Below are 110,967 nucleotides of genomic sequence, written 5' to 3'. Positions count from 1 at the left end.
TGATCAACACCTCAAGTTAAGAATGAAAATCAAGGAAATGAATGTAAGAGTTCTAATCTCCTTAAGCAATATTCAGAAAGAGTTCCAAAGCAAAAGGACTCTGAGAAGTTACATAGAACCTCAATTGGTGCCATCTGATGAAGAGTGCTAAGCAAAAGTGTGGCTTGACTGAACAAGAGAGGAGGATCTGAGCTGCCAGACTCAGGTGACAGGGAGACTTCTGGCCAAAGACATGATTGGAAACTTGGGGAAATAAGGATATAGAAAATGATGATAAGAAATCCTGACTAGACAGTTTCAATGCCCACTTTTCCTAGGCCTCATGGAGGCCAGCTCTTAAACATGACCTTCAAAACTTTTAAGCTGATTTCTCATTACCCAGCCATAGCCCTGAGTACCTTTCAAATTCTTCAAGTCTCCTTTTTCCTCCCCCGCACCCACATAACTATTGGCTTTGCCTCCTACTTTCTTGAGAAGAGAAATACCATCCTATCAGATTCTCAACTTGATTGTTCCCACCTCAGTCTTCGTACATCTTTTTTCTATGATTTTGTGAAACCCTGAGAAATCATCAGGAGATCTAGGAGAGACTCATTTTTCCCCCAAAATAAAAGTGGTGAGCATTGTTACTTTCTTTACATTTCCACATCACCTCAGAATCTTATCATCATTCCCAACCCTGGCATAATTTGCCCCAAATAAGAAAAATGAATCAAAATCAACCGAGAATGACAAAAATAATGAGATGAGTGGACAAGGATGTTGAAATAGTTATAACTATATTCTATATGTTAGATTGACCACATTAAAGAGAGGCAAAGAAGATACAAAAAGATATTGAATCTCAGGGCTGGTGTTGTAACTTAGTGGCTGAGCGCTTGACTTGAATGGGTGAGGCACTGGGTTCGATCCCAGCACCACATAAAACAAACAAATAAATAAAACAAAGATATGTGTTCACCTACAACTAAAAAGAAATTTTTTAAAAAAAGATATTGAATCTCTCAAGATGTGATCTACAAAGTATGACATTAATAATAATATGCTGGATGAGACTAATAACATATTAGACATTGCAGAAAAAAGATAAGTAAATTTGAATTTAAAAACAACAAATCTGCCCAAACAAAACACAGATTGGAAAAAAAAACCAAAAACCCAAGAACAGTGCATTAATGAGCTGTAAGGCACCTTCAAATAGCCTGATTTATATGTAATTAGACTTTACTCAGAGTAAAAAATAAAAACAATATTTGAGTGAATAATGGCTAACACTTTTCATTAAAAGAACAATATATATCTATAAGATTAATAAGTTCTACAAACACTGAACACTATAAGCGTAAAGAAATAAGACTAAGACACATCCTTTAAAATCATCAATAAAAAAAAATCTTGGAAATAAAATGAAAAAGAAAACACTAAAAATAAAGAGACCAAGAAAGGCCTTACAGAATTCTATAAAATCAATGCAGACAAGAACAGTGGGAAAACATCCTTAAACAACTGAAAGAAAAATGTCAATGTAAAATTTTATACCCAGTAAAAGTAATTATCAAAAATAAAGATAAAAATATTTTGGAAACATAAACTAAAGAAATCCATCACCAGAATACATACAAAACAAGAAATATTACCCTTTAGCAAGAAGGAAAGTTGTATCATAGAAATCTGGATTTTCTAAAAGAATTGAAAAAATGGATAAAAACTTGTAACTCTGGGCCCATTTTAGTCAGTTTTTTTTTTTTTTTTTTTTTTTTTTTTTTTTGCTGTTGTGACCAAAAGACCTGGCAAGAACAATTTTAAAAAGAAAAAGTTTATTTTGGGACTCAGAGTTTCAGAGGTCTCAGTTCATAGTGGTCTGACTCCATTCCTCAGGGCCTAAGGAGAGACAGAACATCATGGTGGAAGTATGTGGTAGAAGAAAGAAGCTGGGGACATGGCAACAGAAATCAGGGTGAGAACAAATGGGGGGGCAGGTGCTGCACTCTCCAGGGACATAATCTACACCCCCAAACACACCCCCAATGACCCACCTCCTCCAGCCACACCCTAACTGCCTACAATTACCACCTGATAGTTAATTCCTGACTGGGGATTGATGCACTGATTAAGTTAAGGCTCTCATAACCCAGTGATTTTACCTCCAGACTTTCTTACATTATTTCACACATGAGCTTTTGGGGGATGCCTCATATCTAAACTATAACAGGAGTTAAATGTATTGTTTTATTTTTTATTATTTAAATATCCTGAAAAAATTCTAACTACTTATAGAAAAATAGTAACAAGCTATATCCCCAGCTCCATAGATAATCTATTTTGATTTAGGAAGAGAGCTTGTAAAATCTAGAGGAAAAAATGGTTAGCACATTCCTTTGAACCATCATATCAATCAGGATTTGGGCAAGGGTTTGTCATCAGCCAATTAATTAAAAAACAACTTCTGGTGAATATCTGGATTGTAGGAATTCTGTGATGTTGATTGACAGCAGACCCTTATATGCTTTAAAACACAAAAGGTGGCAATGCCTATGACATCTCTACATGGAATGGAACAACATAATGCAGGCAGGACTAAAGCTATCTTGAAAAATTAATCTTAGCAGGGCATGGCAGCACACGCCTGCATTTGGAGGTAAATGGATGGCATTGGAGAAGATAATGCTAAGTGAAGTTAGCCAATCCCCCCAAAAATAAATGCCGAATGTTTTCTCTCATATAAGGAGGCTGACTCATAGTGGGGTAGGGAGGGGGAGCATGGGAGGAATAGATGAACTCTAGCGGGGTGGGAGGGGAAGGAAAGGGGCAGGGGATTAGCAAGGGCAGTGGAATGTGATGGACATCATTTTCCAAAGTACATGTATAAAGACTCAAATTGGATGTCAACATACTTTATATATATATATATATATATATATATATATATATATATATATATATTCAGAGATATGAAAAATTGTGATATATATGTGTAATAAGAATTGTAATGCAAAAAAACAAAGTACATGTATAAAGGCATGAATTGGTTTGAATATACTCTATATACAAAGACATGAAAAATTGTGCTCTATATGTGTAATAAGAATCATAATGCATTCTGCTGTCGTGTATTTAAAAAAATAAAATCAATAAAACTAAAAAAAAAAGAAAAATAGTAACAAAGTATGGTAGGGTTTAATACCATATGAAAAAGTAAAATGAATGATAATGACCTCTGAAGAAGTGAAATTATTCTGTTGTAATGTTCTTATTCTATATATTAAATGTTTTGGTACCACCTGAGTTAATCTATGACAAATTAAAGATGAATACTATAAACCCTAAAGTAATCACTAAGATACCTTAAACATACAGTTATAATTAAGAAGCCCAAATTGGAAATCATATGTGTTATGGTTTGTATATAAGGTCCAAAAGATCCCCGCAAAGATCCTTGTTAATGCAGAAATATCAGAAGTAAAATGATTGGATTGTGAGACCTGTAACCTACTAAGTCTATCCTTTAAATGGACCTTGTGCTAAGCAGAGGGGCATGGCTGGAGGATGTGGGTCACTGGGGTTGTGCCCTAGAAGGGGATTAACTTCCCTCTGGCCCCCTCCCCCCGTTTCCTGACCCCACCATGTGCTGAGCAGCTTTACTACACTGGGCCCTTCTCCCATGTTATGCTGCTTCACCTTCAGTCCAGTGGAATGGAGTCTGCCATAAGTGGATTAAGACCTCTGAAACCATCAGCCCCAGATAAAATTTTGATCCTTTAAGTTGTTTTTGTCAGGTATTTTGGTTACAGCAACAACAAAGCTGACGGAAACAAAATGAAATCACAAAAATACACTAGTAGTGGAAAAGAAAGCAGAAAATAAAAATAATAAAGAATAGATGAGACAAAGAGAATGTAAATAACAAGATGGTGTATTTGAGTATGATCATTTTGAATATGATTATTCAATAATAGGGATATGTCTGAGAAATATATCATTAGGTGATTTTCTTGTTGTGTGAACATTATAACATACTGAAATTAAGATATCTACCATGTCACTAGGCTGTAAAGTCTTATAGGATGACTGTTGTGGTCACTGTCACTAACTGAAATATTGTTATGCATCATGTGATCAAATTTAAGGCTTCAAACACTACCAGGAATACTAGATGTGGTGGCAAAAGACAATTGGAAAAAGATTCATTTTATACCAGCTAGTTCTAAGGAAACACATAGGCTGAAGAAGGAAGAATATAAAAATATATCTTATGTAAATGGCAAAGACAAGGGAGCCGTGGTGGCTATACTAACATCAGACAAATAAACTGTGAAACTGTGAGCCCCAAATAAACTTTTCAGTCACAAGAGACAAGGATATCATGTATAAAAATGTCAGTTCAACAGAAAATTAGAAAATTTTAAATATATATGAAGCCAATATCAGAGAACCTAAATATCTGAAGCAAACATTGACAGATCTGAAAGGAAAAACAGCAACACAATCATGATAGTGACTTCTGTATCTCCCCTTGAATAACAGATGAACAAGGCAGAAGATCAATAAGGAAACAGAAGATGTGAACAACATTACAGACCAGTTGGACCTAGGAGACAATACATTCCAGTCAACACAATCAGATTAGAATATGCATTCTTCTTAAGTATACATGGAACATTCTCAAGAACATATCACATGTAAGGTCACAAAACAAGTCTTAAAAATTTCAAAACTTTGAAATCATCCAAAAGTATCTTTTGTGATTGCAATGAAATAGAACTAGACACCAACAGCAGCAGGAACACACACACACACACACACACACACACACACCACAACCAACCAATGAAGTAAAAAAGTAAATGACATGGAAAATAGAAACTATCTTGAGGTGAATGAAAATGAAAATGCAACATACCCCAAAGCACAAGATGCACAAAAGCAGTGCTAAGAGGGAAGTTTGTAGCTATAGTATATATATTTTAAAAGAAAAAGGTCTCATATAAAATCTAAATTTGTACTTCAGGAAATTAGGAAAAGAAGAACTATACTCAAGATTAGCAGAAAGAAGAAAATGCTAATGACTAAAGATAAATAAAATATGAAGAGAAAAACATCAGAAAAAATCAGCAGAAATAAGAGTTATTTTTTTTAAAGTAACACCAAAATTGACAAAAACTTAAAGGAATTGGCTAACTTAAATCAGAAATTAAAAGGAGTATATTATAACCTATACCACAAAAATTAAAAGGAAATATCTGAAGCAGACATTGACAGATCTGAAAGGAAAAACAGCAACAGTCATGATAGTGATTTCTGTATCTCCCCTTGAATAACAGATGAACAAGACAGAAGATCAATAAGAAAACAGAAGATCTCAAAAACATTATAGACCAGTTGGACCTGTGAGAAGATACTGAACAACTGTATGCCAACCAATTTGATGACCTAGAAGAAGTGGACAGATTCCTAAAATCAACAAACCTGCTAAGACTGAATCATAAAGAAATACAAAATGTGAACAGACTGATAACTGCAAAGGAAATTTAATTGGCATCAAGAACTTCCTAACAAAGATCAGCCCAGAACCAGAAAACTTACATAGGAGAATTCTAACAAACATTTAAAGAATTAAACCCAATGTCTGCAAATTCATCACCCCAAAATGAAGATAAGACAATGCTTTAAAACTCATTTTAAAGATATAGCAGATATAGCTCAGTGGTAAGGCACTTGACTGCATGTGCAGACCCTGGGTTGGACCCCTGCCATTGAAAAAAATATTGTCTAACATTCATTCTATGAGGTCAACTTACTCTTATACTGAAGACAGATAATATATGCAAAGAACACTACAAATCACTATCCCTAATGACCAAGTGGGATTTATTCCTGGAATACAAGAATGGTTCAACCTACAAAAAACAATCAGTGTAACACACCACATTCATAGAATGAAAGGACAAAAATCACATGATCATTTCTATTGGTGCAGAAAAAGCCCTTGACACATTTTCATCATAAAATCTTTACTCAACTAACTGGGGGTAGAATTCACACATAAACATAAGGGTCATACATGAAAAACTCACAGATAGTATCATATAAAATAGTGAAAGAACCAGGCTAGGATGTTTATTTCTACCACTGCCACTCAACATTTTACTAGAAGTTCCAGCCAAACCACATAGGCAAGAAAAAGACCTTAGAAGACATATATGTTTGAAAGGAAGAAGTTAAATTATCTCTATTTGTAGAATATATGATTCCATATAGAGGAAATCCCCCCCCAAAAATCCACCAAAAAACCCAACTAGATTTAATAAAAGAATTCAGTAAAACTACAAGTAAAATATCAGCACATGAAAAACAGTTGTGTTCTTAACACTAGCAGTGATGGGTATGGAAATTTGCTTCACTTACTATGTAAGTGTGTATCAAGATAAGCATATTAGACATCATGTTAAACATCATGTTAAAATGCCTTTAAATATGCACAATAAAAAATTTTAGCCCTACATGACAGCAAATGGTAGCTATTTAAGATAGAACCAAAATGAAGAACTCAGAAGAAAGCAGCTGTGGTTAACAAAAATATTGCTAATAAGCACTAAATCCATCTGAATCTAGAGCTATCAATAAGAAACTGTGAAATTTGTGGTTTCAGGACAGAAAAAACGTAGTAGTGTAAAATAATGTCTAGGACTGAAATTACTGTGGCAAGGGATCCTGGGAGATATTGCATAACTGCAAACCAAGAAAATGTTTTCTATGATGACATCCATCTATATTGGTATTTCATTTCTAGGTACGAAATACTATGATCTTGTTTCATATATTTATTCAATTAATGAGAGGTTGGACAATTTGTCACACATTAAATTTGCATGGTTGTTGTTTTTCACACGTTCTTTCATGGGCTCTTGCTATATTCAGAAATTATTTGTTCACCTACCACACATTACAAATACCTTTAGCTTGGTTTGTGTATATATGTGTGTGAGCCTATGTGAAAACTTTCTGTTTTTTATGTAGTCTAATTCATAGCTCTTTCCTCTCATGGATTTTCATTTTTCTTTCTTGGTGAAAAATGCCAAGATATTAAAAATATTAATTTTTACTTGGTTTTTTAAAAGGTCTAGTAATTTATAACTAAAACTATGAGGCATCAGTTCCTCAAAAAGTTGACACATAATTGCTACATAATTCATAGATCCCTCTTCTGGGAACATACCTGCTGTACTTTGGGTGTGTGATCTTGAAAGGCCCATATATTAAAGGCTTGCTTGATTCCCAGGCTGGTTCAATTGAGAATAAAAATAATTGAAAACAGGAACTCAAACAGATATTTGCACATCCATGTTCAGAGCAGCACTATTCACAACAGCTAAAATATTAAAGCAACCCAAGTGTTGATCAATGAATGGATAGATAAAAAGTAAAATATGGTACACAGTAGATCTCAACCTTAAAATAGAGAAATTCTGACACACCCTACAGTATGGATAAACCCGAAAGACATTATGCTTGCTAAAATAAGTCACCTTGAAAGGATAAATATAATGTGACAGAACTGGCCAAGGGTCTAAGTTCATTTAGACATGGATTTATGTTTAAATGACAGTTAAAAGTCAAAATGAAATTGTGATAATTCTTGATGAGACTATTTCATAATTAAAGTGGTATAATAAACTGACTCAAAAATGCAAGAATATATCCAGAGAAATAAAGCCATGGGTTATGGAATGTGTGAGGTTTGTTAGATAATGTTGCTAATTTCTTCATCTTTATGAGGTGTAATCAATAGATAAAGCTCTTGACGTTGATATAATGAAAATTATAGGAAGAAATATTCAGACAGGGGCCTAAAGATCTGAGTAGTGTTAACTGGGTAGAATGATAATATAGAAAAGACTGTTGTAGGCATAGAGAATGCTCTGAGTCAGAAAACAAACAATAATTTGAGAAACAGAAAAATATGTGGCTAGAATATAGGTCATTAGAAAGAGTGACATGAAACAACACTAGATACACAGACAGAGAACAGATCATTGTCTAGTAAAACCATTTTAAATATTTTGAACTTTATCCTAAATGAATGATGGAAGCATCTAGAATTTTAAGTAGGCAAACTTTAATAAAAGCATTCATTATACCAAAAGAATGATGGAAATTTGAAGTCTTTCAAGTGGTAATAATGGGAAAATATCATGATTTTCTTCTTTTCTAGAAAGCCAATCTAGCTGTAGTTGGAATAATGAATTAGAAGGGGTCAAGAGATATCCAGGTAAAAATAACAAAAATTTCATATTGGACATATTCACTTACACACTAACAGATATGAATGCAAAAAAAACAATAAAAATTAACAAAAAGAGTTTCATTACAAGATTACAAGAAAACTTAAAATAAGACTATTAATAAGATTAATAATTTAAAAATTCATATTTATCAGCTAAAGAAAAATGTAGTCTTATTAAATTTTCAAAATATATTTAGTAATAGTTAATATTCAGTCCTGACATAAATATTTCTAAACTGAAAGTGTGTGTGTATGTTATGTATACTATATGCCAATGATATATTATAAAATTATATAACTTCTATAATATTTGGTGATACCATGTGTGTCTGCCATAACTTTTTTCACAGGCACATTTGTGGTCCTGATAAAGGCTGCCCCTACAGTCTATTTCCAAAGCAAAAAGAATGTAGAGTCCAAAAGTAGCCAATATGTTGTCAATGTGTAAAATGAGTGAGAAATAGTACTTTACTACATGCCATTGAGATTTTAGGCTTGTCTGTTACTGCAGCATAACAAACCGAAGCTGACTAATATTGAAATTCTTATCTGGAAAGAGAATTCTGATTTAACAACAACAAGAAGTCATTGACCTATAAGAGGTCATCTCTGGGGAGGATAGTGAGGAAACTGGAGTGATAACCTCCTCTGATATGTAATAGTAAAGCACTAGTAAAAATGTCACCTGTGATAATTGGAAGGCAAATAATGTACTTAAGGGCTTTGTGCTTTCAAGTGAAGAATTGGTAAAATAGAATATTAAGAATGTGCTTTGATAGCTAGGATGAGTTTTGCCATGAAACAAAGGCACTCAGGAAGTAATTGACTGGAAGCAGTCGAGGGAATCTAGAAATTGCAGGACTTATAGTATGTAAAGTTGCAACAATTTCTCTTCTGCAACCACCAAAAGTTGAAATTCAGAAAAACTGCAAACAGCAAAGTCTTGTTAAAACCCAGTATCATGTGAAGTGCCAAATCAAGCAGTGGCTGTAACCAATTAATGAGGCTCTACATTAAGGCATCACACAACAAATCCTTTCAGCTGGTCAAAATAACTCAGAGAAAAGAAACCAAGGAGAGAAATTTGATTATCTCAAGACACTATTAAGTTTAAATTGGAGGTCCAGAAAAGTGTAATAGCTATAAACAGGAATATGGCATTTCAAATAAATTAAAAATTGACAAAAGTTTTGAGAGATTCATATTGTGTGTATGTGTTTATAGTCATATATAGTCATGAGTTGCATAATATTATTGCACAATAATATTTTGGTCAATGATGCACCACATATAAGATGGTTGTCCCATATGATGATATTGTCTAGTGATGTTTGAGCCATCTTGGTTTGTGTATGCACATTCTATGATATTTGTGCAACAAAATCACCTAATGATGCATTTCTCAGACCATATTCTCATCACTAATGCACTAATGACTCTGTGTGTGTATGTGTGTGTGTGTATGCATATATGTGTGTGCACGCATGTGTGTTTATGCTCAGGATTTTTTTCAGCCATTGAAAATAAAGGTCTTATGGACATTTATGTATTATCTTTGTATGAATTAATGTTTTCATTTCTCTTGACTAAATAAATACTTAGAATGGGTGGAGTAGATGGGTTCAGTTAAGAAACTGGTGAACTGCCTTCCAAAGTGATTGTCTAATTTTATCTTCCTGACAGCAGCATAGATGTTCCAGTTGTTTCACGGGCTTGCCAATACTTGGTATGGTTTACTTTTTCTTTACGCCATTCCAGTAATTCTGAGGTGGTATCTCATTATGGTTTTAAAATGCCCTTCTATAGTGACTTATGGTACTGAGAATCTTTGCATGATCTTATCCACATACCATGTTGGTGAGGTGTCTGTTCAAGTTGTATCTTTTTTAAAAAAAATTGTGATTGTTTATTTTCTTATTAAGGTTTACATATTTATAAAAGTTCTGTTTTCACATATGATTTGCAAATAATGTTATATTTCAGTCCATGGCTTGTCTTCTCATTCTTTTAATAATTTCCTGTGCACAACCAATATTTTTGATTTGACAATGTCCAATTTTGTTTCTCTATGTATTATGCTTTTGGTGTCATACATAAAAAAACTTGGCCTAATCTTTGTGTCACCTAGGTTGCTGTTGCCTCCTTTTCTTTATCCTTTTCCTTTTTCTTCTTTCTCCTTCTTTGGAAAAAGAGACTATATAACTATATATATTACAGATTTGGCATGACCTATCAACGAGAAAAGGAAGACTCTATTGCACATATTATAATGAAATAGCTGACATCCATATGGATGGAAATTAAATCGGATCCTTATTCACACCATATAAAAATCAATTTCAATTTAAAATTTTGAAATAATCAAAACTATTATGTTTATAAGACAATGTAGGATAGTATCTTTATGTGGTAGCAGAGGATATCTGAAACAAAATAAAAATAGTCAAAATCACAGAAAAAAAGATTGATGAAACTAATGACAATAAAACTGAGAAATTATCTTACCAAAGAAACAAAATACCACATATAGAGTAAAAATATAAAGTCTCAAACAGGAAGAATCTCTTTAAAGTACATATTGCCATCAGAGCATTTGTATCTGGAATGAATTTATAAACCCTAAAAATTATTTTTTAAAGAAAAGAAAGCAGAAATATCAGTAAAAAGAATTGATTAGGTACAACTTCAAGGAGGAAATTAAAATTACCACCAAATGTACAGTTTCTCAGTTTCATTAGTATTAATGAAATGAAAATTCACACCAAAGTGTGATATCATTTTATACTCACCAGATTGAGGGGAGGATTAAATCTGACAATCTAATATTATTGAAAATGTGGAACAATCAGACTCACACACTACTGTTGTGTCACAATTATCAACATCCCATTAAGTTAAAGGCACACATAATCTTTGACCCTGCAAGTCACTTCCAGATGTATGCCTTCAGGATTTCTTGCATGCATGTACCAGGAGACTTGGACAAAAATATTCACAGCAGTACTAATCAAAATAGCAATAATAAAAACAATCAAATGGGGAAGGAACAGTATCTTGGTGTGTAGTCATTCAAAGCAATATTATGAAAGCAATATTATCATAAATGATTGATTTTCTCATAACCTGGGAGATTAATATCTGCTAGCACACATTTTAAACATGTTCAATAAATCCAGAACAGCTTGCCTCAGTGAACACACTATTGCAATTCATCAGGGTCAGCCTCTCACTTCTGAAAGTCAGTCAATCAGGGACTAATGAGTTAGTAATACACATGAGTGCCAAGCAATCAGCAGCAGTCTCACGATCTGTGAATGACAGCAACCTGTAAATACCTCTAAAAGTCCACCAGTCCCTGGTTTATTGGACAAGATTAAGAAAGAGGGAATAGAATGAAAAATAATCAAAGTACAGAGTGATTTTTCATGATTACAAAAATCAGAATTCAAGCAAGAAGCAAACTCATTGGTTCTACATTTATTAAGCATCTACCAAGTACGAATCCCTATGCTAAGCACTGAGAAGTTGGTGATGAGTCAGCCTCTTCTCAAAACCAGGAAGCCTCAAAGACCTTTGTGACACCTCAGAAAAAGACCTGGATTAGTGAGGAGATCTCGTGGATCATAACAAAGACAGCCACACCTACCTTTGTCCTCCATGTTCTGCCCCTTTTGTTACCATCATTTGAGAGACTACTGTTGAGATAAAAACAAGAAAGACTGGTAATCTCCCCTCGCCCTATTTCCTTGAGAGCATCTCTTGATTGCTATCAGTCCAGCACCTTAGTGCCCCACTCATACCAACCTTCCAAGTCCAAAGATGTAAAGTACTGGTTCCCACAGCTATGTCAATTCTTAATCTACTTCAGGCATGCCTCTTTACCCTTCCTAAGCAGGACTTCAGGTTCTAAACATGGGCCCTGGGAGCTGTCAACTTATGGAAAAATCCTATCAGTCTACAATCCTGAATAGGTGAACCTCAGGAATAGACTGCTGTGTGAATATTGGCCGAGTTGTGTTGCCCTTCTGAGTTTCTCTTTCCCAAATGTCAACTGAGAATAAAAACTAATACTCATCTCCTATCTCAAAATCATTGTGATGCTTTGCAATGTACAAGGTGCTATGCAAATATTAGTGGATACTATTATCATTAGTCTCATGGATCAAAAATTCTTCATATCTAAATATAACTCCTGTAAGAAGATTGTTCTTTTTCATTCATTTTACAAATGTCACCTCCCTTCTTGCCCACAGTTTTGGGTAAGAAGTAGACCCTGAAGTTAGACTACCAGTATTCAAATCTCTGTTCCATCACTTAACTGCCTATGTAAACTTGGGAAAGTTACTTTATATATAACAAGGGATTCCTTGTTATATATAAAGTGCTATACTTTAGATCCTGAATGTCCCACAAAGGCATGTATAAAAGACTTAGCCCCCATGGTGGTGCTATCAGAAGATGGTGGAACTTTTAAGAGGTGGTAGGTCCTAGGTGATTTTGGGCATGCCTTTGAAGGGAATGCTGGACCCCAGTCCTCATCTTATTCTCTTTTGCTTCCTGGATGTGAGATGAGCAGTTTTGCTCTACCATACATTCTAGCCATGATGTGCTAACTCACTACAGACCCAAGCAATAGGACCAATTGATAATAGATTGAAAATTCTAAAACTTTGAGTAAAAATAAACTTTTTCTATTTATAACTTGATTTTCTCAGGTATTTCACCATAGCGATGTGAAAGCTGACTACCACATACAGTATTCCTATTTATAAGATGGAAATACTTAATAGAATGATACCTAACCCAATAGAATGCCCAATATGGTGTTTGGCAGCATGAAGTCCAGTAAAGGTTGGTTAACCCCACATCCATCTTCATAGAGATAATCCATTGTGATATTTAATCTTGGAATGAGCATAGTCTTGGTATGAGAAGTGTTCTACCTTCTGAAAAAAAATAAATAGGAATCACAGTCACATTAAACTCAGATATATCCATTTAAGTATAGGGTTGAAAGATATCTTTAGTCAAAAAGTTCCAAAGAGGAACATTTATTAATTTTGTAACACTAAATAAAACAGAGTGGCTGAGTTGAGTCATTGATGGTAATCTTACTTGGGTCTTAGGAGAGCAGAAGCTGAGGTAAGGTAGTGGCGGGGGGGTGGGGGGTGGTGGCCCACCCACTCCTATGACACAGCCTTGAGGAAAGGAAAGGGACCAGTGGATGAAAAAATGGTCTTGTTAATGAAAGTCACAAAGGTGAAGAAGACTGGGGCGTGCTCACCTAAAAATGATTGAGCTCTGACCTCAAAATAAAGAATCTGCAACAGGCCTTTTGTTATTGTCCTCCCAACATTGTTTTTATAAAGCTACAGATACATCTTAGAATTTATCCCTCTCTCTGATTCTTCCTGGGATAGAATAAATAAGCAATGGTCTGGGAGAAGCTGCTAACCACCATCTTAAAAGAAAGTCTTCCAGGATAGTGAGGAACCTTCATCCTAGGGCAGGGGTGGGAGATGGGGTCTGGGTTATTTAAAGGTCTTAAGAATAGACCTGAGGTTTCTCTGAGGATCAAGAAATTCATCCTGTGCATAGTAGCATGAGCTCCTGCCTAAGAATTTCCAGGTTGCCCTTCTGGGCAGTTTTCCTTACAGATTTCAGACTTGCCTAGCCCCAGAATCACATAAGCTAAGTCCCTACAATAAATTGCTTACTGGGTGCATATACCTTTGGGGTTCTGCTCCTCTGATGGAATTCTGACTGATCCTCATGGGATTGGGATCAGGGAGTTGATGATTTTCTTTCTGTAAATCTCAAATGAGTTTGCTTTCTTTATAATGTTCAGTATTAAACAGATCTTAACTATGTCAATGGGCCATGAGAAATTAAAATAGGCTATAAATGTTTAGAGTGGACCCAAAGAAGGTGTGTTCTATAACATAACTTCCAGAGAAGAGTGACTACTTATACAGGCAGGTTCCTGATCACTTCTCTGACCAGGGCAGAGAAGAGAGAAAGGGCCATTTTGTCCTGCTGGAGGGTCACTTGTTCTGTTGCAATTACAGATGCAGTGGCTTCCTGTGGCAATGCCACAATTTCCACTCCATGAGTCAGGGGATCACAAGACCAGCTAGGGGGAAGTTAGAGCCTTAGGCTGCCCGTCTCTTTTGCCAATCACAAAACCCATGGCTCTCCAAAAATTCGACCTACTAGGATTTACTTAGAGATTTTTTTGCACCTGGCATCTTGCTGGAGATCAAGAAATGAATAAAACTCAGACCCAGTCCTTGGGCACCTCAGAGGATAATGGGAGAGCTGGAGACAGAAGCAAATGCTGGTGGAGCAGAGTAAAAATGTGCTAAAATATGAGTTTGAGCAAAGTCTGCAGGAGCTCAGTGGAGAAGCAACTTTTTTTTTCCTGGGAGGGTTGCCCTGGAGAAGCAATGTTTATGCAAGTCTGGGAGAAGTTCAGGAGACAGAGAAAGAAGATTGTATGAGTACTCCAGCCTGAAGGAAGGAAATGTGTAAAGACTGCATGGAAACAAGAAGATGCAAACTGCTCAGGAGAAAGCACAGTCGAAACATGGTCTGTTTTAGAGGTCAACATGGCCACCCTAGAGTACATAATTATTTAATCAAACACCGATTTAGGTGTTGCTATGAAGGTACTTTTTAGATGCTATTAATTACACAGAATCTCAGAATATCTAGGTGGGCCTGACCCCATAAATGAAAGGTGGTAAGATTAGAACTGAGGTCTCTCTGGGGAGGGAGATATTCATCCTGTGCACAGCAGCACTGACTCCTGCCTGAGAAGTTCCAGTTTGTCCTTCTGGATGATTTGGCTCACAGATTTCAAACTTGACTAGCCAGCTCCCACAATCATATACGACAGTTCCTCAGGATACATGTATCTTTACATTTATCCTGTGTACACACATCCATTTCCAAAGGAACCCGGACTGATACACATGGGAAGGTTGGAGCAGCAAGTGGATAAGAACATGCAGGGCGAGAGTGTGAAGAGCCAGCAATGGACTGGGTGCTTCATCCTAAGGGCAAATGATTCTCCCAGAGAGTCTCCGCCTACATCAAGGGCATGGAGAATGGGGAGGAAGGGGTGCCGCATGGAAAAAGAAAAGAGCCAACCAATCAGAACTTCCAATCCTTTTATTAGTTCACTTTATTTTTAACCAGAGCTTCTCCATTTTCATATACTTCATTGTAGGATTTCATTTCTATTAGCTTGGTATTGTGGTAACAAAGACCTGAGATAATCAATTTATTAAAAAAAAGTGTTTGTTTTGACTGAGTTTGAAAGTTTTCATTCCATGATCTGTTGGCCTGTTTTTTTTTAAGATTGTGGTGAGAAAGCACATCATGGCAGAACCAGTCATCTAAAGCCCAGGGAGTGAAAAAGAGCAAGGAGGGGGCCAGGGTCCTATTCTCCCCTTCAAGAGCATACCTCCAATGATTTAAATGACTGCATCTAGACCCCAAATTTTAAAGGTTACACCATCTCTCTATATTGCTGACATGGGGAGTAAGCCTCTAGTATGTGGACATTCAAGGAACACTTGAGATCCAAACTGCAGCATTAGTTCACTTTATGTTCAACCAGAACATCTCCATTTTTATCTTATTCCTTATAGGATGTCATTGAAGAGGGATTTTTTTTCTTCAGGAGTTAGAGATCAATGATAGGAGAAGCACTTCCAGAATGACATGGAAGGAGGAGTTCTACAGACATAATCCAAATGATACAACTACAATTGGTGAAAATTAAAAACAAACAAATCAAAAAATGTTAAATATTTGGAAATCATACTAATGACATACTTCAAGTGAAGAAACACTCAACCCAAAGAATCTACCATCCTCAGAGAGAACAGTGAGAATCTGCAAGTATGTAAACCATGACCCATTCCCTGTCTCCATTGCAATCAGCTCAGTTAGACGAGACACTATAGAGATGTGCAAACAAAGAGAATATCCTTTTCCTCCACCTCCCAGTGTAGAAGCAGATCACCAGCACTTCTTATTCCCTCCCTGACTTCATGCTACAGAAGCTTTAGGAAAGCTGGATCAGGAGACCCAAAGCTTTCTTTATCTATTCAAGTTCTATTCTTATGACACAAGATCTATCCAAAATATATCAGGCCAAGAATACTGGACTCTGAATGAGCTCACCCATGTTACTCATAGGGCAGAGATTCCTTGATAGAAAAGGAGGTTTCTGGAAAGGCAGAAATAGGGAACACTTCCTCTCCCAGTACTAAACCCTGCAGAAAGGAAGATGTCTGATAAAACAAGACACCCAGCTGTGCAAAGCAGTGGCACAGAGAATCTTCCTAGGGGAAAAGACAGGTCATAAAAATGAGTCTATAGGTGACCTTACGGAAGAAAGAGAGAATTACCAATATGACCATATGATCCAACAATTACACTTGTGGGTTTATGCCCCAAATCAGGGTCTCAAAGAGATATTTATATACTCATTTTCTTAATGTCATCACTCACACCAGCCAAGAGACAGAAAAAACCCAAGTGTTTATCAATAGATGGATGACCTTAAAATGGGTGGAAATTCTGCCACATGCTACAAGGGCGAACTTAGAGGGCATTATGCTAGGTGAAATAGGCCAAGAACAAAAGAACAAACATTGTATGGTTCATTTGTAGGAGATGCCTGGAGGAGTCAAATAAGAGACAGAATATAATATTCAGGGAGATAGTTTTAATGGTACATAATTTCAGTTTGGAAAAATAAGATCGTTCTGGAGATGAATAATGATGTTGGTAACACAACACTACAAATGTACTTAATGCCACTGAGCTATACATATAAACCTGCTGAAATGGTAAATTTCATATAATGTATATTTTACACATTTTAAAAAGTGATAAAATAGAATTACTAGAAACATGAAAGAAATAAGAAATAAAGGTAAATATAAAGTTACAGGTATTTTATCACAATAAAAAAAGGAATCTATTTTCATTGGTTCTTTTTAGTTGTGCATAACATTAGTATTCATTTTGACATAATTTTATAAAAGTATGGGATGTAATTTGCTCTATTTCAGACCCCAGAACTTCCTCTTTCCTTCCTGTCCTTCCTCTCCTGTTCCCTTCCTCCTACTGTGCTGGTCTTTCTGCTATTTATTTATAGTTTTTAAAAATTAGTGTCTTATAGATGTATATGATGGTGAGATTCATGTGGCTTACTCATATATGTATATAGGAAAGTTAGATCAAATTTATTCCACAGTTCTTCCCTTATCCTGTCCCTCCTTACCTTTCAATGCCCTTTCTCTACTCCACTGATCTTTCTCCTATTTTGATGAAATATACATCCTCTTGCTTTTTTTTTAAAAGAAACCTTATGTCTAGCAAACCCAGATTTTAAACATGATGATAACAGTTCCAGATAACAAACAAAATCGAGATAATTCATTGCTAGTAGACTCGTCTTAAAAGAAATACTAAAGGAACTTCTTTAGACTGAAAACAAGTAATACGAGACAATAATTTTGAACCTTCTCTAATAAACAAAAATAGTTGTAGAGGTAATTATGCATATAATTACAAAAGGCATTATACTTCAATATTTTTCTTCCTTCTCTTAAATAATCAAAAAACAATTGTATAAAACAATATGTATATAATTGTATCACTGAATCTATCACATACAGAAATATAACACACTTTAAGGGCACAAAGGAGCTAAGAGAGAGCAAAGTTCTATTGGATTAAGGAAATGTCATAAAATGGAGAAAGAAATGAAAAGAACAAGAAATAACAAGTGAAAGATCAAGATAACAAATTTTATAAATATATATATGTTTTTTTCTCTCAGTTTCTTTAAAAGGCAAAATTAAATTAAGCAATAATTATGTTACTCTATTTTTGTGTTTATATATGTATACTGTAACAGTAATAGTATAGAATAAAGAGAACAGGGATAGACCTATGTCAGGGTAACATTTTTATACCTCACTGGAATTAAGTTTAGTATAAATCCAAGGTAGATTGTGATATTATAGGTCCTAGGGCATCCACTAAGAAAATAATTAAAATTCTACCCAAAAAGCATTAAAAAAATTAAATCATACTTTAAAAATTCACTTAATGAAAAAAAAGTAAAGAAGCAACAGAGGAACATGTAACTTACAGAAAACAAATATCAAAAATGGCAGAAATAAATCCAACCACATCAGTGATGACATTGAAGATTAATGAATTAGGTGGCTATGGTGGTACACACATGCAATAGCAGCTAGTTGGGAGGGTGAAGCAAGAAGATCACAAATTTGAGACCATCTTGGGCATTGGACAAAACCCTGTCTCAGAATAAAAATAAAAAGGGCTGGCTGAGGATGTAGCTCAAAGCACAAGTTCCTGTTTTACTTCTAGTATAAAAAAAATAGTGATTGAAACTTCAAAGTGAAGAAATTATCAGACTGGATAAAATAAGATCAAATTTGTAGAAATAAGCTTTCCATAAAATACACAATTTACATTAAAAATACAAATAGATTGAAAGTAAAAAGATGGAAGTAGCAACCATATGGCAGCTAAAATAATGATGCTATCAAACAAAATAGACTCTGGAAGAGAAATATGTTATTAAAGATAAACATGGATATTTTATGATACGTTCAATCCATTAGGAAGATATAACAATTATAAGCATGTATACATCTAGCCACAGAATCCCCAAATATATGAAGCAAGATCTGAAATCATTAAAGAGAGAAATCAGTAATTAACAGCAAAATTTGGAAATTACACCACTTTCAATAATGAATAGAACACCTAGGGAATAGACCAACAAATACATAAAAACTGGAAAATGGTACAAAACAACTAAACCTCACAACACAGCATACAAATTATTCTAAGAGCACGTGAAATAGTCTCCAAGACAGACCATATTCTAGGCCTTAAACTTTACCTTACTTAATTTAAGTGGATGAGACCATACAAAGTATGTTCTCCAGGTTTGGAACGTAACTCAGTGGTAGAGTACTTGCCTGGCATGTGCCAGGTCATGGATTCAACCCTCAGAACTGTGAGGGAGGGAGGGAGGGAGGGAGAGTATGATCTCCAATCAAAATGGAATGAATTAGGAATTAATAATAATTAGAAAATTGGATAATTCACAACTATATGAAAATAAAAAAAATATACTCCCAAATAATCAATGAGTTAAAGATGAAATCACAAGAGAAATTAGAAGCTACTCTGAGCTTAATTAAAATGATACAACATACAAAAACTTAGAAGATATAGCTAAATTAGCACTTACCATTTTTATTTTATGTATTATTAGTGCATTATATTTATAAATAATATTGGAATTCACTTTGACATAATCATACATGCATGAAATATAATTTGTTCCACTTCAGTCACCAGTACTTGCCCTTTCCCTCCAGACCTCCCTCCCCCTGTTATCCTTCCTCTGGCCTTCTACGTATGTATATATATTTTTTTAAATTAGTGCTTTATGTATATACATTAGGTGGTATTTACTAAGGTACATTCATATATGTACATAGCATAATTTGTTCAATTTCATTCTGCAATTTCTCCCTTTCCCCCTTTCCTCCTCCCTCCTCTTCCTGTGTGTCTTTGATCTCTCTACAATTTTCATGGGATTCCTCTAACCTCCTGGTTACTCCTTGGTCTAGCTTCTGCTTATGAGAGAAAGCATTTAACCTTTGACTTTCTGAGTTTGGCTTATTTTGCTTAGCATGATGTTCTCCAGTCCCATCCATTTGCCAGCAAATGCCATCATTCTATTCTCCTTTATGGCTGAGTACAACTCCATTGTATATATACCACATTTTCTTGATCCGTTCATCTGCTGACAGGCACCTGGACTAGTTCTATATCTTGGCTATTGTGAATGGCACTAAAAACAGCACTAATTTTATAAATAAATTTATATCTGCAAATGACTCCACTAAAAAAAAGAAGAGCTCAAATAAATTATTTATCCTAGAGAGAACTAAGCCTAAACAACAGAAAGAAGGACATAAGGGTCAAAGTGGAAATGAACAGAGGACAAAATTGATAAAATCTATGAAACCCAAAGTTGATCTTTGAAATATGTTATCACATTTAACATTACTGGGTTTGTGATTACTGAATCATGCCCAGACAGACCCAGGGCTGAAGACTAGGCTGGAGGATAAGGGGACTGATGGAGGGAGTGGGGTGGGGATACATTTCAGGTAGGGCTATAGACCTGGAAAACTTCCTTTCAGTGTACAAAGCCTTCTACCACACCTCTTGTGGGGCTCTGTGCAGCACAATTTAGGACCCATTACCCCCACAAGGCAGCGCTTCCCCCTAACTCCTGGAACATTCTTGATGTAGAATTTACTTTCTCTAGACTGTCCCTCCAGTCATTGGTCCACTCCACTCCCTGAACTACCTTCAATAAAGACTATCTCCTTTCCCACCACAAGCCCCTGCCTCCCCAAAGCGAGTCGACCTCCTCCAGACAGCCCCTAGAGTAACAGATTAGGGCTTTCCTGTCCTGGCTGCCCCTATCCTCCCGCTATTCACTGACAGTGGTGGTCGGCTTCCCTGCATGCCTGTGGGTGCCAGGTACAGCGAAACGCTCATTCCACAATACGAAGAAGTCACGGCTGACAGAAATCTCTATGACATAAATTCTACCCTCAGTATCAGCTCAGGGAGCCTTCCTAACTCATCAGGTGGGTTCCTCTTTCCCCTGGGGACTTGCAGAGCGCCTCTGATCTAAGTCACCACTGCATGAGTAACAGCCTCTGTCGGGACGCCCCCGACTCACACTGGGAACTTGATAAGGGGAGGGACTATGGCTCGTTCTCTAGGGATCCTGGGAGCCCAACTCCATTGATTTAAGGGACCGTGGCACGAAGGGAAGCAGAGGCAGGGAAGGAAGGGTGAAGCGTGGAAACGATAAGAAACTGAATGAATGAGCTGGTGGCACCTAATAGTCTCCCTTCCGTAGCTGTTAGAACATGCGTCTACCTTGCGGAGGCGAGTAGTAGGAATGGATGACCCCTCTCCAGTTAGAAACTAGCAATCAGACACCACCAGCACCACAGGACCGCACAGTGGGGTAATAAGTGGGGGAACGCGGGGGCTATTGTTAGAGGCGGGGCTGGGACCAGGGGGCGGGACCCGGCGACTGCTGCTCTCTGCGAACGGAAGCCACAGACGTGGCACCGCCAGGTACAGACGGGCACCGACAGCCGTGCGGAAGTTACCCGGGTCCCCTGAGCCCACTGCCAGCGGTGCTCACAGTCTGCAACCATGCCCTCCTACACGGTCACCGTGGCCACTGGTAGCCAATGGTTCGCCGGTACCGACGACTACATATACCTCAGCCTCGTGGGCTCCACGGGCTGCAGCGAGAAGCACCTGCTGGACAAGGCTTTCTACAACGACTTCGAGCGGGGCGCGGTGAGGACGCGCGCGGCAGGGCAGGGGAGCGCCGGGCTGCCTCTGTGCCCCAGAGACCTGGACGCAGGAGGAGGGGCGGGCCTGAGGGCCAGTCCGGGCAAACAGGGCAGGGCAGGGAGGGCTGGCCTGGATTGGGATGTAGTAGACTGGAGGTGGGACTAGGAGCTTCCAAGGACCGTCAGGGCAGTTGGGATATGACTGGGGGCGCGTTCAGGATTCAGCAGTGGCGGCACCCAGGTCTAGGCTTGGGGGCACCTGAGTCCCTCTCAGTGTGAGCTGGACTGTGGTGAGGGAATGTCCTGAATTTCCTGGCCATAGGGATCTGGTAGGGGACCTTGAGTTACCTGTGTGCCCTCTGCAGGGTGCCATTGCTTCTTCCCTGGGAAAAGGAACAATGTTTCCTCTTCATTTACGAAATGGAGCTCTGAGCCCCTTCTTTGGGCAAGTGTTGTAGGTCGTACTTCTTTTGCCCTTGCTTCTTTTTTTTTTTTTTTTTTTTTTTTTTTTTTTTTTTTTTTTAATTTTTTATTGTGGGTTGTTCAAAACATTACAAATTTCTTGACATATCATATTCCACACTTTGATTCTAGTGGGTTATGAACTCCCACCTTCACCCCATACACAGATTGCAGATTCACATCAGTTACACATCCATTGATTTACAAATTGCCATACTAGTGTCTGTTGTGCTCCGCTGCCTTTCCCATCATCCACCCTCCCCCCTCCCCACCTCTCCCCTCCCCTCCCCTCCTCTCTCTCTACCCCCTCCACTGTATAACCCTGAGGGTCTCCTTCCATTACCGTGCAATTTACCTTCTCTCTCCCTTTCCCTCCCACCTCTCATCCCTGTTAAATGTTAATCTTCTTCTCCTGTTCTTCGTCCCTACTCTGTTCTTAGTTACTTTCCTTATATCAAAGAAGACATTTGGCATTTGTTTTTTAGGGATTGGCTAGCTTCACTTAGCATAATCTGCTCTAATGCCATCCATTTCCCTGTAAATTCTATGATTTTGTCATTTTTTAATGCAGAGTAATACTCCATTGTGTATAAATGCCACATTTTTTTTATCCATTCGTCTATTGAAGGGCATCTAGGTTGGTTCCACAGTCTTGCTATTGTGAACTGTGCTGCTATGAACATCGATGTAGCAGTGTCCCTGTAGCATGCTCTTTTTAGGTCTTTAGGGAATAGACCAAGAAGGGGAATAGCTGGGTCAAATGGTGGCTCCATTCCCAGCTTTCCAAGAACTCTCCATACTGCTTTCCAAATTGGCTGCACCAATCTGCAGTCCCACCAGCAATGTACAAGTGTACCCTTTTCCCCACATCCTCGCCAGCACTTGTTGTTGTTTGACTTCCTAATTTGCCCTTGCTTCTTAGAGGTGCTAGCAAAGGGGATGAGAGAGGTCCTTTTCTTTAAGTCCTTTGGCTTGCTGTGAAGCACTGACACCATCTCAGACAGACATGAGCTGTGGGAAGAAGGTGCAAATCAGGGAGTTCAGAGGCCCTAGTCCAACCTTGGCTTGACCACTAGTTTGATCCTCTGACCTCCCTGTGGACCTCACTTAGGCCAACTGTAAAATAGGTTGGCTTCTGTCTGGTCTATGAGTCATGATCCCACCTGGTGGCTGAGAGTGGCTTTCACAAGTGTCTTTTACATCAAGACAGCTTCAGAGTTTACAGGTAAGGATAAAGCAAACCCAGGTGAGGGGAGACCTTTGAGAGACATAGGGGTACTTGCCACTTCTGGCAAAAGTATACCAGAGAACCCTTTAGATACGTAGAAGAGGAAAAGGGCTTCCCTTCATTTCTTCCTCTTTGGTAGAGGTTCCCTGGAACCTGGGAATTTGAGGAGCAAAAGCAGCCCACATTTATTGAACCTCTAGTCTATGATGCCAGACACTGTGAGAAGCCATGCACAGGTGACCTCATTTAGCAGCAAACTCCTGATGCTGACTGGGTTGTGGATTTCATTCCATGGCTTTCTCTGGTGAGCATGGGTAAGTCACAGTTTTCAGTGCTTCATCTAGCGCCTGGTGCATAGGAAGTGCTCCGCAAATAACTGATAATAGTTCCAGACATACTGCAAATGCATAGGAAAACCACATTTCCTTCCACTATCCCACAACCAAAAAGACTGAGACTTTATCAAGTTGCTTTCTCACCATATAGTTTATTAGGTCAACCCACATGAAACTTGTCAGAACTATTTACAACAGACACAACTTGTAATTTTCATGTTTCAATTGAATGCTTTTTGGATAAATGTCACACTGTTCTGGCTTGCAGAACATAAGTAAGAAAATAAGTCTACTCTTTTTCTGGACTCCAAAACCTAAGTGGGCTGAATTCCTATCCTGCAGCCTCAGAAACATGCTGTAACCTGACTTGGCACTTAGCTAAGTTTAGCACACTTTTAACCTGGCTTGAGCTCCCTTCACAGAAATTTAGATGTTGAGAGTGAGAAATTCTGTTGCTTGGTTCCCAGTCAAGGAACTGGCCCTGAGGATCATGATGCAGTGGAGTTAATGTGTCATCCATTTGGGTTGTTGGCATCTTTTGCCATCTCTGAAGCACCTTCATTTGTCTCCATTATATCATGGATCCGCCCACCCCAGTACTTGGGGCAGGAAAACAGAGAACAGATTACTTCCCCTTTATAAGTGAAATACAGTGGACCCCATTCTCTACATGCTGCAAGATTCTAGAAGCACAAGGCCTTCAGAGCATAGGCTCTGCAGCATAGTTTATACAACCCATGTGTGTTTCCTCCCAGGAGAGGACACAGTGTCGGAGCCATCATGTAGTCCTTGGACAAAAGGTGAGAGTGCAGTTCTGTTCATTATTTCCCTCTGTTTTGACTTTCTATCCTGAGAAGTCATTCAAATGGCATTGTGATTGAGCACCTCAGTGAAAATTCCAGAGGCAAATTTCAGGAGATATTTGCATGCCACATTTCCATTGGATTGAGAGCAGCTGTCAAGAGGGGCAGCTGCACTATCAGGAACCAGCTGGGTGAGAAAGGTCCTTTGAAAAAAATCAGATTTTGAGAAAGTTCCTGTTGATGCAAAATTACTTCATACTTTATCTTGCACAGCCCAGAACTGCTTCCTCATTCTCTAGGCAGTATATCTTTAAAGACAGCTGTCCCTTTTGTGTAAAGGTAGAAAAGAAATCTTAGCAGAAATACTTACTAAAAAGATAAGGCTATTCCATTTTACTTGGAAAAATGTTGCAGTGGTTACCATTAATAATAATAATAATAATAATAATAATAATAATAATAATAATAATAATATTTCAACACAACCAATTCAATAATTTCCAATTTGACAATTTCCAGATTGTAGCAGGTCAACAATCCCCTCCCCTAAGGCACATTCAGTCCAGTAATAGGATTGATTATTTTTTCAATAAACTGAGTTACAAATTTCTGATTATTGTCATCAGATGGTGATTCATCTCAAGACCAGGAATGGAGTCTTTCTCAGGTAGAATTCTCCTATAAGCATCATATCTTCATTTATTCCCCGATGTCTGCTGGACAAAGCTGGGGTGACACCAAATGACCTTGTTCCTAGGGGCTAGCCAGCCTCTTGGCAAAAGTGAAAAATTGATTGTGTCTTTAACTCTGTAAACTTAAAGTAATTTAACTCAAATGGGATGACCTTAACATTCTGAAGATTACTAGAGAAATTTAGTTGGCCCATTTCACTCTACTGTAGTACTTTCAATGACATCAGAGGGTAGGGAGTGTAGCTCTGTGGGAGAGTGCTGGCCTAGCATGCTAAAGGCACTGGGTTTAGTTCCCAGCAAACACACACACACACACACACAGACACACACACTTAGCTAACGGCTATAGGATGAGGTTCAATGTATGATTTTTTAATATATTCAGGAAATTTAAATTATTAATGATATATTCTTAAATAAATTCAGTGAATACTCTTATATTCATTAAGAATAAATTCTAGAGTACCTCCTTCTCAAGAAGTCTATATTAGTGAGAAAAATATTTCTTTCATGTAATTCTCTTTCTTCATGTCCCAATACTTCCTGCCTGCCCCCATTTCTTCCCTACATTCTGCCTCTTCTTCTTGGGCTACTTGTTCCCTCAAAGGCCCCATTTCCTCCCTCCATCCTACAACTCTCCCTTCTTTTCTGCTCCAATATCTCCTTTCCTCCTTGTATTCAGCTTCCCCTAGAAGGCCCCTCTCTGCTCCTTCAATTCCCAGCTCTGTGCCCCACATTTTCTCTCCTTCAGCTCTAAGTCTTCTCACCCATTGTCCCTTCCACCCCCTCTCAGTCCTTTGGTCTCCTGATCTCTTTCTCCTGGTCTCCCTTTCTCTTTGTCCTAGTCTCTCTTTTGTCTTCTCCCAGTATCCTTTCCTCTCTGTTCCACAGAGTCTCCCCCCACCAGCCTCTCATCAGTCCCCCTCCAAGATGTGCAGCCCTGGTGAGCCACGTCCTTTCTCCAGCAGAGAGATCCTTTTCCCCATCCCACCTAGAAACAGCTGAGATCTGAAGTAGAGACAAATGAATTAATGAATGAGCTTTCTTAAAATGCTAAAAGATAGCTCAAATGGAAACTGATTAACTAACACTTCACTGAAATACAGTCGTGCACCACATAATGATGTTTTGGTCAACAACGGCTGCATATTTTATAGTGGTCCCATAGATTATACAATGGAGCTGAAAATTTGCGATTGCCTGGCATTTTTCTATGTTTAGATGTTTAGATGCACGAATACTTACCATTGTGTTACAGGACCTCCGTTATTGAATACAATTATGTGCCGTATAGGTTTCTAATCTAGGAGCAATAGGCTATGACATATAGCCTAGGCATGTAGTAAGCTATACTATATAGGTTTATGTACATACACACTATAAGTGCTGCACAATGACAAAATTGCCTCATAATGATTTCTCAGAACATATCCCTGTCATTAAGCAAAGTATGATTGTATTCAAAAGCCTTAAAATCATATACCAAATACAGAGTTGAAAACAACTACTAATATCAGCCAATTGGACTTCCTGACCTGAGGCTAGTGAATTATATAGGTTTCTCGTGTCTCTTTAGCATCTCAACCACTGTACCATCTACCTCCCTCTGCAGAAACTCTGTGTCTCAGTCTTCCTCCCTCTGCATGCAAATTCCCCACCTTAGGGATATTTCTCTCCCAGTTTCCTGTATCTGAAATGCCCTTCCCACTCCTCCTCTCCACTTAACTCACCTCTGAATCTGACCAGCTCCAAATAGCTGCTAAACACTTTCTTAGGAAAGTCTCTGTGTCCTCCCACCTTTGGTCTTCCTTTATACTGTGGAATGGATGAACCAGGGCTCAATGGTGAGTCTTTGATTTCCAAGTCAGGCCTTCTTTAAAGACATGTCTGTGAGGACCAGTGGGAAGAACTCATTCTAGGCTACCACTCATTGTAGGTGTGCATGCTAATCATGGAGCCACAGGGGCTCACTAGCAGTGTAGTGGCCTCACCTCTCTGACATCTGTGTCCGTCTATAAAATAAAATGATACTCACTTAGCTATTCACATGTACAGCATTCATTGAGTACCCATTGTGTGCTACTTGGTGCTTATAGTGTCCACCATGCAGAATTCTGTGTGTTACAGCACATGGACAACAAATAGAGCATTATCATAGCATTTCTGGCCCTCAGAGAGGAGGGAGGAAGTTCAGCACATCTGGTGGTTCTACATAACTTCCTAAGGCCTTATTTTGCTATGTGACCTTGGTATTTTTCTAGAGGGACGATTTTCTCTGTTGTCTGTGACACTTCTAGTAACTGCCCCCTGGGATACTAGAGCTACAGCCATCTGGCTTTGACCCCTAAGATTTCCAGAGTTGGTCTTGGCTGAATCTCTGAGACCCTGTTCATCTCCTGGTATGTCCAAGACCAGGCCAAAAAAGCCTCTGGGCTGGCCAGAGACAAGTCACAGTGTGGGCCTGACCTGCTTTTCCTATGGATGACCCAGTCAGATGGCAGATTGAATCCTTGTAAGACCTTTCAATGATATCATCCCAGGTGCAACTACTTCAGGGTTCTCTGCTAGATAACTGCAGGCATGGATGGGGCAGGATTCCAGAAGAGTCCCATTGTACAGTGACTGTACCAAAGTGTGTTGAAGGGTCATCCTGCCATTCCCACCCTCAGAGAAGCTGCTCAGTTTCTTCTGTGGGTTACCACTCCCAGCAAAAAGAAATTGTCTCTCTATTTTATTCCAAGGTCCTGGACATTTTCTTCCCATGATTGTGTCCCCCTTAGGTCCTCTTGATACCTGTTACTTTAGAACGGTTGTCCTCTACACATTGGGGTATCCACCACCCCCTCCTGCCCCTGAGAGCCACAGGAAAGCCACTTCCCCTGCAGCAGTTGCCCTGGGACAGGGTCCAGACCTCTTGGCAGCTGCTGTTTAGTCCTGACCACACTCTGACTTCCCTCTGCTCTGCTTGCAGAGCAAAATGCCTCTGGTTCTCCTGTGTCCTCACAGCCACTTCTCGACCCTCACAGGATTCTCTCCAGGTTTTGAGGCAGGAGTTTAAGCACATGGGGGGTTCCTCCAATACGTACTCCTGGCTGCTCTGCTGGGCCCATGTGGACCTAGATAGACCACAGTTCAGGGCCTGTTCTATGTTGTTATTACTCACAGGTATTGTTATAACCTCCTGGAGTCAGGGAGCGAAGCCAGGTGGTTCTGATGCACACAGCCAGAGGCCTGTGCCCTTGTAGAAAGGTAATGCAGGCATCTTATCATTTAGAATTCTCAATGGTCCTGCTAACAAGGTATAATCTCCACATGAAAATGAAGAGGCAGTCTCAGAAAGTGTAGCAGTTTTCCCAGGCCACGTGGCCAGTCACTTTGGAACTGGAATGTGAACTCAGAGCTCCAGACACCAGAGCTCACTTGGTTCTCTAGACATGTGCTCCTCATTGCCCTTCCTATTAGTAGGACCAGGACTCCATCTTGGCCCATAGGAGGGTTGAGGCCTCTGCAGATCCTTGGGGTGTGTGGGTTCTGGAATGGGTGGATAGATGATCTGCAGGCAGCCAGTTCTGGGCCATCCCATCCCATGTTCTTCTAGATGCCCCCAAGGCCCTGGAAATTGGACCTCTCATTCCATTAGAGGCTACCCTTACCTGCTGATGCATGTGAAGAAGTTTCCTGCTCTCCCACCACTAGAAACCCCCTTCAAGAGATGCATCCTTTCTCGTCTTATTCCAGTTCATTCATCCTCACCCCTCTTTTGGGTTTTTGTCCCTAACTTGACATTATCATGGTGCCTTCTGACTTCTCCCAGCAGGTCACCACCCTGCAGTAGGACAGAGCCCCTGCCTGAGATTCTGCAGGCTCTTAGGTCAATGCTGTATCTATATAGCCTTGCCAGAACCCCCTGGTTTCACATAGAACAAACTGTGGGGTGAAGTGGTCTTTCTTAGAGTTGACCAGGCAAGACCTGTACCCTCTCCTCAGAAAGGCATTCTGGTGGGACAGAGGATCACATACAAGTGGAATACCTTAGGCTTGTGATCCCCAAACAGGAGCCTGCATAGGACTTGTCATCCCAGCACATGGGCCTGGCTCACTAAACTGTTCCTAACTGAGGACCCTGGCCTAGACCACAGGGCCTGAGGAGGAAGCTTCTGCTTTCTGACCACAGCGTCTGGCCTTGTCCCACATGCAAAACTGTTCATTGTGTTCAGAGCCAAGAGGTTTGCTTCAAACACCCAACTTCCCTTCCTCTTAGAAAGTTCTTTAGAGGCTATCCTGGCAGCTTGGAGAGAGGGGAATGGAGATAGGAATGAATAAAATCACATGTAAGGTGAACATTCCTAGTCCTTTTGATTGCTTCACTATCACTCCAAGAACTCTAGTTTCTACTGCCAAGGGAAAAATTCAAAGAAATCTGGCTTAGAAATTATCTCTGAGAGCATTGAGTCTGGGCCTTCTCAAATCTGCTGGTCACTGGAACATAGACGCAATGTTTGAATTTGCATCTTTCTTCCTCATCTACTGATTGTTGCAGACACAAGCTTTGCAGAAGCTGTGGTCACTGCTGCTGCGCCCATCCATGCCCAGGATAAAGGAGTTAGGCATGCTGAGGTCACCCAGCATCTAGGTCCTAGGGACCTGGGTGGCAGTGTTACTCACAGCCTAGAGAGTGACACATTCTAGTGGCAAGGAGGTCCCCATCTAGCACCAGTGCCACAGATGCTTGGAGAATGCTGTCTGATTGTTCTTGGCATCACTATATGGCTATTCAAGAGGATTCAAAATGAATCTTTATGATCTCATTTGTCTCTGAGCTTTTCCATTTTATCCATTTATTGACCTTATTGAAAACTAATAAAGATGAAGTGACTGTGGCAGGAAAGCCTGGAATGGAATTCCAGCTCCATTAATGGCTGAATTTGGTCATATTGGGCCTCAGAATCCTCCTCTGAGAAAAAACGTCATGATATCTCCCTGCCTCCCAAAAGTATTATGTCTGTGTCACAGGCATTGTTATCAAGCCTTTTGAGCATTGCAGAGTGACCCTGAGTGAGGGCCAGCTTTTCTTCTCTGGCCCACAGGAGCAGCTAAAGAGGACCCTTATGGAGTTTGGCCTGGTAGGTGCCAGCCTTTGCCTTGGCATATACCCTTACTCCAATATGAGCCATGTGTAGACCAAAGAGGTTCCTGGGCCACTGGAGTTCATTTGTATGAAGGCAGAGCACGGGACTTGACTATCTCTGCCACTCCAGGTACAGCACAGAGATTTGTCTAAGGAAGCATTTGGTATATGTCTTGACTAAATGAATTAAAGGGTTCATTTAAGGAGATCATTAAGAATCTTGGCTAAAGATATATAATCAACTAAGGAGTCTCTCAACAGAAGAATGAATAAAGAAAATGTGGCATTTCATATATATGGATATGATGAATATATATATATATATATATATATATATATATATATATATATAATAAATAGAGAATGAAATTTTGTCTTTTGTAGCAATATTAATGAGTCTAAAGGACATCATGGTAAGTGAAATAGGCCAAGTGCAAAAAAGCAAACTCTGTATTCTGTTTCTCTCCATGTCACACTCATATGGGGGAGCTAAAAATGTTGATAAATAGAAGTAAACAGAAAAATAGCGGTCACTACGATGTTGGGAATAGTAATGGGGATAGAAAGAAGTTGGATACTGGATATCAAAATGCAGATAGGTGTTCTAGTTTTCTACAACACAGCAGTGTGATCATAGTTAAAATAATAATAATAATAATAATAATAATAATAATAATAATAATTTATTTCATATTTTAAAATGCTAGAAGAGGGAATTTTTAATGTTTCTAAGAAACAGAAATAAATATTTGAGGTAATGAAAATGCTCATTACCCTAGTTTGATCATTAAATTTGTATACATGTATCAAAATATCTTTCATACTCCATAATTATGTACAATTATTATGTCAATTTCAACTTTTTAAAAATAAAAATCTTGGCTAAATAAACTAAGAGGGAGCAAAACTTACCTCTTCCAATTTTTGTCTGGGTCTGAGAGTTAAAGTGACCTGAGAAAAATTGAAAGGAGAAAAGTATACAAATTTATTTAATTCAAGTTTTCCATGACACTGTAGCCCTCAAAAAGAAATGAAGACCCTACAAAAGCAAAGTCAATAATTTATATATTGAATTATACAAAGAATAGTAAGTTGTTGAATATAATAAGGGGTTTGGTCAAGGGTAGTTAAGTTAAAAAAGTAACTAGAAAGTTAGTGATGCCAGAGAAGGCAGCTTTAAACTTTGTGATAGTAGAAATGTAATCAAGTCAAGTGTGCCCAATGCAAAGCTTTAATTGGGACTTCAACTGAATGAAAAAAGCACTGATTGAGAGACCAGGCTGCTTCCCAGACAAAAATGGGGTGCCAGCTTTTATTTGCTGGGATGAGGTGGATCTAGTAATTTTTTACTGGAGAAGGGTACAGTTATAAAAGATGTTTCTTCTTGCCTAGGACTCAGATCACTGAACAGTTATGGTCAACTTGTCCCAGCAACTGCTGAGTTCCTCTTGCAGCTGGTGCCATCATCATGTGGACACAAACGGATCTTGTGGCTGGATCTGGGCCTTATGATAGGGCTGAAGGACTCTAGGTGTTTGGGTAGCTATTGCTGCTAAGAGAACACACAGACCAGTTCTAACGGGTAATCATCATTGCATGCAGGGCTGAACAGAATCTGATCCAAAAGTTAAGGTGGTAAAAGGCACAAATAAAATATGAAGACAGAAATGCCAAACCTTTCCATCCCATTTCACTCACCTATCAGACATCTGCAGGACCAAGGAAAGGGTCTTTGTTTTCAGTAAAAGCAGGCTTCAGGTTGCTGAAAAGTAACCTAGGCAACCATTATCATCAACCACACATTAGAGGTGCTACCTACAGCAAAGCTAGTGGGAAACTACTAATATATTGCCTAGCTGTGTGACCTTCAGAATGAGTGATTTCTAAGTTCACTATGAACTAGTGAAGCTGGAGAGTTTATTTAGGTTTCGTCTTGGTAACAATTTCATCTTGTGCAAACATGCTGTTTCTGTGGTTTTATCAGGGTCTTGTAAGAGGTCTGTTGAAAACAGCACAAAGGTAGAGAAGCCTGCAAAGGGTAGTAGTTTATTGCATGGTTCCAGCCTTTTGTCACAGTCCCTGTCTCAATAAGGGTTAGGTTAATAAGGTCTATTTGTACAGATTTTATTCTGTTTCAATATCCTATTCTTGATTAAGAGAATTCTACTTTCCTTTTAATATAGGAGGAATGTCTATCACCCGAAACTTTCTTTTTTAAATTTTTTTTAGCATTATTGTTAGTTATTTTTAGTTATGCATGACAGTAGAATCTATTTGATATATTTTTCCAAACATGGGATATATCTTATTCTAATTAGGATCCCAGTCTTGTGGATGTACATGATGTTGAGATTCACTGTGGTGTATTCATGCATGGACATAGGAAAGTTATGTCAGATTCATTCCACTGTCTTTCCTATTCCTATCTCTCCTCCCTTTCCTTTATTACCTTTTGTCTAATCCACTGAATTTCTAGTCACTGCCCTTGCCCCCTGTTGTGGGTTAGCATCCACATCTCAGAGAGAACATTTGACCTTTGCTTTTGGGATTGGCTTATTTCACTTAGCATGATAGTCTCCAGATAAATCCATTCACCAGCAAATGTCTCAAAGTCATTCTTCTTTAGTGGATGAATAATATTGCATTATATATGTATATACCACAATTTCTTTATCCATTCATCCCTTGATGGGCATCGAGGTTGATTTCAGAGCTTAAATATTGTGAATTGTGCTGCTAAAAACATTGATGTTGCTGTATCACTGTAGTGTGCTGGTTTTAATTCCTTTGGACATATACCAAGGAGTGGGAAAACTGGGTTAAATGGTGGTTCCATTGCTAGATTTGAGGAATCTCAAAACTCTGATTTCCAGAGTGGTTGCACTAATTTGAAGTCCCAGAAACAGTATGAGCCTATCCTCTTCCCCACATCCTTGCCAACATTTATTGTTATTTATGTTCCTGATAATTGCCATTCTGGTTAGAGTGAAGTAGAATCTCAGTATAATTTAAACTTGCATTTCTCTAATTGCTAGAAATGTTAACCATTTTTTCCATATATTTGTTGAACATTCTTTCTTTTTTTTTAATAAGTGTCTGTTTAGTTCCTTCATCCATTCATTGATTGGGTTATTTGTTTGTTAGTTCGTTTTGTGTTAAGCTTTTTGAACTCTTTGTGTATCCTGGAAATTAACATCTTATTTGAGGTGTGAATAGCAAAATTTTTTTCACCACTTTCTAGGCTCTCTCTTCACACTCTTGATTGTTTCCTTTGCTGTGAAGAAGCTTTTAAGTTTGATTTTATTCCTTTTATTGATTTTTAAATTTTAATTATTTTTTATTTATATATGAATGAATTACAATTCTTATTACACATATAGAGCACAATTTTTCATATCTCTGGTTGTATACAAAGTATATTCACACCAATTCATGTCCTCATACATGTACTTTGGGTAATAATGTCTATCACATTCTATCATCATTTCTAACCCCGTGCCCCCTCTCTTCCCTTCCCACCCCTCTGCCCTATCTAGAGTTCATCTATTCCTCCCATGCTCCTCCTCCCTACCTCACTATGAATCAGCCTCCATATATCAGAGACAACATTGGCATTTGGTTTTTTGGGATGGGCTAACTTTATTATCTAACTCCATCCATTTACCTGCAAATGCCATGATTTTATTCTATTTTACTGCTGAGTAATATTCCATTGTGAATATATGCCACATTTTTTTTTTATTCATTCATCCACTGAAGGGCATCTAGGTTGGCTCCACAGTTTAGCTACTGTGAATTGTGCTGCTATAAACATTGATGTGGCTGTGTCCCTGTAGTATGCTGTTTTTTAAGTCCTTTGAGTATAGATTGAGGAGAAGGATAGCTGGGTCAAATGGTGGTTCCATTCCCAATTTTCCAAGAAATCTCCATACTGCTTTCCATATTGGCTGCACCAATTTTCAGTCCCACCAGCAATATATGAGTGTACCTTTTCCCCACATTCTCGCCAACACTTACTGTTGTTAGTTCTCATAATAGCTGCCATTCAGACTGGAATGAGATGAAATCTTAGAGTAGTTTTGATTTGCATGTCTCTAATTGCTAGCGATGATTAACATTTTTTCATATATTTGTTGACTGATTGTATATCATCTTCTGAGAGGTGTCTGTTCAGGTCCTTGGCTGATTTATTGATTGATTAAATTTTTTGGTGCTTCCTTTTATTTATTTTTTTATTTCATTTATTTTGCTTTACAAAGAACTAACACCATCCTCCTCAAATTATTCCATGAAATAGCAAAAGAGGAAACAATTTCAAACTAATTCTTTGAAGCTAGAATTACCCTGATACCAAAACCAGGAAGACACATTAAGGAAAGAAAACTTCATATCAATATCCTTGATGAACATACATGTAAAAATTCTTAATAAATTTCTGGCAAATTGCATAAAAAACATATTAAAAAGATAGGCACCATGATCAAGTGGGGTTAATTCCAGGGATGCAGGCTGGTTTAACATACAGAAATCAATAAATGTAATTCATCACATCAATAGACTTAAAGAAGAGAATCACATGATTATCTCAAGAGATGTATAAAAAACATTTGGAAAAATTTAGTATACATTCATGCTCAAATAGTAGGGATAGTAGGAACATACCTCAATATTATAAAAAGCTATATATGCTAAACCCAAGGCCAACATCATTTTAAATGGGGAAAAATTGAAAACATTCCCTCTAAACACTGCAACAAGACAAGGATGCACTCTTTTACCACTTCTATTCAACACAGTCCTCGAAACTCTAGCTAGAGCCATTAAACAAAAGAAAAAAATTAAAGGGTTACAAATAGAAAAAGAACTCAAACTATCCCTATTTGCCTATGACATGATTCTATATTAAGAAGACCCCAAAAATTCTACTGAAAAGTATCTAGAACTCATAAATGAATTCAGCAAAGTAGCAGGATATAAAATTAACATCCATAAATTAGTTGCGTGATTCATCAGTCATGAATCTGCTGAAAGAGAAATTAGGAAAACTATCCCATTTACAATAGCCTCAAAAAGAAAAAAAAAACACCTTGAGAACTTGAGAATCAATCTAACAAGAGGTGAAAGACCTCTACAATGGAAACTACAGAACACTAAAGAAAAAAATTGAAGACCTTAGAAATGGAAAGATCTCCCATTTCTTGGATGGGCAGAATTAGTATTGTTAAAATGGCCATAATAGCAAAAGCACTGAACAGATTTAGTGCAATACCTAAATTCCAATGACATTCTTCATAGACATAGAAAAAGCAGTCATGAAATTCATTTGGAAAAATAAGAGGAACAGAGTGACTAAAGCAATTTAAAAAGTGAAAAGTGAAGCAGGTAGCATCATAATACCAGACCTTAAATTATACTACAGAGCTATAGTAACAAAAGCAGCATGATATGGAATAAAAAAAAAAAACCCATTAAAGATTAATGGAATAGAATAGAAGGCACAGAGACAAACCCACATAAATACAGTTATCTCATACTAGACAAAGGTGCCAAAAACATAAATTGGAGAAACAATAGCCTCAACAAATGGTTCTGGGAAACTGGAAATCCATATGTAATAGAATGAAATTTAACCCCTATCTCTCACTGCATAAAATTCAACTCAAAGTGGATCAAAGACCCTGCATCTAGCAGAAGAAAAGTTAGACCTAATCCTCCAACATGTGAACTTAGGAACAAACTTCCTCTACAAGACTTCTAAAGTGCAAAAAGTAAAATCACCTCAGACTTTTATCTTTTGCTTTTAGGAAACAAAGGGGGTCAGAGTCATCTTCCTATATGTGCCATTTTTTAAGCACCTTTAACCCAAAATATTTAATATGCCAAAACAAAATGTTTGCGGTGACATATACTTAACTTCTTCAGATCTCAGGCTCAAATGGGCTAATTCTTTCTTTTGCTTAGGTTGATTCTTATGATGTGACTGTGGATGAAGAATTGGGGGATATCCAACTTATCAGAATTGAGAAGCGCAAGTACTGGATTCATGATGACTGGTACTTAAAGTACATCACACTGAAGACACCCCACGGGGATTACATTGAGTTCCCCTGCTACCGCTGGATCACTGGTGATGGTGAGATCATTCTGAGAGATGGACGAGGTGAGCAGCACTGGCTCCTGCCACCCCTGGGCTTTCTGAGAATTGAAAGGTCTTCTTCTCAAAAAACTGTATTCTTGGAGAGATCATCTGCTGTACTGGGTGGAGCTCCTGCTCTGTGCCCTGATATACCTGCAGCAGATATTATCTTCTTCAGGTACTAATAAGCTTCAGGGTGAATTGAGTGGCCCCAGGACACCTGGCCAACTGTGACTTCCCTCTGCATTATAGCCCTCTGGGGGATGGGTAACTAGGGCCCCTAGTAACAAGTATCTTTGGGACTTACCTCTGGGCAGGTCTCCAAGTGTCAAGGTTGGTGAGATCACAGTAGAACTTGGGGTTCAGTACTCTAAGCAGGCCTAGGGAGGGAAGGGCTGAGCACCCAGAATACCAACTGTGAGAGGCTATGGGCAAGCCTGGGGTTCAACGTCATCAGATCTTATACCCACAGTCTTACTTTTTACTCAGAGAGAACCTAAAATCTGCACTCATCTGCAGCAAGACCTCTAGGTGTACATACCCCAATCTAGGGCTAAGATCATATTTTTTTTTAGGGATATACAGGTGGCCTGGTACAAAGGATCAAAAAGAGAAGCAGATGTCAGAGGTCATCTAAGGTCACTCTCTCCCTAGATGACTGTCCCGTGAAAACCAGCCTCTTAGCGTGTATGAGTTAAATCCATGTATAGGCAAGCTTCTACCTTACTTCCTGTCATAGTTCTTTGGTTTGTTAAATCATCACAATCTAAAAGTTGAAATGATAAATCTGCAAATGCCAGATAGGCACTGTAAGAAAGGGAAGAGGACAGTTGCTTCTACCTGTGACCACATGTAACAATTCTCATTGACATTCCCTATCAGTGGTTCATTTTTTCTTTATGCAAGTTTGGTTTGGAAGGTGAGACAGGGAAGATTATTACCCACCTTGTTGATATGTAAATGGAGGCAAAAAAAGAAATGTTCTCTACTTGATGCATTTTTATTATCAGACCATATCCTGTTGCTTCTCATGTGGAATTTGATGTACCAAGAAAATGTCTTGGAGGTTTGGGAATGGGAGGATTTTTGTCCTCTATGTCCCAAAATTATTATTATTATTATTATTATTATTATTATTTTTTTTGTGGCCTGAATGTGGAAAGTTGTAGACAGGGTGCTTCTTTTTGATTGTGAAGTCTTTCTTCCCTCAGATCCTGTACCTATTCCCAAGAAGAAACAGAGGTAACTGTCAGATTAAGGAGGGTTTAAGAAAGGGACTTTAGAAAAGTGTGGGACAGTGTGCAGAGGGGCCACATCTGTGTGTGTGTGTGTGTATGGCCATCAGCATAACAATCCTAAGAAGGTGGGGGAGGGAAAGAATCACAGAATAATGCAGAAGAGGAGTATCCAGGAGACAGCTCCCATGGAGAAGCTGTGGCCCACAGCAGAAAGGCAGACACCCTGGGAGATACCACAGAGGAAAGCAGGGAGGACACAGCCATTCCCTATTCCCTCCAAGTCCTCCACTCTGCTCACGGTCTCAGTGGCTGAGCCCAATGGGAAGCCCATTGATACAATCTATTTCCTTCATCTTCAAGGACAGGACAGGGTGGAGGGTGGGTCTCAAGTGGCAAAGAAAAGCTGTCTCTGGAGTTCTACTTTATTTCTAGGTAACAAGCCATATTAGCAGCTTTAAACAGCCAGTAAATTTTGCTCATAATCTTGTGGGTCTGGCATTTGGGAAAAGCTTCATGAGACAATTCTCCTGTGGCCTCTGTGGCATCAGCTGACAGTGCGGGAGCTGGAAGATTCACTTCTCAGAAGGTTCTTTTCTTATATTGTCTAGCACTTCAGGGCTCCATGGCCTCTGTCTCAGCATGGCAAATTTATTCTTTGAGTCTTCTCATAGTAGCTGTACTTCTTACATGCTAGCTTCCAAGGGCAAGTATTACAAGGGACAGGAAGTAAAAGCTGTCAATCTCTTCTGTCCCAGACCTTGAAGTGGCATGGTGTTCTGGGTAGTCACAAAGCCCACCTAGACTCAAAGGGAAGAGTTGTCAACACCCAATGGAAGGAATGTCAAAGAATTGGTGGGTTTTATTAATATACCATGTGGCACAACAGCCAAACCTTTGAACAACCTGGGAAGAATGGGGCACAGCCCACAAGTACTTCTGTCACTTGCCACATGATAGCCTCTTAAATCTAACATTTCACCTCTGCAACAAAAAAAGTCAGAGTACTGTCTCGGTTATCTCAAGCACCCAGACATCAGTGTGAAGAGGCAGCTTCCTTCAGACACTCATATCAGTGCTTGGGTACTTCCCCTGAACCCTGCTACAGTCATCCAGGGTGCATCATACTGCCATACCCCCAGAAGTCCCAGCAGTCATGGAGTTTCCAAGACTCTCAGGGCCTGGAGAAACAGCCATTCTCTTTGTGACACTTACCACGTTGCAGCTGCAAATGTTCTGATTTATTCATATCATGAAGTTGAAGAAGTGCAACTCTTCAGAGCTGAGGCAACCAAGAGATAGGCTGGTTCTTTGAAGTAGGTTAGCAAAGAGGAACCCCAGCAGTGCTTCCTGCAGCCCGTGAGAGCAGTCATTGTTACAATTCATGCCATCTCCCCTTCAGTGGTCTTGAGCTTCCCATGCTGGCTGCCTCTACCTTCCCGGGGAGAATTCTGGGGTGTCCCCATAATCTTCCTCTCTGAACCCTGGTTTCAGGCTTCAGAATGGAGTGTCCTCAGCCTGAAATGAGATGAAATGAGCCAGAGAGTTCTTGGAGTGATCTCAGAACTGTTGGATACAAGTTTGCAATATGGTAAGGATAGAGACTGAGAGTAGGCATTTTGGATTTTTTTTTGGAGGGGGGGGTACTGGGGATTGAACCCAGTGGCATGTAATCACTGAGCCACATCCCCAGTCCTTTTTATTTTGCATTTTGAGGCAGGGTGTTGCTAAATTTCTCAGGGCCTTGCTAAGTTGCTGAGGCTGGTTTTGAACTTGTCCTCTTGAACTGCTGGGATTACAGGCAGGTGCCACTGCACCCAGTTATGTTTTGGAAACTTTTATAGCAACTTGACAGAGTAGTTTTATGACTGTCACATCTAATAATAGAAAACAGGACTTGAATTTTGAATGTCTTTGGTTTATTTTTTTTTTAATTTTACTGCTACACAAAAATAAAAAGTTGTACATATTGATGGGATATCATGTAATGTTTGATATATATGTATCATGAATATGTCCTTTAAATATTATGTCATCAGGTAAACATTGTTTAAACATGTAAACGTTGTGTAATGGTTAAGTCAGGTTGAACATATTTACCTCCTCAAATATTTATCACTTTTTGTGTGTGTGTGTGTGTGGTGAAGACTTCCAAATCCCTTCATTTAATTTTTTGAAATATACAATATAGTCAACATACTGTGCAATAGCACTCCAGAGCTTCTTTCTTCTATTTAACTGTACCTTGACGCCCATTGTTCAATCTTTCCCTATTCTTCCTTCACCTTTGGTTTGTTTTTTAATTTTATTTTTCTAGTAATTAGTTTTTTTAATATATATATATTTAATTGTAGGTGAACACAATACCTTTATTTATTTTTATATGGTGCTGAGGATGGAACCCAGTGCCTCACACATGGTAGGCAAGCACTCTACCACCAAGCCACAACCCCAGCCCCTAGTTTTTAGTGAATATTACAAAAATATCAGTGTTTGGTCGAATGGAAATTGATAAAACTGGATCCTTCACCACAGAGTGTGTTGTATTTTAGTGTGCTAATTATATTATACATGATCATATCCTTTTCAAGAAATCTGGGCTCCTCATTCTTAGGGTTCTAATGACTCTGTTCACCATCTTTACCTTAGATAATGGTATCAAACACAATCATGATATGATCTAATGTGCTCTAAAGGACCTGGGAAGTGAATTGCCTTTAGCCAACTGCCAAACTCCTGAAATGAGATGACAGCAGGACCGGCCAAGAGATGAGCCACCTTTGATGCCTAGGCTTAGAGGCAGGAAGGAAAACCTCAGACCCACTTTGGTTATTAGCATGGTGAAAAAAAAACATAATTCCCATTTATTGGGCATTTATCAGGTGCCAACACTGTAGAGTGCTTTACTGTATTCTCTCACTAAATCCCCACCAGCATCCTGAGAAGTGAGCATTTTTATGTCCATTTTACATGTGAGGAAACCAAGACAACTTGCTCTGGGTCACACAGCTTTAAGTATAAAGAACTAAGTCCAAGTCTGGGAGAGTTTCCTTTAATGCCCACAGCCTAAGACCCAACAGTGTTTTAGGAGAAAGCTTCCTTCTCAGTCTCCTGTGTTTAGGCAACACAGGGAATGAGACAGGGTCCTCATCTGTATGTTGGGTTTTAAGTTGTACATTTCTTAATGAAGCAAATAAATGGATTTAAGAACTGTGGGTCCTGCTGTTCTCTAGGGCAATAATAAATCTCTATATAAGCTGCCATTTTGGTTCAGCATAAGAATTTCAGGGATATTCTGTGTTTTTAAAATATCCACCAAAGACCAGAAAATGTCTTCCCTGATGTGAGCAAGCAGCTCTGTACCAGGAGCCCCAGGATTCCTGCAGAGGCAATGAGGGGCCCAGTGGAAGGTGAGAGTCCCCTGGTAGAAATACATAGCAAGCCAGAAATGGGACACACTGCACCTGCCACAGAGAGGCAGAGAATCATTGACCCAGCCCTATAGAGACCAATGAGAACCAAGTCTGACTCATGCATTAGGTTGATTCTATGATCATCCAAAGTTTTGCTGAGTGTTTGGGCAGGAGGATGAAGAAATGGAATTGCCTTTTGTAAAGGGAATGACTTAGAGCACGAGATTTGAGTCTTGCGTTGCAAATTCATTAATGAAGTGCGTGATCTTGGGTAGAAAGCTATTCAACCTCCCAAAGGCTCCATTTCTTAACCATAAAATGAGGGTGTGTTATGAGGCATAAATTAGATGGCACAAGTAAAACACGCAGTGTGGGATGGAGTCTGAAGAAAACATGAACAATGGACATTGTTACCCTTTTTTCTACGACTTCTTTTATACTTATTCTTCTTTCACAGCAAAATTGGCCCGAGATGACCAAATTCACATTCTCAAGCAGCACAGACGTAAAGAATTGGAAACTCGGCAAAAACAGTACCGGTGAGTTATGACGTTAGATCAAGTTGGCCATGCACCATGGTTTCTTCCCTCTCAGGTGCACAGTGTTAGATAAACCCTGATCATAGCTTATGACCTCATCTGCAGGTAAGTCACGAAGGCACCAGCTCTCAGTGGTGGTGAATCACCAAACTTCACATTACCTACCATTTTAGGCAGAAATGGTGAAGAGGAAGAGACTTGTGGAAAAATTGTGAGACCAACCATGTTGTCTGTAGCAGGAAGATGGTAGCAAAAACTCCAGTTTATCTGAAGTTCTCCCACCTGCTGTGATAGGGGTTGCCCTCAGCTTTTGTGTCTTCTAATAATACTTCATACATGTAAGTGATACATGATCTATAATGAAACTGACAAACCTTATTTCCCTGACCAAGAAAAAGAGAGGGCTCAAATTAATAAGATTCAAAATGAGAAGGAAAAAGTCAATAACAATCACAGAGATTAGATTTAATAATAATAAAAAAAGAATACTGCCAGGCATGGTGGTACATGCCTGTAATTTCAGCTACTTGGAAAACTGAGTCAGAAGGTTGACAAGTTCAAGGCCAGCCTCAGAAAATTAGCAAGACCCTGTTTTAAAATAAAAATAAAAAATGATGAAGGCCTGGGGGTGTAGCTCGGTGGTACACCCCTGAATTTAATCCCTAGTACTGCAAGAATAAAGGAGGGGGGAACAGCATGAATATCTGTATGCCAACAAATTAGTCAACTTAGTTGAAATCCTAGATAAATATCAAACTATCAAACTGACTTAGAAAGAACTAGATAATTTGAATAAATAACTCATAAGGAAAGAGATTAATAATTTTATAAATTTCTACAAATAACAACCCAGATTCAGAAGGCTCCACTGGTTGAATTCTGTCGCATATTTAAGAAATTAATACCAATCTTGCATAAACTCATCATGGTTTTTACAATAAGTAAAAACCATTCATAGGTATCATATCAAATCGGACAAAGAAAGCATAAGAAATGATCAATAATATATTAAAATCTCATATGAATATCGGTGTAGATATTTTCAACAAAATACTGCCAAACCAAATTTATCCGTATATAAAAGGAACTATTCAATATGAATAGATAGTCCTTTGCCCAGGTAAAAAGTTTGGTTTAACACCCCAAAATCAATTGTTCTAATAATATATTGTATCAATAAAGAAAAACAAAACAAAAGAACAACAACAACAAAAACCACTCTACAACCCCATTTTATAGATAGACAAAAAGAATTTAAAATTTTTTTTAAAAAAAGTTTTCATGATAAAAATACTAAGTAGTAATTAAAAAAAATTCCCTTAACATGACAAATGACATCTACATAAAACTCATAGTTAACATCAGTGTCTTGGGTAACACTGAATGTTTTCACCTAAGATTCAGGAAGAAGATAATGATGTGCCATTTGCCACTTCTGTTCAATCTTGCACTAGGTGGTGGGTCTATCCAGGTTAGTAACTGAAGAAAAATAAGAAATAAAGATACCTATACTGGAGTACAATAAGTACAATAAGTAAAAACCATTCATAGATGACACAATTGTTCATATAGAAAACCCTAAGAGAATCACCAAAAGAGAAAGAAAGAAAAAGCGGTTAGAAGAAATTAACACTGCAAAGTTAAAAGCTGAAAGATAAATGTAGAAAAATCAATTATTTTTTTCTATATTCTAGCAACCAACAATCTGGAAATAAAAATAAATAAAAGATTTCCATGTCAAAATGAGTAAACTATTTATGAATAAATTTAACAAAAGTAGTCCAAGACTTATACAATGAAACTCTAAAACAATGTTGAAAATACTTGAAAAAGACCTTAATAAGGTGAAATATATCTCGTGTTCATCAAAGGACTTAATTTTAGTTAAAATGTCACTATTACCCCAAATGATATACATATACAGTGCAATTTCTATCAAATGCCAGCTAGAATTCAGATGGAAATGCAAAAGACTCCAGATACCCTAAGCAATTAAAAGCTAAAAGAAAACAAAGTTGTAGGACTTACACTTCCCAATACCAAAATTACTATACAGCCATGGTACTCAAGAAAATGTGATATTGGCCTGGTGTGGTGGCACATGCTTGTAATCCCAGCTACTTGGAAGCTGAGGCAGGAGGCACAAGTTCCAGGTCAACCTGGACAACTTAGCAATAGTCTGTCTCAAAATTTAAAAATAGAAATAAAGAACTTCAGATGTAGTTCAATAGTAGAATGCCCCTGAGTTCAATCCCCAGTCCTGGAAAAAAGAAAGAAGAAAAGAAACAGAAGAACAGAAGAAGAAAAAGGAAAAGAAGAATGTGTTGCAGACATAGGATAGATATATTGATCAATGGAATAGAACTGAAAGTTCAATGAACTAGAATTGAAAGTTCAGAAATAATCCCTTATACATCTTACGGTAAATTGATTTTTTTTTTTTTTTTTTTTTACAAAAGCAGCAAGAAAATTCAATGGAATAGTCTTTTCAACAAATGGTGCTGGGAAAACTGGACAGCCAATATGCAAAAAAAAAAAAAAAAAGAAAAAGAAAAAGAAAGAAAGATGTTGAACCCTTACCTAACACCACATACACATTTACATAAATCAACTCAAAATGCATCAATACTAACTGTAAGAGCTAAAACTATAAAACTCTGTGAAGAAACCATTTGTGAATTTAAATTTGCCAAAGGGTTCTTAGAAATAACATCCAAAGCATAAGCAATAAAAGAAAATTGATAATGTCACATTTATAAATATTTATTTTTCAAAGGACACTTAAGAAAGTAGACAGTGCAGAATGAGAAAGAATATTTATAAATCATATATTTGATAATAGACTTAAACTTGATATAAGACATGTGGCCCAGTTAAAAAGTAGGCAAGGATCTGCATACCTATTTCTCCAAGGAAAATATACAAATGGACTATGAACACATGAAAAGATGCTTGACAAGTTAGTAATCTGGGAAATCAGCACCACATTGAGAAAATACTTCAGACCCACTAGGATGGGGAAAAATCAAAAATTCCGATAACAATGGTTGATGAGGATGCGAAAAATCAGAACCCTCACATGTTGCTTGTGGGAATGTAATATGGTACAGCTGCTTCAGAAAACAATCTGATAGTTCCTCAAACTGTTTTAACAGAGAGTTTCCATATGACCCAGCAATTCCACTGCTAGGCATATACCCAGTGAATCTCACCGTCATATATGTCCATAAGAACGAGGTTCTAATTAGAATAAGATATGTTCCATGCTTGCATAATTACATCAAAATGGATTCTACTGTTGTGTTTAACTAAAAAGAACCAATAAAAAATGAACATCATAAAAATAGGGGTAAAAAATAAATGAAAGCTTATGTCCACATAAAAACTTGTATGTGCATGCTTATTACAGTATTATCCATAATAGCCAAAAGGTATACACAAACCAAATGCCCATTAACTGACATATCTATATCATTTGATCATAAAAAAGAATAAAGTACCAACAGATGATACAACATGGTTTACATTACAGCATAATATAAACCTTGAAAACATTTTGTTAAGTGAAAGAAACCAGCTACAAAAATGTCATCTGTTATATTATTCCTTTTATATGAAATATCCAGAACAAGGAAATCTTTAAAGACAGAAAGCAGACCAGTGATTGTCAGTTAGCTTTCCATCACTGCAACCAAATACCTGAGATAATCAACCTAAGAAAGGTTTGCTTTGGCTCACTGTTTGGAAGTTTCAGCCTACAGTCAGGAGACCCCACTGTTTCTGGTCCTATGGCAAAGCAGCACATCATGGAACAGAGGGGATGGTGGAGCAAAGGTTCTCACCTCAGAGCAGTTGGGAAGAAAAAAGGGTCCTGGGTCCCAATATGCCCTTCAAAGGCACACATCCAATGACCAGACTTTCTTCCACTAGATCCCACTCCTTAAAGTTTCCACTAATTCCAAATAACGCCACAGCTGGGGACCAAGCCTTAACCCATAGATCTTTGGGGAACGCTTACCTAAAATATAGCAGTAACTGGGGAGGAGCAGGAGTGGTGATAAAAGATATAGCTGCTAAAAGATACAGGGTTTTTTTTATGGGTAATGGAAATGTTCTAAAATTGACTATTGTGATGGTTTCACACATCTGTAAATATACTAAAAAGCCTTGAATTGTACACTTGAAATAGGTGAATTTTATGGTATTGGAATAATATTTCAATAATGCTGGAAAAATTAAAAATCAACTCAAAATAGCTCATCAAACTAAATGGAAAAGCTAAAACTATAAAACTCTTAGAAAACATAGGAGTAAGTCTTTTTACTCTTGGGTTCAGCAAAACCTCTTAGATAGGACACCAAGAGCACAGATAGAAAAAAAAAATAGCCCAGTTGGAGCTATTTGAGGGATGAATTTTACAGTAGAAAATTGTATTTCACCAAAAGCACAGATAGAAAAAAATAGCCCAGTTTATCAAAATTTAAAACTTCTATATTTTAAATAAACATCAAGAAAGTGAAAAAGACAACTCACAGAATGGAAAAATATCTGCAAATCATTTATTTAACAAGGGACTTGGATTCAGAATATATCAAGAACTCTAACAACTCAATTTTTAAAAATAGAAATAATTCAATCTGAAAATCAGCAAAGACTCTAAGTAGTCATTTCTCCAGCCAAAATTTGTTAATGGTAAATAAAAACATGAAAAATGTTCAACATTGTTAGTCATCAGGAAAATGAAAATCAAATGCACAAGATAGCAAGTCACATCCTCTATGATGGGTAAAATAATAATTACGAAAATAACAAGTGTGGATGGAGATGTGGGGAAATGGGAGCTCTGATACACCACTGGTAGAATGGAAAGCAATGTAGCCACTTGGGGGAAACAGTTGGGAAGTTCCTCAGTATCTTAAGCTGAGCTCTGCTCCAGTGATTTTATTCCTAGATGTCTACCCAAGAATAATGAATCAGGGATTGGGGTGTAGCTCAGTGGTAGAACACTTAACCTAGCATGCATGGGTCTGTGTTCCATCCACAGGACAAAATATCTGCAAATCATGTATTTAACAAGGGACTTGAATTAAGTGAGGGCAACTTGAATTCCATTAACTGACCAAAGATATTATATACATAAAGTAGGACATAATCTAGCATTAAAAATGAATGAATCTCAAAAATCAATATACTGAATGAAAGGGTTATTCCAAGAAACACATATTGTGATTGTACTTTTGGTTTTGGTGGTGATTCTGGGGTTGAACCCTGAAGTATTTTACTACTGAGTTTGCTGAGTTACATCCCAGCCATTTTTATTTCTTATTTTGAAATAGGGTCTTGCTTAATCACATAAGGTGGACTGGAACTTGTGATCTTTCTGCCTTAGCCTTCCAGTTGGTGGAATTACAGGCATATATCACCATACCATGTTCAGTGTTGGTTTGATTTTATATTTATGAAATGCCCAGAATAAGCAATCCTATACAACAGAGTAGTTGTTACTGATTGCCTAAAGCTGATTTGAGGATGGGGAATGAGGAGTTACTATTAATGGTGACAAGACTTCTTTATGGAGTAAGAATATTCCAAAATTAGATTATAATGATGGTTGCACAGTCTGTAAATACACTAAAAACCCCACCTAACTGTATAAATTTGAGGGATGAATTTTGCAGTATAAAAATTGTATCTCAGTAAAACTATTTAAGCAATAAAAGCACATGATCAATATTGTTCCTCTGGAAGCAGGTCACTGTGGGCTGTCTCCAGTCTCTGTGTTGGGTGGGCTGTTATGGAGGTTTGAGTCAGCTGGGCTTCTGTGCTCCAACCTTCCCTAGGCTACACCTTTCTGTTTTTTGTACCAAGGCTTCTCCCATTTTGCTTCCTGCTTTGGTTCCTGGAAATATTTCAATGTATGACTCCTTCCAAGAGAATGAAGTGGAAGGAATCATTCTGAACATTCTAGTGAGAGCATGGTCGCCTGGACTCTTACAGCCTTGAGTGTTATACCTTTTTACAAATTCCTCAATACTTCCTTCAAGGAATGTATAGTATATCAGAGGTTTGTTTTCAATTCAATAAAGCAAAAGAAGAGGAATAATATAGAAACAGAAAAATACCTATAATTCACTGTCAGGTGTTTTCACCTTTTCTTATTCATTTATTTTTTGGGGGTGAGGGGAGTTGGGATTGTGCTGTACAGATGACATTACATCCTTCTCTTTATTTTAGCAGTACAGCAGAATCATTTCCCCACATTTTTAAAATCCTTCTAGTGTTCATGTTAGTATATTCCATTGCATGAATGCAGCACAATTAACTTAATCACCAGCCTGGCTGGTGTTCCCGTTTCAACATATACTTTTAATCTCTGAATACCATCCCCCGCATCTTTCTTTCAACTTTTCCAATTTGTAAAAGCATCTCATCTCCTAGCTCTTCCTCCTTTATCCTTTGCTTGAGCAGCCACTCCACTGAGAATGTGATTGCCCCAACCTCAAAACCTTTAGCTGAATCCCCTTTATGTCAGGAACATTTCCACAATACAGAATAAAGAAATGAGAAACAGAGCCATACATCCATGGATGCTTGATATGGTAATAAGGACACTGTTGATAAATGTTCCTGGGTGCTGCATGTCCATCTGGAAGAAGGAGAAAGGCCAATGTGGAGGAAAGAGAGAGGAGGAAATGCAGAGGAAGAACTTGGTTTGTACCTCTTGTCATTCAGAAAATTCATCTTGGGGATTGGTTAGACTTAAAAGGTTAAAGGCAAAACTATAAAACTTTTAGACTGTTAGATTCTTCTTCATTGTCTCCAGGTTAAATTTATTTTTTTTCAAATAAGACTCAAAAACATATTAAACTGTAAAGGAAAGAATTGACAAGTTCACCTATCTCAAAATGAAGAACTTCTAGTTATTGACAGACGCCACGCCAGGCATAGTGGTGCAAAACTGTAGTCTCAGATATTTTCAAGGTTGAAGTGGGAAAATTCCTTGGGCCCAGGAGTTCAAAACTAGTCCATGAGATTAATTTAATTTGTAATCAGCCTTAGTACCTGAGTCGTAGTTAGTGGGAACCTGAATAGATTTGCTCTCTACTCATCCACCAACATTCTTTGGAAGCTGTTTAACATCATCACAATCTAGGATTTGTGGAGAGGACTAGAGGATTTTTTTTTTTTTTGGTGAGATATTTTGCTCCTTTCTTATGCCTAATTGCCATTCTTTTCTTTCTCCTTCCACTCTTCAACCTTTCTCAGACTCCTTCCTCTGCTTCCCTTCAGGAAATACTGAACTTTGTGTGATCTGCACAATCCTGGAGTTCCTCTTTCACATAAATTCTCAGGCTTCCATATAAGAGTTTGGAAGAATGATGAAGAATAGTCCCCAATAAATCAGAAAGCCACATATCCAGCTGGCCTGCTTCCCTGGCTCAATAATGCACGGAGAGAGAGCAGCTGAGCCAATTTGTATCCCTGCGGCCCGCGACTGTGAATGTGATGCCCAAGCACACTCCCAGCAGCAGTTTGTGTATTCTGCTATACACATCATTTGACCTAATCTATCTGTTGCCTCTCATTTTCACTCACCTCTATGTTTGAAGAGCATCCAGCAGACACAGATAGATGTCGTTCCTTAATTTTGACTTCTGTATAGCCAACCATTGTATGATTTTTGCCTGGCAGTGCTAGGAAGTGAACCCAGGCTCTCTCTCAGGCTAGGCAGGGGCTTTCCTACCAAGATGCATTCCCAGCCTCGTACCATTGTATGCATAATCCTCTATGCTCATTGGCTCTTCAGTTGGTGAGAATGTGGGCTGTCTTTATCTTTCCTGCTATTTCTTTCATATATTTCTGTGTTCTCCTGGGAGAGTTACTCTAGGGAATTTTACTAGAAGTAAACATGCAGGGTTGCAAACCTCACATGTTTTAAGTGTTCTAGATATTGACGACTGGTTTTTCCAAGAGGTTCTGCCAAATTATACCTTTGGAAGATGTCCCTGATGGTTGCTGTTTACCTACATCATCAGCACACTTCCCATCTTGAGACATTTTAATTCTTGTTCATCTTACGCAGATGTGAAATACTATCTCATTGTTTTCCTCTTTGTAAATTGCCACATATTTCTTGCTTCATGTGGATGTACCGTAAACTCAACCAACCATTCCCCTAATGATGGACATTCAGCGGGTTTCCCTTTTGTGTGTATGTTGGTTTTGGACATTGCAAACAGTGCTGCAAAGAGGCAACCTGGACAAACATTTTTATGTACTGGTGCTTCACTAGCAGGTCCATTTCCAAAACTTCCATTGATGGGTCAAGTCAGCACTTTTTATTGTAAGAAATACTGACAAAAATTCTTTTTACGAAATATTATAATGTTTTCAGTCCTATTGATTGTGTAAAAAAAGAAAACTTTTTCTGATAACTTTGCCAATAACTTATGACGTCTATCCTTTCAATATTTGACAATTGAAAAATCCCTGAGACCTTAGTGTTGTTTTTAATCTGCATTCCCCTGTCCATTGCCTGTTATTTAAATTGCCTGTTTGTATGTTTTATTTCTCTGTGAGTTCTTGTCTTAATATCTATAGGAGCTCTTACTTATATGTAAGTGTAGTTTCTCTTTGCTATATGTATAGCATTTTTTATTTGTTTGTTTGCTTTTGTCACAAAATATTTCAGTTTTTTAAAATTTTCTTTTTTAATTGATTTTTTAAATAATAAATGACAGCAGAATGCATTATAATTCTTATTACACATATACAGCATAATTTTTCAGATCTCTGGTTTATATAAAGTATGTTGACACCAATTTGTATCTTCATATATGTACTTTGGATAATGATGTCTATCACATTCCACCATCCTTGATAATCCCCTTCCCCCCTTCCCCTCCCACCCCTCTGCCCTATCTAGTTAAACTAATATGTATTGTTTATCCTTTATAACCTTGGAGCTTCCTACTTTGCTTAATAAAATCTTCCACATGCCAATATTACCCAAATACTTCTATGTATTTGCCTGATACTCTTATAGTTTTGTTTTTAGTTTAGACTCTTAATTCATCTACCCTGTATCTTTGTACATGATGTAAAGTAGGAGCCAAACTTTCCCAGCATCGTTTATTACATAATACATTCTTTGATGCTCACTGGGAATGGCACCCAAAGCACACAGCTGGCACAGGATGGCAGTTGGGTGCATGGGCCTGGAGCAGAGTGCGGGGCTCAGCTCCCACAATTGGGTACTGTGGGCCTCAATTCCCTCATCTTTAAGATGGAGGAAATAATACAGTTACCTATATTAGTTCATTTTATGTTTTTATGATAAGCTATCTGAGGCCAGTTAACTTATAAAGAGGTTAATTTGGCTCATAATTTTGGTAGCTGGTGTGCCTAAACCACATAGCACCAGCATCCTGGTGAGGAACCTTTGTATGGCAACATGGCAGAGAATCAGAAAGGAAAAACAACATGAGCAGAAGGGACCAAAGTGTGAATGGCCTCACTTTACAACAAAACCAGCTCTCTTTAGAACTAATCTGATCCCATGAGACCTGACCCACTCCCTGGAAACAGCATTAATCCAGTTATGAGAGCAGAGTCCCCACTGACCTAAGGACTTTCCCCTGGGCCCCACTTCTTAAAGCACACTGGGGTAAGCTTCCAACATGTGAACCTTTGGGGAATGAGACACGTCACAGCACGACCTTGTAAGTTTTTTGTTTTCTTGTAATTTTAACTACACATAATAATGGGATTCATTGTGATATATCCATACATGCACAGAGTATAATTTGGTCTATTTCATTCCCCCATGCCCTCCTTTCCTCCCTTTTCTTCCCTCCTCTGACCCCCTTCCTCTCGTCTACGGTCTCTCTTCTATTTTCATGAGGTTCCTCTTCTTTATTTTTCTCTCTCTTGCTTTTATATATGAGAGAAAATTTAAGACCCTTCACTTTTGGAGTCTGACTAATTTCACTTAGCACAACTTTCTCAAGTTGTATCCATGTTCTCAAAAATGACATAGCTTCGTTTATCTTTTTCGCTGAATAAAACCATATATATATATATATATATATATATATATATATATATATATATATATATATATCACATTTTCTTTATCCTTATATTCATCGGTGGACACCTACATGGTTTCATAATTTAACTATTATGAATTGTGCTACTATAAACACCTCAGAAGTTTTTTAAATAACTAAATAGGTTGAATGATATTTACCTTGTGCTGACACTTTACTGAATTCTTTTGTTGGTTCTAATCTCGTTTACTTTTAGTGAGTCTTTGTAGTTACTTAGTTATTTGGCCACATTATTAGAACAATGATTTTGTCTTTTATTTTTCATTATTTACACCACTGTTATTCTTCATATTGAACAGATGGAATCTCCAGAAACGTAATAGTACACCATTTTTATTTATTTAAGATTACATTTGTTGTTTTTTTTCCAGATTTTATTGTTATGAAATGAATACGTATATCAGATAACGTGTAATTTTTCACCATACCTCTTCTAATGTTGGAAAACTATAGTGTTTTAGATAGGGAAAGATACACTGTGTGTTCTATGTGTACCAATTTTTTTCCCTAGATGATGCATGAATATATATCAGGAAGAATACATAATGTATTTCCTGTGAATTTAAAAAGGAAAATTTAAATGATGTTTTAAATATTCATGGCATTGTATATTCATGTATAGTCATGGATTCCAAATAGCTCTAAGTATTGTGGTAATATTAGGTTTAGTATTGCATAATGAGTGTGTTTGGGTATTGCTAGGAGATCCTATATATTTATCAAAAATTATGTATGATTAAAAGAATGTTCACTTCTTAATGAGTAGGACAACAGGTGTGAATATATGTGTTCTGAAACAGGAATGGGTGTCAAGACAACCAAATGATTACAGATTTTTGAACATGGGGTTCAATGGATATATCTCATATTGAATATAAAATTATTTATAGGCCAATGTACAAATGATGAGAAAAGTATCTTTAATATAATATTCAGGAGTTTTGTGCTTCATATGAATTTAATTTTTATGTAGTTGTACTTGTTCAGTTAATTTCCTCAGAAGGGCACATGGTAGTATATCTGAGTCTGTGCCTCACCTGTCCCTACCAATCACTTGACTTGTTAGAAGATGATTTAAAAGCAATGTTGGTAAACTTTTGGCTCTTAATGTTAATTAGAGCTCATAAGCTACCCAGTGACAAGGAGGAAGTCATTAGTAATTTAAATTGGCATGACTAATGATAATTATCTAATAGGTAGTTACTACCAGTGGGGCTCCCAAATGACATGGCCTTCCTAACTTCAGTGTGATACATGAGAAATATAGTAACAAGTATAATTTTTTCCTGGAACTGAGAATATTTAAATCATTTTTTCAGTTTAAGGATGTTTTCTTCTATTTCTTTGATTTTTTAAAAAAACTTCTCCATGTATTCCTCTCTCATTCTGGACTTCTTATTGTTTGCATTTAAAATTTTCTGTGTTTGGGCTTCATTTCTCTCATAGTTTCACTCTTGATTTCAATTTCTTTGTAATTCTGCTCTGCATTTGTTACATTTCCTTCTATTTGTGCATGTAACACTTCCTGCCCTAAGAGGTGCTCAATAATTCTAGAATGAATTGATTTTGTCTTCTAGGAGACCGTATTTTTCCATATTAAATTCTTAACTTAGAAACCATATTTGTGTCTGGGAAAGTCTTCTTTTTTACATTGAATTGTATTATTTGCATCTCCTTAAGTTATTCTCTCTCTCTCTCTCTCTCTCTCTCTCTCTCTCTCTCTCTCTCTCTCTCTCTCTCCACACACACACACACACACACACACACACAAATGTCTTTCCTGCTTCTTCCTTACTTTTGCCTAGTTGTTCCTCTTGATCTTCCTTAGTGGAGTATAATTTTTTTTCTTTGCCTATTTTTGTCTGAGTGTGAGGCCTTTGGTTCCTGTGGGTCAGCCTGTCAGGATGTCTCAGGCCATAGCAGAAGGAGCATAGGAGTTTGGTTCCAGGGGGCCAGTAGCAAACTTGCTGGCAAACTGTCCCATCTCTATATGCTGGGCCCCATCATCTCTTAACCTTTCAGAGTGGGGTATTTCTGCCCATTGGTGCTGCATCCCAAGGAGAATGAGGAAGGACAGACAGAGAGAAAATTTTGTTTGTTGAGTAAATGTTCCCAACTTCTCTTCTAAGTAAACTCTCAACTTAAAATGTAAATGCTGTCTGCTGCATGGTTATTTTGGGGATCACTGAAAAATATAGGTCCAATAAGTTCTTAATGTTGATTAGAGCTCAAAAGCTACCCAGTGACAAGGAGGAAGTCATTAGTAATTTAAATTGGCATGACTAATGATAATTATCTAATAGGTAGTTACTACCAGTGGGGCTCCCAAATGACTGGCTCAATTTTAGACCTATATTGGAGATACCTTGAGTCATTTTCCAAAATGAAAGAAAATTATTTGCCTACTTGTCCACATTTTTCTCTTATTAGCATCAGCATACAAATAATAAAAAAATTAAGGAAGTAGAATGTTATTAAATCTAAGAAACTAGAACGATGCAATATAAGTTAGAAATGCAAGGTGCCATGTAACAGAAAGCACTTTCCACAACTCCTTTGTTGTTGGAGGGACTCTGTCTGGTTCCTGGTTACTTCTTATGATCCTAGAGAGACTCTCTGGGCTCAGAATACCATGAAAAACATGAGGAGTTTCATAACAGTAAAACAGAAGATCTTACTAAAAGTATTTTAGACTTTTTGGGGGATGGGGTATTCTGAGGATTGAACTCAGGGGCACTTAACAACTGAGCACCATCCCTAAGCCCTATTTTGTATTTGATTTAGAGACAGGGTCTCACTGAGTTGCTTAGCACCTCACTTTTGCTGAAGCTGGCTTTGAACTCAGGATCCTCCTGCCTCAGCCTAGACTTTTTAATGCTCTCAAGTTTTCCCCTCAGGAGATTAAAAAGGAGAGTCAGGAGTTCAAGTGAAAAATCTGAAATCTCAGAATGTAAATTTTGACTGGATATGGTGGCACATGCCTGTTGCAAATTCAAAGCCAGCCTCAGCAATGTAGTGAAGCCCTAAACAACTTAGGGAGACCCTGTCCCAAATAAAAAATAAAAAAGCCTAGAGTTGTAGCTTAGTAGTTAAGTGCCCCTTAGTTCAATCCCTGGTATCAAAAAAAAAAAAAGAGTAAATTTTGTTTTTTAAATAAATACTAGTTTATTATTCTTACTCCCCCCAAATGAACACCATTTTTTTTTATCTTGTTTTCACAGTTCAGGTTGGTGAATAAATAAACAAAAGAAAAGTAGAGTAGGAAAATAAAACACAAGTGTCCAATGCTACAAGATATTTTCAAGGGCACCAGGATCTTAAAATTCTTACTGGATTTAGTGCATGGTTCACTTTGGGAGGGAACAATTTTAATTATACTAATCTCTAAACCTGCTGTTGGCTCATAGATTGGAAAGAGCAGCCCCTCCACAGTCTGTGCCTGGGGTCCTCACCACTTCTCTCACTGCCTTGCAGTCCTGTTGTGAAGGCATCAGAACTGTCCCATTTTCCTTGGCCACCACATGAAGAACATGCACACAGTACAAGGGTGCACACTGACCAAGCTATGAGGACACTGAACATCCAAGTTGGTTGTGGCTTGGTAGCCTTAACCACTTCTGCCTCCTGTGACCAGCAAGGCAGGCGTCTGCTATGGGAAATATTGTTGTTTGAAGTTGCCTGTAAACCATGAGTTCTCCTGAGGCTTCCTTATTGTTCTTGATGTACTAGTGCACATCTACTCCATTCACTATTCCTTGGCTGTAAGCCAGTCTCAGATCTCCCCCTGTTATGGTCAGAGCCACAGGACTTTGGAAAGGAGTCCCAGTATCTTGCTGGATGCAGTTTCAGTCTATGCAGAGTCGGTAGAGTGGGCATGTCAGGCACCACCTTTCACATAGCAGACAACACAGGCAGCCTCCAGCCGATGGGACCAAACCAAAGGTTCGCGTTTAACCCAGTTTTCTCCCTTCTCGTGCTAGATGGATGGAGTGGAACCCTGGCTTCCCCTTGAGTATCGACGCCAGATGCCATAAGGATCTGCCCCGGGATATCCAATTTGATAGTGAGAAAGGAGTGGACTTTGTCCTGAACTACTCCAAAGCGTGAGTTTCTGAGAACTTAAGGATGCTGGGTGGCCCCTCAGAAGCCAGGGCTGGGCATGGGACTCTTACTCCTTTCCTCATGGGGGCTTTGGGTTGGATGAGCAGCACCCAAAGCATTTGATTATATCCTGGCCATAGAGTGAATTCTCAGTGTACTACCACAGATAACCTCTAACCCAGGTCAGCGTGTGTACTAACACAGTCGTAACCCGAGGACTCTAGGCACCAGGCATTGCTGTGTTTTCACCTTGGGTGGGCATTATTGTTTGGAACATGCAGTTGCCAGCCACATCTTATCTTCTCGAAGCCCAAATCAAGGTGGACAGTGTCTAGGCACTGGGTGGAGGATGGAAGAAAGGAAGGGAAGCAAGGAGGGAGGTGGCGTGAAGGCCAGGCAGTGCCTTTCTTATGTCTACTCAGTGATTCTTAAGGTCATTGTTATCTTTGTATCCAGGGAGCCTGGCACAGCAGCTGCCACAGAATAGGTGCTCAGACAACTCTGTCAAATGAATTGAATGTGACCCATCTGGCCACTAGGGGCCAGTATTGCTACCTCCCAGGACTTCCCTTCACTGTGGAGAAAGGACACACACACAAGATACAAGTACCTTCTCCTCATGCATCTCCTTCATGGCTCACGGCAGCCAAGACCAGAGGTTCTCAATCCCGACTACATTGAATATTATAGATTCCATGCTGTTCCACCCCTCCCCATATAGTCCACTGAACTGTGGTCTTTGCATTGCTGCTGGGGCATCTTTTAAATTTTCCTGGGTGACTCAAGTGTGCAACCAGACTTGAAAACACTGGCCTAGAGGCCTCTCTGGGCCTCACCTACCCTCACATACCAGTCGTATGTAAGATCAAGTCCATGTGCTGGGGTCTCAGGGAACTTGTCCTACTCTCGATGCTTCATCATCTCTCCCTGGTATCAGTGTTCTTGGAAATATCCTTCCACCTGCTCCCCTGAGCTTCCACAGCATTTGGTTGGCTCATGAGTTGTTGGGAGGCTGCTTATAAAAAAGCAAATATAATTCTTTCACTCTCCTCCCTGAAATCCTTTAGTGATTGTCCCAATTTCAGGTGAGATCCCAGGTATGTCTACCTAGATTTTAAGATCCATTCAAGTGGACCTGCCATCCCCAGGCTTTTCTCCTCCGCACCTGCCCAGGCTGCTCCAGCCACGCGAATCCAGTAATCTATAGGGCATCTTCGTGGCCCCCTAACTTTTCCCATGTTGTTTTCTCTGCCACAAACACCCTTCGCCGCTTATTTGCCAGTATGTAGGTAACAGACCCTTCTCCAAGAAGCTCCTGCCAGTCCCTGGGCCTAGTGAAGTCTCGTCCCCTGTGCTCTTACACCCCCGCCCACACTGGCCACCATCCCTTCAGTACTGCTGCAGCCCATCTGGCTCCACATCATCTTGGTCACTTAGCCTCTTGAATGAGGGGCTGTTTGGCAGGAATAAAAGCAAAGAAATCCTGGGATAGGCCCTTCAGCTTCTCCTAACACAGCACAGCTGGGGCAGTCAGCTGAGCACTGACTCTGTGTTGGCACATTGGACCCAGACACATGAGATCCAAGAGACAAGAGGACCTTCCTCTGAGCCATGTGGGCTGAATCTTAGGGAGGCAAAGGCAACTCAGAGGAACCCACTGTACGAGCGCACATGGGGAGGGGCTCTGGCTGGTGCGCGCAATCCTAGGATGTTGTCTAGTTTCTCTGAGACTAGATGTTGTCCTCTGGAAAAGAAGACCCAGCTCCTACTCAGGATTATGAAACTGATTTGGGGCCATGTAAGCCATCTGAGCTGATTCATTGAAGGGTACCCCTAAAGACAGTGCTAGTCTTCACCCATTCTTAATAATGGGGTGAGACCCACTGGGTGCTCCTCCAGCACCACCTGGCCATTGAGCAGGTGCACCCTCAGACAGAAGTACATAAAGAGACTCTCCACCTGGGCATTCTCTTAATGATAGGACCCAGGAATGCTTCAAAGCCAAGGGACGTTTGGTCTGGCTTTGTTGCAGGCCAAGCAGACACACATGGGGGTCTGACAACAGGACAGGATGTTGTGATGGGGACAGCACCGTTCACAAAGGTGTGTCATGGCCAGGTCAGGCCTGCTGGGGAGCCCAGTGGGTTGTGAAACTTCCTGGTGGCTTTAAGGGAAGAACAGCCTGTGTGTTTATCATCTATGCACTCACTGTTTGAAGTATGGAACTCAATTGCAGGACTGGTGAGACTGATAAGGGAATGGCCTCTTTAAAGGAAATTGAGAAAGAGAGCTTCCTTCTTGATAGAGCAGACAGTACAGAATGTGCATGAGTCTGGAGTGTGGTGACTGAGAAGCTCAACCATATACCCTCTGTGCAATTTGCAACAGACGTGACTGGTGGAGGACAGTTCCTTAAAGGGCCTTGTGTGAAGCATCCTTGTTCAGGGGCCATAAGGCACCCAACCCACACCACAGCTATCTTCCCAGGAAGGCAGCATCCAATGCACTACCACAAGCTGCAGTTGTAATATTTGCCATCAATAGAATGAATCTTCTGCATCCAGGGAAATTGGGAGATGTGTGAGTGTTTGAAACAAGCAGTGATGGAGTTAGAGCTGCATTTTAGAAGCTTGACCTTGACAGCCTTTATGGGCCAGAAAAGCCCAGGTGGGGAAGAGGCCCCATGAACACAGGGGACAGGGAACAGGGCAGATGCAGGATGTGGTGTAGGGTCTAGTCAGAGTTTGGCTCACAATGGGAAGATTCTGAGGAGAGAATTGAAGACATTAAAAAAGATAAGTTTGGTCATTAAAAAAGATAAGCCGAGAGGGTACAGCCAGCTTTAAGGCCATAGCAGTAGATGGCAGCCCTCTGAGGGACAGGGGAGTGAGGCCAAGACCAGGCAGAGGTTTGGAAGGGAGGAGAGGAATGTGGTCTGAAAGCAACAATCCCACTGCTCCTGCCCACAGTCCCTAGACAGCCATCTGCTGCTTGTTCAAGGAGGACAGTTATATACAACTGATCCTCCTATTCCTAACCACATGCAAATTGAAATTTTTCCCAAAAAATAAACCATAAAACTAAACTTTTTCTTCTGGTCATTATTCCCTTAACAATGCAGAACAATGCCTGCTTCAATAGCATTGACAGTATATCAGTTATTGTAAATAATTTGGGGATGATTTAAAGTATTAGTATTGCAAACACCTTGCTTGGCATTTGGTGTGGCCATTCAGACAGGCTTCTCAACAAAACCTGCAACCACCAGGCAATTGTTAGGGGATCTCAACTCAAGGAGCATTGAAGACCAGGATCCATCCTGCCTGAGCCACCATTTCCTCGCCTTTTTGCTTGTGGGGCTGTGCTCTTGGGTGTGCATAGGTTATTTGCAAATTACCAAGTCATTTTATATAATGCACTTAAGCATCTACAAACCATCAGGTCCTGGATCCTGGAACCAATTCCCACAGATATTGAGGGACAACTATGTGGCAGCTGCTCAAAAGGGGAGAATGGAGCAGTCCTTTGAGAAGAGGGAGGCTTCAGAAGGGCAAGAGCCTGGGGAATAGAGACAGAGCACCATAGAGGGAGAAGATTTTTAGTGGAGAAGTAAAATTCAGAGCCAATAGGGGGCAGAGGGATAGCACAGAGGCTGGGGCAAGAGAAGTGACCACAAAGGGATGGAAAGGAGGGTGGCTGAGGAAACTCATTCACATAACTCTGGAAAGCAGAGCTATGAGTTTTGCATGAGAAGAAGACCCCCTACCCTGTTATTGCCACTCCACCTCATAAACCAGATGACCCCATGCCAGTGAAGTATTCTTAGAGTGTTAGTTCCTTAACTTCACTAATGCTACCCCTAAACATTGAAAATTCTTTAGCAGTGCCTCTCATGCCGTGGTGGCCCATTATCGGTGGAGGATATGTTCCAAGAGCTCCAGTAGAAACCTGAAACTGTGGACAGTACTGAACCATATACACACTGTGTTTTCTCCTGAGCATACACAGCTATGATGAACTTTTACCTTGTCACTTAAATGGGACACATTGCAGCTTCTCTTTGACATATTAAAATTATCTGCATCATTCCTTTGGCATTTGGGGCCCTTATTAACGAAAATAAGGGTTACTTGACCACAATCACTGTGATACCACTACAGTCAATCTGATAACTGATCAGTTATCTGAGATGAGATGGCTACAAAACGACCAATGGGTGGATACACTGGACAAAAGAATGATTCATATCCTGGGTGGGTGGAGCAGGCCAACAAAGAAGACAAAGTTCTTGATCCTGTATTCCTGAAGTTGGATATGTAGACTAGAGTAAGGGAATCAGACAAAACAAACAAACAAACAAACAAACAAATAAATAAATAAATAAATAAATAAATAAATAAATAAATAAATAAATAAATAATAAAGGCTTCTGGAAGAGAAGATGCCCAAGCTGAGTGTTGAAGGGCATATAGGCATTAGCCATGCTGATTGGACAGAAGGAGTGGGAAGAGATGGCCACTTTGTGAAAGTAAGAGTCACAGCAACCTAGGAGGAGCAGAGTGGATGCTTGTGCAGGGAAGTGGGGCTAAGCCTGCCAAGGCAGGAGATGGACAAGGAGTATCTCCTGTACCTGGGCAGGCATGGTCATGAGGGTTGGAAGCAGGGGCAAGGTCCAAGGGACAGACACTGAGGGCAGACATTTAGAATCAAGAAAGGACAGATCACTTGTCAGAAGTTTCCACAGATCAGAGGAGATCAGAGATGATTAGGGTCCTTTGGCTGTGGCCACTTTGAAGTATTAGCACCAGGGACAGAGAACAGAAGGGTAAAGGTTACTTTTCTATGAAAAGTTTATTGCGGGGGAAGGGAAGAAAAGGGTCAAAGAAATTAGATAGAGGGACAAGGGGAAGGGAAAGAACCACTTGCTAGCTGTAGACCAACTTTGTAAACAGGTCCCCTAGAACACAAGGACCTGGGCTGTAGACTTTAATATGAACAACAAGAGATAACCATGGTAATAGTCACTAATATCTGTTAAACTCTTTACCTAGCAATGCTTTTGTACATCATGGCAGCCCTGTGAGACAGTGGCTATCTTTATGTCCTTTTCAGAGATGAGATAACTAAGGCACTATGAAAGTAAGGGACTTATCAAGCCTGTGTGGCTGGGAAGTGCTCGGGCTAGAATTTTAGACCAGACCCTTATGTTCTGTGCTGATCTGTACCCCTCAGCTGCCCTCTCTCCTGGGCCTGGAAAAACTGCGAGCCCCATGCAGGATTCTTGTGTTCAGACCCTCAGCACATGGTGGGGGTATTGTAGAGTCTGAGACCCTCTGATGCAGCCCCTGGTGGACTGAAAGGAAGATCCTCTCAGCATTCGTGGATCCCGAGGATAATGTGCTGGAAAGCATATATCCAGGGCCCTTGTCCACCATGGATCAGGCTTTGGAAGTACTTCTCTGTCCACGATTAACTAGTCCCCATGGTAGAAGGCTGAAACTTGTGGCTGAGGTCACCCAGGAGGCCTTCCCCATTGAGCCCCTGGCTCTGCACAGCTTGGTTTCCTCCCTACTTCTGGGTAGCTGAACTATTTCCTCTAAGCCACCTGCTGTGCCTGGAAGGAGGCCAGCTCTCCTCTGTAAGCTTTGTCCCCTACCCCAAACAGCAAAACTGAAATGAAAAATGGAGAAGCTGTTAGGAGCAAAGGAGCAGGGAGAAGCAGAAGAGGCAAGAGTTCCTGCCTCTCTTGGCACCAACAGCTGGTGTCCAGCCCAGGCCAGCAGCTCAGCATAGAAGAAAGCCATGGAGTCAGTCTGGGTTCCCATCTGGCTTTATCTGTATGAATCCACATCTTCCCCTGGCTGTTTCACTACCTTGTGGTGTCATCTCCTGCCCCTGTTATTATCTGGCGATGCCTTTACCTGCTATGTCCTTACCTAGCTATGTGACCTTGAACAAGCCAGAAGCCACATCTGGGATACAGGTTTTCTTTTCTACAAAAACAGATCTTTAAAGTCCCCCAAATTCCAGGTGTCTATAACCATATAGAAATATTTTGCCTCTAGGATATATGTTGCCGCAGTCTGGCTGGGCACAATCAGGAGCCACTTGTCAAAAGAAACTAACTTTATTTTTAGAACCACACACGCCAAACAAAATAGCCTCTCAGGAAAAACCCTCAGAGCCTCAACTGCCACCACCGGCTTTCCACAAGCCTCTCTCTCCCACACAAGCTTCTCTCCACCTCCCACAATCCTCCTGCTCTTGAGGCCGATTGGCTGGGTCACGTGGGCGGAGCCAAAAAAGTCCCCCAATGAGCAGCTCCGTGGTCTGAAAGGGCAGGGAAACAGCCCAATGAGCATCACCGCAGAGGAGCCAATCAGCTAGATGTTGCTGGGGCCGAGGAGCCAATCAGCTAGATGTTGCTGGAGCCGCTGTGAGCCAATCATCAGCCAGCAGCTGGAAGTTTGCTGGCAGCTGGAAGTTTGCTGGGGCCCCTTTGGCTGTGGCTCTCAACAATATGTAAATATTTTTCCTCTCAACCCCACTTCTTCTGAATATGTGGCTTCCTCTGATTACTGCCACACCCCTCCTTGTTTCAGTGCTGACCTTCTGTTTTGAGGTCAAAAAGACCCAGCTGGGGAGATATGACTCACTGCCAGTTCCCCACACACTCCCACCAGGCATAGGACCTTATTCCTGGGAACCATCTAGTGCTGAGCCATCCTTGAGCCCCTACAGGATCTTAGGAGCCTCCAAAAGCCTCTCCCTTCCAGATATAAGTCACTTTCCATATCCAGACCGATTCCAGATGCCACAGTGGGTTATACTCCTCTAGCTTCACAAGGGTTTCTGCCCAAGGCACTGACTGACTAATCGTGGATGAGGAAGGAGATAGTGAGGTTGAGAGGAGCTGAGCTGGGGCATTCTTTGATCTTGACTGTATCACCATAGTTCTGATGGGGCTGCAGGAGCCTGCCCTTCAGCATGGATGGAAAAGATCTGCTTTCCACAATGGAAGAGCAAGGAAAAGACAAGGAGAGCATCTTTCTACAGCTCCAAGGTGTGTAGTCACCACAAAGCCAGCCACACTACCCAGGCTGTGCTCCAGCAACGTGCACCAACACATCCCCTAAATAAACTGACTCTCACAAAGGTCTCCAGCCTTCATGGTCCCATGAACCTCTCCTGAGCAGCCCAAGGATCCCCGCCTAGGGGACAGAATGACCAGTACAAAGGAGCAGAGCATTTGCTGAACTGCAGAAGGATTCAAAAGGCCCTCACATGGCTTTCCTCGGTCTGGTAAGGCCAGGATAGTCCCTAGCATCCCCTGCTGGTCCATAGGGTTCTTTCCTTCTGTGGTTCTGAAACTGACTGCTTCATGCATGTCCATAGGTTGTCTCCCCTGGGAAAGCAGAGCTTGACATCCCCGAATCTTCTATCCCATCAATCAGGTTCACTCTGGACAGAATACTCCAACCTCAGTTCTTGGGTTTTGCTGGGTCAGGAGGCTCAAGGAGGCTGCTAGACTCCTAAAATTGCCCCTGACAAGACTCCTTATATGTTGGTAGCTCAGCCCTAGACAAATTACTACCTAAGGGCTGAGTCCAAGCATGGTGCTGCGCTCTTGGTGCTCAGAGCTGCTGCTCTGGATGGCCTTGGCTCTACCCATCCCCTACAGAGGGTGGTAGGTAGGAAAACCTACTAGGAGAGCTCCACTGCATGGCTCCCTCCACCAGGCATCTAGGGCACCTTTCAGTTTATGAAGCAATGTTCCCTGAGCCCCTCTGCATGTGGAAGGCATGGGATCTGTGCTGAGCAATGCAGACATGTCCTTGCCCTTTGCCCTTGGCAAATATTCATCATCTTGAGTTTTCACCTAAACTGTGAGGAGTGCTGCTTAGCACAGGGGAGAGAGCATGGCACTAGCCTGGGGAAGGGGAGACTTCTCTGAGAAAGGGGCATCTTTCTTGAAATTGAAGGAAAGTGGGGTGAACACCAGTTGAGCACTCTAAATACTCTAACCCACATGATAAATAAGAGGATGTTTTAGTCTTGAAGTGCTGCTATAAGAAAATACCACAGAACTACAGGAATTTCTTTCTCACAATTCTAGAGGCTGGAAGTCTAAGATGAAGGTGCCAACAGATATGGGTTCTGTCAAAGGCTCGCTTTCTGACTTACAGATAATAACTTTCACATGATATGGATTAGAGAGAGAGAAAGCCAGCAAAGTCTCTGGTGTGTCCTTTTATAAGGGCACTAATCTCCTATGAAGACCCCATCCAAAATGTAATTACCCCCCTAAGGTGTCACCCATCTCTTTTAAAAATTATTTTATCATTTATTTTAGTTATACATGACAGTAGAGACCATTTTGATATAATTATACAAGCATGGAATATTTTTTATTCTAATTAAGACCCCAGTCTTGTGAATGTATACTGATCTCTTAATACTATCAAACTGAAAGTTAGGGGCTCAACAAAGGAATAGGAAAGGCACAGTTCAGTCCATAATAGAGAAGAAAGAGAAGTGCAGACCATTTCAGGCAGGGGGAACTCTTCAAGCAAAGGACAAAGCAGATAGAGAGACCTGACCCCTGAGAGGCAGCCAGAGTCATGCTGAAAAAAGCCCTCATTACTCTCAGCTATGTGTGCCAGAGTGATAAACTGAGGCAGAGTGTGTCACAATGAGAAGCATACAAAACTCCCAGGCTTGGTCCTGGACCCTGCTTATGTCATACAGGAAGGCAGGGAAGATTTTTTCTTCTTCTTCACCTTTCTGGATGCATTCCACACACTGCCTCCTCACTAATGCCTCTGGAATTGCTCCGGCCACTCACATCTCCCTTCTTTTACCTAAAATTTGCATTTTGAGTGTAGTAAGCTCTTGTCTTGGGTTTTTATTTTATTGTCTTGTGTATTGAGCATTTGAACTTGTATCCTTCTCAGTACCATGCATAGAGCCAGTGTTAGGCAGAAGGTAAATAAGGATCATCTCAATTGAACTCATCCCTCCAAATCTAGACTGTTAGATTGAATAGCTTCATGGAAGGTAGAACATTTTGTCCCTGAAAACTTGCTCAGGAACTGACTCACTGAGTTGGGAGCAACAAATGCCTGATGAATGAATGCATGAACACATTCATGGATGAGATGTAAGGCACTAGGCTGTTCTGGAGGGAACTGGCCTGGTCTCTTCTATAGGTGAGGTACAGTAGGAAGAGCATCAGGTCTAGGGGCCAGTTTCTGTTCTGGTTCCACAAAACCATAACCGGCTGCTGGGAGCTGCTTGGGGGTATCATAAGGATCCTGAAAGGTATGTGCAGTGGCATGTGTGAGGGTGACCTGTCTCCTGGTCTGCAGAATGGAGAATTTGTTCATCAACCGTTTCATGCACATGTTCCAGTCATCCTGGAGTGACTTTGCTGACTTCGAGAAAATCTTTGTCAAGATCAGCAACACTATTTCTGGTGAGTGTGCCTTTGGGGATTTTGCAGTACTGGGGAGGGGGATGCTGTTTTTCTGTTCAAGATGTACCAGGAAGTTAGCAAGGGTCATAGCTCAGCAGGTCAAGGGGACTTGCCACCAGTCATCCAGGCTAGCCACCTGCTGTGTCCCACACCACTTGCCTAACTTGTGGTTACCCATACTCCTGCTTAAACATTCAAGCTTCTATACCCTCAACCTCATTTTGTCATCAAAAGTCTCAAAAAAATGATATTTTTCTTTATCTGATATATAACTTTTTCTTTACAAAAATCAATAATTCATGGTGCTTCTGGACTCAATGAAGTCAAGACTTAGCTTTTTTTTTTAAGCATTTACATAAAAGCAAAGCTAGTTGGAAGGAGAAAAAAAAAAAAGAGTGAAGTTAGGTCCTTTGAACCAAGATGCGTTTTTGTTGGAACACTGGTCTTGGTAATTGGCAATAATGACATGGGAAGGAAACAGTCACAGAAAGTTAAGGAGACAAGAGTGGTTGGATAAAGAACAGTTGAAAGCAGCACTTTGGTTAACATCACCCCAGGACTACCCTCTACTCCCCTCATCTCCCTCCATGATGGGCTGAAGGACCTGAGTTCTTTATAGAGGGGTGGGTATTCTGGGAGGTGTGTGAGCCACACTAAGAGCCAGCTCAGGGAAGACAGGGTGGCATCATAGTCTGACCCAGTGGCTGGCAGAGGCATACAGTTGGGTGTGGCTAGTGATGCCTGTGGCCAACAGGCTGTTCAGTCGTACCCAGGAGAGGGGACCTAGCAGATACTCTGCTCTAGGACAGGGTCATGAGGACCAAAGTCCTAGCTGCCTTCGGCACAAGGCTCATGTTGGGCCTCATTTCTCTTCCCAGAACGGGTCATGAAACACTGGCAAGAAGACCTCATGTTTGGCTACCAGTTTCTAAATGGATGCAACCCTGTGCTCATCAGGCGCTGCTCGGAGCTGCCTGTGAAGCTCCCAGTGACCACAGAGATGGTGGAGTGCAGCTTAGAGCGGCAGCTCAGCTTGGAGCAGGAGGTGCAGGTAGGGACAGGCTTTCAAGGCCACACTTTGTCAGGCAGAAGTCACTTCCTGCTGACCAGTGCTCACTGGTACCCAGATCATAATCTCCAGACCTGTCTGGTCAGCCAATGGCTCCTTCCTTTTCCTGGCAGCAGCGTTAATGAGAGCCCTGGCCATTGTGCTAACTGTTTTGTGTAAGATCAAAAGAGGAATCGAAGGTGATGTTTCTCCATGATACTCACATTTGGGAGTATATTGTCAACTTTGATACCAATAATTACAAAACCTACCACTGACTAGGGGCCTGTGCTAGGCCAAGCATTGTGACAGATGTTTTTACTCAAATGATCACCCACCTTGCAAAGTGAAAAAAACTGGAGAAAGAAGCATGCTGTGTTTAAGAACAAGGTGGGGGCTGAAATAATTCTTTATATTCTAATTAGAAATGTGAACTGAGAACTTTGATATGATGATGATAAAAACAAAATTGAGTCACACAAATACAAATAGGCAAAGCCTTTACAGGGCTTCTGCTTGAGAAGGGAGACACAACTTTAATAAGAAAGTGTCAGGCTGTTCCCTGGAACAAAAGAAGGGAGCTGATTTTAATGTCTGCTTGCAGGAGTGGGCTGAGGGATAGGACATTAATGGGCTTTAGGTGTGACCTGTGATGGTGCTTCAACTCAACCATCTCTGCCTTGTGATAAAAATGAGTTTGGTGAAAGCACCTGGCTCTAACAATGTACCTTGTACTGTTTGAGGGTGGATAAATGAGGCTTGCTTGGAAACTGATAAACGGTAGGGTTAAGTTTGGATCTTTTCTTGGTTGTCATAAGCCAAAGTCTAGGAGTGCATTTTTCCTTTGTTCCTATGGTGGTGCTGACTGTCTGACTTACCTGGTCATATAAACAACAATAACAACACACAACCCACCACATACACACAGCACATTACTTCTCTGTAGATTTAATTGCCAGATGTGGTAATGTTGACTCAGGCTATAGTTCTCACACCTTAAATCAGAAAGTCATACATCTCTAAAAGTCAGAAAATCCTAAAATTGAAACGGATTGAGCAGCCGTTGTGGCCCCTGGCCACTCAAGAAGAGACACTTTGTGACCTGCCAAATAAAGTCACAGCCTCCCACTGCTGCCTCCAGGTCAGGTGGTTACATGACATCTTTCCTTTGAGCTGGTCACTCAGCTGTGTTTTAAATTATGAGACAATAATCTAATAGCCACCAGCGACTAGACTCTTATGTATACTCACTCCTCTGTTTTTCACCCTGTCCTCATCTTCCACAAAGCAACACAATTGTTAATTCCCACATTCATGCCACCTTTCTTTGACAGACTCTTAATGATCTATGGTAAGCTTGTGAACTATGAAAACTCCTGAATACTTTCTTTTTAAGAATCTTCCGTGAAATTTATTTTTGGAACATAAATAGAAATACTATCCTGTTGTTGGGTTTTTTTGTTGGTTGGTTTTCTGATAATAATGTGTGTATGTGTTTGTGTGTATTCCTGCTGTTGGTTTCAATTCATTATTCTTCAAGATTGCATTAATTTTTGTACTTCATATCAGTCACAAAAATCAACTCAGTCTGTTTTTTTTACAAGAATTGTATTGGATCAAAGCTGAGCTAATGGGCTCAGGCATAGCTGGACCAGGCTCAGATGATGTACGTTTTTCAACTCTCTGCCTCTGGTGGAGTTTTTTCTTAGAATGGTCTCCTTCGCTGGATTAAAAATGATCACAGCTTCAGACTTGGCTTCTTCCAATTTAGTACATACACCCCTCCCAGCCTCACCCACAAAGACCCCTTTTCCCAATAGTCCCAATGTCCAAGCTTGAATCCTGAGCTAATCCCCTGAGTCAATCACCACTGCCAGCAAAATGGAATTTGCTGACCAAAAGAGGACTCAGAACTTAGGGAGGCCAGAATATGTCTCTGGAAAAATCCTGGTGTTTCAGAACTGAGATGGGCCTTGTTTTCCAAAAAGATGTCTTGGGTTAACAGAAATGTCCCAGATTCCAGGAACTGCTGGTTCCCAGACCTGAGTTCCTGGGACCTCCCTTTGGGTATCATATTGGGTTATCTGTCTCAAGGTTTTATTTGCAACTATTCCTTCTGGGCAGTCGTCATTAAAGTGTCCAGCCCGTCCTGGTAACCCAGTCAGCCCTGCTCCCCACAGTTCCTTGGGCCCAACTCCTTGAAGAGATGTCCGGATGGTCCTGGAAGATGACCTCCAAAACCAGCCCTCCCCATTTTGCGAATACTAGGCTGGGATGCTCAAAGCGCATTCCTAGTGTCAGACAAGAAAAGGAGGGCAGCGGCAATGGAAGTGGCGGGCTCTGGGGCGCCTTCTGGTGCCTAATTAAGGTACCACAGCCTGGGTGTTGGGTGCATGCGCAGTCGGCGCAGCTTCTTCTGCGGCTGAGCTGTGGATCCGCCGAGCCACCAGAGCAGGCGGTGGCCTTTTGTTGATGTCTCCAGAAATCTCAGGCCCTGAACCGTTTCCCACCTGCAACGCCCTTGCCGCCAGCTGAACTCCGCCTTGCAACCGGAGCAGACAACAAACCGTTGCACCTGGCCTCCGCGCTGTCGTCTGGCTCCCTCTAGAGGACTCCTGGTGCAGAACGGCTGTCCACCACCCAGATCACAGGCGCGCTAGTTTTGTACTGGGGTGTGTTCAGAACTGCCGAAAAGGGTACGCATCTGGAGTCAGGGAGTCCTATGAATTTCCACCAAGTGACTCACCATGTCGCCAGCCTCAGACCAGGATGTCACAAAACATGTCAACCCTGCAGACCCTCCCACCGCATGAACCCCTTTTTTTCCATTCCCTACCTACTTCTCCCTCTCCAGGGGGACCCTTGCGGGGCAGGGAGGCGGGCGGGAGATGGGTGGCAATGTGGGGGGGGGGGCACCCACAATGGCTACTTTGCCCAGTTTTAAATTTTATGTGTCACTTTTTGGTATATGACTTCTCTCATCTATTTTATCTAAACTTTACCTTCTTTCTATTAAACTGCCATTCTGGGTGCTCTTTGACCAACTTTCATGAGGATCAAGCTGGTTTCAGGTAGAACAAGTGTATAATTAGCTGCTGCCAGTCCTTTACCTTACCTGGGAATATACTTCGTGTGCATCAACCTTTGAATTAGAGGTCAAAAGAAATATAAATTGTGAACTCCACTGAGTTTCTGGGAAGAGAAAGGGCTCCCAAAGACCATCATTTCCTACCCCTAATCCAATCTGACTCTTGGGTTCAACTCTGCTGATAGTGATTTGGACTCCTCTGCCTCCTGCAGCAAGGGAACATTTTCATTGTGGACTATGAGCTGCTGGATGGAATTGATGCCAACAAAACTGACCCCTGCACACACCAGTTCCTGGCTGCGCCCATCTGCCTGCTGTATAAGAACCTGGCCAACAAGATTGTCCCCATTGCCATCCAGGTAGGCTGCTTATCTCTAGCTTTTCTGGACCTCTCTGCCCTCAGGTGGATGTGGGGATGCAAGACCTGGGGGAGGAATTTCTTAAGCAGCTTCATGTGCATCTCCAGGAGGGGAAGACAGCTCTGCCTCGTGGTCTAAGGAAGGTGCTGAAGCTGAAGGAAAAATAAGACATTAGAACTTTTTGCCTCCTGCAGGGAGGAAGAGAGGGCTCCATTCTCCCAGATATTCTTGAGAAATCTCTGGCAGGGTAAGACATGCTTTTGAGGATCTGCTCTGGAATGATAGCCCTAGCCAGGGCCCCCAAATCAAGATGCCCATAGATAGGTGAAGTTGTGAATTGATCTGGAGATTGAGGCCACCAATAGGCACCATGGGCACGAATGTTAGGAAATGGGACAGCCCTGGGACACTTTCCTTGATGCCTATGGGTTCTTGCATTCTCAAAGATAGTGAAGGATGGGGGAAACAGTCTGGGGAAGAGGCAGTTCTGCACACGGTTTCACCTGCCCTGCACAATGGGAGCAAGTACATAGACAGCAGGGATCAGGCCCAGAACATGCAGGACAGGACTAAATAAATGATGACCACTGGGAGCTGGGAGAGGGACTGTACAGGACCCTATATGGGGATGGGAAGATGCACATTCAGCAACAATGCCTGAGCACTGGATACTGGATGCTGAGAGCATTATGGCAGTTGGATTTGTCATGCCCTAACCACACTCCAAGATTATCTAGGGGTTACCTGCCCAGTCCTCAAAACCTTACCCTCAATTTAGAAATCTAAAAAATACTGAAACTGCATGTATTTCAAAACCTTATAGCAAATTCATAGGCTGCAAATAAACCTTCTATGAACCAAAAAGAAAAGCTATTTAGAGTTTCTCCCATTCAATGTGATATGCAAATGGCCACTACAAAAATTGTATTGTAATATAAAATATTATGTTTCCCCAGACCCAGAAAAGTGGGGCAAGTCACCTAATGAAATATACACACTGCTAAAATCCTAAAATCTTTTGAATTCTAAAGCACTTTGGCCACTGGGGTTTCAGATAGGGAATTGTCTTCATTCATGTAGATCATTTTCCTCAGATAAGGAAATTGAGGCACAGGTGCACAGTGTTAATCAGAGTGCTGGGATTCAAGCCATGCTCCTCCAGTCTCCCAGGGGCACAACCTCCACCCCAAGGAACCCCCAGTGCGTTATCAGAGAGAAGCCCTATGCCTGAGAAAGAGAGGCAGAAGGAACAGGTGACATAGGAAAGAAATCATCATTGGGAGATGCCAGAAGAGGGGCTGGTTGCCACTGACATATACTTCCAGAGGAGCCTGTCCAGTCAGAGGAGTGGCTTAAATCCCAGCTCTGCCACTTGACAGCAGACCCTGCGACTTGAGCAAGCCAAAGGAGCTTCTGAGTTTCTCTCCTCTCCTGAAAATTGCAAACTTTGCAAACTATAAAGACCCAAGTGATACAGAAAAGTACCAAAGGGAATTTCACCTTTATGTAAATGTAGAAGAAAGAAAGTTTCATGGATTAGAGGAGAGAAAACATGGGGAGACAGGAGGGAACAAAAAGGAGGGTGGGAAATGGGATCGGAATCAAATTCTTTGTACGTATGTATGATTTTGTCAAAATGAACCCAAATACTATGTATACTTATAATGCTCTAAAACAAAACATGTAAATGAATGCCAGAGAACGATAAATATGAAATCTGTTTCTCTGAGAGTTTTTTTTTTTTCTTTTTAAAGACCTGATCATTAGACTGATGGGAAAAAAGTGGAGAGGGGCTAGCTCAGTAGTAGAGCTCCTGGCTTCTATCCCACCCCAAAAACAAAAAGAGAGAAAGTAAAATATACAAGAGTAGAAATAAGAAAGGAGATTTTTAGATTATAGATTTTTTAGAGTAATTGTATGACAACAAATTTGGAAAAAAATCAAAAGAAAATTCATAAAAAGCTTGGGAAATATAAATTAGAAGAAACTAGAAAACAACCCAGTTTCCATATAACAATAGGAAGTAAATTAAACGTCTAGACTGGTGCAAGATCAGTATGCTGAGCACCTAGGTTTTAGCAAACCTTTAAACAACAAATGTTTCCAAAGCTCTTTGAGGTATTGGTATGTCCTCAAATTCATTCTTCAAGCTGGTGTAGCCTTAGTTCTGAGACTGGATACAAGTAAGCTACAAAAGAAAATTTAATCCAAGTTAGCAATCAAGATTGAAAAAGAAACTTTTAAAAATGATACTAGCAAAGTGATTGCTGTAGTGTAATAATGACTAATATGTTACAACCATGTAGGGTTTATTTAAGATATTTCAGTATCAATAGAGCACAGTGTGGTATAAGCACAATGCATTATACCAATAAGGAGAAAGCTTATATTATGTCAATTGATCAAAAAAAGGAATTTAATAACATGTTGTAACCATAACTAGTAAAAGTTAAAATAGGCCAGGTTTGGTGGTACACATATGTAATCCCAATGGCTCAGAGGATAGAGAATTCAAAGCCAGCCTCAGCAACAGGGAGGTGCTAAGCAAGTCAGAGAATCCTGTTTCTAAATAAAATACAAAATAGGGCTGGGGATGTGGCTCACTGGTTAAACGCCCCTGAGTTCAATCCCCAGTAACAACAGCAACAAAAAAAATTAAAATAATAATAGAATGAACTTATTTATGTAGAACCTAGACAACAAGTATCATTCAAAAAGATACAAATCTAAAGGTATTACCATTAAAATCATAAACAGGAGTGTCGATATGGGGCAGGGATGTAGTTAAATCAGAGTGCTTACCTAGCACACTTGAAGCCCTGAATTCATCCTCAGCATTTCAAAACCAAACCAAACCAACAAACAAAAATACTGATATCACCATTGTTATTCAACATTATTTTAGAAGTTCTATCATTCGCAATAAAGCATAATGAATAAATTGTAAGAGAATTGGGAATATTATCTTTTCAAATAATGGTATGACAGTAGACCTAGAAAACACAAGAGATGTTCAGTTTTTAAAAATCTATTTGAGTAAATAAGTTTGTTTAGCTCAGTGTCCAGACAGATATATTCCCAATAAATTAAATAGCCTTTCTTCATGCTAACAACAAAATGGAATGCCAATATCAAGAAAAACTGCAATCATTTTAAAGGATATATAAATAAATATTAACAATGATTTGATATTGAATTTCTATTCAACTTGTATGATACAAAGATGCTACTATTATGTATAATTATAATGCAGTAATACAAACATTTAAGAAAAGGCCAATTCTATCAAATATTATTATATAAACTTAATGTGCTTCCAATTAAAACCTTAATCAAATTCTTTATTGGGGATAGTGTGAGGAGACTAAAAAAGCACACAAGACAACTAAATAAAATAACTTAAATATTCATATAGGAGAAGAAATCTTCAAAGACAGGCACAAATTTTTGAAAAAAGAAAAACAGAAAGAGACCTTTCCCTGATGGATATGAAGAAATATTTTAAGGTCACTGGTTAAAGCAGATGCTATGCATGAGGACAGATTGGGGGTGGGAGGATGGTGCAGAGTCTAGAAATAGGCCCCCCATATAGAGGAATTTAAGATGGGTTTTCAACTCAGGGGAAGGGAATGGTATTTTTATGGTGTTATCATACTGCCATTGCATAGGGAGAAAACAAACTGGACCCCTCCTTTGTGCTATTTACAAAAATAAAACTCAAATAAAATAAAAACTAAGATAAAAAAAGTAAAAGAGAATGTGGAAAAACAATGGATAATGTGAGGATTGAGTCTTTTAAAGTGAAAACAAGAAACCAAGAAGTTATAAGGGAAAAGATAGACATATTTGATTATGTAATATTTAAACATTGAATAGTAAAATACACCATAAACAAAGTCAAAAGGCAAATAAAGTAGGTGAGTTAGCTGCCACACCAGTCGCAGATAAAGGATGAAAATCTATAATATACAAAGAGCTCCTTCAAACAGATAAGGAAAAAGACAAATCCCTCAATTAAAAAAATGGCCAGAGAATATGAATAGTCTATTCACAGAAAAGGAGATGTAAGGGGACAAACATCATATGGAAAAATTCTCAGCTTCACCAGCAGTTAGGGATGCTAATAAAAGTTAACGATGCGTATTAGATATGTCCCAGATGTCCTGGGGGTGAGGGGTGGGGTTCTGAAATACATTAGCAAAATGGAAAAGCAAAACAAAACTGTATAGATACTATGAATTCATTTATGTAAAATGAATACAAAGACACAAGACACCATATACTTGAGCAGCTACCTGGTCACCCACCTGGGAACATTGGGGTTACGTGTGTTAGGAGTCAGTTGAGCAAAAGAAGAAGGGACAGATATATCTTCTAATAAAATTCTGTTTATGGAAAATTCAACAGATAAATATGAATATATGCAAAGACCTAATGAATAAGGCTTACCAGAAGGTAGTGGTCAGCTCTTAGATATGGATCATAAAATGTTCTCTTTCTTGAGCTCTTCTTTAATAACCAATTTATTTTTTACAATAAGAAAATACGATTTTGTAATCAAAAACAAACAGCTACTTCCTTATCACCCCCCACTTCCCTCCCCCCCAAAATTTGAAAAACACAAGCAAATTGCCCAGGGGACATTCTGGAGTACCACTGTAGGCTAAGGCCCTGGACAGGAGTGGGATGCTGTGAAGGATATGTGAGAGGGCAAAGTGCAAAGTGAGCCTAAGAGCTCATTGAGGAAATGCAAATGCAGTGCTGATTTGCAGAGAAAGGAGAGAAGGGAGAAAGTGGTGGTGTGGTAGATCTGAAATGGGCAGAGAGTGGAACTGTCCCAGATCAGCTCTTTACCTCCTATGTGACTTGGGAGAGCTACTGTTTCCACTCAGAGCCTCAGTTTCTCCCTATGTAAAATGGAAATGATAAGGAATACCTGCTTTGCAGAGTCATCGTGAAGATTAAGTGAGATAGTACAGGTAAAACCCCTACCACACAGCAGAGAGTCTCCAGGTCTCAAAGCCTATAAGGGAGCATATTAGGAATGTTTTAGAGAATGTCAGGACTTTATCAGAGGACACCTAGGAGGCGGGGCACAGTGGCAGGTGCCTGTTGCCAGGGCAGCTAATGCAAATGAGTAAATCATTGGAGAGGTGGAGATCCTGAGGACTTTGAGCCCTGGGGTTATTTCAAAGGGGCAAGAATTTGATCTGCACAAGGTTCTCCCAACCTCTTAATTTTCCGGAAAACTTGATCATTCAAATTTTAGCTGAAATTATCTAATTAAAGATGGACAATGGATCCGATTAATAAAAGACCAAACAAGAATACTATTGGAGGCCAACCTCTGCTCTCCTCTCTTTCCACCCGTCTCTCTCCACCAGAGGCAGCTGTTAGAACAGCTCTGTCCCTTAGCCTGTACAGAAGCCACTGGCTTCGCATGGCTCTGGAGCACCTTGAAACTCAACTAGTCCAAACCAAGAACTGCTATAGGTGCAAAGTACATGCCAGATTTCAAAGACTTAGAATGGGGCAGGGGATGAAATATTTAATAGTTGTAGATTGGTTTCATGTTTTGAATATACTGGGTAAACTAAAATTATGTCATAAACCTAAATTTCACCTGTTTCCTTTTATATTTTAAAACATGGTTTCCTGAAAATTTGAAACTCCTCATTTGGTTCACATTATAATTCTACAGGATAGTCCTGTTTTAGAGGAAGAAACAGACAAGGAAGTCACTTTCCAAAATAGTGGGACATAGCTGAGTGCCTCCCTCAGCTGGGTCAGTTCTCTGTCTCTGCTGGAACCACACTGGTCTCTCCAACTGCACAAAGCCCAGCCAAGTCTCTTCCCAGCCTGCTCTCAGCCTTGGCAGCTACTGCTGGCACATTGTTCCCCCAAGTCACTTTAAATGCCAGCCCCTCCATGATTCCCTGTCCTCATTTAAGAGATGGGGTAGCCCTAACATCTGCCATCCAGACTCCCCAGAGATCTCACTGTTGGGTACTGAAATGATGCTGGTATTTCATGAGTGATGTGTGGGGTTAGGGTGTGGCTCAGTGTTACAGTACTTGCCTAGCATGCATTAGGCCCTGAGTTTGAACCCCAGCACCAACTGCCCCCTCTCTTTTTCTCTCTCTCTTTCGCTCTCCCTACCTCCCTACCCCGCCCCACTCAAAAAGCCAAAAAAACACAAAAAACAGGGATGATTAAGGATGAATGCTGTCACAGGTGAAGATAGGGATCAATGGTGGGCCAGGCAGAGAGGGTGGAAAGACCAGAATGTAGAGACATTGGAGGCCAGATCACCAAGGAGTTTGGGGATTTCATTTTCTGGCATTAAGAGATGACTGAATATTTTTCAAGAGGAGATTAATATAACATGACTTGTACTTTAGAGAAAAATCACCTTGGCCCCAGTGTGGGGTTCAAACTGGAAAGAAGAAGGTGAGCTGGGCCTGTACTACAGGCTACATCCAGCTATAGGTCTAGAGCCCAGGGCAGGGCTCAAATTGCTCAATCTAAGATTGGGCAGCAAGAGGGCCCCAGAGCCCTGGTCCCAGAGGTGCTAATTGAGGGCAAGAAGGGATGACCTGGGCAAACCCTGGGGAGCCCTAGACTTCAAGGGAAGGATACTTTAATCTCTACTTCCCAGAGACAAGGGTCTGGAAGTTCAAGAAACAGCAGTGGGAGACTAGTAGGAAGCCAGGAGGGAAAAGCAGAGATCACATCCATCTTCACCTCCCTCTTCTTGTGATGTCTCCATGTGGCCTAATAACAACTCCATGAGGAATTACTGTCCCTGGGGTGCAGAAAGACTTGGTCAGTCATCTAGGGTTGTCCAGGTTATAAGTGTCATAGCTAGGACATGAACCCTGGGCCCCTGGAGGCCCTCCATGCTTGTGTTGTGATTTGAAAGTCACTATTGAAGACATTTAGATTCTTTTGTAGTCTAGAGCAAAATATAAAATGTAATGTCTTTCTTCAACATATCAGCTCAACCAAACCCCAGGAGAGGAGAATCCTATTTTTCTCCCTTCAGATGCCAAATATGACTGGCTTTTAGCCAAAATCTGGGTGCGTTCCAGTGACTTCCATGTCCACCAGACCATCACTCACCTTCTGCGCACACACCTGATATCTGAGGTTTTTGGTATCGCCATGTATCGCCAGCTGCCTGCTGTGCACCCCATTTTCAAGGTATGCCAGTTCTAGCCCCACCTGAAGAAGGAGAGCACTGGGGAGGGTAGCTGACATCCCCTCAGGGGGTCTGTGGCTGGGGTGAGTAGCAGAGAGGAACGCAGGGAGACATGCTCAGGGAGGCAGTAATGCCTTACATGGAAGAAAACAGCTGGGATCCTGAGGGGTCCTTCAGATGTAAGGTTAGGACAGGGCCCAGGGCCTAGACCTGACACGGAGCCTGGCTGGCTGGGAAGTAGAGGTTGAAAATCTTCCTTCCATCTTCCTGAAACCTGCCAGCACGATTGCTAGAGTAACTGAAGGCTAAAGAGTACCTCTATGCCTCAGTTTCCTCATCTATAAAGAAAGTTAAAGTAACATCCCTGCCTCTTAGGATGATGGTCAGGATTAAAATAATTAATAAATTCAGAGAGCTTAAGCAATGCCTAGCACATAGTTTAGCACTAGAAAAGTTTTGACTATTGGGGCTGGGGTTGTGGCTCAGAGGAAGAGCACTTGCCTAGCATGCATGAGGCACTATACCACATAAAAATAAAATAAAGGCATTGTGTCCACCTATAACTAAAAAAATAAATGTTTTTAAAAAAGAGAAAAGTGTTGACAATTATCCTTTTTATCATTATTGTCATTGCCGTTGCCATTAAGCATTAAGCTGTGTCCTCCAGGCCTCTAGCAATTACTTAGCAAGAAGATGGGCACCCAGACCTTCACTTCCTCACTGTATTCAGCATCATCCTTTGGATTATGAGCTGGGGTGGGGATGCTCAGCACCCAGGAGGCCCTTTCTGAGGTCTTTGCTCTTTCCCTGCCCAGCTGTTGGTGGCACATGTGAGGTTCACCATCGCCATCAACACCAAGGCCCGCGAACAGCTCATCTGCGAGTATGGCCTTTTTGACAAGGTAGATGCTCTCCGACATGCTTGGTACTTGTGATATCCCTGCTCGGTTGTCTCTACAACCCATCTGAAGTTAGATGCCCTTTAATGAGGCTGGGCCGCTGGGTGGAGGCTTGGAAAAGGCAGAAGACTGGAGGCTGTACTTGAAGCTAACTCCCAGCTTCTATGACTAACCTCCAGGCCTTTCCACCAGTCAAGGCACCCTCTCTTCTTCTCAGGACATCACCAGGTCTTCCTCCTTGTGATGTCTCTTTGTCACGTGTTACCACCCCTCCCCTCTCCAGGCCCCAGAGCCTCATTCCTCATAGACAACTGACCTCATACACACCAAATATCTGCGTCCCCTTCCCACATTGCACACCCCTACCATTCTGCCTGGGACCTGCCTGACATTCTGAGCACAGACTCCCACCCTCTTTCCTTCCATGCCCTTAATGTACCTGACCCATAACCCAGTCTCCCCCAAGCAAGGCATCAGGAAACCCGGTCACACACCGGTGGGTGCCTACACATCTGCCAGCTGTCTGGCTGCCTTCCTGCAGGTGGCAGCCTATCCCTCCCTCCTCTCCTGCAGCACTGCAATACATGGTATTCAGTCCCTTTCAATGGGTGGGGAGGGGTTTCTCCCTGTTACCTCATCATGGGGGTTGGAAGGCTAGGCCTTCTACAAATTAAACATCACACATTCCCCACCTCGCAGGCAAAAGGTTTGCCCTTCTTGCTCTGCCACCCCATTGCCCTCCCACCTTCTCGTGGATGCAGGGATGAACTCCTGGGCTGGACAGCTGGGCAGGAGGAAAGCCACCCTCAATCAGGGGCTCTCTCCTCCTATCCAGGCCAATGCCACCGGAGGTGGCGGGCACGTGCAGATGGTACAGAAGGCCCTGAAGGACCTGACCTATGCTTCCCTGTGCTTTCCTGCGGCCATCAAAGCCCGGGGCATGGAGAGCACTGAAGACATTCCCTACTACTTCTACCGAGATGATGGGCTGCTGGTGTGGGATGCCATTCAGACGTGAGTAATGGCAGGTGTCTTTGGGAAGGAGGCCCCAGGACAAGTCAATGGGGAGTGATCTGGCTCAGTGGTTAGGCACTGATGGAGGGAGGGGCTGAGGGGATCCTGAGTCCTGGCATTAAGGAGTGACACTAAGGTCAAAGATGGGTCATTTATTCCTGCCGGCCCCCTTCTGAGCCAGGTTCACATCCGAAGTGGTGAACATCTACTATGAGAGTGACCAGGTTGTAGAAGAGGACCAGGAGCTTCAGGACTTCGTGAAGGATGTTTACATGTATGGCATGCGGGGCAAGAAGGCTTCAGGTGGGCCACAGCAGCTCTTCTGTGTCTCTGACTGCCCTGGGGGACTTGGTGGGATCCCTCTCAGTGGTGTGCTTGGAAAGGTTGTCCCCTGCTGGATTATTTGGCACAACAATTTCTCCAGCACTTGCAGAGATGCTGAGAGCAGTGGGCTGTGGGGCAGGGGGCAGGGTGAGAGGCAGTGTCAGGGGTCCCTCCCCCCCCCCCCCCCCCCCCGTGGGGTCGGGGGAGAGCTCAGCCATGGTTTCCCCTCAGGCTTCCCCAAGTCAATCAAGACCCGGGAGAAGCTGTCTGAGTACCTGACTGTAGTGATCTTTACGGCCTCAGCCCAGCACGCAGCGGTGAACTTTGGCCAGGTAAGCTGGACAAGGGGAACCCTCAGGGCGGGAACTCGCTCAGAATCCCTTCATCCACTGCTGGCTGGTGAAGCTGGACCCACCTTTGCCTCCTCCTCTGCTCTGGGCACTGTCTTTTCCTCCTGGCCTTAACAGCCTTTCCCTTGACAGACTCTGGACCTGGAATCAGTGTTTACAGGCACCTATTCCACCAGTTCAGCGAAGGAGGATCCGGCTGTGGGCTGCTAGAGGGAGAGTAGGGTGGGGACCAGAAAGGAGGGAATGGAACCTTGGAGAGGAGGTGCAGTACCCTAGGAGGGATGGTGACACCCAAGAGGAGGGGCAAAGGCGAACGGGCAGTGCCCTGTGGGTCAGGCACTTGCAGATATGGTGGGTTGCAGGTGGGCAGGTGGCCGGACTTCCGGGTTGCCCACTTCTGTGGGTACTGTCTCTGCAGTACGACTGGTGTTCCTGGATCCCCAATGCTCCCCCAACCATGCGTGCCCCACCGCCCACGGCCAAGGGAGTGGTGAACATAGAACAGATTGTGGATACTCTGCCGGACCGTGGCCGCTCTTGCTGGCATCTGGGTGCAGTGTGGGCGCTGAGCCAGTTTCAGGAGAATGAGGTGAGAAGACAGGATAGGAAACTGGAAGATCACCCAAGGTTTAACCCATTTCTCAAGTTCAAGGTTTTATTTGTTACAAAGGGTGGGGGGGGGTGGGGACCATGAAGGAGGGAATGGAACCTACAGCAAGGAATCCTGACCTCCAAGGCTGGAGGGCCCAGAATCAGCTGCAGGTGCTACCAAATCTTCAAGTGAGGCCTAGAGAGATTTCAGAGTGGTGGGGCTAGTGAGGGCGCAGGCTATGACTTGTTCTTCCTAACTGTAGCTTTGTACCCACTGACCATCCTCTCCTCCTTTCTCCTTCTCCCCTTCCCTCCCCTCTGTTAACCACCATTCCACTGTCAACTTCTATGAGATCAACTGTTTAAGGCTTCACACATTAGTGAGATCATACACTATTAGAATTTCTGTGCCTGGTTTATTTTATTTAACATAGTGTCCTCCAGCTTCATCCATGTTATTGTAAGTGACAAAATCTTATTCTTCATTATGACTGAATAGTATTTTACTGATTACATATGCTACATCTGCATCAGAGCAGGTGGCAGAAGGTAGAGGAAAAGGGGAGATGAGCAGATGTTCCTTCCCTGTCCTCTCAAGTGATGGTCCACAGGGGTGGCACAAGGCCTGTCACTTTGTGTGGTCCTATCTTAGATTAAGCTTTCTGCCCATGTCTGTGCCCTCAGCTGTTCCTAGGCATGTACCCAGAAGAGCACTTCATTGAGAAGCCTGTGAAGGAGGCTATGGCCCGATTCCGCAAGAACCTGGAGGCCATTGTCAGCGTCATTGCTGAGCGCAACAAGAACAAAAAGCTGCCCTATTACTACTTGTCCCCAGACCGGATACCAAACAGTGTGGCCATCTGAACCTTGCCTGTGGCAGTCTCACGAGCTGCTCTGGAAAGCCAGACTCCAGCTCATGTGGCAGGCTCTGGCCTCCTGGCAGCTCACCTCTCTTCCATGGAGCCCAGCAAGTGTGTTCTGGTTTCCTGATGGGCTGGCTACAAACCAAAGTCTCCTCCAGGATGGATCAGGTTGTACCAAAGCTTCAGTGCATTTTCGTGTTTATCCCTTCATCTTTAGAGAATCCCATCCGTTATTCCAGGGACCCTCCTGTATAGAGGACTGCAGAGCCTCCTGCCCATGCTCAGCTGAGTCCTTCCACGCTAAGAGTGACAGCAAATCAGAATAACCTATGCCTGTTCATTTTGGAGATGGGGAATTTCTGTGCTACTTAGTTTAATTTCTTGCACCTAACTACTAGGTGCCCAAATAACTTCTTGTTGAATGAATTAAGAATTGGTTGCCATAAAAATAAAGTTCTTATTTTAAACAGGTTTTGTTCCACATGATATATTCCAGTCACTCCGAACAGTTCACTACCCCACCTCTGGCACCACCTCCGCCTCACGCATACATGTGTGCCTGCACTATGTTCTCTGTGATTCCATCTGGGCAAAAGCCTGCCCCCTGAGGTCTATATGAAAGGGAGGTGATTTCTTCCTCTTCTTTTCCGAGACTGCTCTCACTCTTTCTTCAGAACACATCCCAAATGCCACCACCTCTGGGAAGGCATCCTCCATTGCTCAGATAGAGCTTGTCTCTCCCCAGGGCTTTGTGTGACTGTGTTGTTGCCCTCCTGTGTGTTCACACCCTAAGAAGCAGAGCTACTGGTAGGAGAGGGAACCTGCCTTATCTATACTTGTGCCCTGGGGCTGACATAAGAGAGCCACACTAAATTACTCCCTTGTTTTCCTGGTAGGACTGACAGATTCCAGGCATTGACTTTAGAATTGGGTGCTGATTTTCTTCCGCAGCAGGGTTTGCAGCATGACTTGCAGAAAACTGGGAACTGGAAAACTTAATTTGGTCACTGGCTATTTAGATCAAACTTAATTCATTATGTGTAAAATTTACCAAAAATTAATGAGATAACTTTTAACAGTAAAAATGCTTCCTCACACAAAAATTTTACCCCCCCATAACCTTAAATAGGGAGCCCTTACAGTGAAAATAAGTTTTCTTTTCTAAATATCAATATCCAGAGAAAAGGCATGATTTAAATCATGAAAAGCCAAAATCAAATCATGTCAATCAGAAATAAAAAGAAAAATTCTAAAAGTTTTATTGAAATATATATTGTGATAATAATATGCATCTGTATACGCTATCTATATTAAATCAGTTCTAATGTATTCTAATGTCCCGTAAAATCAGTAGATAAAAATGTTTAATGATATTTATTGATCTCCTATATTGAAAGGTAATAAGTTGGAAAATTATTGTTGTACCCAAACATGAAAGGTCCCATTTTGAAAGGTATCATTCCCCCTAATAGGCAGGTGGGTTTTATTATGACCTTATAATCTATCTCGACATAAACACTGAAGCCAAGGCAGAATGAAATCTCTAACTATGGCATTAATGGCATGTAATCTGAGGCTAAAACTTTTGAGCCACTGGAATGACCATATGAATTCAATTTAGTGGCAACAGCTGTCATAATTTCAACTGCTTATTTATAAGACTCAAATCTGACCTTACTGTATTTATCAATTAAAGAGTTTATGCAAATGAAAGTACAAATAGTAGGCTAGTTAAAAAATTTATTTTATTTTATTTTTTAACTAGGGATTGAGATTTAGCTCTGTGGCAGAGGGCCTGCCTAGCACATGCAGTCCTTGGCCCTGAAAAAAAAAAATTAAATATTTCAGGATGTTTTGTTGATTCTAAAAGCCTATACTGAAAGGTGATTAGATCTGGCTTAATCTACATTACTAACGCAAGGTAAACAATATAAAACCAGGAATTTAAATGTACATGTTTACATAACTGTGGCTGGTTACTTTCTGTGCCATAAAGCCTTCTTTTGTCTATCTTCTGATTTCACTTCTAAATGGAGTTCTGTTGACAAATGCTAATATTTACTAAAACTTCTTATAATAGCTAGAGAAAGGAATAGCCTAACAAAACAGAAATAAAAAAGCAATAATAATAATAATAATTTTTGTTTTCCAATTAAGAATTTAAATTAAGCTTAGTCTTTAGGTGAATATTTGCTTCTTTTTATTTTATCTGATTTTATTTTATTTGTGTGTGTGTGCTACTGGGGATTGAACTGGGCCTTGTGCATACTTGGTAAGCACTCTACCCACTAATTTCATCTCCAGACATTTTTATTTTATTTTAAAACAAGGTCTCTCTAAAGTTCCCAGGCTGGCCTCAAACTTGCCATCCCCCTGCCTCAACCTCCAAAGTAGCTAGGATTTACAGGTGTGCTCCATTGCACCCAGCTATTGATCTCTAGGAAATACTTCTACTTACACCAAAGTGTGCAACAAACCACTTGGAGAAACACTAAATGTCACCAGGTTCAGTGCATGCAAGCATCTCAAAGGTCCATCCACAAATTCATCACTCAATATAAATGAACAAGTCCTCAGGAAAGAAATGTAAAAGAATTAAAAATTCACATTGTACATTATTTCATACCTCACAATTGTAACTGATCATCAGTGGTTTCCAAAACCACTAATATGTTCTACACTTTTATCAATGAACACTCTGTTCTTTACATTCGAAATGGTTTTGTCCACACTTCTGGCAAACTCCTTTTCTATATTTTAGACTCAGTCTGCTATGTGAAGTGTTCCTTGATTATGGGTATTGTTCTGTTCCCAAGATAAACAGGTGTTTCATTCTTTGGGGCTACCTTAGAACTTTATCAATTTTGATACTATATCTTTACCACTTGAAAAGTAAATCATTTCTTTATGTGTCATTCCCTTATACTCCTGGATTGAAAGGGAAAAAAAAATTTAAATCACCTTTGTGTGAACGGTTTCTGTTTATTTGATTCACATAAGTGCTTACTGAGTTCTGATGTGCTAGTGTGACTAAAAAGTTGTCAGGGATGATTTCTCTAGTGGTAATGCGTGAGCTGAGACTTCAAGGGTGAAGGTAAGCCAGCCAGCATGCAGGAAAGGGTGAGAGCATAGCGGGTTGTAGCAAGAGAGGTGGATGAGTGTTACTTGGGGTGTGTACTTGTTCAAACATATAGGTATTGATGAGGATTAATGCCAGAGGAAAAGGCAGACAGGGAAAAAGACTGAAAATAGAGGGTAGGCAGAAGTCATATTGTGAAAGCCTTAAAAGTATATTTAAAATGCTTAAATATTAATGTTTTAAAGAGTGGTTCTTGGTCACAATTGCAGTCTCAATGCTGTGGGTAGGATGAATATGAGAGACACATAGATAAGCTGAAGGAGATGAATACATAGAAGGCAACAGTGCAAAATAAGATTATGTAGGCCTAAATATTCCAGAAATATTCAGGGTATTTTCTGTGCACAATGTAAAATGCATTTTTATTAAATGAATAGATGTACAAATCCGTGTCCCTGGAAAACTATGCTGCTCATAACTACAAAAGGTATCAAATAAGATGTCAGATGATCTACATAGATAGTGTAAGTTTTTTGTGTTTACTTAGTTGGTTTTCTCTTTCACATCCTTCTAGGTTGAGGGCACTCATTTTTTTTAATTGATTTTATTTTTTAACTTTATGACAGCGGAATGCATTACAATTCTTATTACACATATAGAGCACAATTTTTTATATATCTGTTTGTATATAAAATATGTTCACACCAATTCATGTCTTTAGGTGTTTTGTTAACAGTATATTGATTCTTGGATCTACAATGCTCAACAATGAATAAGAGGCTTAGTGGTAGAATGTATGGCTAGCATGCAAAAGGCTCTGGTTTCAACCCCCTTCCCCCAAAAGAAAAAGAACAAATAAAAAAAAAACATTAAATAAAAACAAACAATTCAATGATTCAGGTAAATAACTTTAGTCTTACAGCTCCTAGTCACTACCCTAGGATAAAATTGCTTTGCTTCTATCAAGCATAATATTAAGTCTATAGGTAAGGGGGGAATGTATATATTATATTTTGTAATTCTTCCTACAGATTTGATCACATGAGTGATTAAGGACATTGAATTAACTGCCACATAAAGTAGAATTCTGTTTGGTGTAATTAATCACATATACTGTTATAGTAGAATTAATACTGAGAATTTTAGAATTGGGTTTTCTCTGTTTCCCAAATGGGTCTTACCTCCTGGGCTCAAGCTAAACTTCTGACTCTGTTTCCTGAGAAGCTTGGACTACAGGCAAGCACCACTGCACAACTCTCCAATAAGCATTTTTTTAAAATCAGAAAAACATTTGTATCATATAATCTGTATCTGTGAATTCCTAATATGTATAGGGATTCCAATGAGGTAACTTTAAAAATAGAAACACCTGAAATAAAGGTTATATTTTAAAAATAATTTTTTATGTTTGTAAATACCTTAAAAAAAGGATACCAACATTGACATTTGCCTCATTTATACCAAACCTCCGATCAAATTTGGAGTAGAAAAGATTAGAAATGGGAAGACTGCTTGTATGTCAATGTTTTATATATTTCTTTCAAAAAACATTTTTTATTGTAAAATTTGCCTTATTTGAATATCCTAACATCTGTCATCCCTATGGCTTTATTTAGAACATAATCTGTCATTTCAAAGGTAGGCTGGATGGGTTTAGAAACAAGATATTAAATAAATATTGTATATGACACATAATAGTAGTTCATAATTCAAGATGCAGTTATTTTTTTTTCACCTTCAAGTGAGGATATTTTTCAGGAACTACTGAAAATCAAAGAGTCATATAATCATTTATATGTTAATGATAACACCAACCATACAGTTATGAAGAAGTTCATGTGAAGCTAAATCTTCATGCTTAGCTTTGATTACTTTAACTTTGTGATATTTTTTCCTGGTTAGGACAGAAATGTGACAGAAATATACTGAAGAAAAATGAGGAATATGGGTTTACTAAAGCATAAAGTTAGTGTTCCAAAAGGGAGGTTGTGTTTCCAATGACCATAAATAAAATATTAAAATGTGCATATACCAATGTAAACATGCTGTTTGATGGAGAGAAAAGTGATCTCCAATTAGAGGAGCAAATCATGACCCACAGAGGATAAATGTGAAGGCTGAAGATAGAATATAACAACATTTATCTTCAATGGAACACATCAGAATCACCTACACCATTTTATTACATGTATCCTATTGCTCACATTGTTCTGCAAGTACAAAGTTGTGATAACAGTTCAATGGAATGTATAATTCATTTTTTATGAAAAAAAGTTTTCTGAAATGTTCAGCTTTGATATATACTTTGAAAATAATATTTTATAAAAGTATTCTATTTGTTTCATATCCATGTAGGACACTGCTAGCCTTCATTTCTTTTATCCTCTGGTTTAGCCATGTTCAAATTTCTTGATCCACTCATGTGAGAAGATATAGGAACATCACCTAAGAAATAATGTATAGAATGCTTAAAATGTTGTCATGTGGCAATCAAAAATGAAAAAGTAAGCATGGCACCAAATTAATAGATATCACAATTATTTATATTTCAAAATCAGTGTAATTGACACTAAAAATAACAGTTTTGGTATTCAAGTAAAAATCTCCACGATGTGTTTTATTTCCAACATTACTGAGGTATATCTTGTCACTACCCTAGGATAAATAGATAATTACATGAAATGAGTATTGTTATAAAAAATTAGTTATGGAGGGCTGAGGATGTAGCTCAGTGATAAAGTGCATTGCTAGCATGACCTAGACCATGGAATTTATCACCAGCAACAACATCAGAAGGAAAAAACAAAACAAAACAAAGAGACAAATAAGGGAGCAAATAAGCTGTCTTTTAAAAAATAGCCAATGCTTTTATATGAAATCTATCTCATACGAATAATTAACATCAGTACAATTTACTTTGTTGTAACTTGAGTGTTATGGAGAGGAGAAATGAGTAGAGGAGAAATGGCCTACCCCAATTCCAGCACTCCCTCCTGCATCCAATAATCACTGGATCAGTAATATTGAAATATTTGATGTGAATTCAAGTGTATTATTTCAAGTTTTTTCATTATTAATTCCAAAATCATCTAGGTAATTTGTTTTCCTCCCTATTTCGTTTCTTCTACACTCCTTCTTTTAAAACATACCCTCTGGATCAGTGATCTTCATTCTTTCCATTTTATGTTTTTTTTGGTATGGATTATTCCAAGTACTACTTTCTTCACTGTTGAGCAATAATATCTCAGAATTGTCATTTCTATAACTTCGTCATTTATTGGCCTTCCCCCTTTTCAAAAACTGCTCAGAAATAAACACAAAATTTATGCTTTGCATTGATTTTGTTGTATCTTAAATTATTATCAAATAGCTCTTTATTCACAGTTTTCTAATGAAAAGTCTACACTCTTTTTTCAAAAACTATTTTATTTAGTCGTAGATGGACACAATACCTTTATTATATTTATTTTTTATATGGTGCTGAGGATTGAACCCAGTGCCTCACATGTACCAAGCAAGTGTTCTATCCCTGAGTCACAACCCCAGATCAAGGAAATCTACACTCTTGCTAATTATAATGTGTTCTGAAAGTCAGGAAAATTGGAATAACCTTAAAATGTATTAGGAATGTAGAATCCCAGACCTGCTTGCTGAATCAGAATGTGCATTTTCAATTAAAGAATTAAGAAGCTCTTGTCTTTGAGTCTGCTTCTGCTTCCTCTACCTTAACTTACTTTTTGGAATCTAGACTCATGTTCCTCTCTATCATGTCTCCCAAATTGAAACTCTACAAGAAGTCGTAAACTTTCTAGTGAACTTTATCAGACTATGACTTTCCTGATCCCTCCATAACTAATCCTACTCTTTTGTTTTTCTTCTGTTTTCTTATTCTGTTCTATATATTAATGTCATAGGAAGAAACAGCTTTTTATTTAACATCAAATTATAAACATACATAACTGACAATATAAGTTTATATTTATTTATTATAAATGAAACATAACTCTTCATAGTCCAACACTTCAATCTTAATGTCTTTCCCAATGTAAGGAAGACAGGAAGAGTGTACAATTTTAGTCTACCTCTTAGACAAGTTTAGCATTTAAATATCACAAATTCTTCCCACATTTCTAAAATTCTACTCTTCCTCTTTCTAAAGTGTTAAATTTCACTCCCTCCATTGTATACACCTTCACTTACTCCCTGCACTCTGCCTTTCTTATTATTCATTCCCTCTTTTCACCTCTTCCTTATTAGCCAACATTTTTCTGGTCTAAGCAGGTCTTGAAATGGAGGTAAGTCAGCAGCTCCACCATAGTGCCAATTTAATCTGTTGATGAAACTTGACAAAATATACCACTTATTAATCTTTCACTTCTCTTTTTCCTTACTTTCTATTTAATAGGTATTATTCTTCAGCTCAAATATTCTGACCAATGGATTTTTCATAATATATAGTTCTTAACTTCCTAATGTCTTTTTACTCTATGGTTTGCTCTTTGAGGTCTGCAGCCACAAATAAATGACCAGCACACTTCTGTGGAAGACTCTGAGATACTCTGGTAAAATTAATATTACTACAAGTTGCATAAAGATTTCCTAATCAGTTTCTGAGAAGACATCTAAATTTCAAGTTTTGAGATCAATGAGATTATAAAACAAGACAAATATATATTAAAAACTAAAATATTTCAAAAGAACAAAATACTCACCAATGTTCTATTTCAACAAGGAACTAACTTCAATATATCTAACTTTACTTTGTGTTACCCAGAAAAATTAAAAGGATACTTAAGAAATATACATTTAAACAAATTCTTATGAATAAACTTTCTATAACAAGGCATTAAACAATTAAAATGTTCTAATGACCTACATTATTTTACTATTAAAAGCTTGAAATGAAGAGAGACTTTAGAGGATATAATTTTGAGTATAAATGGATAATTGCAGCAGCTGCTTCATTTAGGTAAATATGGACTTAGAAAAATATATTTTTTTGTTAAAATTTTTGATAAGAAAATAGTAAGAAAAATGTTTCTTCAGAATGAGACAGAATCTTTGCCAGTTACTTTTATGAAAGAGGATTAATATCTTGAATATGTAATCAACTAAAAACTCAACAGCAGAAAAAAAAATAAAGAAAAACCTTTTCAACCAATGGGCAAATAAAATGAATAGTTAGCTTTTAAAAGAGAGGTACAATGGCCAACTCTTAAACGAAAAAATATCAACTATCTTTAGCCTTTAGGGAAATTCAAATCAAAACTACATAGAGATTCCATCTTAACCCACTCAGAATGGCAATCATCAAGACACAAATAATAAATTCTGGGGAGGTTGTAAGGGAAAGACATTTTTACACATTGCTGGTGGGACTGTAAATTATTGTAGCCATTACAGAAATAAGTATGGAGGATACTCAAAAAATGAAATAGAGCTACCATATAATATACATATGCCACTCCTCAGTATTTATTGAAGAATTGAAGACAATATAATTTAGAAATACATAAATATCCATGTTTATCATGGCATTAGTCACAATGACCAAGTTATGTAATCAGCCTAGATTTATGTAAATAGATAAATGGATAAAGAAAATGTGATATACACACACAACACACACACACACACACAAAGGAATATTAGTCTGCCATAAAAATAACAAAACTATATAATTCACAGGAAAATAGATGGAACTAGATAGCATAATGTTAAGCAAAATAAGTCAGACTCAGAAACAAAAGTATCATATGTTTTCTCCATATGTGGAAGCCAGTAGGGTGAAAAATGTTCATCATAAAAACTGACGGAAGACCATTGGTGTGCAGGAAGATGATTGAGAAAAGGGAGGAGGCAATAGTAAAGGTAAGATTTTGGGAGTTGAATTCATCAAACTAAGTTATATACATGTACAAATATGCCACAATGAAACCCTCTGTTCTGTATAATTAATGTATACCCCAACAATACTTTTACATCTTAACCATTTTAAGTCTATCCTATATTAATGCTAAGTTTAAAAAGTTCTTACAAGTCTCAATAAGAAAGGAAGGAAGAAAATATTACCAATTATGTGTCTGACTCTTTCCCTTTAGTTGTCAGCTCACACTGTACTGACTCCAGAATTCCACTTCTACTCCTATCCCCATTTGAACTATAAAGTTCTTAAATACAAAAGAGGTAAGGATTACATTTTCTTTCAGTTCATTAAAAATAACTCTTAAGTGTTTCAGAACAATCTAGTTGATACTTTAGTTCCTACTCTCCTTAACTTCATTGCTTCCATTGTATTTTTATAACATCTTTCATCTTGACACTTTTATTCAATCTTGATGTTTGTATTGTCATTCTTAAAAAAAAAATTGTTCCCAATTCATGCCCATTCTCAGCTTACTATACATCTAGCTGTTCTTTTGATTTGCTTTCTAATTCTTTTCCTCCATAGGGAACACCAAAGAATTGGTCACTCACTAATTTCTATAAATCTCAATCCTGAATATATACCTCTCTCCTGTTATATACCTGATTTTTTTAATTATGACCTTGTGGTCTTGGATGATGATGATGATGATGATGATGATGATTTTTTGGTAGGATCTTTGTCATCATAATGTAGATCTGGAAGATGATATATGAAAAAATATAGGAAAATAATTGTAAAAAAAAAAATCCTTACCTTTAGGGTCACCCTCCTTTAGGGAGGATCATAAATATTCTTTACTTTGACTGATCTTACAAGAGTGGTCTCAATCACTTTGGACTATTAGCACCCCTGTTGTCAGGCAGGGTTTGAGTTTCTGGTTTCCCATTGTCATATTTTGCTTCTATGACAATAAAAACAAAATGAACATGAAAAGCTCTTGTCCTTTCAAGTCAATGAGCAGCACAAGAATAAGCAGTCTTTAAATAGCTTATCATCTTTCCTGAATTGCTGAGAAGATTCACATAGTTCTTATTTTCTTCTGAGGCATTTTGGGAAGAAAAATAACAATAATCATCAAGTTTGATAAAATAATTATAATATTCAACATACTATATGGCTTAAAAGAAAAACAAATTTCTGAGCAATTCAGATACAGAATCAAACTTCCACTTGCCATTCACTGACCTACATCTGCTTATGGGTGAGGATTATGAGAGATGATAGACCTCCAAATATTACTTCCTTCATCTCTAATTAATTATTATACAAAGACTAAGATATATATGAGATTAATTTCATAACTTAAATAACCTTGGCTGAACATTTCATCCACCTGTAGTTTGAGCCACATTGGGAAAAAAAATACCATTTTAAGAAATTTGAAATAATATCTTGTGGTATTTGAAAGTGTTTTCATGATTTATATTTGTATGAATGACCTCTTGAAAGGAAAAATACAAGTACAGAGATTTTAGGAATGTCTTATAACTAAGATGGGTTGGAATCACCATAGATAAAGAAAATAGATTAATAAATTCAGCTCCATCCAGGAGAAAGTGAAGAAAGGAAAGAATCATTCTGGGCAATGATTGGTGAATGAAAGACACACACAGTAATGAGAAAGGAAACTAAATAAGTCAATGAAGACAGATTGCTTAAATAAAAGGCACTGAAAAACAGTTTTTGCAAGGAAATACTGACTCTAGGGGTAAATAAATTGTAAAAAGGTAAGGCCAGAGGAAGAAACAAAAGGAGAGAGGTGAGAGTATAACTTTAAGCAAAAGAACAAAAGGAAAGGAATTAGGAGTAAGGTATGGAAAGAAACAACACACATTTTATTCATGCTAATAACACTGATAAAACTGATTTCTGTTACAGAACAATTGCTTTTTTCTAATTATTTATATAATAAAGCATTTAATTTATTACTCTAAGATGAGTAACTCATTTCACTTAACATGATTATAAACCACTATCTGCAATTTATAAAATTTTCCACAGGAAAAAGAAAAAGTATAAAAGAAACGCTTCATCAGTTTTCCTCTGAAGGAAAGAGTTGGTAATCAGAATTCTAGAGGATGTGCAGTTTGAAAAGATGCATTTAAAAACATGTGGGGAGGGGCTCAAAAGAAGTTTAAGAGATTTTAATGGAAAATTCTAATTTAAGCTCATAATTGGAAGATGTTAAGGATATTCTGGTACCTTTATTCATGTTTATGACATTTCTGTCATTGGTTTGCCTCTTATTTATGACATCATTTCAAGATAGCTCACTTGAATTTCTACTCCCTAAACCTTAAAAGAGAATATAAAATTAAGACATGTTTTTAGAAATTCAATAGTCTTAATTTTAGCTGTCTCATATATATTATATTGCTTAGAACACTTCATTATATAGAAATATTTCCCTCAATTTATTGATGTTCAAAAAAATTAAGAAATTTTTTTACATCTAATACCTTATTCTAGGTGCTCTATGATACACAGAAATAGTTTCCTAACCTCCAATAGCTTAGAGTGATAGAAGAGTTTTAAAATCATTTTTATATAACTATGCATAGAATCTTCTAAGACGTGGGATCTTAGAATGTAAGGAGAACTTCAAGTGGCTATTTTAAAAACCACAATGCAAAAAATCCCTCAATTAAAATCTTACTATATGATTATTGAAAGTCTCTGATCTAGAACTGGTTATCATTTTGCACAAAACATCTATTCTTCAATTACATGAAGAGATTTAAATGTACTCTAAATGGAAAGACTCAGAAAACATGGGGCAAGCCCTTTGCAATCTAAATGTTGAGAAACAGATGTAAATTTATAAATTTCCACAATTTCTAATAGTATTTTAGTGTAAATACCGAACCAAAGATAGAGAAAAAGCTCTAGAAAAAACTTGCAATGTGCTGTATAGCTTTCAAACAAGTTTAACCTTAAAATTCCATGATTACTATAAAAGCTAATTCAATTCATTTAAGATATATCTAGGTGTGGAAATTGCAAGTCATGAGAGCATGATTTAAAAGTCACAAGAAAATAAATTCATCCAAATAATCCTTGATCAAATTTCATATTTCCTCCTCCATTGGAATGCTTTCCCTAATGTATTTTTTTGTTGTTGCTGCTGCCCATTCTTTTTTCTAGACCACACTAATCTAATGTATTTGAAGATTACAAATACATTAGATTAGTGTGGTCTAGAAAAAAATACAAAATACTATTTTTGGTATTTACAAAAGTAAAACTTTAAAAATTTAACATAATTCTATAGAATTGTTTCTTCAAAATGACAGGGAGACCACTGTTAAATTTTAACAGTAAACACTTCACAAAAAATTCAGAGCAAGATAATTAATTTCATGAAAGAGCACTTGACCTTGGTATCAGATTTATTGTCATCCTTATCTGAAATACAGGCCAGGAATCACCAGGGCCAAGTTTGATGGAAAATTTTCAGAGAAAAACCATATAACAGGGGCTGGGGTTCTGGCTCAGTGGTAGAGTGCTTGCCCAGCATGTGATAGGCACTGGGTTTGATTTTCAGCACCACATATAAACAAATAAAATAAAGGTTCATTGACAGCTTAAAAAAAAAAGGTAAGCCTCAGTATTTTGGAAAAATAAATATGAAAAAGATAAAAATAGAGAAAAAGCTCTCTATACTACTATATTAAATGATGCTTTGTTTAATTTTTTTTAAATTTTGTCTTTTTAGTTATACATTGTATTAGAATATATTTTGACATATCAAACATATATCGAGTAGAACTTCCCATTTTTGTGGCTGTACATGATTTGGAGTTACACTGGTCATGTATTCATATAAGAACACAGGAAAGTTGTATCTAATTTATTCTACTCTGTCCTATTCCATCCCCCTTGCTGTCCCCCTAGTTGTGAGTTAGTATATCTGAGAGAACATTCGGCCTTTGGCTTTTTGGGACTGGTTTATTTCACTTAGCATGATAGTCTCCAGTTGCATTCATTAAATGGCATTTCTTGATTGATTGATATAATTAAAATATTAACTCTTTTTTAAGGAAGTTTTTTCTTTAACCAAATTTCTGTCCCACTTTTCCCTTTCTGTGAAATACTCAGTGAAGGCACACTTCTTGCTATTTAAGAGCAATGATAAATATACTGGTAGAGCCTAAGAATAATTTATCTTTATAAATTGCCTGTCCTGAGGATGAACTGAAAATCCAACTAATAGCTGACATAATTTTTTACCTGAACTAATAGAAACCTGATAACCCAAGTCAAGATAAAAGTTACACTCTTCCCTCTCCAGTCTCTATTCACCAATCAAAGACTAAGCTGGGAGCTAGGTGTGGTGGAACACACCTGTAATCCCAGAGTCAGGAGGCTAAGGCAGGAGGATGGCAAGTTCAAAGCCAGCCTCAGCAATTTAGAAAGACCCTAAACACCTTAGTGAAACAGAGTTTCAAAAAAAAAAAAAAAAAAAAAGGCAAAGAATGTGGCTCAGGGGTTAAGTGTCCCAGCAGGGTTCCATATCTAGACCAAAAATGGCAGTCTTGGTGATTCAGCATGGTGGAAAACACCTACTAAAAAGGCCATATTGCTTTCTTTTACCTCCAAATAGCATAGATATTTCCCCGAAACATTTGAAATGTTTGAATGTATGAAAGTCAAAGAACAAATGTATGTGTTGTTATTGGTAGTACTTTTCTCAGAGACAAAAATTATAAATTTCAAAATCCAGTTATTCACATAAGCTAACAATCCCCTCAGAGTTTCTCACTCAATGGGAATTACTGCCTATGTACTAGAAGTGTTACTTCTATTTCCCTAAGTACTATCTAAATATCTTCCTTCCTATTGCTTGCACTCCCGCATCCCTCTTCTTCAGAATCAGGTGGCAGTCTCCACCCTTTTAATGTTCATCCTATAAAGATTCAGTTTCCTGAAACAAGGTTGGCTTCCAGGACCAAGAGTGGGAACTCTCTCTTCCTGTTCCTGGAAAACAAACTAAATGGAGTGTCAGTCACTGGTCCCAGCACAAGCATGTTACCAACAACTCAACTGAAACTCCATGATGGCTTTTCCAACCAAACACACCCCTGTCCTACCCTACATTACATAAGAAGGATATGAGTGAGTTGGCAAAAGTCATGGAGGTGGTTCACCACTTCTAGATCCTTGGAGTTCGAGGTTCTATAAGCCATTCTCATATTTCTATGTTCTCTGGAGATTCTTCCCAGTAGCTGAAATTATTTTAATATCTTTCCACATAAATCTTGAGATTGGTCAATTCCTCCAAGAAAGCAAAAACCTGTTCAAGACACCCTGAACTCCCTATCTTAATATGCCTTTCTAGATAGCTCCCTATATCCTATGTCTTTAATCCCTGTCTTGAATTTATCAAACTGGTTGTAAACCCCAATATTCTGATCTCTTTTCTAAACTCCCCATTACTACAAAACCTGGCATTGTTCCTCTTCAAACCTGTCCTTCCTCTGTTAGTTCCATTCTATTCTCTGTCACAGGGTTTATGCACTAATTTTATTTTGATCCTCTGCATTAAGGTTCACTGGATTTGATCTCTGACTCTATTAAAACACTCACCTACAAAATAGTAATATTGTATAGTCTTGGGCCTTCAATTCATATCTTACTGTGGCCACTTACTTTATTCAGAAAATCACTTTAATATCTGTAGGTCATAGGTTGTTGATCATAACAACCATTTGGACAGGACTTTAAACACATTTTAAAGTACTAAAGGATACTTTGAATGGTTGCTAAGATTCCTTAAAATCCTGAAATTCTCTGTGCTTTTTAATTTGTTAAAAAAAGAAAAGAAAGAAAGAAAGAAAGAAAGAAGAACACTATCTAGAGAAAAATCAAAAGCATAAAAAAAGGATAATTTTATTCAATAAAAGACTACAAGGCTGGAGTTGTAGTGCAGTGGTAGAGCATTTGCTTAGCGTATGTGAGGCACTGGGTTTGATCCTCAACACCACATATAAATAAATGAATAAAATAAACATCCATCAACATCTAAAAATTAAAAAAAAAGATTATAGGGAATAAGGAGAGGGTAAGGGAAGGTATTAGTAGTGAAATTGATCAAATTACTTTATATGCATGTACAAATATGTCACAATAAAGTACACTATAATGCATGAAAAAAAGAGAAAAATACTTATTTAATCTCAAAACAGTCAGAAATAAGACCCAAGAATCTAACCTAAAATCATTTGATTATAAAAACTCTCCATATACAACATTACCTCCTGGCCCTTGGGATATAAAGAAAATCTTTATACAACCAGACAGGGGTAATAGCCTGAAGGGAAATCCAAACTCAAAATCAGAAAGTAGAGAAATCAATTAAAATATCTTCTAAAAATATGCTACATATAATTAATATAACATGATAGAAAATAACATACAAGAAGTCTAGACTTAAATCCATGTTTTGAAATTTCTGAAGACCAAGCACAGAGAGAAAATCCTAAAAGTCTAAATTGAAGGAAAGTTGTACACAACAGCAACAATAGCAACAAAAGCAGATTAAACTGACAGATTTCTCATTTGGCAAAACCGATTCAAAAGACAACGGAACAGTATCTTTGAAATCTTTTTTAACAATATTTATTTTTTAGTTTTAGATGGACAGAATATCTTTATTTTTTAATTTTTTTGTGATGCTGAGAATCGAACCCAGTGCCTCACACATGCTAGGCAAGCGCACTACCACGTAAGCTACATCCCCAGCCCAATATCTTTGAAATCTTGGCATGAAACCAATTTCACTATAGTTTGAGTCTGGATATCAAGGGTACATATGTTGGAAGCTTGGTCCCTGCTGGGGTGGTGCTGAGAGGCAGAGAGACTTTTAAGAGTTGGAGCCTTATAGGAGAAACTTAAGTCACTGGAAACTGCCCTCAGAAGGAATTGAGGTAGCTCTTGTGGAAACTCTGAGCTCTAGCAACAGTGAGTTGTTATAAAAGGGAGCATGATCCCTCACTTCCTCTCTGAATTCCTGTTTAGTGACATGATCTCTTGCTCTCACATATACTCCAGCATGGTGCCCTTAATCCCTCTTCAGAGATTAAATCAATGGAGCTGACTAACATTAAATTTAAGCCTCCTAACCTGTGAGCTAAATAAACCTCTTGTCTTTATAAAATCAGCCTTCCCTGGGAATTTTGTTTTAGTAACAAATGGACTATTGCAAATTTCTAATTCTATACTCAATCTATAAGTGCATATGTGAGGAAAAATATGAAACATTAGAAGGCAAAAAGTTCTAATTACCACTAACAGAGTTACTTATTTGAAAGAATTATTAGAGGATGTACTTCATCAAAATAAAATATGAATCCAAGAAAAGATGACATAAAAGAAAAGATATGAAGAGTGAACCAGTAAAATCTAATAGTTCTAATTGATTATTGACAATATTGTCAGTATAATGTATTGATTATATAATATGTAGCTGTCACAACCTGGAACTAATGTTATCAAAAGCTCAGTCCTTGTCCCAGGTCCTGATTCAAATGATGAGGATGAGATTTTGAATAAAAGAAAACTAAGTTTTATTTACTCGTTAGCAAATAAAAAAAGTAGCAGACTAGTGTCCCATTACAAGGGCGGAAAAGGGGGTTTAAGAGGGAAATCCAGGGACTGGTGTACCTGTCAGAAGACATAATTCAAGACCAGATGCTGACCTGGAGGTGGCCATTGGTTAGAGGTGTGGGCTCCACTTTCCAGGTCTGCACATCTTGCTGTCACTGGTTTCTTAATTCTTGTGGTCAGTGAAATGAAGGGCATGATAAACTGACCAGTAGTAGATAGAAAGTTAATTTTGCTTCTCCCAAAGTTACAGAAGTGGAGAAGGAGAAGAGAAAAAAGAGGAGAGAGACAGAGAGTGGGTGGGTGAGGGAAAGATACATCAATTTTAGAGAGAAAAAACACGTCAGTTTTAAAGTTTAAAAAAAAAAAAAAACACTGACATGCTTTCGTGCTTTGGCCTAGGGGAAGGTTGGGTGCAGCACTTTGCCTGCTGACCCTGTTCTCGGCCTTGCAGCTTGCTTTGGCCAATGGATATTAGCAGATATGACTCAAGTAGGTCTGGAAATGACCTTGCATGCCTAGGCTTATTCTCTTGCTCTTGACATCTCCAAGGGTAAAACTTCTTTTAAATTTTATCTCTAGCCTGGGCTCCAGATTGAACATGGGTAGAGAAAGCTGAATCTCAGTGAGAAGCCAAGTTCATTTGGATTCACAGCTGGAAGCAGAGCTGCCCCCATTGTGCCAGCCCGGGTGTGCCAACCTTTGGCTGACAAGCAGCGATGTTTCGATGCCGCAGTCCGGCTGCAGCAAAATAACCGGGGGTGACGAACAACTTGTGTAGATTGATACAGCAGGAGTAGGAGCCATTTATTGTAGGACAACAGAGGTATTTATACATCCCACACAGCTTATCTTAATTAGCATAAACTAGATACATCAGTCAACCAATAAGGAATCTCCACACTTAATGGCTTGCTGGCGTTACTTCACAAACCACTCCTTCTGGCAAAATGCCAGGCACCATCCAGACTTGTTTACAGACCTTAACATTAACCACTCCCTCTGGCAAAATGCCAGGCGCCATCAGACTTGTTTACAGACTCTAACATTTCCCCCTTTTGTTTAATTTAAATAACGACCATAGTGGTTTTTACACAAACACCATAAATAATCTGCTACAAGCAGAAGGGGAGGATACAAAATGCCACAATACCAAGCCAATTGATGGCTCCATGCAAGAAGCCCTTGGGAAAATTATACCAGCAATGACACCATTAGCAAAGATACCGAGTTACAATTTGTTGTAGATTACAGTTTGTTGTCTCAGTCCAGGTAAAGCAGTGTCTCAATAGATTAACTCACAGTCCAGGTAAATCACAGTCTAGGTAAGTTCTGCAGGCAGCTAGCTTAAATCACAGTCCAGGTAAGTTCTGCAGGCAGCTAGCTTGATCCGAAGTCTCATCCGGTTCTCAGCAACACTGGAAATTCTTCCACCTTCATCTTCACTGGCACTGGGACGAAGACAGGAACTCCGGATGGCTAAAGAAAATCCTGTAGTATTCCAGCAGGCGCTAAGAAAATAACCTTCTGAACAATTTAGTACATTATCTCAAAGTTTTTACATTTGAAATAAGCATTAATAGTGCTCATTACTCATTAGGTTCCAGGTGTGGGAGAACCATTGTAGTTACTGGCCTTGGAAACATCAAACTTTAGGGAAGAGGGCTTCCCGGGAAGCCCCAGATGGCCCTGGGGAGAGTCCGGGGCTCAAACTGCTTCTGGGCACAGGGAGCAAGAGCCTGCGAGACTGTGCCTCCAGGTCAGGTCTAGATTTGGGCTCGTGGCAGTGGAAGAGCCAGCTGCCGCCGCTTGGAAAGTTCTTGCTGCGCCGTGACAGGCTTGTGCAGCTGCTGCACCGATTCACGCACCCTTCGGTAACGAAAAGTATTCAGTAATAGCCTTTTGCTGCAACTTTTTTCCTGATAATCCTTCCTCCTCTGAACTTTCTTTTTTTCTGATTAGAGTTCCTGGGCTTCCATCAACACATGCCCTAACTATTCTTGGTTCCATTGGAGTGCCTCTTTCTCTTATCAATTTACTGCTCACCCCTTCCATATTTTCATCATAAAGACAATACAACATTTCAAGACAAAACCAGACACAAACATACTGTATCAATCTTCTCCATTTCCTCAAAATGGCCATTTTTCCTCTTGCCCTATCTGTCTAGGGACGAGCAAATTTGCTCCTGTCTTATCTATGGACGGGCAGCTTTTTTTTTTTTTCGTCACTTACCCTTGAGTGTCCCGGGGCTCCCCGTACAGGCCACCATCTGCCGCAGCCTGGCTGGGCAGAATAACCGGGGGATGACGAACAACTTGTGTAGATTGATACAGCAGGAGTAGGAGCCATTTATTGTAGGACAACAGAGGTATTTATACATCCCACACAGCTTATCTTAATTAGCATAAACTAGATACATCAGTCAATCAATAAGGAATCTCCACACTTAATGGCTCGCTGGCATTACTTCACAAACCACTCCCTCTGGCAAAATGCCAGGTGCCAATCCAGACTTGTTTACATACCTTAACATTAACCACTCCCTCTGGCAAAATGCCAGGCTCCATCCAGACTTGTTTACAGACTCTAACATTTCGATGTCACTGAGATTTTCTTGTTGTTTGCTGCTTCACAATAGCTGAGAAATATATCACTGTAGCAGACAAATTTGGAAGGATAACATAACTAAGTCCAAGGTGACAAGGGAATGGAATAGACTGAAATTTGGTGTATATTTTGCTTACAATCCAGTCTGTATCCATTATATTTAGTCTTAGGGATCAAAAGCCTGTATCCAGTGTTTAACACAGGAAAGTTTTCATTGCATGAAGTGTTTGAATGAATCTCTGTGGTTCTAAAGGGCAGGGACAAGGATTAGGAAAGTCCCTATAAAGAATACTGGCTGGGCTCCTTTGGTATTTCTCCTACGATGTCTTCCACAGAGGGGAAAATGATTCACCCTGGGATGAGTGGGTAAAAGAAGGCAGAGGGTAGAGGCTTCCAGGGGAGAAAGTGTGCACTTGTACTTGTCTTTCTCTTTCTCCTTTAAGAAGAAAAAGATCCTCTGCTCTATACTGCTCAGATTCAAGGTCATGGATTAGTCCATGGGGATGGAGATAAAGTGGAAGACCACGACTCCCTTGAAATGGAGTGGAGAATAAAGAAGGCATTAGTGAGGATGTTTCAGGGAAAAGGTTCCAGGAGGCCCAGATTTACTCTGGAGAGATGAAGAGGTAATGGTGTGTGTTAGGGGTGGGGCAGGGCTAGCTGCTTGGGGTCAGAAGCCTTAATATGTTTACTTTGCTCAGTTGATCCCCCTGAGGGTACCAAATCTCCGGTAACAGGACCTCCTGACCCCATTTCAGCACCTTCCTCCTTGGGCTCTGGCTTTCACAATTGGTTGTTCCCTCTGTCATGTGGACCATATTTTCAGATTACTTGGGTTCGAATAGCTTGTGCTGGGCTACCAAATCCCTGCTTCCCTGAATGGACATTCTCTTTCACCCATTCTGGCTCTGACACCCATGTCAGGGGTACCATCCTCATTGTCTTATCTCAGACAGGTCTGGGCTCATGAGGTTACTGCCTACCCCTGTGAAAGTCTTCTCTGCTAGTTCCATCTGCTATTTCAGGCATCCATTGGGGGGCTTGGAATGTATTCCCCGTGGATAAAGGGAGAACACCATGTTTAGTTCACATTCTACCTAGATCTATCCTCCACCATTGTTCTGTGCTCTTTCTGTTCCCAGGGGGATTTCATGGCTCCATTGCTGGTGGGAGAAAAGGAAGGTGTTGGCTCTCCAAGTGGCATGTCTTATCTTTCCTGTGGCCAGAGTAGGTTTATTTTACTTCTCAGCCTCTATAACTTCAGCAGAGAGCAAGGGTAAACAAAGAGCTAGTGACTCAGAGCCTGGGGACCCCTCCCACAGCAGGTGTGCCTTTGGTAGTCCTGCTGGCCAGAATCTCTACAGAGAAGGCCTCCAGGAAGGCCAGTTCCTCATCCTTATTCTGACCTTACAGTGGGATTCCACTTGAGTTTGGTCAATAGAGGACACCCACAGGAGACTGAAAGTGGAAGAAGAGGGCTGTTGGTGTATTTCTTTCCTATGTGTCCTTGTTTCCAAGCCGAGTCTCATGATAGTGGGATGCTACCATACCACAGCTCCCCTGGTCACCCCACCTGTTGTAGTCCTCTGGTAACTTGGTTTTCTCCTCTTATTCCTTAATCGTAGGGAGGTAACTACTTCTTGCTTTTGCTAGCTTCAAGGTGCCTCACCATATCTTTTTCTATTCCTTTACCTCTGTAAGCTACCTTTCCATTGAAGTCTCTTCTTTGGACTATACCAGGGTGAATTCTGTTATCTATGTGGACTATGACTAATAATAACGAATAACTATCTCTCATTGCTTCTCTTTCCCTTCCTGGACATTTTTATTAATTTGATAAAAAATCATTTGTGTTAATCATCTGTGTATTTTATTTTTGCTCTGAGGTCTTCCAGCTTTTTGTGATTTTGCTCTAGATTATGGGACATTTCCTAATCTTATTCTCCTATCCCTCCAAAGAAATGTTTTTGAACTTTAGCACTAGTATGTTTAACTTTCAAGGGTTTTTGTCTTGCTTTCTTATTCTCTCTTGCTTCATGGCAGTTTGATTTTGTTGTATGGATGTGGTAACTTCTTTAATTTAGGGATTATAACAGTAGGTTTGATTCTCTTAAAGTTATTTTCTATACCCTGAGTTATTTTAATTCTGTTTTGAGATTGGTTATTTTGTTTATTTCTCTTGATCTATCTCCTTTGTGCTACTGTTTTTCTTAATGGGAAGGGAATTTGATTCTTTCTAGCTGGTTTCCTCTGTTATATCTTGCAGGAAAAAAAAAACAAACAAACAGAACAGTTACTGTGTGTAGTGGAGCTTTATGGACATGGGCCAGACTTTGCTTTAGGATGAGGGAGGAGGGGTAGTGGAGCAGGGGAAGGCAGAAATGCCCAACCCTCCCCTCCCCACAGCACAGAAAAGAGGCTGTGAAAAAACAGCTGACTGGAGAGATGGGGAACCGAATAAGTGCTCTAAGACCCAATATTACACAGTCTGAGACCAGGAGAGACTTGAAGTTTAGGTACCAGAACAGAAAATAAGGACAGAGTTCCTCAACCTGAAACCTGGCCAGGGTAATGGGAGGTGGGAGGATCTGAGAAAGAAAGAGGGAGAGAAAAAGCACATAGGCTCACTGCCTTAACCACAACTGGAAAGAAGAGTAGACCAAATTAGAACATCAGAGTAGCAGTGAGGTCATTGAAAGAGATCAAGACATTTAACCCAAATTGTAGACAGAAAGCCATGCCAGACATGGCAACCAACCCAACCTACCGTTGGCCAGCCACCCTAGAAGAAATTGAATCAACACAGCATCTCCCCATCTTCAGGTAGCAACAAATATAACCAGAGGTAGTACCGTGTGTGGGATGTCTCAATAATCCCTATAAAAGGAATTTGAAGAGGGATTGTAAATAGCCAAAAATTGCTGAAACCCCTTCACCTTGTAGTGAATGAGGGTAGTTGAGTGGAGCAGACCTATCCTTCGAAGTGCCAGCTGAACCAGCATTCTCCAAAGTCTTTGTGGGAGCCTGGGTAGAGAAGGAGTGAACCTTCACAATCCAGTAAGAGGTGAGAGCTCAGAACCACACAGGAAAGCAGTCTCTGTTCTAGGGAAGAGAAACGGACAGCCCTCATTTTATGTGGCTGCAGCCAGTAGGAGTTTGCACATGGGTAAGACAGCTTTTCTTCTTCCCCACTGGTGGAGGGGAGCAGTGCCCATCATTCACAACCATGGGCAGTAGGAGCTAGAACCCAGGTGAATCAACTGACTCTCTTTCACAGCAATAGGGACAGTGCCCCAGTGATAAGTGTTTCAGGGAGGATGCTTCTGCACCACAGACTACCTACAGAAAACCCAGAGCCACAGGTTCTGTGCTTGCAGACAGCAACCAGGCTTTCTGCTACGTTGTAGAGGACCCTTTGAAAGGAAGCAGTTATGTAGTGACTTGCAACTGTCAGAGTGACAACATCTAATATCCTGAGCTCCTGCACACGATAGTAAAAGCCAACAGACACAGCACTGGGCTGACATAGCAACTAGGGGAATGGCTCCTACTAACACTGCCCCAACACTTCTGAGGGATCCGACGTAGAAAAGTGATGGGCACCTTCTAAACGTCCCAAATCCTGATGAAATCCAAATTGACTATTTTAGTCAGCTTTTTCACTGCTGTGACTAAAAGACCTGACAAACACAATTTTAGAGGAGGAAAAGTTTATTTGGAGGCTCATGGTTTCAGAGGTCTCCATACACAGATAGCTGGCTCCATTCTTTGGGACTCAATGTGGTGCAGAACATGCTGGCAGAAGAGTAAGCAGAGGGAAGCATCTCATATAATGATCAGAAAGCAGAAAGAGAGAGATTCCTCTTTATAGATTCAGAATATATACCCCAAAGATATGCCCCAATGCCCACCTCCACCAGCTAAATCCTACCTGCCTTCAGTTACCATTCAGTTGATCCTATTGGGGTTAATTCACTGATTAGGTTAATGCTTTTATAACCCAATCATTTCTCCTCTGAACCTTCTTGCTTGGCTCACACAGGAGCTTTTAGGGGACACCTCACATCGAAACCATAATAAAGACTTAAGAATATTCTTCATATTGGCATGGTTTATTATAAACAGCCATAACTTCATTTTGATTGGATAGTTGCTAGCCTACTATTTTATATTGTTCCTTCAACCCATTTGATTGTATTTCTTCTTTAAAAAAACATGAATTAGAATCATTCGGTTTTCTTAGCTTAGGCTTACACTTGCTCCTCTTGGCTCCTCTTTTCCCTCTTATGTTACCTGATACAGCCTCAAACCCCCCTCCAATCTACCTTTATCTTATTTCTACCTTGGTAAGTGTTATCACTTTATATTTTTATTTTTTTCTCTCTTCTTTGGTCCAATTTTCTCTTCTCTCTTTTTGACTCCTTTATAGTATAATAACAATTTTATTATTCTTAACAACTGATTTTTCAACCTATTTCAGAATTTTACTACATGTTTACGCCTGGATTAGAAGAATTGTGAAGAACAATATCAAAAAGGTTTGGGGTTTTCCTAAGGTTAAATATATGTGACTTTGCTCTGAAGTGATTATAGTAAACAGAATTCTGTGTCTGCTCTTCAAATAGTGCTAAGAATAAGAACAGCAGAAAACACACATTGAGTGAATGTAGCAGTAACCTGGATATTTGGACAGCTCAATGCTCTTAAGAGAAAGAAGATTACTAAATAATACTTTATATAAAATAAAGTGAAAAAATGAAAATCATCTGTATAGATTAGAGGACATAAAAGTAGTATGAAAAAGCAAAGGAATAAATCAACCCAAAGAGCCCACAACATATCAATAATTGATCTCATGGACACCACAGTGGAGGAACTGTAGGAGAAAGAATTTTAAAAGTTCATACTGATATGTTCAATAAGCTACAAGAAGATGTTAAAAAATGAACTTAAAGTTAAGATACAGGAAGTTTCACTTCATTTAGATAAAGAGATAGAGATTCTGCAAAAGAACCAAATGGAAAACAGGGAAATTAAAAAACTCAATAAATGAAACTAAGAATTCAATAGAAAGCATCACCAATAGATCTGACCACTTTGAAGATAGATTTTCAGGCCTTGAAGACAAATTATACAATCTTGAAAATAAAGTCAGTAATAAAGAAAAAAATATTGAACAATGTTCAGAATATTCAAGAAATCTGGGATAAAATTAAGAGGTCAAATTTAAGAGTAACTGTGATTGAAGAAGGCCCCAAAATACAAAGTATAGGAATGGACAATCTCATCAATGAGATAATGTTTAAAAACTTTCCAAATCTTAGGAATGAGTCAGAAATCCAAATACCTGATGCATATAAAACTCCAAATAGACTCTACCACTCCAAGACACTTTATAATAAAGATCATTTAAGTCTGCATCACAAAACATGCACAATTAAATTTTCATGCAGAAGAAATGAAAAATAAAAATGAAAACCAGCAGAGGGATGAATTGCACTAGAAGAATATTCAATTAAATGAGAGTCAAGTTGATTTAAACATTAGAAATAAATCAAAATGACAGGAAGTAAAAATAATTTGTAGCAATATTGAATTAAATGGCCTAAACTCTTCAATCAAAAAACACAGATTGACAGATTGATTAAAAAATAGTACTCAAGTATATGTTGTTTACCAGAGACTCATTTTGTAGACAAAGACATCCACAGACTTAGGGTGAAAGGATGTGAAAAGATATACCATGCAAATAAAAACAAAGCAAGCAGGGTAGTTCTCTCATGTTTGACAAAGCACACTTCAAACCAAAATTAATCAGATGAGACAAAGATCATTTCATACTGGTTAAGGGAATAATCCAACAGCAAGATATGAAGATTATAAATACTTATGCTCCAAACAATGGTGCTTCTATGTACACAAACCCTTCTCAATATAAAGAATAAAATAGACCACAATATGATAATATTAGGTAATTTCATCACACAGCTCTCATGGTTAGATAGATCATCCAGACATAACTAAGAAATGACTCTTCAGAAATAAAAAATACTAATAATCAAATTGACCTAACCAGACATCTATAGAATATTTCATCAACTGACAACTCAATTTACTCTCTTCTCAGCAGCATATGGAACATTCTCTATACTAGATCATATATTAGGACACAAAGAAAATTTTAACAAACACAAAAATGTATATAATTCCTTGTATCTTATCAGATCACAGTGGAATAAAATTAGAAATCAATGACAAGTTAAAAAAATCCCAATAACTTCAGAGTAAATAATTCACTTTTAAGTGGACATAGTCACAGAAGAAATCAGGAGAGAAATTTAAAAAATTCTTAGAAATCAATGAGGATAGAGATATAATATATCAAAATCTCTGGGACAGTATGGATTCAGTTCTAACATTGAGTTCCTACATTAAAAAATTAATACCAAATAAATAACCTAAGGAAAAGAAGAACAAACTAATACCAAAAATCAGTAGAAGACAGGAAGTAATTAAAATCATAGCCAAAATTAATGAAAGTGAGAATAAAAAAAGTACAAAGTAAGGAGCAATGAAACCAAGTGCTCATTCCTTGAAAAGATAAACATTATTGATAAAGCTTTAGCCAAAATAACCAAAAGAGAAAATCAAACTTATGTATTAAAGAGCTCCTTGGAAATTATATCATTATATAAAGGTACATTTTAACATATCAATCAAGTTAACAAAATTAGAGATGAAAAAGGAGATATCACTTCAGACAAAAATGAAATCCAGAGAATCATTAGACACTAGTTTGAAATTTATACTCCAATAAGCTAGAAAAATCTCAAAAATGTTGACAGATTCCTAGAAACTTACGAGCTAACCTAATTGAATTATGAGAGAAAAGAAAACATAAGCAGACCACTATTAAACAGTGGAATTGAAGGTTTTAAAAGGCTTCTAAAAAAGGATGCATCAGGTGGATTCTAAGCCAAGTTCTACTAGACCTTTGGAAAAAAATAAAAACTAATGTCAATACTCCTCAAAGTGTTCCACAAAATAAAAAAGGAGGGAATATTGCCAAATTCATTCTATGAAACTAGTATCACTCTGATTCTAAAATCAGGCAAAGATACATCAAGGAAAAAAAATTGAGATTAGTAACACTGATGAACACAGATGAAAAAATTCTTAATAAAATATTTGCAAAGACATTCAATAATACATTAAGAAGATAGTATTCCATGGTCAAGGGGTGCAAGGTTGGCTCAACATATACAAATAAATAAATGTGCAATTCACCATGTAAATAGAGTTAAGGACAAGAATCACACAATTATCTCAATAGATGCAGAAGAAGCACTTGACACTTTCTCTATTTGTGTGAGAAACTAGAGAAATTTGTGGTAGAGGAACTTACCTCAACATTATAAAGACTATATATGACAAATTCAGGGTGAACAGCATACTTAACACAGGAAAACTGAAATTATTTCCTCTAAAAACTCTTACTAATCCCATTCAACATAGTCCTTTAAACTCTATCCAGAGAAATAAGGAAAGAGAAGGAAATTAAAGAGATACAAGTAGTAAAGGAAGAAGTCAAATTATTTTTGTTTGCCAACAACATGATCCTTTGTCTAGAAGACCCAAAATGTTCCTCCAGAAGTCTTCTAGAGCTGATAAACAAATTTAGCAAAGTACCAGGATACAAGATCAACACAATCAGCTGCTTTTCTGTACTCTGCAATGATTCCTCTGAGAAAGAAATGAGGAAAACTAACCCATTCATAATAAACTAAAAAACAAACAAACAAACAAAAAACAAGACAAAAAAAACTTAGGAATAAATCTAAGGATGTGAAAGCCCTTTACAAGGAATATAATTAAACACTGAAGGCAGGTAATGATAGATATGGGCTGTATATGGGCTGAGATTGTCTGAATGGACAGGAGAGGATTGATTGAAGGACTGGGATCATGGAAATTGAATGGAGAATGTAAATCCTGATATGCTGTGGCCCTGGGTAACTCATAAGCAAAGAGCATGGTACAAGGTGATGCCAGGTGTCCCAAGTCAAACTTTGCCTAGTTCACCACTAGGCTTACCATTGTCTTCTAGGGGGAAAATACGCACATGCATCTATCCATCCATCCTTTCATTTATTTATTCTCAGAAAAAATGTTTATTTACCTCTTTCCCTATGTCAGACATTTTTCCAGCAGTGTGGACGCAATTAAAGACTTTACAGAGGAGTGGAGAAAGAGGACAAGAAAACAGACCATTACAAGTCATTGTGATGAATAGGAACATGGTGATAAGACCTATGCTAGAATGCCCTGGGGTGTTGGTCCTGGACTTGCCATTCACTGGCCATGGTATCATGGGGAAGAAGACAATCTCCCCCCCCAGGGGGTACTATACCCCCCATGTCCTCCTCTTCACTTGTTTGAGGATCAATCAAACTCATGTATTAAAGAGCTCCTTGGAAATGATATCATTATATAAAGGTACATTTTAACTTATCAATCATCAATGAATCCATTATACTTATATTACACCAGCAGACCTCTTTTAAAATTTTCCTGTAATAAATAGTGTCTGAGACATAGACACACACAAAAAAAAAAAAAAAAAGAAAAGGAAAGAAAGAAAAGAAGAAGAAGACCATAGAAGATGGAAAGATTTCCCATGCTCTTAGATGGGCAGAATTAATATTATCAGAATGTCCATACTACCCAAAGTATTATACAGATTCAATGTAATCCCATCATAATATCAATAATATTCTTCATAGAAATAAAAAAATCTAAAATTCATTTGGAATAAGAGACCTAGACAAATCAAAGCAATACTGAGCAAGAAGAATAGTCTGGGAGCATCACAATACTGGACTTCAAATTGTACTACAGAACTATAGTAACAAAAACAACCTGGTATTGGCACCAAAATATACATGAAGACCAACGGAACAGAAGTCACAGAAACAAATACATATATAGAGAGTCATCTGATATTAAAGAAGGTTCCAAAATAATACATTGGAGAAAAGACAGCCTTTTTAACATTTGGAATTGGCCAACCATGATATCCATATGTAGAAGAATGAAACTTGATCCCTATCTTTCACTCTGCACAAAAGTCAATTCAGAGTAGATCAAAGACCTGGGAATTAGACCCTGCAACTGCTAGAAGACAATGTAGGCACAACATTCCAACATAGAGGGCACACACATTGACTTCCTTAACAGGACCCCAAAGAACAATAAATAAAACCAAAATCAACAGGTGGGATGATATCAAATTAAAAATTTCTTTACAGAAGATAAAACACTTGAGAATGTAAAGAAAATGTCTACAGAATTGGAGAAGATCTTTGCCAACTGTTCCTCCAGCTGGGAATTAATATTCAGAATGTAAAAAGAATTAAAAAAAAAAACATAATGCCAACCCTCCCTCCAAATAACCCAAATGGGCCAAATATATAGAGAGACACTTCTGAAAAGAAGAAATACAAATGGCTAATAAATATATGAAAAAAATGTTCAACATCTGCAGCAATTAAGGAAAAGCAAATCAAAATTGCATTGAGATTTCATCTCACTCCAGTCAGAATTGTGTATACCAATAATAAAAATAATAATAAATGTTGTTGAGGTGGGGGAAAAGGTAAAGTCATACATTGCTAGAGATATTGCAAATGAGTACAATCACTCTGGAAAGTAGCATAGAGATTCCTCAAAAAACTAGGAATATAAACATCATATGGCCCGAGCTATTCCACTCACCTGTATATATCTAAAAGATCTAAAATCAGCATACTATAGTGATACAGCAATTTCAGTGTGCATAGCAGCACAATCACAGTAGCCAGGGTATATAATCAGCTCAGGTGTCCATCAACAGAATGGATAAAGAAAATTTGGTATATATATATATATATATATATATATATATATACACACACATATACACACATACATACATATACACACACAATGGAGTTTGACTCAGCCATAAAGAAGAATGGAATAACATTTTCTGGTAAATGTATGGAACTGGAGAATATCATGTAAAATGAAATAAGCCAGACTCTGAAAGTCTAGGGTCATTTTTTTCTCTCATAGGAGGAAATTAGTCCAAAATAAGAAAGAAAGAAGGAGAGAAAGGAAGGAAGGGAGGAAGGAAAGAAGGAAGGAAAAATGGTGGTGGGTGGGAATCCTTTGAAGAAGAGGGACTGAATTAGAGCAAATTATAATCCAGGCACATATGATTATGTCAAAGTGAATGCCAACATTATGTATGTCTATAATGAGCTAATTAAAAAAAAAAGAATGAGCAGGGAGTGGGTGTGAAGAGACACTTCACAGAGGGCTAAGTCTCCAAGAATAAACAGGAGTTTTCCATGTGGAAAATGAACTCAGTGAAGCAACATCTACAATCCTGGGCACTTGGCACTCAATGATATTTAAGTACAGAACACCTCTGGGGAGGCAGCAGCAGAACAGCTTAAGAAAAAAAACTAGGCTCATACTGATTTTAGTTCACCATGGCTGAGCTTATAGGAGGACCTTGTTGAACTAATCCAGGTGAGAAGCATGGGTTATAACATGGGCTG

At 39.3% G+C, this 110,967-nt stretch overlaps 1 protein-coding gene across 2 annotated transcripts; it reads left to right on the top strand.

Annotated features, from left to right (window-relative positions):
• Positions 1-21,482: 21,482 nt before the first annotated feature.
• Positions 21,483-81,614, top strand: Alox5 (arachidonate 5-lipoxygenase). 2 transcript variants are annotated; one of them, XM_046458441.2, is made up of 14 exons: positions 21,483-21,751; positions 36,357-36,555; positions 41,637-41,718; positions 55,811-55,933; positions 65,300-65,406; positions 66,285-66,457; positions 69,755-69,901; positions 76,901-77,104; positions 77,918-78,004; positions 78,837-79,015; positions 79,197-79,318; positions 79,571-79,671; positions 80,108-80,278; positions 80,965-81,614. In XM_046458441.2, exons 1-14 carry the CDS (start codon positions 21,602-21,604, stop codon positions 81,142-81,144), a joined length of 2,025 nt encoding a protein of 674 aa, XP_046314397.1. In that variant the 5' UTR covers positions 21,483-21,601; the 3' UTR covers positions 81,145-81,614. The 2 variants fall into 2 exon arrangements, with proteins under 2 accessions (XP_046314397.1, XP_058439631.1); XM_058583648.1 differs by lacking the exon at positions 76,901-77,104.
• Positions 81,615-110,967: the final 29,353 nt, after the last annotated feature.

This window comes from Marmota monax, unplaced genomic scaffold (genome assembly GCF_021218885.2).
Source record: "Marmota monax isolate L192 unplaced genomic scaffold, Marmota_monax_Labrador192_F-V1.1 WCK01_AAM20220418_F8-fsc00161, whole genome shotgun sequence".
In the NCBI taxonomy this organism is placed as follows: domain Eukaryota; kingdom Metazoa; phylum Chordata; class Mammalia; order Rodentia; family Sciuridae; genus Marmota; species Marmota monax.
This window is presented reverse-complemented; position numbering and strand designations above follow the sequence as displayed.

Bases quoted from the DNA above. Each gene is read 5' to 3' on its own strand.
- Alox5 (XM_046458441.2), top strand. From the start codon at position 21,602: ATGCCCTCCTACACGGTCACCGTGGCCACTGGTAGCCAATGGTTCGCC. The intron at 65,407-66,284 runs GTGAGTGTGCCT...TTCTCTTCCCAG, and splicing joins GATCAGCAACACTATTTCTG to AACGGGTCATGAAACACTGG. The intron at 79,319-79,570 runs GTGGGCCACAGC...GTTTCCCCTCAG, and splicing joins GCGGGGCAAGAAGGCTTCAG to GCTTCCCCAAGTCAATCAAG.